This window comes from Ruditapes philippinarum, unplaced genomic scaffold (assembly GCF_026571515.1).
Source record: "Ruditapes philippinarum isolate M1 unplaced genomic scaffold, ASM2657151v2 ctg811_1_1_1_1, whole genome shotgun sequence".
Classification (NCBI taxonomy): Eukaryota; Metazoa; Mollusca; class Bivalvia; order Venerida; family Veneridae; genus Ruditapes; species Ruditapes philippinarum.
This window is the reverse complement of record NW_026865286.1, coordinates 4720-148898: the sequence shown is the minus strand read 5'-3', so window position 1 is coordinate 148898 and position 144179 is coordinate 4720. Positions and strand designations below refer to the sequence as shown.

Sequence of the window (144179 nt, the reverse complement as noted above, 5' to 3'; positions counted from 1 at the left end):
CTAGAAAAATAAAATTACGAAATTTTGCAAAATCAAAGTTGAAAAAATTTAAATTGACTGAGAAAAATATTAGGGGGAAATTTGGGGGTCATTTATTTTTTCCATTTTTAAAAATTGCAAATTTTTTAAAAAATTAGTAATTTTTTTTAATGGCAAAAATAAGGGTTTTTATTTTTTGAATGATGAAAAGGTTTTAAAAATGAATGGACGTATTTTTAAATTTGGGTTTTCTGTCAAATATACTATACAATAAAGCGGGTCCTTGTGTCTCCCTTTTATTATCTTGGGCCGCAAAAGTTTAGAAATTTGGGCAAAAATTTTTATGCGGGAAACCCCTTGTCGTTGTGTCATTTCCCCCTTGAAAATAACTTAACAAGTATTCGGGGGAATTTTTTTTAAAAATTTGCAAAAAAGGTAATTTTTGTTTTCCGAATTTTAAAAATATATTTGTCCCAAGAAAAGATCCCTCGCAAAAATCATACAGTTGTAGACCCCAGTAAGAGCAGAGCAGTGTAAAAGACTGAAACTCTTAAATTTTTTTTTTGAATTATCCCCTTGAAATCCCAAACCCATAACCTTTTTTTTAAATGTTTTAAATAGTCTTTACTTATTCCCCAAAATTTCTTTCATTTTTTTGTAGCCCTTACTAATTTAAAAATTTGGAAAGGGTCACGGGATGTTTAATAGATTTTTTACCGCTTTTTAAATTCAGCTTTTAAAATTTTTTTTCTAATTATCAGGAAAAATACTTTTATTGGTTTTTCCTTTTTTTAAAAACAACCCTTTTTGGGGACAAAGTTCACCAGTGTTAAATTTTACTTGAAAGGGATTATTCATTGCCATTTTAAATTTTTGGCTGTTGTATAATTTGGGGGCAAAGTGGTTTTTTTGGGTGTCAAGTTTACAAACTAAAAAAAACCAACATTTTCGTTTGGGCACCCTTTAAATTTAAATTGACAGAGGTCTTAAAATAATGGTAGGTAGATCCCTGACTGATCCATGGAGTTAGGGGGATTGCTGGGTTTTTAGTCATTGTTAATAATTTGCACTGAAATACAATACAATTGTTCAGGTAGGGGAGATCTTCGAAAATTTTAAAATTTACTATTATGGGTGACGACTATAAAAAGATAATAGAAAGTGTTTATTATACAATACTTGACCTTTATCGATATGCTTGTCTTGAAATGGGAACAAAACTCACATTTTCTTCATCATATTGCTGAACTACATACCTTGTATATAAGATTCATGAAGTCAGTTATCTCATATTAAACTGGTAACAGAAAACTCTTGGCATTTTTTAGTAGTTTTTGCCATCAGATTACTATTTATGAGTTTAATGCATTAAGTAGCTAGTTGGCCACTTAACATTTTTTAATGAAATATTGAAATGTTGCAAGTGGTTGCAGTTTTCAATACAGCAATGGCAAGGACAGTGGTTTTAACTGGTAATTAGGCCAGTGGAAATTTTTTAAAAACTTTAATTTCTAAAAATTTTTAAATTTCCGACCCAAAAACATCAGAAGGGTTTAAAACAGGGTTTAAAATAATTGGCCAGTAAGTAGCTTTTGGGAAAATTTTAAAAAAAACAATTAAAAAAATTTTGAGATACAAAGAAATATTTTTTTTGCATAATGGGCCTTTTAAAGGGTATTAGAGGTCATAATTCTTCAATGCAAATGACATTATAAAAATATTTGGGGTGAAATTTAAAATAATTTACATAAAGTTTAAAAAACTAAAATTCATGTCCAAAAATTTAAGTCTGGGCCCTTTGTAAATTCCCACAAAAGGAAAATAGACTTTTCCCCCAAAAGGGCCCAAAAGATCCTCATTTTGAATAATAGAAAATCGGATTGCAGTTTTAAAAAGAGAATTACGCGCAAGTATAAAATTTCCAGTAAACCAAGAGTTAGAAAAATTTTAAGGCAAGGACCTGTTCATTTAAATGTTTCAATCAACCCAAAGCAAAATACAAAATTTCTTACTATCTAAGCTCGGTGCAATGTGGATATGGAGAGAAATTTCCAGATTTCCAGTTTTAAAGTTATTTTTTTCCCTTAGTTTCTTCTTTTGCTTATTTAGGAACCTTAAATATAAAATACACTTTTTTTAAAAAATCACCCAGAAAAAAACTTGTGAATTTTGGTTAAAAAAAAACAATTATGCAGTTTTTTAAAATTCTAAAGAAATTGAAAGACAATTTTGCCATCACAAATGCTCACCTTTGTCCAGCTTGGGGTTCCTACGGTGAGTTAAAGCATATGTTAAAATGTGACATCACCACTTCAACAATTTAACACAAATGAAATATACTGATTCAAAATTAAACACTTTAAAATATTATCTTAACAAATTTGGAATAAAAACACAATTTATTGATTATAGCTTAAAGTCGCAATGTTTACAAATACAATTAACTTGATTTTAAAGGAGAAATGAAAAGACAAAATATTTTCGGTAAATAGAGAGTTTACCTTCCATATGTCTGTTACATAAAGAAAAAACAAAGGCCAGTAATACACAAGTGCCAATTGCTTCTGGCAGTGGCTGTGTGCAGGAGACACAAAAATAAAAATAGGGCAAAACATGTTTTTCCATTTAAGGGGCCATAATCAGTATAGTTACAATTTCTGTGTAGCTGGCACAAAAATAAATAAAATTCTTTGAAAATTTTTTTTCAAGGGGCCAAAAACCCCGCCCAAAAATTTTTTAACCCCCAAAAAATGTGATAATTGCAATACTTTAGCTTTCCAAAAGTCCCGTAAAATTTTACTTTAAATAGCATTAGGTTTTTAAAAAGGGAAATTTTTGGGAAAATTTTAAAAATTATCAAAAGGGGTTGGATGCTCTGTGGTTTTTTTCTGATCTTTTCAACTAAATGTTTTGTAAAATTTTGTAATTTTTTTTGTGCAAGTTTTTTTATTATATAATTATCTTTAGGGCACCGATGGTTTCAGGGCTTTCGTTTTTTAGCTTTTACTTTAAAAAGTTTTTTATTTGATACAAAAGGACTTTTTGCAAAACAGAGTTTTTGCAAAAGAAATATTTATGTTAATTTTAAAACCTTTCAATTGTGGCTATTCCTTTAAAATTTTTGCCCCCGATGGAATTTTAACCCCCGACCCCTCAACCCTAAAAGAGCGGTTATCCCGACCCCGGGAATTTAACTAAGAAAACCAAAAAAAAATTTAAAAAATTCTAAATGTAGAAATTTTTTTAAAGGGGATGTAATTTTATTGATTTCGAGGGAAATTTTTTTTTACGATAAAACCCGTTTTTAAAATTGAGGGAAATAATTTGCCAAAAAACTTTTGCCCCAAAAAGTTTACATGTATATTTTTTCCCCTTTTCGAAATTCAATTTATTTTTTGTAATTTGTTTTTGGGAAATATTCGGTTATGACGTCGTAAAAGTTGCAATTTATCGATAAAATCAAATTTATCCCCGTAATTTTTGAAATTTTGCATTTATTGTAAATTTTTATAAACCCAACGCTACTTTTAAACTTTGAATGCGTTGTAACTTGTTAAGATACTTTAACAAAAATAGAATAATTTTTTTCGTTTAAAAGCTGTTTTGAGAATATTGTTGTTAGGTTATGTCGTGAAACGCTGTGCCCAGAGATTGAATATCAGCATTGTGATTTCCTGATCTTCAATCAGAATTATAACAACAATCAGTAAGAGGGTCATAACTTTTGACAAAATCATTGAAATGGAAAATGCTTAAAATATGATTGGTTGCAACTAGACGTAGCACTGATTTTTTACTTATAGGGGCAGAGGGGGGGGGGGGGGGGTGAAGTGTCATGGTTCAACTCCGAAAAGTTGCGATTCGCGAAGCATTGTGCATGCATAAGTATAAAATGAATTATGATCTACTTTGAAACAAGGGGTTAAACCCCATACATTTTTTTTCTATAATTTAATATAACAAAACGAACATAATACAGAATCAAAGTCCTAATTAGGCTTTTCATCTCCTATGTAGGAGTTATAAAGTCCTACGTAAGAGTTACAAAGTCCTACATAGAACTTATAAAGTCCTACGTAGGAGTTTAAAAGTCCTATGTAGGAGTTACAAAGTACTACATAGAACTTACAAAGTCATACGTAGGAGTTATAAACTCCTTCTTATTCTTTTTTTATCCCTTACGTAGGACTTATAACGACCTACGTATGACTTATAAACTCCTAATTAGGCTTTCTATCTCCTACGTAGGAATTATCTTTTTTCAAAGAACATGTTGAATAGGCACCAGGGCGCTTCCGTACTATCCTGCACTTCCACACCTGTTAAGATGATTTCTGTAACATACATGTTCTGTACAGTTTATTTTGTATAAATGCCATTTGCATGAGTTTTTTCTTGACCGTTTTTTTGTCATCACTGATATGACATTTGTCCATAATGTAACAACAGTATAGTGTTAGACATGGACACCTGCTTCTGCATATGTTTGAGGTATATTTTCATGATTTATAGACATTAAAAAAGCGAATAGACAGTCTATTAGTTACGGAATGCCGTTAGGGCCATCGCCTATGAATGGTTTGATCTGAAACGCTATACTCGACAGTACGATGATGAAAACGCGGAATCACGAAACTACGATGGTGAAAACGCGACAGTACGATGATGAAAACACGACAGTACGATAACGAAAACACGATTATACGACAGTACGATGATGATAATACGATAAACTATCGTGTTTTCATCATCGTACTTTTCGCGTTTTCACCAATCGTAATATTCACGATTTTCGCGTTTTTCATAATCGTACTGTCGTGTTTTCATCATCGTACTATCGCGTTTTCACCATCGATAACATATCGCGTTTTCATCATCGATACTGTCGTAGTTTTATCATCTTACTATCGCGTTTTCACTATCGTACTGTTTCGTTTTTTCATCATCGTCTATCGCGTTTTCATATCCGTAGGTTTTTCGTGATTTCATCATTCGTAGCTATCGCGTTTTCGACCAATCGGTAGTTCCAGTGATTTCGCGTTTTTCACCATCGTTACTTTCGACTATCGGCGTTTCAGATCAAACCATTAATAGGGCGAGTGGCCCCTAACGCATTCCGTAGTAATCAGACTTACAATGTAAAAATCGCGTTGTTAACTAACGCGAAATTTTGTGGACGAAATGGGAAATTCCGTACAAACCTTTTCCGATTTTGCGAAAAAACCCTGTTTAATTTCAAATATTAAAAACCAGTTCTTTAAATTTAAATAAAGAATGAAAAAAAAGGGCAAGGCAATAAATTTTTTAAGCTACTTGCGGACAGTTTTTACTTTTTGAAAATTTCTAATTTTTTAAATTTAAACCTTAAATTTAAAAAACCAAACTATTGAAAAAATATACATTTTTCAGAAAAATTGAAATTTTAAAATATTTAAATATATCCCCTTTGGTTTATTTAAATTATAAGGGCGAAACCCTTTAAACCCAGTCCAAACCCAGCTCCCCCCCAAAAATTGGGCTGGATTTTCCAATTCAAGCTTTTTCCCTTTTCAAATTCTATCGTGTTTTTTTTTAAATCTTTTGTTTGTTTCAGCTTAAAATTTTTTTTCCCCTTTGTTTTTTTACGGCTCTAATTCAGACCCTTGTCTTCAATAATTTGTGCACCCTTTTCCTTTTTTTTTTCCCAAAAGCGTCCCACTGTTATTTATACATGTAACAAAGGGTTTTTCAGTCATCAAAAATTTTAAAACTTAAAAGTACGGGAACATTTATTTTTTAGAAAAAAAATTTACAAATCTAAAAATTTTAATAAAAAAATTTCTACGGAAAAAATTTAAAATATTGAATCCAGATTTTTAAAAAAGGGAAAATTTCAGCGGGAAAAAAATGCCGAAATATGCTCAAAGGGTTTTAAAATTTTCGAATAAAAAAGAATTTAAATGCTTTTTAATGTTCATCAGCTTTTCTAAGATTTATTTTTTGAAAATATTTTCCTTTGTTGATCCCGTATGCAAAAAATTTTAAGGTTTCTCAAAAAATTAAACTAAATAGAATATAATTCAGTTAATTCTAATACAATTGCAAATTGCACTTGTGAAACACCTTTTCTTTTTGAAACAAATCAGTAGGGCACTTACTTGTTTAATTGATCGTTTATTTTGTTTAAAATCAATGGTGCATTTGTTTATTTATTCTGCAAAAACTTGTCAATTTACAATATTATCCCGTTTTGTCAACGTGTACCTACCCGGTGCAATTAAGACAATTCTTCTTACTCAAGTGTTCGTGTTGGAAACCTCCTTTGTGACAAACACATGCCTGTTAAACAATAAAATTACAGTTTAGAAGAAAACAAGAAAAATCCTGCTAAAGTAAGCTGAACCCACAAATGGAAATAAACTTGCTTTTAATTTTCATCGATTTGTCAGGTCTTATGTTGGTAAGAATTTCCTTTTGAAAGATATCCCTTTTTTCATTGAGTTGTAACAAAAATGACTATATTCAAATTTGAAATTATAGAAACAATCAAGACCTACAATCTACAATCATTTAGATATGATATTAACTTTATTCAAGCAAGTTTTGTACGGAAGCGTATCAGTGCCTACAGTTGTTGAGATATTTTGCGCTAAGTCGACTTATTTTTATTCGCATTGATAAGATGTTTTTGCATTTCTCAATAAAATAAACTGACAAAGATGAGAAGCTTTTAGGCATTGCAACAGAATTTTTCTAGATATGTTTGAAGCTTTTGTCTCTTCGACAAAAATCCAGTCGAAACTTCTTGATTTCACGACTTTGCTAAAATATTTAGTAAGACGCAAAGAAGAAACTTTTAGATAAGTGGAGGCACTGATAAGCTTCCGTAAGTTTTGCCATTATCTTGAATTACACTGAATCGTGTTGAGAAATATTAATCAGAAGTGAGAACATGTAGTGACTTCTCGGTTTTGTTTTGTCGACTTTATCTTTCATATCTTAACAAAACTGGTCTGGTACAATAACAAAATCCTGAATAAAAAACAGCAAATGGATGCATTTTCTGCTATATATTTTAAGTTTGTATCTAATTGTGTTTTATAATTATAACCATCTGAGAAAAACAATTTGTAACAGCGTATTATTATAGATGACCCAAACACAAAATGTTGTTGCTTTTATTTCAACAAAATGTAAGCATGCCATAAGAAATTTAAGTACATTAGAATTTACAATAAGAACAACGAACGTTACACAGGCATTAATTCCTAAGCCTATCTTTCTAGTTGTATGACTCAAAATTTATTTCGTACGCCACTGCTATACTCAACTTGTGTATCATGTAAATTTGTAAAATGTCACTCATTTAATTATAGCAAATCCATATGTCATTGAAATTACTTCTTTTGTTTTTCGAGCAAGCCGTGCCTTTATATGAAATAAGACTTCATATCCATATCATGATCGTGTGACTTTTATATGCCCGTTTGAAAAACGAGTCGTATTAAAGTTTTCCCCTATATCAGGAGCATATCCCCTACATGCATGCAGAAATTTTAATGAAGCTTCATAGAAATGTTCACCACTAAAAGAAGCGTTGTCGCGCTGATAAACCGAGTCGTTATGTCGAAGGTCAAAGTCAATCATAAAGGTCATTGAAAAACGTTTGTCTGGAGCAAAACGTATACATGCATATAGGGATTTCAATATAACTTGGCAAAATGTCCAACATTGTGGGGCGGAGTGTCGCGTGCAAAATTAAGATCCCTGCGGCCAAAGTCAACGTCACTTAAAGGGCTCGAATTTCAGATAAAAATTCGGAAATGGGTATTCAGATCATTAAGTTATCATTTATTGATGGATTGAATTACAAATGGTCATTATCATGACTACTGGTGTGAAACATGTAATTTAGTTTAATATATGCAAAATAAAAGTCACTAAATACGATAGTAAAGGTCTCGTTAGAGATTATTACCTGAGGATATCTCCTATGATATGATATGTAGGGATGCTAATAAAACTACATGCCAATGACTATGAGAAGCAGTGTCATGCGTATGAACTATGTCTCTCGGTCAAATGTCAAGGTCACACTTAGAGGTATTTAAAGAACGCTTGGAGGGATTTCAATATACCTTTGCATTAATGTTCACAGTTGTGAAGGGGAGTGTCAGATGCATAATTCAGGGCTCTGAGGCCAAGGTCAAGGTCACTCATGGGGGTCAAATATCAGATGAAAATATGAAAATGTGAAATCGGACCATTTAGTCATAACTAATTGAGTGATTGAAACAAAAATGGTCATTATAATGACTACTGGTGTGAAACTTGTAATTAAGGTTCATACATGCAAGGTCAAGGTCAATAAAGATGACAGTCAATGTCAGTAAATATGACAAAATATAGATATTCTGTTTGGAGCACATATCCTACATATATGGAGGTATTCTAATGAAATACATCACACAAATGTTCCCCACTATAAGAAGCAGTGTCATGCACGTCATCTAAGTTTCCAGGTCAAAGGTCAAGGTAACACATAGAGGTTACATGTATTATATACATGTATAAACGTTAAGGAAAATCCTTTTTCCTTTTAAAAATTTATCTATACGATCCCTTTAGGAGAAAAAAAATGTCATTGATTTTACTCATATGATAATCGTATGTTTTAATATGTTAAGTTGTGCCAAATTCAAAGCAAATATGGCACCTGATATTTTCAATTAAATGAAAACTACACAATAAAAGTATTTCATATTTTGCAAGGTCTACCAATATACTTTTTTGAAAATTTAGGCATACTTTGAAAACATCGCCATATTGTGGTAAATTCTTGAATGAGGCTTTTTAAAAATGGGTCAGGTCAAATAAGTGTTTAACGTTGATAGGGTAGGTTAACAATTTTATAATTATTTCTAAAATTTTGTGTAGAAACAATCATTTTGCTCGTGTGATTATTATTTGTTTCTTAACAATGATCAATAGGAAAACTTTCTTCATAATGATAATATTCTACTAGATTTTTTAGAGTTTCCTCATTTCTAAAAAGAGCCCTTCTAATAGCAAATGTTTAGTTTAGAAAAATGTCCATAACTCATAAGCCATACTGTAAACATTGGTCAAATTTTACATACATGTTTCCTTTAAAGCGTTCAACTGTCCAACGGTGTCAAATCACAGTTTCATTAGGGTGCCTTATCTTATACAAGAACCGGTTGAACCGGGTGATGCTCCCAGAGTAGGTTTTGGACAAAGAAACGTATACCATGTATACAAGAGGGTCATTATGGTCCTGAAATCGCTCACCTGTACATAGACCCCTGGGCCAAAGTCAATTTTAAACCAGGGGCTTTTATTTTAAACAAACTTGGTAGTCACCCATTAGAAGATGTTTCATGATAAATGTCTAAGCTCTAGCTCTTTGTGGATTTTAATTTTTAATATTTTTACTATATACATTTAGCGAAAAACAGTGACATCCACACCCCGCAGGGGCCAATTTCGAACTCAGGGCTTTTACTTGAACAAACTTGGTAGACACCAATTAGAAAATGTTTCATGCTAAATATCTAAGCTCTAGCTCTTTTGGGCTTTTATAAGAAGTTTTAAAATTACTGTATTATTGTTCTTATACATAAAGGGAAAAACAATGACCCCCTGGCACAGGGTCAATTTTTACCCCAGGACTATTATTTGAACAAACTTGATAGATACCCACTATGCCCACTATGACATCCCCACCCCGGAGGCTTGGTAGACACCCATTAGAAGATGTTTCATGCTAAATATCTAAGCTCTAGCTCTTTGGGGCTTTTATTTGAAATTACTATATTATTGTACTTTATACATAAAGGGAAAAACAATGACACCCTGGGACAGGGCAAATTTTTACCCCAGGACTATTATTTGCACAAACTTGATAGATACCCACTATAAGATGTTTCATGCTTAATATCTAAGTTCTAGCTATTTTTATTTTTTATAAGAGGATTTAAAAAGCTTTAACTATATACAAATAAGGAAAATCAATGACCCCCTGGTCATTTAGTTTACAGACGGACGAACTGATGACGGACCGACGACGGACGGACGCCGGTCGGACGGACGCTGAACCGATAGCAATCACAAAAGCTCACCATGTCACTTTGTGACAGGTGAGCTAAAAATGAGCAGAGGGCAACAACTTCAAAATTAGGCAGACAGAGTTATAATTCTTTGCACTGCACTTTCTATTCAATTGAGATCTATCTACCTATAAAGTTTCGTGTTGATATTTCTTATAGTTTTACCGCTAGTCCAGGACAGAAGTCAAAAAGTAAAAATAAACAAAGGACAATAACTTTAAAATAAGGCAAGGAAGACTTTCGGTTCTCAATGCACATCTACACAATGAGATCTATCTACCTAGAAAGTTTCATGTTGATACTCTTATAATTTGAGAGTAATGTTGTGGACAAAGTTCAAAGTGTAAAAATGAACAAATGGCAATATCTCCAACATTAGGCATGACATATTTATGGTTCTTTAACATTGCAAATCAAACAAATTGAGATCTATCTACCTACACAGTTTCATGTTGATATCTCTTTTAATTTTAGAGTTATGTCGCGGACAAGGTTCGAAGTGTAAAAATGAACACATGGGCAATATCTCCAAAATTAGGCAAGACATATCTATAGTTCTTTAGCAATGGACTTCTACACAATGAGATCTATCTACCTGCAAAGTTTCCCGTCGATATCTCTTATAGTTTAAGAGTAATGTCCCGGACAAAGTTCAAAGTGTAAAAATAAACAAAGGGCAATAACTCAAAAATTTAGCAAGACAGAGTTATTGTTCTTTTGAACGGCACTTCTACACTACGAGATCTATTTACCAACAAAGTTCCATGTTAATATCTCTTATAGTTTTAGAGTAATATCCCGGACAAAGTTCAAAGTGTAAAATAAACAAAGGGCAATAATTGAAAAAAATGACAATTCAGAGTAGCAGTTCTTGTGCACTGCACACCTATTTAATGAGATCTATCTACCTACAAAGTTTTATGTTCATACCTCTCATAGTTTAAGAGTTATGTCCCGGACAAAGTACTAAGCGTAAAAATAAACAAAGGGCAATAATTAAAAGATAAGGCAAGGCAGAGTTGCACTTCATATGCACCGCACACCTACTCAATGAGATTTATATACCTACAAAGTTTCATGTTGATACCTCTTATAGCTTTAGAGTAATGTCCCGGACAAAGTTTAAAGTGTAAATAAGTAACGAAGTTATGGGCCGGACACTATTTTGCTGCAAGGTCAAACTGTGACCTTGACCTTCAATGAAGCGACTAAAAATGTTGCGCAAGACACGTCGTCTCAATAAGGTGATCATTTCTGTGAACTAGTTGTAAAATTATGGGCGGACACGAATTTGGGACGTACGTACGGACGGACAACCCAGCGACTATATGCTCCCCCGATTTTTTTCGGGGAGCATTTTAAGCAAATGAACAACAATAAAACATTAAATGTGAAACACATAGTATTTAAGGCATAAAAGAAATAAATGCGTTTTGTCTTAATGTAAAACAGTCCCCGTTAGGTGGAGACAAAGTGTTGATTAAATTTTAGCCTGGTTCCACGACATTAAGATGAAAATGGAGTGTTTAACGAGTGTTTCTTGTTATATACAGAAGTTTCAGACGAACCCCGTGACAGTTGCCAGAGGAATTCTTGACAAGTTATCAGAAGAACTCCAACCGCTGTGTAACAGTTCCTTCCCCGTGTTTATATTGCATATGCCCGATTTCTTGAAATGCATATAGATAATAAAAATGATAATCATACCCGTCCGATGTGCCATTTTCGTTCTATTTTTTCACGTTTACGTTGCAGATCGTCTCCACTCTTTTTTAATGTTGAGTTTGACATGACCGTCAGTTAGGGTTGTTAAGGGCAAATTTTGACTGAAGGGCGAGTAACGCTACAATAATAATAATAATAATAACAACAATCATTTTAAATAACAATAACAAATCTTAAACTTGAGGGGTTAAAAAAAACAAAATTAAAAACTATCCTGCTTAAAAAGGGGAAATTGATGCGAAGATATGTTATGTGGTAACATCACCTAAACAAGCGCCAGAATTCCTAAAATCACTGACCGGTGTATTTTACCGACATCAAATATGTCATTTTATTTCACTTCTAATGAAATAAAACCATTTCACTTCTATATTCGTGAAGTTGGCAGCCTAACAGCCTAGCAGCCAAGCAGCCTAGGAGCCTAGCAGCCTGAGGTTGGCAGCATAGGAGCCTAGCAGCCTTAAGAGAACTAAGAATAGTACACACATGAAAACAATCGGAAATACATTAGTAGCACTTCTTTAGATCATTGTGATCTTAATCTTTGAAGATGTTGAACTTCATCTTTACATAATTTTTTCATTCTGACGCTTTGAAATTTGTGAAGTTAGCAGCCTAGCAGGAGGATAGTACAAACATAAAAACCGTCGGATATGAATTGGTAACACATACTTTGACAATTTCACGTCTTATTTCAGTATAGCGATCTTTATTTTTTTAAATATTGATCTTTGTTTTTTTATTAAGACGCTTCGAAATTTGTGAAGTAAGCAGCCTAGTAGCCTAACAACCTAGGGAAAACTAAGGATAAAACAAAGAAAACTAAGGACAATACAAACAAGAAAACCCTTCGGAAATGAATCGGTAGCACATACTTGGACCATTCCACGTCTTATTTCAGTATCGCGATCTTTTTTTTTTAAATATTGAACTTTGTTTTTTGTTTTGACGCTCTGAATGATGATAATCATGGTAACACAGGCGATAAGCTTATAAATCTTTACACATATGCTGTAGGTGTTGATCATGAATGTTTATTTTAAATTTGAAGTAAATCCATGAAGAAATAAAAAAGTTAAGGAATGAATAAGGAAAAGCAAGTTTAAGGAGGAGATAATTCTCGAAATATGGACGCTAGATTTATAAACCTTGTCATATTATTATGATATGGGAATTTGAAGTAAATCCTATAAGAAAGGAAGAAGTTTAAGGAAAAACTAATAATTTCTAGAAAAAAAGTAACCCCTTTATGTCGCATTTTCAATAAACCTTAGTTCAAGGGTGACATAATTCTAGAAATAGTCCAGCAAGAGTATTGAATTTCTCAAATATGATAAGAGTGATAATAAGAAACATATATATGAAGGTTGAAGTATATACATAGAGCAATAAAGAAGTAACATTGTATTTAAAAAACGAAACAAAATATTTCTTTTCATGAAAAATCTAAGTTCAAAAAGGGGGGGGGGGGAGTAATTCAGATAATTTTTGGGCTAGAGTTTTAAACTTTGTCACATACGATGTGGTTGATGATCGGAAGATTATGAAGTTTGAAGTAAATACATAAGAAAATAAAAAAAAACTTAAAGTGAAACGGCGAAGTAACTTGAATCAGGAATCTTGACGAGGTCGCCGACGCTAGCTCTCAATATATTCCCTATAGTCTAGTCAAGATTAAAATGATATGTATTATCTCCATACTGCAAACTATCAATATTTCAAGTACATATTTCTAGTATTTTTTGAGGTATCAAAAAAATATTTATTTGCCATATTTTTAGCCTATATGTTGCAAAAGTGGCAAAAAAATTTAACATAGGGAAAAAAAGATGTGGATTATCTTTAGACTGCCATCAATGCATATTTCAAGTTTCATAAAAATATTTTCTTGTCTTCTTTTGTTATCAAGGGATCTAGATTTTGTGTTTATATTATGAAAAAACAATATCAACAAGGTAGGGCGGCGTTCAATGACATATGTGCCATATTTTACAAACTATTTTTTGCCAATAGCAACCAGTTTTCAAAATAGGAAGTAAAGAAATAGACGTACATAATTTCTAGACTGTATTCCACCCATATATCAAATTTCATAAAACTGTTTTAACTACTTTTTGTGTTACCGCGGGATCAAGTTTTGTGAACGGACGGACTGATGGATGGACGTACGAACCCAGAGGTACTTGTGTGACTTGGAAAACAATGGGTAACAGTAAAATCTCTTTGATCCTATTCATTCCGTTTTTACTTGTGTGTCTTTTTTAAGTCTTGTGCAACTACTTTTTGAGTTATCACGGGATCCAGTTTTGTGAACAGCGGACTGACATATGGACGTACTTACGAAATGGTACTTATGTGAGTTTTCCTTTGATCCTTTTAGCCATTCTTAGTCACAAAAGGCTTTAAAAAAGACACACAAGTAAAAACGGAATGAATAGGATCAAAGAGATTTTACTGTTACCCATTGTTTTCCAAGTCACACAAGTACCTCTGGGTTCGTACGTCCAGACGGACAGACGGGCGGAGGGTTAACCTAAAGTCCCATAGGTTAAACCGGTAGGGAACTAGTTTCTCCTTTCCTAACGATTGAAACAATTATTTATTTCTGAGACATAATGTGCCTTTAAGATTTAAGTTTTTCTTCAAAGCTTGTGAAAGATATGTTTTCTATGTACATTTCTATTCATTGTTAAATTAAAGTATAACCGATTGGTTTAACAAACAATCTTTTCAACCCACTCACGCAACTTCCGTAACATAAACCGTGTTATCGACAAACAAGATAACAGAAAACAAAACTATGGAAATTAAAGTTCGCACAGTGGTGTGGACATAATATTATAAGTACAGAAGAATATCTGGGCCTCCACTTACACGCCCGTTTAACTCACAACGAGTGAAAAATGTCCATCGGTAAAAATGTTGTGAGCAATTTCCGTTCCTCGTTGTGAGCACCCATCTATGACGAGTGACACGATAAACAAGGTGAGTTTTTCATAATTTTTGAAGATTAAAGACATTTATGTAAATATATCGGAATGCAGTTAGCTAGCGATGTGTTTTCCGAGTATGCACATGTAAAGATATTGCCTGTTGGTGGACAATGTGATGGAAATACCGTGCGCGCAGTCACTCGGGGTAGCTGGAAAACTGGAGACAACTTCTCTTTGGACCTAATTTAACATTGAAAACGTCGATTCTGGTGACGTTTTGTGCATTCTAACCTCAAACAGATGCCCACAAGTCTTCAGCATAAATTATTATCTGAAAGTCTTCGTAGAAACGAAGATATACTCTTTTTTGCTTTAATCCTCGTTTTGAGCACCATAACCTCGTTGTGAGCAAGACAAGCGCAGTGCTTGTCTGGTTTTAATATGTAATTCAAATGGCAAGAATACAATTTTCAATCTACCAAAAGCAATCAAAACGTTTTGTACAATAGTTTTTCTTTGCAATAGTTCTTCTTTTTCTTTTTCTTTTTTTTTTTGAAAATTATTCTTCATATTCACTAGTCATCAGATTAACAGAAGAACTAATCAGTGGAGGTAAATCAGGTATTTTATTTCGTATACTCTAGTGTGGCACGAGTGAACATCACGGGGTGTTTATGAATATTTCAACAATCTCACAATCTGTGTGATACACACATACATGTGTTTATCCTGAGCTGAAGACTGACCAAGTTATGTAAACAAGAACTATCACGGTAAGTTGACAATGCCCTAAAGTGGTGCTTTGTCCTTTGATTTATAGACCAGATAGATTATTTTTTTTGAACAATTTAGATCTTCAATGTGAAGGTAATTCAAGGTCAAGGTGAAATAAATAATAGTCAGTTGGAAGGTCTTGTCCAAAGGGGCATTGTGTTCAAATATGAATTAATTCCATTTTTACTTATAAAGAAGTTATGACCAATGTTAAAGTTTTTGGATGTTCTAGAAAGTCATTCACGTACAAGTAAAAAAAATAGATCAGTTTGAAGGTCTTGCCTAAAGGGGTTGTTTTTCAAAATATGAGTAGAATCCGTATACTAATAAGGAAGTTATGACCAATTTTTAAGTTTTTGGACAATTTGACCTTCAAGGTGAAGGTCATTCAGGGGTCAAGGTCAAAAGAATATAGGATAGTTGAAAGGCCTTGTCCCAAAGATGTGTTGTACCTAAACATTATGCCAGGACATTATGGCCAATCTTAAATGTTTTTGGACAATATGACCTTCAAGGTAAAGGCCATTTCAGGGTCAAGGTAAAAAAATACAGGTTCGTAGAAGGTGCTAAGGAGGTTGTGTTCAAATATGAATCAAATCCGTTTACTAATAAGGAAGTTATGGCCAATGTTAAAGTTTTCGGACAGATTGACGGACTGACAGACGGACAGTTCAAAACTAATATGCCTCCCTTTGGAGTATGCACAAAGTCTTGCAAAGAAATGCTGCCTGTGCAAAAACGTTTTAATTTGCTGTGGTAGATTGAAAATTATATTTTTCACCATCTGAATTACATATTAAAACCATACACGCCACTGCGCTTGTCTTGCTCACAACGAGTTATGGTGCTCACAACGAGGATTAAAGCAAAAAAGGGTATATCTTCGTTTATATGAAGACTTTCAGATAATAATTTACGCTGAAGACTTGTGGGCATCTGTTTTAGGTTAGAATGCACAAAACGTCACCAGAATCGACGTTTTCAATGTTAAATTAGGTCCAAAGAGAAGTTGTCTCCAGTTTTCCAGCTTAGTTGAGATATACAAGACATATTTAAAGATTTCTTTGTTAGACTGCTGTCCTTAAATGAGATATTTCATCAAAGATATCAAGGTCAAGATCAGAATTAAATGTCCCCTCTTAGATCCTTAATTAATCAACATTGTCAGTTTATTTTATCTTTTTTTACGCCGATTCTTACACATTTTTGGTCAAATTTCAGTGCTCGGTCCATCACACTGACTTTCCTGTATTACTGACCAATTAAGTACTAGTATACGATTAAATATGAAATAATCCGTTCTACACATTTGGTTCAGAGGAAAAGTCGGCTATTTTCCGCCATGATATTACTGAAATACTATTATAACTCGGTGTTAAACCCAGTAGTGCTTAAAACATGATTTGATATTTCATAGATCTACTATTTTATTACACTAGTCTTATAATATTATTATACGTGCTGCAAAGGAAAAAAAACAACAAAAAACAACAACTTGTTACTGAACTAACAACTGCTTGCACACATGACTAGCATTCTACTTCTATACGCTAGACAATCTTAAAGGGAGACACAGGCAAAATTTTCATTTCTTAGTTTTGAATTTTTCATTCATTATTCTGTAAATGCCCTCAAAATTAACACTAAACAGTCAAAGGAACAACACTTTTCTCCATATAAAGAATAAAATGGTGTTTTCCTAACTTGACCCGCGTGGGTCAGGTTACAGCGCTAAGATTGCACAATAGTTGTCACTGTGTACTCTGAAAAGGTTAAAGAACATGTCAAATCAATTACTTAGATTTGTTTCAATCATACAATATCCACAATACCTGTTATTGTAACTTACAGGGTTTGTTCAAATCGCATGACTTGTTTTTAAACTATTCGCTGAATCTGTCGTCGTCTAAATTTCGTTCAACATATATAGATATATTTAAGCTTCAAAACCAAATTACATAGAATTTAAACAGAAATTCATGCAGGGACTTTAAGAAATGTCATTTTAGTGTGATTTTAGTAAACAAGATCATTTTAATATTTTTGTCATTATTTTGCCTGAGTATCCCTTTAATGCTATAACTGCAAAGTCTTCGTATATTATAAATGTAATATACATGTATCAATAATTGTTCATCCCCTTCGATTTTTCGGTTGATAAACGAGCTTGTTTCACTACCACACAAAGCTGACATGGTGATTGTCTCCAGTGCCCTTGCCAATTAAAGACTTGTTACCCATCAAGACAACAATTTTTGCAATTGCACTTAAAGATCCACCTTTTAATGGTGTCATTTAAGAGATATATCTTAAGCAGAAAATAATTGTAAAATTGTTTTTGATTTTATTAATTTTTTGTGTAGTAAGCGCCTGTCCGCCAAAAGCTTTGTACTTATAGAAATGTGTCTACTATATTTCTAGCTGATATGTTGTCATTCATTGGAAATGGGGGATATATCGAGAGCAATGTAATATAGACTCTCTTTTATTGAGTCTTTTCATGCAAGATAATCTTATTTTCAGGATTTTAAAATATCTTTTAAATATTAACGATAATATGTTAAAATAAAAATAAAATAATATATATATATATATATATATATATATATATATATATATATATATATATATATATATATATATATATATATATATATATATATATATATATTATTTTTTCCGTATTTTTTATGGTCTGTTAGTGCCGTTTGCAAATTTAAAAGATATTTACTTCCTTCACTTCGCAATATCTTACTATTTAATACATTTTCAAACTTTTCACGAAAAATAGTATGAATCTGGAGGCGTGCAGCCTTACATTGAAAGAAATTTCTTCAAATGTTCATTACGAGCCGCTAAAATGGTTTATAGAAAATGCCACTAACTTCACAAAAATGACGAAATAAAAACTTTTTGATAATGATTTTAACTGTTTATATATCTTAAAATGTCATAAAAACTTTTTTAAGAGCCGTTTCAATTGTTTTAAAAAATATCATAAATCTAATAAATAAAACGTCGCCCCGCTGAGTCGCGGAGCGAGATTTAAGAAATAAAACTTCGCCACGCGACCCAGCTAATAAGCTTGCTCTCGCTCCTCCCCCCCCCCCGCTATTTTAACTTGTTTATTCTCGACTTTTTGGCACAAATCAGCCACCATACTTATCAGCATGGTATTAATCACTAGCGAATGATAAGATTTGTAACTATTGTAACTAAGTTTTTCCTTCTTATATACCCGAAAGAATATGGTTGTCCTATATCGGCGACCGTTCTTCCGTTGGTGATTTTGTTCCGTCTTATTCAAACCAATGGAAAAACGACGTGTATATCATGTAACAATGTAATTTTGATAACTGTGTGAAAATAAATTGGTTCTCGTTACGTTTGTTGTTAATTCTTTGTTTTATACGTTCACAAACAACGCTAGGATCTTAACACGTCATCGTTTCCTTTGTTAAAATTTTAAGCAAGCTCCAAATCTTCCGCCGATGTCATTTGCCTCCTTTACGATGCACACGTATCGAGGGGATGATATACTGTACGGTTATATTATTAGTTATAAAGATCGTTGACAGGTTATATGGCCCTATATAAACGGCTATTTGTAAATATAACCCGAGCCGTTGTAAATATAACCCAAGCATCATTTTTAGAGAAAAAGTAAGATTTCTTCATGAATCGACAGCAGCCGTGTATATAAAACTATATAAACGTCACGATTATCCAATGAAAAATGACGTTACCAACGTGCAGTTTTATAAAACAAACTTGACGTTATTATACGTTAAGGGCAAATTTCAGGGGTTGGTATCTTTCGTTAAAACAATGAGTAAACTAGATGACTAAGATCAATTTGCATTCAAAATCAGATGTCAAGCTAGTGTTATAATCTAAATTTATCTTGTATTTTTTTGTCTGTTTTGTAAGTCTTAAACAGTTAATGCACATATACTTTAATGTATAATTTATCTATAAATATTAACCTCTCTTTCTTACTGAAGTTTTATTCTTATTCATTTAATTGTGTACTTGATTATTTTTATTTCAACTATTGTCACATTTCATATTAAATGTGTCAAACTTAAATTATAACTAAGATTAAATCTACAGATTAAAATGCAAAATTAATATATCCTGCTTAAAGGTAAATATAAAGGGATGTTAATGGCTCTAGGTGACAATACTTTTTATATGATCAGGGATTTTATGCCCTTAGGTAATAATTATGAGATCTGCCATCACATATCTTTTGAATAGGTGATTGTTTTATTTCCTTTCCCTTTTTAAATGTGTCAATATCTTCCTTTATGATTAAATCTGCTTCACTGTCTTGTTTGTATATATATATATACTGGTCAGAAATTCTGTGAAGTCATATTCCATCTTGACTGTCACAGAATAAAGAATTAATGTTTTTCAAAATTTAAATCTTGGATTTTTGTTTATCAGGTATGTTGAGTTATTTATTTTTCTATATATCTGCTGTTCTTCATTCAATGTTTCACTGTAAGAAATATGTTTTATTTTATCTTAAGCTGTTTCTCTCAAATATGTTTTAATATATATATATATTGTAGATTTTTCAATACTATGCATATTAAATAATCATTGTATTTTATAACCTAAATAACTGAGATCTTGGAATATTTCTTATTGTAGAAGTAAAGTAAAATGTCATAAGATAATGTATAAAGTTTAGTTTTGCTTTATAAGAAATGTTAAATCTAAGTTCTTTACTTAATATAAAGTAATTTGTAAATAAAATACTATTATTTTAGTTATTAATAAATTGTTCCATAAGTAATATTTTTCATATAATTTATATTGATATAGTTGATTTTATTCAATCATCAGTTTCATTTCAAAGCTATTTTAAAGTTCATTTTTATAAGTATCGGTTGATTAAGGATTTTTATCATCGACCAAGATCTCGGTATCTTCTCACATGCAAAGCGAGTTATTGTTAAATTCCCCATATCATGTATTTGTTAATTTAGATATTGCAATTACTAAATAATTATTATAATTATTTATAATGTATTGTAATATAAAATATATTCAATCTTGACTGTCACAGAATAAAGAATTAATGTTTTTCAAAATTTAAATCTTGGATTTTTATTTATCAGTCCTCTAGCATATCTCCAAAAAGGGGCGTGCATTCAAGCGGGTATAACACTAGTTTAGCGCACTTGTTCCTCACTTTTATTTATCGAATATGATAATAGAAGGAAACAAGACTTTTTGTTTAATTAAAAAGAAATTAGGTTCAACCTAACATTGATTAATCTCTACTATCGAAAATAATAATTGTACAAGGAAAGAATCCACTTGTATATGTGTAGTGTTATGTCTCTGGCGTTACAATTTAAAAAAATCTTGTTATAATAACACCAAAAATGTATATTACGAAATGAACCTAAATGTTAAAAAAGGAAAGGTAATGTTCAATTTAATGTATTCATCAAACTAATAACAGTATTATTATTATGACCAAAAAACAAAATTAAAAAACAACAACAACAAAAAACAACATTAACAAATATTTTAAGAATAAAATCAACTGACCTTGTCTCCAAGGTAGAAATTTATGTAATGCGTAAATACTAACGACACGGGGTTTTTATTCTGTATTCTATTGTATAACATACCTAATCTATTATGTGGCATGTCTTTATTTTTAAGACAGACAGTTTAAACAAAAGAAAATTATATAAGGTATATCTTTTACTGCTATTGTTAGACAGGATCAGTCATTTAAACATTTGAAAAAAAAATCATGTTTTAAAAATCTTGATAAAAAATTTCAAAACAAGATTATGTAAATTGAATGCACTTACTTTTATCAATTATTCCAACATCCTTATATTTAACCTTTCAATAAAGATAATAGACAGCAAATCAAAGTTTAGACATATTTTAGATATATTTAATGGCGTCAATTTTCACAGTAGTATTCTAAGTGGTTCTTAAGGGATAAATTAAGTTCAAAACATGACAAAAGTGGACGCTTGAAATCTTCTATAAAACTATGATTATTATAACATACATTTCAAATCACAAAATTCAGAACATGATATCGCGGTAGAAAATGTCAGTACATATAAGTTTTATCAAAAAATCATATAGTAATTCTTAAAGTATGTCCGATGAAAACACATTTGTGCTTCAAGTGAAGTCAATAGCTTTTTATAGTTTATGAGAAATGACCCGGACAAAAAGAAAATAGAAAATTAACATAGGACAATAACTCAACAAAAAAAAAGATGTTCAGCGTACCGGTTCTAGTACACTGCACGTTTTCTTAACAAGATCTATCGTCCTATAAAGTTTCGAGTCCCTAGCTTTTATAATTTATGAGAAGTGGCCCGGATAAAAAAATATGAAAATTAACAAAGGGCAAAAACACAAAAAAATAAGAAGTTAAGAGTACCGATTTTTATGCACTGCACTTTTTATTTTATGAGATCTATCATCCTATGAAGTTTCTAATCCACAGCTATTATAGTTTAGGATAATGGCCCGGACAAAATAAAATTATGAAAATTAACAAAGGGCAATAACTCAAAAATTAAAGAGTTCAGAGTAACGATTCTAGGTTATTAAAACAAGCATGTATACCAAGTTTGGAGTCAATCCGAGGTAAAATGACTGAGTTATGCTGCAGACAAGCCTTAGGGAACACCGACGACGACAAAAGTAACCCCTATATGTCGCCTTTTCAAGGCGACACAAAAAAGGAATCAATCTACACATTACAAACACATGCTCTTTTAACATAATAAGACGTTTTTTTAACAATATCACACGGAACATTGGCATATTCAAATGGTTTTTAGACAAGTCAACATTATGTCTTGACATGAAAACACGCTGAAAACAGAAGTTCACATTTCCCACTGACAAGTTACCACGAAATGCGTGAACAAAAGACAGCTGTGACGTTCCATACAAATTAGTATTTAATCTTGAATCTTTTTTCTTTTTTAAAAATCGTATTACATTTTTTTCAGGTTTGCCTGCACTGAAATACATTTTAGTTTATCTAAAGGAATGCCCCTTTAAAGGAAAGCAGAGTTGAATGCAAACTATTTGTTATTCTTAAGCAGAACGTTTATACACGTTTTAATTGTTTATGTGTTGTGTGCTAAAGATAATCTTCCGCCCTTATGACGCGATGCGCTGTCGGTTTCACATGACATCTGTAAACAGAACGACATCGCATCTTAGGTATATCTATAAAACAAATTCTTCCTGTTTTTGTTTTTAAGTTGAACGAACAGTTTCGTGACATATGTCACCTACAATATATGACACAGATAATGCGACGATGCATTTCAGTCGTTAAATCACGCCATAGAAGGTCAGATACTTCATTATTTTTAAACAAAGATATTGTTGACAAATAAACAAAGAAATTATTTAAAATATATACGCGTGTATACATTAAAAAACGTAAATATATTTCCTCTGTCATGAAGATTTCGTAACAAAACCAAAACAGATTGCGCTTGAAATAGATCGATCTTTATTGATAATTTACAAAGATTGAGTAAAAGTCATCTTTTATTTAAAAAACGTTTTCGGTAGTCTTTTGTGCGCATTGTTATGCGCTTTCAAAAAAAATAATCACGGATAATTATTCTTCAAAAAGAAGGTATTTGAATAGAACTCGGATAACTGTTTAAATTTCGCTAAAAACAAAAAATGAGTTATTAATACAGAATAAATATTTCTAAATGTTCAGGAGGAGATCGGTTCAAAAGAACAAGAGGGTCGTTTAGAAAACATCAGATGAAGTATTTCTCCTAGCATTACTAGTACGACAGCATTGATGATGATTCTGCGCGCCTTACCATATCCCCTTGTGGTAGTGACGAAGCATTAGTGGCAGAAAAGTGGGCAAAGAAGTTTTAAATGAAATTAAAAAAAAGTATTGAATAAGCAACAACAAAATATTTAATAAAATGTTCCAATTTTCATTTTTTCTGAATACTTGTTACTGTTCTCCGAATCTCGTATGTTATTAATAATATGGCCTGATATAACTTGTTTTAAAAGCATCTTCAGTATCATTTACTTCATATAACATCAAAAGAAATATAAATTAATATTTCAAAATGTTTATGTTGTATATATAACAATGTGCATCTAGTAAAACGCTGATTTTCTTACGAAAGCGTGGTTATTTTGACAGTTGGCATATGCGGTAATCATGGAAACTGCCCGTGTACAAAGAAAAACAAAAAATAACTAACAAGTCAACATATATTTTTATTTATAGTTTTGAATTCACTTTAAAAAATTCATCTAAGAAATTTTTCGATATTTCTAATCATTCTCATTATGCTGGTTGTATGTGTATTAAGCTGTCTTAAACATTTTTATGACACAGTTTGGCTATGACACAGTTTGGCTATTTTGACAGTTTTGTGATATACGGTTACCATGGAAGCTGCCATTGTACAAAAAATCCAACACGTAAACATATACTTTTCTTTTTGGATTTGCTAATTAATTTTACTCATCATATAAAAAATTAGAAAATTCTATTAATTTTTTTTTGATATCTTTTATAAATTAATTATTAACAGAATTCATGTTCATTTTTCTCATTTTTTTTGTTCAGTTAGGAAGCATGAAAAACTTATTTTTTCAAGAAATATGTTCAGATTATCGTTTGTTTCATACATTACCCTTTATGCTTTTTGTGTGTGTATTATGCAGGTCATAACAATTCAAATAAAGGATGTGGAAATGTTGAAGAAGAATATTTTCCTCTGCAGACACATGGTACATGTTATCCATCACATCAGATTTAGAGCATCGTGATATCTGTCAATGCAATTTGATGCGCAATAACCGTTAAAATGACATTTTACTCATTCATTCGCTATCAAAGTTTAATTTATGTAACAGAAAGAGCATCGAAACACGACACTATTTGACTTTATCGAGGGGGAGGTCGTAGCCCCCGAGTATTAATCAGTTTGCCGAGTGTTTTAATGTTCTTTCTCTCTTGTATCATAGACAAAAATATGGTGTAACAATATGAAACCCCAGACAAATGGAACTAATAAACAAGCATCTGAATATGACATTTTTATTGTTATCCCTTTCTATGTCGTCACTTAAGCCCGTCTCACACAAAATACGGTTGGACACACGGTTCCCATGCGGTATACTCTGTTATACAAGGATTGACTGGTACGAATATTTAGCTCCAACCGTGCCAAGGTATTAGTTTGCACGAATTAGACTCGAATTTAGCGCGAGCATGTACGAATATAGGACGGATATACTCGGTCAAGCAAGGTTTGAACACGATTTGCATACGAATACATACGATTGTTGCACGGTTCCAAGTACGGGTTAGATAGTTGGAGTGGTCGGCGGACCTGGTTGGCCCTTCTTGCATTCCTTCTGTGCGATGGAACCTTCTTCTTTGGATACATTCTAGTATGATGCAGCAAGTACTCTGGGTAGATCTAGCAACTGAGGGTGGCAGCAGGTAGTTGTAGCTTTCGTTGTGCAGTTAATGCTGATTTAGAGGCCGTGTAAGACCGTACGAGGCCGTGTAAGACCGTGTATACTCGTACTTTACCGTGTCTGCCATGTATGATTCGTACTTGAATCATATTGGTCGAATGGCGATCGTATGAAACCGTTTGTGCACTCGAGTGAATCGTACCGTGATCGTTTGACATTCGGATGTTAATCGGGTGTTGGATGTAAGATTTAGGGACGGTCTCGAAACGATTCCAAACGATTTATATACGATCTTGGCACGGTTAGGCTCACTCGTGGTGTGGACTTCAAATACGGTTGCATATACGGTCTAATACGGTCTCTTGCGGTCTTGTACGGTCGTTTATACGTCATACACGGACATTACATCCGTACCAGTTTTTTTTAAAGTTTTAAAAATCATACACGACTTGCACGGATACGCTCGAATAGCCTGAGTGTAACTTGGTTAAACTCACGGTTAGTTCGGTTGTATGTACGGTTTACACGGGTGGCCAACCGTATAAGCCTCGTGTGCTGTGTGAGATGGGCTTTAAGTAAATCCTAGAAAAAGTTTCAAATCAGTGAGCATGCTCTGGTGTGCGGGTAACTCATACCTGCACTCCGCATGTATGTGTCTACAATTTAATCTAACATATTTTAAACAGAAATGTCCGCAAACTTTTACATGTATACAAATGTGTTATGTATTTCAAGAGACTAACTTTTATATTGGGAATTGACTAATAAATGATAATTTGTTTTTTTATATAACTAAAAACTTTCTATAATAACTGCCTTTGGGTCACAAAGATGATTGATTATTTTTGCATAGTTAAATTACAATATGTATACAATTATGGAAAATGTAAAGTTAATTTGACGTATAAGGTACTCTATGACGACAGCTGTAACAGCTGTAACAGACAACGATCCATGCCAAATACTAACATTATACTAATTGTAGGAATAATTCGTAATGATTTTAATAAAACAAGTGACAAGTGCGATTTTTGCTTCAGACAATATAGAAGCTACCATACGTGTACGTGTGAAAAAGTGACGGACTTCCAAGATAGCTATCAATGTCTTTAATATGCTTAATACAAACTTATTCAAAAGCTCTTAAAAGTTTTAAAGACATAAAAAATAAAAAAAAATAAGAGAGCGACCGACCGAGGAACTGACCTTTTAAATATGCGAATAATCCATGTATGATCGTCTCGATGAAGTTAACTAAATTTCGTGGACAGATTATCTCATAAAAAGACTGTGTTTAAGAAAATGCAGCCATTAATTGGCATACTTAATTCAGGCTCTCAAGCGAAAATATTTGGTAGCTGTTTTTAAAAGTATACTGATTGAATATATAATATTATGTACGATGATTCATGTCACTGCAAAAAGAAATAAAATGAGATACGAATTTTGCACATGTTAATTTTCACGGATAGCGCATGTGTTGGAAGCAAAATTAATTGTTCGATGTCACAATTTTACGGTCTGGCGTTGTGCAAAATGACAAATTAAATAGGAAAAAACCGGCCTTAATCCTTCTTGTTTTCTAGCTTTGTTGCCGATAGCATAATATATTTCATAATATTTGAAATTATCAACTGTCAAACAGAAATATTAAATAACACTGTAATTATGCAGCAGTTGTTCATAAACATATAGTCTAACGCCGTAAAGATGTATAATACTATTTAACCTTTATAATGCATCAAATTAAATATCTAACATCATCTTTTCTTTAGATTTTTTTCTTAAAGACTATTAAAGGTATCCACAATGATTCTTATTCGCTTTCAAACTTACAATGCTTGTCAAGGAAGGTCAACATAAGATGTCCTCATGTTTCTCAACGACAAAGTCAAAATGAAAATGTGTAAGTTAAAAAAAGAAGATAAAGCTTAATTATAGGCTTTTGTAATGACGATATACATGTTATATTATTTAAAAAATGTTTGATGCCCCGATTAAATTTGACAAAATCTGACCGTTTTTTTTACCTCACCTTCCAGGGCGTATATCGGCTTATTTTGAGTGTACACCGAGTGCAGGTCTTTGACCGAAGGGTCGCCAGAGACTTATATATAAAATATAGCTAGATATGTGCTAAAACAAGGGATTTAGGGGATATCTAAGCTAATTGTACTTCTATTGTCTGTATTTATAGTTATGAAAATAACATCAAGAACATGTATTGAATGAAAGAAAAATTGCACGAAGTCTAACACTGACAACGTTTTAAAAAGTTATTAACTATTAGAAATACAAAACATAGCCAGGTGTCACTATTGTAATAAAAATGTTTAACAAGTTTTTTCTTTGTTATTTTTTTTGTTTCATGAGACATGAGATAGAATCAAGGAAAATAATAGTTTTGAAATGATCAGTATAACGACAATACAAACACAACAGCTTAAATGTTTTATTGTAACAAAAAGTTATCATATTTATCAGCTAAGATGTAGTATAGCACGATCATTTAGGTCCTTTAAAATATTTTGTTAAAATGCGTATTATGTCAATGTTGAAGACAATTAATTAATATTGACTTTAAAAGTTTTTATTCTCAACTCTACTCTTTCAGTTTCCATTTGTAATATTTAAGCAATTTCATTGCGAAGTTACACGCCTTATGGACATAAGGATGCTCTGTAGGAGCACATTTGTCTCGGAGCACATTAATTTTGTCTCACGAAGTGTGACCGATGTGTTCGTAAACATTCATATTTGCGACAAATTTGAAATGAGACAGATGTGTTCGACACACAATAGAAAGGACACTCGAAGCACATTTGTCTCACACTTTTTCCATAAAATTCTTAAAAGGTAATAATTATGTCCATCTGTATACTGGCTGCCAGCCATTGTTCTGTGTTTCCTGTAGTTATAATACCGTTTTTAGATCATTTCCGGACAGTCAAAAACTTCCTGCCTCTGCATAGGAGTCATATATTAAATTAAAGAATATCCCTGTTCTGCATGTCATAATGAAAATTTCTACAAGTGTAGCATCCAGAAAACACATATGCAGCATGTCTATTCTTATCGTTATTAATTGTGACACGTTTATTTTCAATGCTTAAAGTTTTATACATGATTTATGGCACTAGAAATATCTAAGCCAAAACAACGGTGGCATAAAGGGGACATAAAATTTTCTTATTTATTACGTGCGCACACGATAGCTTTTACGTGGCCTCGCGATACTATTACGTGCGCACGCGATAGCTATTACGTGCGCACGCGGATATGTATTCCGCATTTGGACCCTGACCTGGATCCTCGCATGAATAGCTCGATGCCCCGTGTATGTGTCGAACCTACAGCGGTTAGGGGCAAGTGCTTTTTTTAAATCACTCGGCCACGGAGGCCCTTAAATGATCTATGGAAGAAAATAAGAAGACCATTACACACGTATTTTGTTTCATCAGAAATATATGTATAACAAATCGTCATTTTCCAAGAATTGCGGCACTTACAGCATGCATGAGTTACTAAAATAATCCGGGTAATGCCATAATTATGGAATATCGAGCTACTCAGAATCGGGCGAGACGCGACATTCCGATGAGACACGAAGCGAGACACGATATTGTAACACGAGATCTCACAATGTCGAAGTATCCCGTACCACGAGATTTCAGACTGAAATGAATAAATTTTTACTTCTTAAGATAGGTCAAGTACGAATTTATTAATATTCAAATAATGATTTCTGAGGAAGTTGCTTGTAACCCAAAACAAATTCGCGATAAATGTGAAAAAATGCGTCTTAAAAGTAGCAAAATGTAAACAAAGTAGTATTTTGACTTCAATATAAAATTCTAAATCACTTTAACTGTACAAACTGCAAAACAAGTAGCAGATGAAAAAAATGTTACAGGTAATAAACCAATGAGTAATTTTTTGGAGCTATAAAAGTATACCAAAATAAAAAGCTTTTGAGGAATACAAATTAAAACATTTCTCAGGCATAATGGGCCTTTTAGTGATTTTATGTAGACTATAAAGGGAATACTACTTAGCGAATCAATTTCTTGTCTCGCGTCAACGAACGAGATGCGAAGCGAGACGCGAGATTTCGGCGAGATGCGAAACGAGTCACGATATTGTATCATTCAATATCAACCGATTACGGTGTTCCGTTTGGACATAAGTAACATTTTGTCTCCCTGAACAGCTATATCCAATGGTACAACGGTGAAATTGAGATGGTACGATGATTAAAACACGATGGCACGATGGTGAAATCACGATGATGCGATAACACGATAGGGGTAAATAATATCGTTTTCAACATCATGCCATCGCAGTTTCATCATATCGTACCATCGTATTTTCACCATCGTAACATCGTCTTTAACCATACGACCATCAGGTTTGCTTCATTGAGCCTTCGTTGTTTCACCATCGTACAATCATTGTTTCACGTTCGTACCATTGCGTTTTCATCAACGTACCATCGTGACTTCGCGTTGATTTCTCGGATTCGAGACTGTCACAGCAAAAAAAAACAATTCTCTCTAACACGGCTTCTCTTTGATATACCCGAGCAATAAATTTTATTTTAATTTGCTCATATGCTTACTCCCTTTTCTCATAATTGAATTCTTGATTATGTATAAATTGGTAACGCATATTCAAATTAGGTAACATCATAAGCATACCTATAGAACCAATTAGCAGCCACGAATATGTTGATCGATCTACGCCCAAATTATTGATTTCATTTTTGATATTTTATTTGTTTCGAAACACGCCCGGGCGTATTTGCGTATCGGTAGGTACGCCACTGCCTTCTCCTTATTGGATGTAAAATGACAGGTACCTGTCTCAATGAACAAACCAAAGAAATGTTCGTGTATGTTTTACATTGATTCATTTGAAGTTATTGAAAAACTATAGTTCATTATAATTACTTTTCAAAAAGGGGAAATATTAAATAAGTGAAACTTAATGGAAACATAATTGGTGTTGTTTGAAACCGATACAAAAGTTGAAATTTTATTGATAATATTTTTCAAACAAGATGGTAAACTTTTGTAACTGTTTTGTATTTATGTAAAGAATATAGTATAGTCTAATAATAAAAAGTTTCAAACATTATGAAATATTATGTCTCTCAACTGTGTTTATGGAAAGTTAAGATTTCAGCAAGATCGTATCAAAATTGACACACATTTGAGACTATACATACATGCACACTTATTAGATTTGTTAAGTTTACATATTATTTTTAGATAAAGATAACGCACACATTATTTTAAAAATCTTTATTGCCAAGTTACGTCCCATGTACCATTCTTGAAATACGAAATTTTCGTTCTAAATAAGTACTAAACTACTAATAATGTATGAAGATGCAAAACAAGTTTCCAAAGGGACACTTAAAACATTTATATAAATGTGTTTCTAGTGTTCTTAAAACCTTGAAAAACGGAGATGTAACAGAAGAAAATATTAACATATTTCTGCCACAGTGGTAGTTTATTAGTTAAAAATCCTGACTGAAAACATTAATTAATGGTTTAATATGATATTTTGTTGGGTTCGTATCAACTATAACATTGAAATTTATCTGGATTATGTAAAGTTATAAGTGTGCCAAACATATAGTCACTGGAGAAATGAAAACTTTCATTAAAAATTGATTTCTTGAAAATGGAGTTTAATAACATATACTAAACCGAGACGCATACATAACACAGGTAAGTATAGTCTAGTCGTTGTTACAAAAGAGCCTCATGTTAGGTCGAGCTTGGTTTGGCCATGTAATGATATATTTGTCAGGTGTCTATATTTATTTTGCAGATATAAAAAAGGCATTAATATTATGTAAATTATGTTGAGATCTTATACACGGGGGTTGAACCCCATATTAATCGCAAAATTGAGCATCGGTTAAAAATATATGTGAATTTCCGCTGCTAAATAGGTATGTGCAGTATAACTCGATATTTGAAGAAGAAAATAGGTCAATCAAAGGGTAAGTTTTCAAAATTTTAATCATTTTTTTTAAATTCAAAGCGATTTTTAAGAAACTCGAAATGTGATACTACATTTGATATAATTATATTCTACATTTGATATATACATATATTTTTACCGATGCTCAATTTTGAGATTCATATGGGGTTCCAACCCCTTTTTATAATGGAGACCAATTTTGACCAAACCTCTTACACATGTAATGAACTGTCTCTTATACAGGGTGCGGTTACAGATGAGCTCAAGTCTACTAGAATTATTCCTCTTTTTAAGAAAATTGATACAACTGCAGTTGGCAAATATATCCCGGTTTCTATCTCGAGCATTGTTCTAAAATTATTTTGAGAGGGTTGTATATGACCAGGTAAAGTCCAATTTTAAATCAAATAAGTTGTAATATAAATTTCAATCAGGTTTCCAGCATGGGTTATCTACAGCCACATGTATTATTCATTTGACAGACTATAGAGGAATAGAATAATTGACAAAGGTAATTGTACTGAAATAATTTTGGTAGATCTCCAAAAGGCATTTGATACTGTAGACCACCATCTCTTCTTGCGAAATTGAGTACGGCTGGTATTTGTGATGACATTTTGAGATGGTTTCGATCATATATCTTTCTGAAAGAAGGCAGCGTGTTGATTATTTTGGCTCTACACGTTTTTCTGACGCTCGGATTACATGTAGTGTTCTACAATAGTCAAATCTTTGTCTTTTGTTTTTAATATCTTAATAAACGAGTATGTTAAAAAAATAAGTTTTTGTTAACATATGAAGAATTCTGGTTTCAGGTTTTGAATATGCCCTGGAAGAAGATTTGCGTCTTGCTAGCCAGTGGCTGGTGGATAATAATTTATCTCAACGTTTAAACAAGAGTGAGTCAATCTTATTCATATTTGGTCTAAACATAGCCTTAGGTCAAATTAATCCCTAAATATTAAATGCCATGACACAGTTTTTAAATCAACGTCTTTGGTGAAATATCTCGGAGTAACCATGGATCAATCATTATCTGTAGATGCAATGGCTAGGTCAAGCTTGTAGACGGCTAATGCACGTTTGAAATATTCATATCGCAAAAAAGATTACCTTACTCAACATGCTAAATAACCTCTAGTTATGTCCTTAATTCAATGTCGTCATTATGATGTCTGCTGTTCAATATGATATAACGGTCTGCCCAAGTTCCTTAAAATAAACTTCAAGTTACTCAGAAAAAGCTGATTAGGTTTGTCCTTGAGCTGATGTCAAATCAGATATTGGTCCAAATAACTTTCGCTCACTAAACTCGTTTCAAGTCAATAAACGTGTAGATCAGATCATCTCTTGTCATATTTTAAACTAAGAATGGTCTGGCGGCTATGGATAACAAGGAATAATATTTCATCCCCCAGGACACTTTTCATTCTTACAATATCAGGTGAAGTAACAAGGGTGTATTTGCAATCCCAAAGTTCAAATGTTTTGGTTCCAAGTTCTTCTGCATTATGGGTTGTTCATTGTGGAACAGTTTACCAGCTGAATCATCTAGCATTGGAAGGTTACCACCTTTAAAAGGTATTTCTGAAGAAGTACTTGATGGATAGTTTGTCGTTTTTCAATATTTTTTATATGGTTTTTTTTTAAATTGATATCATGTTGTTTCGGTACAGGAATTGCTTTAACTCATTTTGATTATTTAACACATTGAATGTGCAATGGCGCATTTCTTTTAGTCTAAGTAATTAAATTATTTTATAATTCTCATTTCTACTTTTTTTTAGTTTCGTCTTGGTATCGTGCCAAATGTGTCAGCAAAAGGTTTAAGTTTGTGATTGTGATAAAATAATATTTTGTTTTTATTGTAGTTTGTCTAAAGGTATAATATCTAATACTAATATCTTATTCATTTTATCATTTTGCTTTATAATATATTTATTCTGTTAAAACTTGGCTAATGTGCTGCAATACTGTAAATTCTAGTCTAACTGCGCTAAAATAATTTAAATATCACTACCATTAGACTTAATTAAAACTATTTATTTACCTTTGACAAAGGCTCTCTATGTCATGCCACCAACATAGGTATCACAGTGGAAATAAGAATTCCGTCTTTTTGTGCAATCATTGGCTTATTTATTCTAATGTATGTTAACTATTTGTACCGTACATGTTTTAAATATCCATGTTCATTACCGAAAAAAAATATATGTGAAATTTATTCAACGTTTCGTTTTATTGATAAATTGGAGGTAAGATGTTATACATAATTATATGATTATAAATGCAAAACCTTTAACCATTTAACCTTCAAGGTCAATGTTATTAAAGAGCCAAGGTCAATTTGCGTTTGATAAACATTAAGGTCTTGTCCTTAAGAATGTTCTGTTATAATATGAAGTCAATATAAATTCAATAATAGCAAAGTTACACCTGGTTACAGCCAAAAATAAATTAAAATTTTAATAATTTGACCTTCAAAGTCAATGTAATTTATAAATGAAGGTCAATGTCTCTCTAGTTATTTTGAAGGGCTATCCTTAAAGATTTTTATATTTAAGTTTGAAGACAATCCATTCAAATATAACAAAGTTACAGCCAATAGTAGCAAAAGAAAATGATTTGATAATTTGACCTTCGAAGTTAAGGTCATTTATGAGTGAAAGTTGAAGTATGCCTAGTTAAGACAATCAATTCAAAAATAAAAAAGTTATAGCAAATAATTCCCAAATATAAAATTTTTCAATAATTTGACATTCAAAGTCAAGGTCATTTATGAAAAAAGGTCATGGTATGTCTAATTATTCTAAAGGGCTATCCATGAAAAGTATTATGTTCAAGTTTGAAGACAATAAATTCAAAAATAACAAAGTTACTGCAAAATTTGAACTTTTGACCTGAAAGGTCAAGGTCATTTATAGATGAAGATCAAGGTTATTGTGGTCTAGTGAAATGTCTTGTTCCAATGGTTGTAGTGGCCTAGTTTGAAGACAATACACCAAGAACTAAAAAGTTATGATCCAGGTACAAGTTTGCGGACGGCAATGGCATCGCAACGGCAACGCCGCCAGAACTATAACAATACCTTTACTTTTTTTTCAAAAAAAGTCAAGCTTAAAATAATTTTGACTTTCTCCTGTTCACTTACTGCATTATCGTGGTTGGACATACTTTAAATGTTGTGTAAAGTGCAAAACGGGCACACTCATTACAAGGACAGTCTGATAACTTTACCACCTATATATATCCGATAGAAAAGCTAATATTTATCGCCAAAGTGACATAAAGTATACGTCGAAGACTGATTAATTTTTTTATTGTATTCTTTGAAGAGGAATTACACTGTATTACACTTTTGTCTGTTAGATATACATGAAAAACAATCATTATCCCGTATACATAAACACACAGTAAAGATTTGATAATCCTTGATTATATATATAAAGTCTACTAAAGTCTCATCCATAAATAAAATTTCAATTACAAATTGTAAAACATAAATCATAAAATTGCCTGTATGATCATTCTGATATAATGATAAAGACTAAAACATAATGAAAGGGGAGACAACTCCTCAGCCCATCCTGAAAATACTGCTAATATGTACTGAAGAGTTACCTCTCTTTTTATTTACATTATAACAACCTAACCTCGTCCAAAAGGAATTCCAATGTCCATGGCGATTTTGGTAGCAAAATACTTTAGATTGAACTAATTGTCAATCAAACAATATCTTGATATGATAAGCAGATGTTTCTCATATATTTATTTCTTTATGAAATCTTATCAATTAAAAGTATACCCAACATTAACAAATATTGATATACATTTAAAACAGTGTATTGTCCATCTGAATCAATTCAATAATAACTATAAGAGATTTTCTTTGAATATACCATTTTGTTATATACATCGTCTAAATATACATGGCTAAAAGCTAAAATACTCTTGTTAATTCGTTTATAAAATTTACAAATAGTGCAACATGTTTACCTTTACAATATTATTGTTGTTCTAAGTTTTTGCTGGTTATTGAGATTAACAAAGTCTATTTCCATGGATTTAGAAATTAACATCTGTCTTACATCATGGTAGTCAAAACATTCGAACAGAACATGATTAAGAGTTTTCAATAGTAAGTAACTACGTCACCGCGCACGTGCTGAATGTTCCCACCATTTCCCGGACCATTTTTTTGAAGAACATCCGTCGACACAGTTTTTTTGTAAGAAATAGTAAGATTATCAAAAAATAATGTCGAGCACCCAATAATGGCTATAGTCCTTGAAATAACTGTAAAAAAGTTTAAAGAGATATTGACTGGTTTAGGCTTGAAAACGGGATGTTTAATTATGTATTTTTATTCAAAAGTTAGTTTTTCCCTATTTTTTTACAAAAATAGAAAATGATCCCATCCGGACTTGATTTCAGAAATGCTTCCAATCGGACCCATAAACATAACAGTTTTTAAAGCACATTTCTAATAACAAAATTGTATTTTACCTTCGAGCCATCATATTGTTTGCAGAAAATGGTCCGAATGAGAGTATTCAGCAGGTCCTTGATGGCGTAGCATCCTACCATTGGTTTACATATCGGACATAATCTTAAGGTCTATGGATTGTTTTCATATCTCCCCGGTCTCAAGTCTAATTGGAGCTACACCATATCTAAATTCAGCTAATGCTGATCTTTGACTTTTAGACACAAGTGATTTAACATATTCTTCAGTCTCATAACTTGTTTTTTATAATCTATAGGTTCTTATCTTATTTCTTCTTTGCCGTGCAGAGCCAACCTCACTATTAATATGTTTGTTGTGCCAATAACTTATAAAGACGTCCATAGAAGCATTCAATATATTATCACAGAAATTCCTTTTATGCATTACACATTTATCAATGGAGAATAACAATATCATAATAAGTCCATTGCTCTGTACAAAAAAGAGTGTTAATGATATAAAAAGAGATTATTTTTCGGCAAAAAATATTTGTTTGAATTAAGCAAAATATACTTCCAACGGAATGACTGTATGAGAAATCATTATGATAGTAAATACGTGTATCTTTACAAGCAAATGGCGCTAATCATTGCTAAACAGATAAAACCCTTACAACTCTTCAACCACACGATTATAAAACAATTGAATTTTGATGTTGAATAACTTAAAGAAAATATTTTGTCAAGATACGATAAGTAAAAAGAAAATTACACGTCAACACCAGAGATGTTTGTATCACTAAAACACAAAGTGATTTGTTTGTTTCATAGGCAGCACAATTACTTCGATAGTTTCACATAATATTGCAAAACACGTGTCGCAAAAACCAACAACAAAAATATTATGAATGTAATGATCACTTAATTAAAACTGCGTGCCTCCAAATGAGTCAAAATATTGTAAGTAAATCAAAAATGCGCTAAGCTCTTACGAAAAGTGAAAATGATTCAAATTTCAAGTAATTACTTAGTAAAGACTGATTTTGCATTAATTATTACGATTTTACTATAGCGTGACTAACGCAGTAAGGAATATTTGTGCATTCTTTTACCCCTTTTAGTAATTCACGTGTATTTTCAGGGCAATTAGCACGAATCCGGAGGCATGCTGCTTTAATGAACTTTCACATATAACACAGCATAATTTACGCTCTGTTTAAATATGTGTAGTTAGGCATATAAAAACCATTAAATACCAAACAAAATGAAGAAATACAATAAAACTAGGTTAAACATTATTATTGTATCAACATAAAATGCATAGTGTAATACTTGTATTTCCAATGATTTCAAGACAAAATGGTTGTGATCGATCTGTCTTTATATAATTCTAATTAAGAAAATCTACAAGGTTTTCAATGCCAGCATAATTATATGTTTAATTTATTAAACCACAAAAATATTTTGCAAAATCTGATATTCAGCCAAGTTATTTTACAGCTAACGGATTTAACCTTTCTTCTGTATTCTAATTTGCTATTTCTAAACTTAGCATCTTTGCAATCACAATGTTTTTTACAGTACTACCATAACATATTGCAGAAAAATAGTTTTCATAATTTCATATGCAGAAAAGCAATTGAAAATTAAAGCCAAAGTCAGCTGCACAGACACAGCCAGTGCAAACTTCTATGACATGTTTGAAATGTTTTTGTGTTCATTTGATGTAATAAGTCCGATTAAATGAAATATTTTAAAGGATATTAAATCAAGAACACAATTATGTTACATAAAATGTAATTAATAGGAAAACAATAAAAGGAAAATAACGCTATAAACAGTTATTAAGATAATCAAAAAAATTAGGTCCAAATATGTCTATAACCGTTATCAAAAATATTATCGGTTTGGCTAGCATCTATGCAATAGACACATGTGAATAACAAAAACTTAAGAGGAAATACAAACTAATATAATTATAAGAAAGCATGTATATTTTCCCACCTTATTATCGTGCGTTCACACGAATGCAAAATGGGCAAGTTGATAATTTCTGACAAAAAAAAACAAGTATATGAAATGAGATAAATTCGGAAATAATGGAAAACAGAGTCAAAGTTAAATGTTACATGCATAACATGCAAAACTTATTTTGAGTTTACCACGTTGTTGTAACCGGGGAAAACCCCCGGAAAAATGTCATACTTTGCGACGTTAAGTACGGCAGCGTTAGTGGAATTAATATTTTTATTGTTCATTTTTCATTTACATCTGTAACATTTTATACTTTATTGGTCATATTATTATTATACATGAATGGTTATCCTTTATGTAATTTAACATTCAACAATTAAAATAAGAATAGCCCACTCCCTTAGGAGTACAACTCTATCGATAACGACCACTTCAACAATGCACATATACAAAACATTGCTTACGAGATATTCGTACCATATCTCTAGTTCATATGGAAAAAAAAGACAGGTGAGTTGAGGAACACACTTCTATATAACTGAAATACTATTACTAAACGGTCTAAAATCCAACAGTTAGACATAAGTGAAGCTAACAAAATGAGTTTAGTACTTATTACTTGATACATATCAATTGAACAATTGGCACATCCACCATTTGATATACATGTATTATGGTATTAAATCCGGTGTTAAACCATCCGAGTAACATTTATAAGTATATGTTTATAAAACAGACCAAAATTTATAAACTTCACCTTTGCGTTTATTTAAACCTTTATTATCACATTATTGACGCTTTCAAAACACCATTCACTTTTAGATACTAAGAAGTGAAAACACCAACTATTATACTAACATTAGCTCTCGTGACAATTACAAAGATGGATTATTTATGCCAACGCGTTATTGGATCATTGTTTATATAGATGACTTGCATTTTATTCAATGATCGGTACATACATTAGAGCTCACAGGTGTGGTATGAGTATAAAAAAATTTTGTTCATCTAAAAGCATAAGAAGTAATAATGAGATGAGAAAATAGCTCATTTATAAATGCGACCGTTACCTACACATAAATGTTGAATTGTCGATCGAAGTTTTATTGTTTAAATTGAGCTGAAAGAGGACAACATGTTGGCTTGAAGTTCGTCGTGAGCATGCATTATCCCCGGTACCTCAGCGGAACCTGAATAGATAGAAAATATGAAACTGATAAAACTCAGATCAGCAAGAACAATTGAATACTCTTTCTGAGAGATATATGTTCTGTACTTCCAGAGATTCAAAACTATATTTCAGACATAAGTACTTGGGAGATGAAATGAACAATTTTCATATTGTCAATATAAAAAACTCTGTTCCAAGTCGTTTGGTTTATCCTTTAAAAATGAAATGTTTCTGGTAAAAAAGTAAAATGACAGTACATGCATTAACACAATTTGATTACGACGACGACGATGATGAAGATGATATAATTTTTTTTGTATCTTCTTCGTGGCTGATTATTAGCACTATAAATAGTTCCCCGACAGGGGTTTAACATCAATGTATATAGATAGAATTAAAAATTAATTGTAACATTATATTTAAAATCGGTATTCAATACAATACAATATGGATGTACATAATTACTTGACCACGTTGTGTAAAGTATTATATTAACAAAAAAAATATATATTTTAAACCTAATAATATGTATGTATAGATTTTTTATGCGTTTATTTAAGGTCGCCGCCGGAAAGCCCATATGGGCGACAGTACACTCAAGTCGGGTCATCCTAGAGCGTCCCACCGAGATTTTTCGTCGATGTTTCCAGCTTTATTGGTGGAGGAATACCCCAGGTGCCCCTTCGGGCATTATTTCAGACACGAGCGGGCACCTGGGTAGAACCACCGACCTTCCGTTAGCCAGCTGGATGGCTTTCTCACATGAAAGATTTCTACCCGAGTAAGGATCGAACCCACAGTGGTGAGGGATCTGTGATCTCAAGTCAGCGACTTTAACCACTCGGCCACGGAGGCCCCATAGATTTTAGTCATGCAGTTTAAATGTCATAAATTACAGTAATTTGAAAATAACACATGTTCGAATAAGTTAATGTGTGCGTGCGCGCGCGGCGCGTGTGCGTGTGCGTGTGTGTGTGTGTGTGTGTGTTATAGATTATATTGTGAACATGCAAAATCTTCTTGTTAAAAATAAATCAATATAAAATAAAAAATAAAATAAAACAATGACAACTGTGACTTATGACTGAGGATGGAATTAATATAAGGTGGCAATATCAAAATTATCTAAAATTTTATAATAAAACACCTGCATTGTCGACAATAATTGTGTATGTATTGCGTGATTGTGCCTTTGTCCTGATTATTATTGTTCATGCAGTTCTTCTTTGGGTCGATATATTCTATGAGATGTCCCATAAATAGCCCTGACCTCCAAAGATATTTTATTTCGTAATAATATCATCATAGAAGGCCATTCATGTATCTTTCTAGTTTAACAAAAACATGGAATTAAAGTCCTGACCCTATCTTTCATTGTCGATGAAATAAAGTTGATGCTATCATAATAAAAGTAGGATACGATCGTAGCCCCCCCCCCCCGCGCCTAAAAATTAAAAATGAAATAAATAAATAAAATAGTAATAATAATAAAAAAGTTCTGCACGATAATGTTCTGGGAATTTGCGATGTTACATGTATATGTAAAAATCAAGAAAAGTTAAAATTAAACCGACGATCGAAATTCAAAATTGGCAATACGCATTTTGAGCTATGATTGAATTTTGAGCCACTTCGAACATCAAAATTCAGTTTTATCTTCAGCTGAATTTCGAGATGCAGATGAATTCCGAGGCATGTCGCAGGTCAAAATTCATTTTATTTGCAAATCCGAATTTCGAGCCAGGGTGGAATTTTGCTTACATGAAGATCATTATAATAATCAAACGCCGAATTTCGAGCTATAGTTGAATTTTGAGCTACCTCGAAGATCGAAGTTTTAAGTCAGCTAAGTTGAATTTTGAGATGGATTGAATTTCGATACAGCGTGGAAACAGCAATTCTTAAGGAACCAAAGCTGAACATCGAGCTGGAGTTTATATTCAAGCTAGCTCGAAAACGAAATTTTAAATAAGCAAGTGCCGAATTTCGAGTTGATGTTGAATTTCGAACTAATTTAAAGAACTAAATTAGTTAGAGTCCCTGAATTTTAAACTGGAGTTGATTTTTTGTGTCAGCTAAATGATCAAAACTTAAACGTAGCAAAGGCTGTAATTCGATCTTGAGATGAACTTCGTTCTAGCTCATAATATCGAAATTCAAAGGAAGCTGAAGCCATAATACTCGAGTTGGTAATGATTTTCGAGCCAGCTCGAAGATCGAAATTTAACAGTAGCAACTAGAAATGTGTCCATAGGACACGGGTGCCCCCACCGCGCCACTGTTCTGTCAATCTTATGACTCTAGGTCAAATATTTTTCGAAAACTAAAAATCTTTTACTAAGTAAAGGGCAAGAACTTTACAAATTCTGAATAAATCCACAAGCAAACCCCAAGGTGCATTAAGTACACATAACATTCTTGTAAACTTTCAGGCCTACAATACTTTTTGAGCTATGCATGAACAAGTTGAAAATTGCAAATTTATACTACTGTAAGTCAAGGGCAATAACTCTTACAAAACTGAAAAAAAATCCACATGCAAAGTCCCAGGTCCATAGCTTCACACTGATGTGAATCATTATTCCTGTAATTTAGTGATGTTGATTATTATTCCTGTAAAGTTGGTTGATTTTAACTCAAGCATTCAAGGAACAAATAACAACATAATGAAACGGTTTTTTCAAAGTCAAGGGAAATAACTACCATTACTGGATAAATCCACAATGGAAACCCCAGGTGCAAAACTTAATATGCTGAGCAACCTTCCCGTAAGGTTTAATGACTCTATGTCAAATCCTTTTAAAGTTACATGCGACACAAGTTGAAAATTGCAAAAAAAAATCTAAGTCAAGGGCAATTAGAAATAAAAATACTAAATAAATCCACACGAAAATACCTAGGTGCACAACTACACATGCTGATCAACATTCCTGTAAAGTTTCATGACTCTAGGTCAAATACTTTTTGAGTTACATGCGACACAAGTTGAAAATTGCAAAATTTTACTAAATCAAGGGCAATAACTCTTAAAATACTAAAAATATCCAGACGAAAATACCTAGATACACAACTACACATCCTGATCAATATTCCTGTAAAGTTTCAAACTCTTGGTCAAATACTTTTGAGTTACATGCGACACAAGTTAAAAATTGCAAATTTTATTTAGTCAAGGGCAATAACCCTAAAAATACTAAAAATATCTAGACGAAAATACCCAGGTACACAACTACACATGCTGATCAACATTCCTGTAAAGTTTCATGACTCTCGGTCAAATACTTTTTGAGTTACGTGCGACACAAAAGTGAACGGACGGACGGACGGACAAGGGTAAATCTAAATGCCCGCCACTAAAGTGTCATAAAAAGCCGATTTTGGCTGTAGTTGAACTTCGAGCAACACAGAAAATCAAATTAAAATTAAGCTAGCTCAATCATCGAATTTTAAAAGTAGCGAATGCTGATTTTCAGACTGGACTTGCAATCAAGCTGGCTCGCAGATTGAGATTCTAGGTAAGGTTAAACCAAATTTCGAGCTTGGCTTGAATTTCGAGCCAGCTCAAAGATCGAAATTAAAAAAGGAGGAAAGGCCAAATTTTCAGCTGAAGTTAAATCTCAAGCTAGCTCGAAGATGAAGGTTCATAATTTTGCAGGCTTAGGCTAAATTTCAAGCCTGAGTTGAATTTCGAGCTAGCTCGAAGATCGTAATTCAAAATTTTGCAGAGGCTGCAATTTGTAACGGAGTTGATTGCAAACCAGCTCAAAGATCAAAATTCAAAGTTACCTTTAGTCGTATTTGAGTTTGTGTTTAATTTCGATAAAGCTCAAGATCGAAATTCAAATAAAGTAAAGGCATTAATTCGAGCTGGAGAACAATTTCGAGCTTGATCGTTGATTTTAAATGTAAACTTTTAAGTTAGGTTAATATAATGAATTTCGAGATTGAGTTGAATTTTGAGGCAGCTCCAGGATCAAAATTTAAAATTTCGTAAAGTCGAATATCGAGTAGTTTAAACGAAGAAGGAAACACAAAACACAATTAAGTAGGAAAAACAGGATAACGGGAATATATGGTTAGTTTAAACAATATTTATTTTAATTTATACAACAGAAAACATATACAATCATACTGATAGATTTCGTGGATCGGAAAGCAAGTAAAATATGACTTATGTAAATTCCTTTCCAAACAAAAGGTAATTGCAATAAAGAATGCTAATATTTGGTAAGAAAACGAGGGTTGTTCTAATATGAATGAAAGTAGACCAATATCTCGCTTTCAACCAAGTTTTGCAAGAACTTTGCACATGCATCGCATTGATGGTTGTGTAAGCTCTCAATTGATACAATGCATGTGTAAATCAGTCCAGTATATCTACTCGTGTAACTATGCTAAAGCTAAACTGGTAAGGGAAAGGTCTCCTTTCACTGACCAAATACGGATATATATCAGGAACCGCTGTATTCTTGGTATATAGGCGAAATATTTATTAATTGAAATATGTCGTGTTAATGGGAACAATGATATTTCTTTATCATCTGTCACACGGTGGTGTAAGAAATTTAAAAGTTGTGCGGATTCAGTAAAAGATGCACGCTGCCCAAAAACTGCAACTTCGCCAAAATGCTTGAAAAAGTAAAGGATTTGATTGCTGCTGATACAAGATTTACAGCTAGGGATATACCTAAGTGCGTTGGTATCATTGTAGGAGCAGCTGATACAATTATCGAGATTCGGCTTAAGGTAATTTTAAATTTAAATCCTAGTTGCCCCAACATTCAACTCCTTCTCAAAATCGGCTCAACTTTTCTTTAAATTTTGATTTTCGACCTAGCTAGAAATGTATATCTAGTTCAATTTTTAGCTTTGGCTTACAGTAATTTTCGATCTCGAAGTTCAGGGATAGTTCGAGCTTCGCTATAAACTGAATTTTGATCTTCAATGTCAGTCCTAACTTCTCGATTGTCTCGAAAAACTTGTTTCTATGTGTAGAAAGCATTTATGCTACTGGAGTAAGTTTTGGCGGAATCAAAGTAAAATGCTTCCGAAATGAAAAAAAAAACCTTGTGTTAAATGCATTTAGATACCATAATGTCCATCTTACTGACGCATCATGCTGTGGCATGCTTTTTTTTGATGTCTTTCTATTTTTCCATATAAATTATATTCGCAAATATCAGTTCATATTCGGTATTCAGACAAACCGAATTGTATCTTTTCGATAACGCTTTAAGTAGAGCTCTTCATCGAGTTCGGAAGGTAACTTGTTTTACTAGGTCTTACCAAAGACATGCAAAATTGTTGAAACTAGCTTTTACCTCCAATTCAGTCACTCACTCCATTTCAATTTCACTATTCTATATTTTTGAATTTAGTGTAGAGAAGCGATTCAGGCCTTACATGGTCTTGTGAAATGTCTTTTGAGGGACGACGATGGTGCTAAATCACAGTTCGGTGCGGCTCTTAGGGGCAGGGCCAGGCGACATACCAATGGAATTCTGTAAGGGGATCACATGCATCAATCATTTCCCGGTCAAAATCCGAGAAACATGAACAGAGGTATAAATTTAGGCAAATATTGACGAACTGAGAAGCAGCCTCGCTCCCCCAAAGTTCAATGTATTATATAAATGTTGTTGAGAAATTATTTCATTTGAATAACAAACATTGATGCATATATTTTGATAAAACATTTTAAATATAGAGTTATGAAAAGTTTGGTTTTTAATTTGAAATTGTTTTTTTTAAATGTTAATGGAATCGGTAGAGGCAAAAGACAGGGGTATGAGTTATGTAATGATTATAAGTAGATACTTCCCTGTGATAAATTATCGTCATGGATACCGCAAAATAATTCGTTTACATAGATTAGCAGACAGAAAGGTATAACTATTCTTAAAGATTTAGTTTAATTTTATATAAGAGTTTTAAAAATGAAAACATTATTATTCATAAGTAAAAGCATTTAGTATCCATTTTATTGAAGCGTTCATTAAACGCTTACTACTAAAATGATAACGTCAGGAAACGAATTTTATTTGATTTAGTGTCTGTAAATGCTCATTTTTGTAAAACTGTTGGGTAGACCTCATTATTTCTTTGATAACGTAAGAAAAATGTTTTCATTGCCTTTAAAAAGTTTTTTTAAGGACAAACATAAAAGAAAATGGGAAAACATGTTGTCTCAAATTGAATGTAATGGATTTGTCCATGCAGATAAATAAACCGAGTGACAGAAAAGGGAAACTCGGATAGAGCATTTCGATTAAGTCAATTAATACTATTGTGTGGAATAATAAACTAACCATGTCTGACCAATCATAGTGGTAACCCTGACACAAATTATAATATATATCTATATATTTCAAATTTTGGTAAACACTTGTATTTAATAATAATTGTGAAATATCTGTTAGGCATTCGCTCGTTGTGCTTCACACTATTACCTGCAGTCAAATAAAGCATTGTGCAATTATAGGTGTAAAATTTAACTCCTTTGGCATTTTTTCAATAGGAAGGTCTCCAAACTATGATACAAAAGTTATAAAAACAACCCTCCGGACGTGATTTATATATGTGTTGCGCTTCTGTGCGTCACTGTATTTCTGTAATGTATAGGCGAAAAAGCATTGTTCTGATTTTTTTATATAGGGCGTACAACGGCACCAGACTTGATCTCCATTATACATTTTAATATGATTACATGTACTTTGTTGATAGATATATTTATTTTTTTCTTTTACAGTAAGATGTCACTGTTTGGAAATACTATTTGAAGCATAAAATCTTATAGAAACCTTTAAATACACTTTTGTTATTGGTTAACGATATAATAAGTGTAAACATCTGTTACGGTCAATACAAATGTTTCCGTTTATCTGTATGATATTACCATCAAAACTTGATTCATGCCCGTTTTGAATGCCTGTTTATGGAACGCTGTGACTGTCTTATGTGATCAATGTGTTTGCTATCTTGTGAAATGATAATACTATTATGTCTTTTAAGCAGGTTAACATGTGCAATTTGCATCATATTTTGTCACAATACCATGCTGACTTGTTCAAACAGCATGTTAACTTGTCAAATAATCATGATAACTTATGCAGACAACATGTTAACTTGTCAAAGTACCATGATGACTTATGCAAACAACATATTAACTTGTCGAAATATCATGATGACTTGTGCAAAACGACATTTTAACTTGTCAACATTTCATGATGACATGTGCAAAGAGCATGTTAACGTGTCGAATTAACGTGATAACATGCATATGATACTTTGAGAAGTTAACATGTGTTATGCACAAGACATCACGATACTTTGACAAGTTAACATGTTGTCTGCACAAGTCATCATGACATTTTGAAAAGTTAACATGTCGTTTTCAAATGTCATCATTATACTTTGACAAGTTAACATGTTGTCTGCACAAGTCATCATGATACTTTGACAAGTTAATATACTCTTTGCACATGTTATCACGATCATTCGACAAGTTAACATGCTGTTTGTACATGTCATCATGATAATTCGACAAGTAAACATGCTGTTTGCACATGTCATCATGAAATTTGAACAAGTAAACATGTCTTTTGCACATGTCATCACAATTCTTTGACAAGTTAACAAGTCGTTTGCACAAGTCATCATTATGTTTTGACAAGTTAACATGTCATTTCCACAAGTCATTATATATTTTGACAAGTTAATATCTTATTTGCACAAGTCATCACGATACTTTGACAAGTTAACATGTTGTCTGCACATGTCATCATGATAACTGGACAAGTTAACATGCTATTTGAACAAGTCAGCATGATCATTTGACAAGACATGGTGTGAATTGCACACGTTAACATACTCAAACGACAAAATATTATCATCGTGTCACAAGATAGCAAAAACATTGATCACATAAGACAGTCACGGCGTTCCATACCTGTTCATCTGCAAAAAGCCCTCTTGGTGCATTTATAGCCAAAGTCCGCATGTGCGTACATTACCCATTTTTATATCAAGGTGTGCGTTAAATTATTGCAATTTCACTTTGCGTTACCTGTTTTCATATACAAAACCCGGTTCAATTATTGGACAGTCATGTTGGTGAGTTTGTATTTGTACAAAGGTGGTACAAAGGCTAAAAGGTTATAAGTTACATTTTATAAGTGCTTAAAGAAGTATAAGTTTTAAAATTTACATTTGATATGAACATTGTTTCTTTTACACATTAAATTTATAGGCGTTCTCTGTTCTGACGAAGAGAGAATGATCTTAAGTTTAAACCCTGCAAAACACCTGATGCTGACACAACGTATGACAACATTGAACATTGGTCGCAACGTCGGCCTAAGGCCAGCGTTCCTAAAACCATTTATATGCTTAATAAATAAGTAAATGTACACACACATTCACGTTGAATTGATAAATCCTGCCGTATATTACAAAATATGATAAACAAGGTCAACAAGGACAGGCGGCGTTCAATGAACGCAGACACTTGATGCGTTGTTTGTATTATGTATCTCTGAGCATTGTTTTCATACCAACCACACCACACTATGGCAGACCACACGGACGAACAGAAGATCAAGCAGCTAAACGTTGAGGGATGATAATAGTCTGTGTTGTAAATTTTCTTAATCATTACTTTATGTTGAATGTCAAACATAATTATTATATATATTTCCCAATCAATAATATACATACCTCTGTTCATTGTCATCAAAAGTTTTATTTGTTCGAATTTCGCCTCATCAGCCCTTGCCCTTGCAGTTTCAGCGGCTGTCCTTTCAACTTCAGCATTTCTTCTTGCATTTTCAGCATAAGCCTGAGCATTCACGTAATTAATCTTGCTCTTCTCTATGTTTTGGTTTATGCAATGTTCTTTTTCAATTTCAAGCTTTAAGCTATCATGTCTTATTTTTTCAGTATTGAGTTTCATTTCTTCCATATTTTTGTCAAGTTTTTTCATTTCAAGTTGTTTTGCTAGCATTTCCAATTGAAATGTTCTATTATCAGCTTTTTCTTCTTCATTTCTGTTTAAATATATTGAAATTTCCTTTTAATCAATATATGGTCATCTTTGTAACATCTGTAACCATTCGTACTATTCATACACAGGTCTTTCAGAAATCAAGTAAATAACAACAAAATTTACCGAAACAATAAGAAACAATCTAATGTGCTAGATTTATCTTCCTTTCAGTATTTGAATTATAAAATTGCATTATTATGAAAGGTTTTTACGAGATAATTAATCTCGGACAATCAGTCTTGTATTGTGTTTTCTCTCTTATCATCAGAAATCATGTGAGAGAAGTTGATGGGTACTTGTATGAAAAATATGTTATTTGGTTATTCATGAATGCCAACAACTCAAATATTACAAAATAAATTGTTGCAAATTGTGTCAAAATAAACAAACAAACATATTCATTCCGCCAATCCTTGTGTAAGATATGGAGACTGGTCGTATATGAAAACACAGAAACACAGTCAGGCAAAACGAAAAAAAAAGATATAAAATGTCAGTATATGCCGCGACATATTCATGTATAAGTGCTTTTAGAATACCAGAGTACCGCAAAGGCGGGGCAATATTCACCCAAATGTAAATTTGATTTAGAAATCAAAAATAGTCTTTCAATCTAGAAACATGTCGGAAAAAATGTTTTGCCTTAATTATAATCTTTATACTATATGACCTCCATTGTGGAGGCATTTGTATGCCCTTAGTGCATAATTCATAACACTTTTCAATATTTCTATGATTGCAATGATATATGCCAAAATTAAAGGCGTAGTATTAAATCACAAAATCCGTAGGGTGTGTTTTCCCATAAAGCAAGTGACTTCTAAATCTACAATTGTTGCTACATGCTAAATACCTAAGCTATGGGATTAGTAGTTTTACATAAAGATCCTGTTTTGGTTTTCCTACACGAGTTTATATAATTTAATTGAATCCGGGGCGGGCCATTGTTGACTCAAGGGAAATGATAAATATCAGTTTTGTAGAGATTCATAAATCAGTGCTAAATAATAAATATATTACCTCTTAGTATTGCAGATTCACAAAATAAGAATGAACTTAATTTCTCATACAAAACTTTATCAACGAACTGACTTCAGGGGCTATGATAGTAAGTTGAAACCAAAATTAACCACCAGGCATGATTAATACCAGTTTTGTTTGTGTTCCGAAAAAAGATGTTACATATCAAATATCTCAATTCCTGGATTTCCGCCAGTATATGAGCCGTTTTACAAAATACATCAGATTGGCGCTTATCCCAAAAAATCGGTACAAAAATACTTCCGGTTAGGTTTTTTTTCCAATCAAAATGGGGAGATTATTTGCTGCCATATCGTGAAACTGAACCTGTACGTCATATTTGAATTGGGTAAATGTGATAAACATTAAAAAGGTGCAGGAGTGAAAACAAAAACTGATGTAAAATGTATTTTTAGAAAGTGCGTCTTTCATGATGATTAATTTGTTTTGTTTGTTTGTTTCATTTTACGCCTTTTCCCAACAGTAGTTCAGGCATAAAGGCGGGTAATTTCCTAACCATCGTTCCTGGAGAATTATACCAGTACTAGACTGTATACTATGGTTAAAGTTAACAGCTTTCAAAGTTTCTGACAAAATGTACCTGACAGAAAAAATTAATCATTGCCGAAGCCAACGCCGACAAGAGGTACAAAAGAATAGCTCCATTTTAGCAAATACAAATTTAGTGGAACTGAAAACAAGATCACACAGTTTATAGTTGATCAGGATGTGACTAAATCTTAACAGAGACCCGCATCTATGGTTTTGGATGTATAAAAGGACTTACCTTCTACAACTCATTAATTCACTACGAGTTGAGTGCCTATGTAGTTGTCCCCCGACATCACAGTCAAACATCTGCAAGGATGAAGTATGTAAAAGTAAAAGTGCGGAAATGTCGAAAATGCATAATTTAAGAAAATCGCGAACGCCACACTAACCCTCAGAAATAAATACGATTTCTCGATCAGACAAGTGCTCGATCTATTTCTGTACGATAAATGCATTAATTTAAAAGATCCTGTAACACAATTTTTTTCATGGTTTTATTTCATAAATATGATGCTCAAATTAAGATTTGTCAATATTGTAAGTTCCAATAGGCATTTTTTATAATGATATTTCCCAATTTAACATTTCATGTAAATAAAGGGAGGTAATAAGAAATTTATTTTCTACAAATTCAAGCTCAAGTTTTCCAATAAGAAATGAATGCATGTAATTTATTGATTAAATAAAATGTGCACAGATATTTGCAGTACACATTTTACATATTCTTCGATGTTTGAAAATTGTTTTATTTGCATAATTATATACATATATAATAAGTGTGGTATACACAAAGTAACAATTTCAATCACAAAACATACAGGATCTTTAAAATGACCAACTTTTGTGTAATTAGTAAGACGGTTGGATTTTCAGAAAGTCTATTGTCTGAAATGTCCCATTACCAACTCAGCCATAATAAACTTTAGTGTGCAAGGAAACACCTACTCTATTAAAAGTATGTAGTGATATTAATTCTGTTCTAGAACTGAATATTTACACCAGTGTCCCTCCATTATATAAATAAGACATAAATAAATTCATTAAGTAAATCTGTCCCAAAGTTAGACATGTAATCACAACATACAGGCTTAGCCAACGTTAACAATATTCACATTACCCTGCAATAGAAAGAAATATAAGCCAGCTCAGACTTATAATCTGGCTGCCAAATCAAGCCATTAAAGCTCCATTTACACTGTCCCAGTAATGGCCACAGTATTGCTACGGTGTCTTAAACCGTTGAACCGGAGTGTTCCGTGGTGTTTTTCTGAAAAATCAAATTGCGTTTACACATTTATGACAAAGCCCAGGCCAGGTGCATTCCTGTTTTTTTGGAACCAAATATAACACCGGCTATATACGGGTAAGTACTGATGCAAAGCCAGAGTATTCCCGGTTGATCCCTTGAAGATCCGTCTACACACTGTTTCATCACCGTCCAACCCGACCATCACTGATTTCACCATGGTTGTTCACCATGGTTGAGCTGCGGGTGATGCCGGTATTGTCCCGAGGACGCCCGGTAATGAGCCGAAGCTTCCATGTTCAAGTTTATTAAAACTAGAACTCCGCGAGTCGGATGTGTCGCCTTGTGAACAATTTAGTTTAGGAGAAATGGCTAGGACAAAAATGAAATATGAAAATTAACAAAGGCCAATAACTAAAAAAACGAAATGCAGAACAGCAGTTTCTGTGCAATGCACTAGTTATCAATAAGATCTATCATCCTATGAAGTTTCAAGTCCATAGCTTTTATAATTTATGAGAAATGGTCTGGACAAAAATAAAGTATGAAAATTAATAAAGGGTAATAACTCAAAAGAAAGAAGTGCAGAGTACCGGTTTTACTCTGCACTTTTTCTTAATGAGATATATCATCCTATAAAGTTTCAAGTCCATGTTCAAGTATGAAAATTAACAAAGGGCAATAACTCAAAAATTAAGAAGTGCAGAGTACCGGTTCTTGTGCACCGCACTTCGGGTCATTATAAGAAGCATGTATACCAAGTTTGAAGTCAATCCAACTTATAATGACTGGCTTGTGCTCCGGACAAGCTTAAGGGGACGCCGATGCCGAAACGGACGCCAACAACGACGCCGACGCCGACAAAAGTAACCCCTAAATGTTGCCTTTTTCAAGGCGACACAATAAAACTGCTTGACAACATTTACATCAGTCATTTGGTAAAAAGAGGGAGGGCTGCAATAGAAAGGAAAAGGGAAGAAGTTGGGAAACTGTGCATACAATGCCTTCAGAGGTTGAGGGCAGTCAGGAAAGCTCGCCTCAGAAGAAATAGCAATGAATGGCCATTCTTGGTTTTCACTTAACAACGTTATCTAAAGTAGCACTTCAAGTTATTTAAATTGCCTGTTATCAGCATTAGGTCGTGACACCACAGTTTATCACCAAGGCTTATTTTATTAACAAAAAAAAAAAAAAATATTATTGGATGAATTCTGTTGCAGGATACCTTTAGGTATGGACTAATTGAAATCAACTCTAAAGTATAATAATATATAACCAGTCACACAAAATACCCTTTATTCCTTTCTATTTATAATAAAAAATAATAAGAACGTTTCTGTATAGCCTGATAAGCACACTGTCAATAACCTAATTGTTTATAAACAGCTAGAATAGTCTGTCTGAGATAGACAGATAAGGACAAACAAGTTGCTTCCCATTAAACTAGAGACAAAATGGAATTAATTGTTAAAAACATGCATGTAACATGCTTGAGCTCATTGAGCTGTCTAGTATTTACTGTGTTAATTTGAATAACTTAATATAGGGAGATTGACATATTTCTAGGGATATTTTTATTTTCATTTTTGGGGAATGCCCTTGGTTCACTGGAGCTAGATAGGTTAACAAAATTATGATGCACTCTCATCTTTAATCCAGGAGTTCTGAACTTACCATTTTGGGTTTTAAAGGTATATTTGAGCTAATAAGTCTTTTTTTCTGTACTTATTGTGGAGGGGGTAGGAATGTGAGATGGCCTGAGATAGCTTAGTCAGTACAGCCCCCATATGGTATTCTGATTGTCCGGGGTTTGATATCGGGGCAAAATGTAGAGCCATGGTGGTATATAGCTAAAACGTATTCTCTATACTCATGAAAAAAATGTGGAGTTCAATATGGCAGGGATGTCACAGTATTAACAGTCCAATGATTAGGGAATGGGATATTGAAGAAACCTTATAGCTCAGTTGGTAGAGCTATGGAATGGTATTCAAAGTGTCCATGCAAGCCTCCCAGGTTTGAGCCCCAGTCAGGCTGCCCAGTTACTTTCGGGAACCAACATAGGGCCAAGACTGTATAAACAGACATCTCACTATGTCAGTTCATCAATTATTTAAGGAGTTATTTCAATAAAGTGGGGGACTATGTTCATGTATTATAAGCGCGGATCGCATATTAAGAGAAAAATGTTTATGCGGTAGAGCTGCAGTATGGTATTCAAAGGGTTCTGGGTTCATACGGTAGTGCTGGTGAGGCATGATATTCTGAGGGTCTTTGTTTCGAGTCTCAGGCAGGCTGCATATTTTTCTTACTCTGTGATTAATAAGTATTTCCAGCTAATTATTTTCTTGTCTGCATTTATTAACGATTATGTCTTACGCCATTATTCAGGGCAGGGAATCAAAACTGCGTCGTATCATACAAAATGTAAACAAACGCCGCCATCTTGGAACGAAAAACGTATGTTTTTGATTATAACTCTTTTTGTTGGAAATGACTGAAAACCAGATATATGTATTAACACGCTACACTATTTTCCGCTTCGTTCGGTATATGTTGCTTGCATAACTATTTTGTAAAACAAAAGTTATAGCGAACTTGCAACTCGAAGCGGAGCAAATTTTTTGTGAAAATGTATGGATACGACGCAGTTCATTTGCTTTATCTATCGTTTTTGTCCTTCAAATCAATTGTATACTCGTATCAGAGTTCCCCACAAACTTCAAAATATGATTTTGCATCATTAACTAAAATTACATTGAAAAAGGATGTTTGTTTTCCAAGAAAATAATGGTTTTTACGAAATGATACGACGCAGTTGAAAATAAAATATGATACGACGCAGTTGTATTTTCATTGCGCGCTGCATATTGGTTCAGCTTCCGTGAGTTTGAAATTGGGGTGGTTACTTTTTTCATTTACAGAATTTTGATACAAAGTTCAATATTCCAGGGTCACCTCTCCTGGACTCTGTATCAATCAGGAATGACCTTTTTTTTTTTTTTTTTTTTTTTTTTTTTTTTTTGAAAAAAAAAAATAAAGAATTACAAATTTTGTACAGGTCTCTAGCTATCTGAAGAGAACATGCCTACCTTTGTTACTTATAATTAACAACAATTTCCGCCGATTCCGTTATTATGTCTTTTACGTGCCGATTTTATTGTATTCATTTTGTTAATAATCGATGAGAACAGATGAGCTTTATTATTTGAAACTGAACATTAAGTTTTTAAAATTATATTATAAATGGTTATGCTACGATATATTTTTACAAGTAGGGTACATGTATGCGTTCCGTTCGTTCAGCGCGCCGCGGAACTTTACCGCCGATTTTGTCGTATTGCATTTCTTTATCGCCGATGAGAACAGGTCAACGGCATGTATTTTCTATTTTTTGCACTAAAGTATCATTCTTCTCCATTAAAAAAACTTTAAATTTTCTAAATCGAGTTAGAATTGATAAAACTATAAATTATTTTGTAAAGAAGGTGTCCGTTTTGCAAAGGTATTTTACGCTTTGCACCGATATATTTGATACAGATGTATGCACGACAGGATGTTTCAATAAAATTGAAGAAGTTCTCATTATATGTCAGATTATATGTCGAATTTTCCACAGACTAGAGACATGGAATCCAAACATACTTTCAAACTTAAATGGGTTTTTTTATTTGATAATGAATTGCCTGAAAAATTAAACAAAGTTTTTCAGAAAATGACTACTTTAACATTGACAATTTCTCTGCTATTCGCGCCAAAATATAAAAGTAAAAATAATCTTATAGATTAATGAAATATTTCATTTTAGTAAGAAAGTTAAATGTTATTGTCTTTATAATTAATTCAAATATTAATATTCTTAAAACTTCACGCCAGAAGATAATAAAAAAACAACTAAAACTGCTTCTTTTACAGCTGACGTTAACAAATTGTTGAAAAAAACAACAGACAGGTGTTCGACCGAAGCCGAGCTGTTTATGTTTATTGAATTCAAATCACTTGAACTGAACTGCTATGAATTCGAAAACCACCAGGGACTTTTGATTCTTTCGTGTGGAAACCTATCAAGCTAGTTTCAAAATGCCGATGGTTCTCTGCAGGTGCAACATTTTGCCTGAAAAAAATGCACAAAGGCGCACCTGAGGTCTTCGCCCCCAGTACAGCTAATGTGTAGAGTGAAAAGTTGAAAACATACCTAAAAAAACAGTCATTACCCAGAACACGCAGAACCACAGTTTACTTTGAGCGTAGCTAGCCGAAATAAACTCAGGTTCATATACTTTTATATTTTTTGCCAAAAAATAGGGATAATATTGAACATACAGGAAAATTTAAGAAATCATTTAAAACAAATATGATAAATTAAGTAACATGTTCATGTATTATTGTAAAGTAGTTTCCGCAAAGTAAACTTTCAAATTAAATGTTAAATTTGGACATGACACAATGTATTCTAAATAATCAAAAGCAAGAGAATATCGCCATACACAAGTGATTATTCCATAAAATAGACATATATTGCCAAAATTATCCCTGTTGAAAAGACTGCCAAAAATACAACTGCGTCGTATCTTATTTTATTTTCAACTGCGTCGTATCATTTTGTAAAAATCATTATTTTCTTAGAAAATAAAATTCTCTTTTTAATTAGTAAATGATGCAAAATTATATTTCGAAGTTAATGGTAAACTCTGAAATGAGTATATAATTTTTTTGAAGGAAAAAACGATTAATAAAGCAATATGAACTCGTCGTATCCACACATTTTCATAAAAATTTTGCTCCGCTTCGAATTGCAAGTTCGCTATAACTTTTGTTTTACAAAATAGTTGTGCAAGCAACATATACCGAACGAAGCGGAAAATAGTGCAGCGTGTTAATACATATATCCCTTTTTCATTCATATCCAACAAAAAGAGTTATAAACAAAAACATACGTTTTTCGTTCCAAGATCGCGGCGTTTGTTTACATTTGTAGGATACGACGCAGTTTTGATTCCCAGCCCTGAATATTGTGAATATTTAATTCGTGCATCTCAGACAGGATTATCTACCGTTTACACCGGTGCTAGAAAACTCTGTCTTACACCCCCCATGTAAGACAAGTCGCGTGCTTTAAATGACGTCATTGACGCGCGCCTTTTATGAATGAATCGCGTTAGTATGACGTCATTTTTCCGTTATGAATGAAGTTTGTATGTTCATACGCTACTATAAGAAAAAAGTGCGTAATGAGAATATCAGTTTTCGTAATTTCTGTTCCGAAAATAATTGATATTTAATATGCAAGAAAAAGAATCAAACACCGGCTGTCGGTACAGACGGGAATATCTAGCTCTCGGGTAACTGTTTAGCGGAAACTCGGCAGAGCCTCGTTACCGCCGTAAACAGTTACCCTCGAGCTAGATATTCCGGTCTGTACCGGCAACCGGTGTAAGATTCTTATATTCTTGCATCTCAGACAGGATTATACCGGTGCTAGAAAACTCTGTCTTACACCCCCCATGTAAGACAAGTCGCGTGCTTTAAATGACGTCATTGACGCGCGCCTTTAATGAATGAATCGCGTTCTTAAGATGACGTCACTTAACCGTCATGAATGAAGTTGTACGTTCATACGCTACTATAAGAAAAAAGTGCGTAATGAGAAAATCAGTTTTCGTAATTTCTGTTCTGAAAATAATTGATATGCAATATGCAAGAAAAAGAATCAAACACCGGTGTCGGTACAGACGGGAATATCTAGCGCTCGGGTAACTGTTTAGCGGAAACCCGACAGAGCCTCGTTACCGCCGTAAACAGTCACCCTCGAGCTAGATATTCAGGTCTGTACCGGCAGCCAGTGTAAGATTCTAATACTATTGTCTAGTAATGTAATTTTATATTTTATAAGACATTGTAGCAGTACTAAATTTGACAGCTTTTGAATAAGGGGGAGGGGTGTTGAGTTTGCATAGTCTTGTGTGGACCTAGGCAGGTGCCCTCAATTAATTGCCTTCTCACCAGTGAGTTTTTTAGGATATCCTTAATCATTTAGATTATTATAATACCACAGGGGTATTTTCCTCTACTAAGTGTAATCAGAAACTATATAGAGTTCTCCTCTGTAACATTTAAAACAACAATGTGAAATTTACTTGGAGTTTCATACTATCACCTATTCCACAGGGGACTGTGATAGTATAAAACGATGGTATAAAAGTCCTATTCACATTGTACCTAGTCAAGGACGCATTTCAATAAAGCAGAGATATAGGTTATGGTTCCAAAATGTCCACTATTTAGGGAGGTGATGTGTAAGCAGCCTGATAGTTCAGTTGGTTGAGCTGCAGAATAGTTTCCGAGGGTCCGGGGTGCAAGTCTCGGTAAGGCAGCATATTTTTCAAAGTTGTGACATTAACATAAAAAGGAAGGTACTAGGCATTTTATGTTGCTAAGTAATAATATAGCATATTAATACATATTAAGCGCATGTCAATAAATTTCAATTTTAAGTGAAATGAAAAAATATTTTCTGTCGCGCTGTCTTTGTAAATCCAATAACTTTACATTTTACACGTGATTTACAAATTCTTGGAGTCCCACACTTGACTCTTCCCCATCTTGCACTTATGTAGGTGCATGAGGTTGACTGGTTTCACTTATTTACTACATTTTTTCCTCTTGATTACAGCTTCAGACCCAGCTTCAAGTAAAAGTGCATTCTTAATATTTATATATACTGGTCGGACACCATCAACCGGACACTTTTGGAACCTTTTTCCGTACAGATTTCATAATTTTTAACCTAGAGACCAACAGATTTGACAAAGTCCAGTTAGGTTTTTTTTCTAACTAACAAACTAGTTTGTTCATTTCTGATTGCATTGTCACTTATATCTGAGGCTCGACAAAGAGGGTATCAAAATTACCTAAATTGTCTGCACTACAGTACAATGTGTCCGGACAGATATGTACATGACGTGATTTAATTCAGATAAAAGCTTGGGTGTTTTGATTTTTGATTTCTAACATGATGTACAATATTTCAGCAACAAATGCTGAAGTTTTGGATATTCTATTATTTACTCTGCAAATGTTTATAGCCGGTACATGAGGTCAGGCATTGCTTTCTTGACCCCAAGATTTCAACGTCAACATTCTTGAAATAGACATTAAAATATTTCCATTTACGGAGTTTGAAATAAATTTATTTACTTAATTTTAGAAGAAACATGCAATTGTTAAACATTAAACAAAACATTTATTGTTGATAAAAAAGTGAGTGGCAACAACTGAACAAAGAAAAAACTAAATTACGCATTTTCGGGGAAGTCAGGGTTTGGTGGTTGTCCGGTTTTGGTGGTCCCTTACCTGACTTCTGTCAAAATAGTTAATTCCTTTATTTTACACTCAAGATTTTAATGTTCGATTGTTTATAATGCAGCCTCACTTAATATTTAGATTTGCCTCATAAATCCATCTGAATTTAATTGTTAGCACTGTATATTTATGATAATTTGCAATGCACACTTCCATGTCGGCCATGTTGGACTATTACGCAGAGGTTACGTAGTGAATGCAAGGGACAGTTCTTTATTCGATTGCGCATAAAATCATTTTACTTTCGATATTAGCGCATGATAGCCTATATTTTTAAAAATCATTTGTTGAGGCTGTGACAAAAATTAATTTTGGTGCTAGGTTGAGTGCATTTCAGCTCTAACATAAACTCGTTTAAAATACGTTTCTAGCTATCATTTAATCAAAATTAATCGCGAAACGATCTACACGCAGCTAAAGTTGTAAAAAAACTTAATATGATTACGATATTTAAATAAAGGTTTAAAAACGTTTTCATTTTGCGTGCGTTTTAGCGTTCGTATATCGTTTAGCGTATTTGTTTAGCGTAGATCGTTTTGCGTGTGTCTGCGTATTTCGTTTCGTATAGCGTGCGTATAACGTTCGTTCGTATAGCGTGTAACGTGCACGCGTGTTTTTTCCAGAGCGTGCATTTTGCGTGTAAAATGAAACGTTCACCCTACTGTAGATACCTTTAAAACTAAAAATGTTATAGTAAAAAATAACATTTTTTCTTGTAAAAAATAAGTTTATTGGGAGACAATTCTTGCAATATATAATAATATTATGTGGATGATGATAAGGTACATATGTTTGAAGTATGAAAAAAATAAAGAAGAAACAGTAAAGATAATAGATTTTAAAGAAAATTCTAAGTTCAAGGGGAGATTAATCTGAAAATATTGATGCTACCGTTATGAACCTTGTCACATAAGATGTGGATGATGACAAGGTACATATATTTAAAGTATGAAGTTGATCCCTTTATAAATAAATAAAATAGTTTTTTTTCAGGAAAATTTTAAGTTCAAGGGGAGATAAATCTAAAAATATTGGTGTTAGAGTTATGAACCTGATCACATAAGATAAAGTTAATGATAAGAAACATATATTTGAAGTATGAAGTTTATCTCTTAAGATAAAAAGAAGTAACAGTAAAAAATATTATTTTTAAGCGGAGATTGGCACTTGAGTTATGAACCTTGTGACATCAGATGTGGTTGATGATAAGGAACATATATTTGATTTTTGAAGTTGATACCTTAAGAAATGACAAAGTTATAATGTAAAATATTTTACGGGACCAAAACTTAAATCGGAAATCTGGACGCGGACGCCGACGCGAGTAGGACAGCTCTCCATATACTTCGTATAGTCGAGCTAAGAATAATAAATGCAGAGTACCGGTTCTTGTGCACATCACTTCTTCTTAATAAGATTTATCATCAACCTATTAAGTTTCAAGTCCATAGCTTCTATACTTTAGGAGAAATGGCCTTGACAAAAATAAAGTATGAAAATTAACATAGGGCAATAACTCAAAAATAAGAAATGCAAGTACCAGGCCAGTTCTTGTGCACTGCACTTCTTCTTAATGTAATATATCATCCTATGAAGTTTCAAGTCCATAGCTTTATTACATTAGGAGAAATGGCCCCGACAAAAATAAAGTATGAAAATTAACAAAGGGCAATAACTCAAAAAATTAGAAGTGCAGAGCAGCAGTGTCTGTCTTATCAATAAGATCTATCATCCTATAAAGTTTCAAGTCCATGTTCAAGTATGAAAATTAACAAAGGGCAATAACTAAAAAAAAAGAAGTGCAGAGTACCGGTTCTTGTGCACTGCACTTTTGGTCATTATATGAAGCATGCATACCAAGTTTGAAGTCAATCAGATTTATAATGACTGATATGCTCCGGACAAGCTTATGGGGACGCCGACACCGCCGCCGCTTTTCAAGGCGACACAAAAATTGCCTTTCATCTTCACAGGTCAGCGACAATATTTCTGGTCCCGCATGCCATTGCAGCAGTATCTATTGTACGACCGAGTTTAAAATAGAAAAAAAAAACAGAATCCCTGAAAACGACCAAAACGGCGAAACTGAAAACGTTGTAGGCTCGGTTTGATTGTGCTTGTACATGGACGGTACTAGAAATTGCAAGCTACCGTCAAAGCACACTAGCACCGGCCTTAGCAGAATTCATTAAATGGGGGAAATGTGAAATTTGGAATAAAGAAACATCCGCAAATGTGTTTATCCAATATTTTTATTGTTGTATTGGTGTAGCTACTTTATAAAGTGCCGTATTTATTAATCAGCTTGATTTCATTTAATTTAGATTTATATACATGATTTAAACATATTACTTATTTATTAATTGAAATTAACTATAATAAATGGCAAATACGTTTTAATGTTTATTATCTTTTACTTAAAAATAGTTTGTAAACATGAACCATAAACAGTATACGAGCTTGCATTGTCTTACGGTTAATGAATAATACAGAGGTCTACCTAGAAAATAAACCAATTCTGTAGCTAATATATTTACGATTCACTGCTGTTAACACTTTTTTTATTACTTGATAATGATTTGATACAGCATTTTGGTTGTTTGCTACTAAAATCATTTATTATAATAATAAATTATATGCCGTCGAAACTTATACACTTGACTGAAAATACGAGATTTTTTTGCGTTTTGTCTTAATTCAATGGTATTTGTTCATTGTCTTAGTTAATATCAACATGTACATTATATGTCACTTTGCCAAGGACCCTGCGCCTTATTCTACAATCATTCAAGTGACTAAGATATATACAATTCTTCATACTTATTTTGTTCTTTGCTATCTTTCAAGAAATCTTATAGTTTCTTATTCCATAATTATGATATAACATATTTCTTAATGCTATTTGCCACAATATAATTATTTTATCCCCTATTTTTTTAACTATCACTCGATTAAATTACTTTGGTATTTCTTAGTGTAATTTTAGTGACTAAAATGTGTACCAAATATTTTTGCACTATCCTGGCAATTTTGTAAAACAAAGATAAACAAGGGCGTGCCATTTGAAATGCCCCTGAAGCTCGGCTCGGACCCATGACCTTTTATTAACATTGAAGGCATGGTTACTGTAATAGTGTTATAAGTCTTACAAAAATTAGAAACATTAAGAAGCATTAATATATATTTTTTATTTCAAGCACCTATAAATAAATGTCAAAGATATAGACACAACCATCAATCTTCTATCTTGACCTATCTAGCTGTCATCCTAGTGTTTAAGCATTACAAGTAGTCCCAATGTGCCACAAATGTATGCCTAGTTACGCCAATATCCATCCAATGAATGCCAGGACATGACCTTCAAAATATTTATATATGAAATGAAATATAACCTTTAATGTCTTAAATCTTACTTTATGCGACAATTCTTTTCTGACTTAAGACACATTGTTTCAAAGTACCACGTATTTATTTTTAGCTCTCGCTGATGAACACATATATAAACTCGACATGACCACCAATGCACTCTCATATCATGTCTTTTGACATTGAAGTATGACCTTGGAACTTTTGTCCGCTACATGTCGTCTTACAAAGAGGCATATTTATCCCATTCATCCATTAATGAAAGAATCGTTAATCAGACTTTTTAGGCACTTTAAGGAAATAGTTTGTTCGGAGTGAAAGTATGATTTTGGTCTTTGATCTACATAATCAACTGGGTTTAACGTTCCTTGAAGATCGTTCAGCACGACATTATTGTTGTATATACTTTAAAGATGGTATTTTTAGTTTCTTGTATTTGGACTTTTTCAACTTGGGTGGTTGCGGTATTCCTACTTGAATACTGTATAATCACCCTTAGGATATCTTGCCTGCTTTTTAAATTTGTCTTTTGATGTCTTGTCTGTGGTATGCAGGCTTCATAACCTCTGATCCCCTTTCTAAATTCCGTTTTATTCAGTTCCGCTCATTGTTTTTTCGTTTAGGGCACACGCATTATTTTACTTGGAGGCCTTACGTCGCTTTCATGGAATAACACTACTGTGTCACATTGAAGGTTCCACACATCTGTGGATGTTTCTAAATTCAAAATTGCACCATTTTGTTTGTGTTTAAATGTTGTATTCTGCTTAAGCCGGTGCTTGGGGGCGTGGATGGTAACTTGCACTTTCCAGTACCGTCCATGAACAGGCTCAATCAAACCGAGCCTGCAACATTTTACAATTTTGCCGTGTTGGGCGGCTTTCTTTAGGGATTCTGTTTTTCTCTATTTACATGTGAGTCATTGTCCCAGTGTGCCATATGTAATAGTTATAAAATATAAACGAGGACTTTACCGGCTGGTATCAGCGCATGGGGCGACAACAAGGGTCAATCATATGAAATTAATCGAGACGGAACGTCGAGATTAATTTCCATGATTGACCCTTTTGTCGCCCCATGCGCAGATACCAGCCGGAGAAGTCCGAGTATTTATTCTGTAACTGTTTTATCGCATGATCATCACGACTTTTTTCTTGGAGATTTACGCTCTCTCGTTATATTTGCTTTATTTAAATATATAAATATTTTTTGAAATACCCACAGAAATACACCCATTAGATGACTGGACATAAATAACCATTTGACGAGTTGATGCATTTTTTCTAAATGCGAAATATTAATAATCTTTCCAGCTCATTTTCAAAATATAATCAAGGAAATGTTGTCGATAAGAATCCCGGTGTATATTAATCAGAGGTATATCTTGTACGCGTATTTTTTAAACCTACGACAATAGAGTGATTTTTTCGCAACACTACTTCCATCTTTAAATAATTACGCTAGAATATTATCTTCATACGTGTAGTGATTTACCGAGTGGCTTACTGGTCAGAATCTCCTGTAAAACGAAGGCATTGTTTAAAGCAAAAATATGAGTAATTTGATCATTATTTCTGATTTGTCCTCGAGGTCAGAATGCAGAAAATGGCGATTACTTTGCACTGGAGTCAACATCTTTATAATAACTGCATTTTCAAGTTTTGAAAAAAAGATCGAGATGATTTGTAAATATTTTAAAAAAAATTCTGTCAACTGTGTAATGTTTTGTTTTGCTCTTTTTCAGGTATACTCACTTTATTATTTGAAATAAAATAATAAACTGGCCATGCGCGAAAAAGTGTACTGATACCTCATTAAGAGCACCCAAAAACATACTGATACCTCATTTAGAGCACCCTCAAAGTTTCCCAATACTGAAATTTAGAGAACGCCGATCTTCGAAGGAAGGTTGTGGCGGTCATGCGATAAGTTTAATATGCAAAATTATTTCAAAAGGCATCAATTAAGGAGAAAGTTATGGACATCTTTTCACGTTTTATATCATGATTTATGATATAGAAGTTTAACTGTAAACATAACCATGCTTGCCTTGCTCTTGTGCATGACGCGACCTTTTCAAATAACACATTTACGCAAAGTTATAGTCGTTACAGGATGGCGAAATATACAATTAACAAGACATTACCATTTTTACATGGACACAGCCTGCTCTAGGTCAATCAAAATGGATAATTTGATACCACATGATTACAAAATAGAAGACAAAAGTCCTTACACAGGGCGTCTACTCGGCACGCCAACCGCCATGTTCTTGTCGGGTTACCTATATAAGAAATTGAAATACTATCCTTATGCACGAAGCTCGACACTAATATGTTTATATCTCGTCTTTGGCAGAATTAATGTAACATTAAAAAAATCAATGGCGGCCATTTTGACATTGATTTTTAAAAGTGAAGGACTAAAAATACAGCCGTGGTAGAGTAAAACAAGTATAAGCATTTATCAGTTATATTCTGAGTTTTTTTTATTATCTAGGGATACTGCTCATAAGAAAAATTTCACAATAACTTAACGCGTAGTACAATTTGTTAGACTACATACGCTACTTAATCAGATCTTTAATCGGCAAAATAATAAGCTTCTTACGTAATTAACAACAGTTACTTGCTACACATTAAAAGTGATGTCTGTGAACATTCTATGAATGGAATTATGTTCTATACTCCGTCGACTGCTTTGCGATATTTTTCTAAAACGTATGGTGGCTGATTTGTACCTCACGCTTATTAGCTGCGAAAGTTTTATTAATTAAACTTCGCCCGACGCTCTCGCTAATTATCATGTTTTTGCCCTGCGACCCCGCCAAGCGAAAAGTCGAAAAATTAACAAGTTAAAATGGCGGGGCGCGAAGCCAAAACACGATAATTAGCGAGAGTGCGAGGCGAAGTTTAATTAATAAAACTTTCGCGGCGAATATGCTAAAAGCGTGTTTTCTCTCCGCGCCCCCACTTTTTTAACTTTTTAATTTTCAACTTTCCAATTGGAGTGGTCGCAGGGTGAAAACACGAATAACACAAATCAGCCACCATAGAAACGGATTATAACTGACCTGCAATATTATATGTGTCATGATAGTTTAAACTCGCCCGGGCAAAAGCATTTTTGAAGTTTTCTTCTTCAAGTGCCAGTTTAGGAAAGAAAACAAAATGTACTGTTATTAAAGAAAACAAAATGTACTGTTATTAAGACTACATTATCCTATCAGAAATGGCATGTAGCAAAAAATATTGCAATTTGCTGTGTTTATCTTTCAAGAGACTAAAGACTGGTACTGCCTTCGTAAATTGATAATTGAATTTTTCAGTTGTACAAATAAGTAACCCGACAAACATGGCGGGCGGTTGGGCGAGTCCATTTAAGCATCCCTCATTGAAGTTTTTTGACGTCCATTTTCTTATCATGTGATATTGAATTATTCGCTTTGATTGGCTAAAGGCAGGCGATGTACAGGTAGAACTGTTCAAATCTGGTCAATTGTATATATCGCTGTCCAGGAACGGCGATAAAAATGATTTAAGCGTACTCGAAATAGGTGAGATAGTCCAACTACCTGCTTGTTCTAAAACATGCCGTTAGGATGAAACTTTTCCGAAAATCAAGCCAGTCTATAACGTCATACACAAGTGATCATTATTTGACAGAATATTGTTTCGTTTGCAGACGATAGCTGTCATAACAAAAAATACCTTACTAAAACGAAAGAAAAGGAAACAATATTGACAGGTCTGAAGTATCAATAAATCAGCTTGTGTTTATGATAAGTTTGAAAGGTCAGTATATGTATACGAACCTATTTTTTCCTTCGATTTTTTTTTTGTTTTAAAACCGTTTTATATATTATTAAAATCTGGTAGAGAACAGGTCCGACGACTCTTTCTCAACAAGCCAGAAAAAAGAAAACATCGCATACAGAGGACAATATTTTTGTTTCACGTAATTATAAAGTCTACAAATTAGAGAAAACCCCATTCATTACTCTAAATACTTTATTGATTACAAATAATTTGCATCGAGATCACCAGGGCATGGAATTAAAAAAAGCGTTAGTTCTATTTCATGTAATTATTGATGTATACTGTTACATGCTTAGTTAATAACAAACTATTGACACAAGTTAACTTGACAAGAGAGTACCATATTACCATGGAAACAGATTATTAATATCAGGTTATAAAATAGTATATTAAACATAATTTGATATATAGGAGTAAAACCTGATCATACCAATGAAATTTAATTAAATAATCAATGACGGGCACAATTGCGATCTTTCAGAAACCCAACAATTGTATTACAATTGTTCTATTTTAAGTTCAACCATTATAAATATGTACCATTAAGTTCTGAAGCCATCATCGAGAACGATACATTTTAATGAATAATAGCTTAAACAAGTAGTAAATGGCGTAATAGAATATTTGTGAAAGATTTTCGGAACTCGTTACTTTGAAAAAGAAAACTTTATTTTAAACTACATGTATTAAAAAGTTCATATTTAAATGGTTACTCTATTTAAAAAACTATTTGTAAGCATAAGCTCATGATACCTAATAAATAAGTTAGAAAGACATTAATAACCTGTTTGGTTTGTCAAATAGGCCCATGAAGTCCATTAACGTCGAATTTTGTCAAGAAATCCACATTTACATGAAAAGATTGGATAACAATTCTACAGGTATAGACGTGACATTTGAAACAGTAATATTTTTTGTTCATTTTAGTAAAATGGGACGTACTTTGACCAACCATTTACAATTATGAAATAAAGTATTTTCATACCAATCCAATGCGGAGTTTCTTCTTTTGTCTGTCAATATTTTCCATTTCTCTTCAATGTTTTGTCTAAAATGTAGATGATTTCACTGTAATATATACATGTCATTGTTACCATTTTATGAACATTAAGATATTTAAAGTCACTAAGGATGTCACTCCTCCACTTAGAATATCATGACAAATAAAAATAGCATACAAAGACAATAAAATTGCTCTAAACATATAATGGGTGATGAAGTTTTGCTTAAAGTAGATACATAAGGTACACTAAAATATTGTTTGATACCTTATCTCGTATGCTGAGCGCAAGAAGAATGTATCCGATGAAGTTCAAAATACTATATTAATATTAAATATAGTCATATTTTAATGACCTGTCAATTGTGAATACATTTTAGTACTCATTTAAGTATTCAATCCCTCCTCAGCTCTGTATGGGGGCTGATTGTAGCCTTTTCGATTTTCGGCCAACGACACCGCCAAGCAAAAAGTCAAGAATTAACAAGTTAAAATGGCGGGGGTGTAGCTTATGTGATTGCATAAAAAATTCTTTCTTCAGACTCGACATTGTTAATGCATTTCTAAGAGAGACTAGAAGTTCATTAAAGGCTCTAGTGTTCCATCTCAAATTGTTTGTAAGAATAAGACCTAAATGTTTGTAGCTAGATACCTCACCTCCTGAATTTAAATATTGTTCATCAAACTCAAATAATCGAGAATGAAGTTGGAGGTTTGGTTCACGAGAAATGATAAGGAATTCTGTTTTCTTAGGGTTGAATTTCACAAGCCACTTTGAGGCATTTCTGACGGGCCTCTGTATCAAATTGTTTATATTCTAACAGTTTGAGTCGCAGTCAGACTTTACATAAAAAAAACAATCATTCAACGGAGTACGACAGCCTGAAGGGTTGTTTACAACCAATTTCAACTAAAGTGTTGTTACACAAGAGTGCCCGTAGCTTAAACAATTATTTAATTGAGCTTAAGTGTTTGTTTTAAGGCAAATATATAATAAGTCAAATAAAAACAAACGCTTTTTTAAGCTTTTGACGTTTAGTCTTCTTCAGAAAATAACAAATGACAAATGACGCAACGTCCGTTTAACTATATGCTAAACAGAACGCGGAATTAAAAAAACTTTGTCAAATAAATACAGAATCTTTCATGAACATAAATACAGCAATATACAATAAATTACACATATAATATAGATCTGCACATGTGATGCAAAAAAAAATCTCATAATCAATAATAATACAAAAAACCTTGTTAATATGAGAAAAACATACTACATGTATATGTATACCGGCTCAATAATATGCTTGAAAGATGACAAAGTTATATTTTATACAAAACTTTTGCATTCGTACCATAAGAGATAATGTGTTAAGTTTATGAATCCAGTATTATTCTTGTAATAAGTGTTCAATATCATCGGAGACAATCTCTATAGGCATAAACTTAAATTCCTTAATACAATGATTGGTTTTAGTGTGTAGCGACATTGGAAGAAAATAAGGGAATTGAAAAATTGTTGATATCATACCTATGGCTATTCATGCGTTTAACAATCAGTGTTATAATTTACATGATAAATCTTACCAGGAACATTAGTACTACTAAATTTATTGACTTTCAATAATGGAGCTGCAATGTGTACATCTGCTTCTATCACATCTAGATGAACATTTCGCATTTTTGTTATTAGATTTTACATTAGAATTAACAAGATTGTCTTTTAGATTCGTTAATTCTTTAAATGCAACCAAAGGTTTACCTTTATGTAGCTTTTGGACTGAACATTTACTTGAAAGTTAGAGTAAATCTCAATATCTTTTAATGATATTACCAATATTATGTAAAGTTGGGTTCTCCTCAACAACAAAGGGAATAACACCGTCTTCACTTGTTTTGTTATTGCTGCACATGGCCTAATCCTGTGCATTAAAAATAACATTGATAGGACAATTTCGTTCTTTGAAGTATGTCCGTAAATTCTGTAAAGAATCGTTGACAACATTATCGTCAGAAAAGATACGGCGATAACGTTTCCCTTGACTGTACGGAATACCATTTTTATCTATAGGGCTTTTGGATTTTCTAAAGAAGATATTTAAAATATTAACTATATAAATATAAGGAAAATCAATGACCCCTGGGCCCTGGGGCCCGGCCAAATTTAACCCTAGGGCTTTTATTTGAACAAACTTGGTAGACATCGACTAAATCATGTTTATGCCAAACTACGGAATTTGTTTGGCCAAACGTGATAGACATCAACTAGAACATGTTTCATGCTAAATATCTAAGCTCTTCCTCTTTTGGATTAATACAAGAAGCTTTTTTTTTTAATTTTCACTATATTCATATAAAGAAACTAAATTTTCTGACGAGCGGGGCCAATTTTCACTCTAGGCATTTTATTTTAACAAACTTGGTAGACATCCACTAGAAAATGTTTAATACTAAATATCAAAGCTCTACCTTTTTTGGATTTTCAGAAGAAGTTTTTTTTTAGTTTTTACTATATACATAAAAGGAATGCCAATGACCATTGGGGCCCGTCCAATTTTGACCCTAGGGCATTTCAGTGAACAAACTTGTTAGGCATACAATAAAAGATATTTCATGACAAATGTGTAAGCTCTACCTCTTTTGGATTTTCTCAAGAAGATTTTTAAATTTTTAATATATACATGTAAAGAAAATCAAGGACCCCTGGAGCGGGGCCAATTTTGACCCTTAGACTTTTTATTTGAACAAACTTGGACGACATTATTTTAACAAACATTGTAAACATGAACTAGAAAATGTTTCTTGCCAAATTTCTAAGCTCTAGCTCTTCCGGTTATTTACAAGAAGATTTTTAAGATTTTGTAAAAAAATCTTTTGGTTGCCATAACAACCAGAGTTCTTTATGGAATTTAATTATTTGAACAACTTTGGTAGAACCTTATGCCTTGAACATCCCTGTACAGTTTCAACAAATTTGGCCAAGTGGTTTAGGAGAAAAAGTTGATAAAGAAAGTTTTGATACACGGACGGACGGACGGACGATGGAAAACGGACAATGGGCCATCACAAAAACTCACCTTGAGGACATTGTCCTTAGGTGAGCTATAAAAACTATCACATATGTTCATGACTATTCACGTACTATTCATATATTCAGAAACTATAATTAAAATACACCTTAGTTTGTTCTTCATTATAACTTTGACAAGTCAAAGATCATGATAAGTATGTCCTATCTGAGTAAAGTTAGACATTCCATACTAATCCGCCTATCACAAAACGGCTGAAAACTTATATCGAAGGTCCGGTTTAGGTGACTTATAATGTGTTGTCATAAAATGTTTTCCTGACGTTTCAAAGTTATCTTATCAGCATACTGGTTTAAAGTTATTTAATCAGTTTTGAACCGCTAGCAAAAACAATTTATTCATTGATAAGATTCGTCACTAAGTTATTACGTCTTATATGTCCGAAAGAATATGATTGTCCTTTGTCGGCTGACGTTCTTCTGCTTGTGATTTTTCGCCGTCTTTAGTAAGTGTCCATGCGAGGGTAAAATACAAGAATTTTTCAGTTAAATCTACAAGTAAAACACTTTGATTGTAAAAAGTCAGATATCTTATCCATCATATTTAATTAAGTTCCCAAGCTCAAAATCAATATGATTCCCAAAATTCATGATGACCGCCAAGATGGCGGTTGGATTTTATTAAATATTCACATACTCGTATCTATGTTGACAAAAAAATTCAATAAGAAATTGAAAGCCATTCTTTAGTTAAAAAATGTATAAAAACTCGAATTTATAACCATAAATAAAGTTTTACCTGCACTGGTGCTACAAATGAGCATTCAATTATATCAAACAACATAAATAGTAAACTTGTTTATGGTATATTTTGCCATTTTACAAAAGTTTGCTATATCTTGGCTTTTTAATTAGAATAAAACACACACAAAAACATATATCATATCCCTTTTCATTTGTACATGTGACATCATTATCTAAAGTTGATCGAATGCAATTTGATATTTTGTTGATTTCTTACTGTAGTCTGATTTAAAACAAGAAGTATCTTTAAAAATAACAAAAAAACTAGTTCTTAGTTTTCCAAACAAAGTCATATTAAATGTTAGCATAGCTTAAATAACAACGACATAATAATTTCTTGTAGGGTTATTAATCTTGAAAAAGGGAACACTTTAAGATTTAGTGTTTCTAAACAAACCTGCCGTGCATTGGTTAGTTAACTCGATTTCTAACACTAAAATGCAAAAGTATGAAAAATTATAAACATTATATCAATTGAACACAAGAATAATCAAATACTATATCAGGCACTTATTGAATATTATGAACTAAGGGTACCTGATAAGTTCTGATATTATTCTCGTTATCTTGTGTAAAATAAACTCTGTAAGTTCTTATGTAAAATAAACTGTTCGCAAGAAAATGTAATTAGATGTTTTGTTAAACAGGACTTAAATATATGGCCAATTAATCAAGAAAGTTAAAGAACTATCATGTCTTGTTTATTTTAAAACTGTATTTACATTTTATTTCATAATGTCAAGAACTATCCTTTACACTTTAGTCTTCTAAGAAAGACAAGAAATGCCCTTTACATTTTCTTTTAGAATGGCAAATGAGATTCACAGATTTCATTTGTAATTTTAAAAATCACAAATGAATGCTCGTCTTATATTCAGTTTTCCTTGTAAATTTTACAGGAGGTCAAACTGAAATCAGACCGGACTGGCCGGAAAAAATCAGACCGATTTTGATTTAAGATCTGATCAAATAGCTGATATCTTTTCTTCAACATTATACAATGTACGAAAATAAGTACGTATTGCAAATCAAAGAAACCATGGTTCAATGATGAATATAAGAAAGACGTAAGTAAATAGAAAGCTTCTCTTTCAAAATCCGAGCATTATCCACAAAACAAAAAAACATTAAAAATTGTGGAATATTCAGAGCCAATGCTAGTAGATCAAATTATAGTCTAAGCGCAAGTCATGTAAGTCATATGTTTCAGATAAAGCTGCAAATATCCCTATATGGAAAGTATGGCATGCAGTTGACAGATAAGAGGTAAATTAAAGAAATCCCACTGTTCAATGTAAAATTAATCTAATAATCTAATAATGGTCAATATGCAAAAAAACAACCAAAAAGCAATTAAAGAAGCATTGGCAAAAATATTTGCAAAACAACAACAAAACACATCTTCTTCAAAAACAAATGCTCAAATGAGTTTCTTAAGTTCCAGATGAACAAATAATTTTGACTTGAGCAAATGACAAAGTTCACAATTATCTCTTTTCTATCAAAGATTTAATTGATTTGATCAAGAAAGCGAAAGATAAAGCAACAGGTCCAGATGACAATTACTGTCGATTTCTTAAACAGCTTCCACATCAGTCTCTTGAATTTCTTCTTAAAATATTTAACAACATTTGGGTATATGACGAATTTCCTAATAGTTCAAAGGGAGCTGTGGTTATCCCAATTCCAAAACCTAAAAGGGATATAACACTGACCCTGCAAAATACAGTCCAATTTCACTTACAAGCTGCTTATGCAAAACATTTGATAGAATGGTAAATAAACCCCTGGTTTTTAAGGAATAATTACTAGCTTTCCATGAACAACATAGTACAAACAATCATTATGTCACCACGAATATTTCATTAGAGAAGTTTTTATAAATAAACAGCACTAGGTTCAGTTTTTTTATCTTGTCAAACATTATGGTACATCATGGAAATATTGTATTCTTAAAGAAAAAAGGATGCAGGTTTAAATAGTAGACTTCAAATCTTTTTTTCTAGCTTTCTTGCCGATGGAATCTTTAAAGTAAGACGTGATTCAATTTCTGAGAAAAAAACTTTCTATTCAATTTGCAACAAGAGTGCCATCGAATTGTAAAAGCACAACTAGAAAAGTTAGATTTAAACCAAATTACAACGACACTATTTTAAACAAACTAAAGGAAGGTAGTCTCTTGCTGTAAAATATAGTTTAGAAAAACTTAAAATGGACCCAAAATATATTCTTCAAAATGTTGAAGAAAATGTTTCGCCATGGACTTAAATTCAGAACATTTGTCAAAATCCAAAGAAGATCATGTAAATTTTATTCATATTCACACAGACGATCTCAAAGATGATTGCAAAGTTGGTGCAGCCGTCTTTGAAAATCATTTTACATCGCGAATGAGACTCCCTAATAATGTATCTATATTAACTGCTGAAACAAAAGCTATTAATTTAGCATTGTCAAACAATTAACAGCATAATAATTTATATTTTTTTCGGATTAACACTCCGTTCTATTTAATATCAATAAAAAAATGGAAAATTCGATGATAATATGATAAAGTGTTGTGTTTCATGTCAGTTAATGATCCCAGGACACGAAGGAGTGCAACGAAATAAAAAGTAGTTGCTCTGGCTAAATAATCCTTAAATACTCAACCTTTATTGGTACCAAATAGTGACTTTTAACCTTCAATACGCAAATTTATATGATCTGAATGGAAAGCAAATTGTAACAAAACCATATTAAACAGACTTCATTATATAATACCCTTCCCTAATTTGTCGCCATCCCTATCTCTTGTAAACGGTCATGATCAGGTCGTTCTTCTGAGATGTTGAATGGGACACGCTAGAGTTACACATTCTCATCTTTTAACAGGCTATTGTGCTCATTTATGTATATGTTGCAATGAGTTTTTCATTGTTTTAACATTTCTTCCTTGAACGCCATGATCTTGCACAAGTTCAGGATATATATTACCGAGAAAATTAACGTTCACAACTTTTTGACCTAATTCCTTCCAAAACATCAATCGACTACCCTGTATTCTAAAATTTAACCCTTTTTTAGGTTCCACGGTCTTAAGTGAACGCATATATTATTATTTATGTACTGTATGTCTAGTTCTGTGTCAATGTGCCGTTTAAGCCACAAAAACAATTATAAAGTAATACAATATCATTATCCAGCTTAATATAAGTAAGCTTTGAAGCAGCATGCCTCCAGATTAATGCTGACTATTTGAAAAATGTATGAACAAGTTAAATATTGTTAATTGAACAAAAAAGAAATTTATTCATGCAAACAATACTTAAAATCTATTATTACCACAAAAGGTCAAAATGTGCAAATACAGCATTATTATGATAAAACTGTAAAATCATGTACGTATTGTATATAACATTCAATTTATTTCTAAAATTGTAAATAGGTTAACCATTCTAACATCTTAAACATATGGTTTTGATTTTCTTGAAAATAGTTAAGCTCATTTGGAGGCATGTTACTTGAATTTCTATTTATTTTTAAAATCTCTGTGAAGTTGATCAGTTGTGTGTTGAATTTGGCGATACAAGCAATTACATACACTGGTTACAAAACCTGGTCAAAACAGAAAAAGCTCATCCAATGATTCCATGACAGCCTCTGTGTCAAGAGCAAAATCATGTACGGGACTGTTCAAGTGTACATGTAGCTGTGGTTAGGAAAAGGGCTTCCACGTAAGATGTAAATGTGCTACAGCTGAGCGTATCGATGGCCAAATGCAACAGCTGCTGTTACAAGCTACGGCATTTCAAACATTATTATTCAATGAACATAAAATGTTACAATTATTCTGTTGAGTATACGTATCAACTGAGAACCTGACGTTAACACTGAAAATATGTCATTAAATTGATATTTATAATAGAAATTTGTTATTTTGATATTGTTGTGAAATTTGAAATTATTGAAAGAAGTCTTCAGTGGTCACTGTAACAATAATATTGTTGTCCTTATTTGATCAGTTATTTAAGTTACTATTATAACAGACTTTTAACTCGTTGTTATTCAGAGTTATAAGGTGAAGTCCAAAAAGTCTTAAAAGAAAGGGTGAATTATGAGTCATTAAATGCAAAACAATAAAAGTCAGTATACTGGCGGCCATATTTACCACAATATCTTATGCCAAATATTATGTGCAACTCTTCAAAGATTTGTTTGAAACACATAATAATAATACAAATGTATATAACTCTAGATATTGTATTATTTTGTAAAATATTGTAAATTTATTGAAGGGTATTTGGCGGCCATTTTTGGATTTTTGCCATCATTTTGATTTTTATGCTGGGGTCTCGATACAAAACATCTAGACAGGCATCACACAAGGATTATCCAAAATGGTTTGCTTGTAGAATTGATAGAACGGTTATATGTACTATGGCTATTATAAAAACTATGTGTATATCACGTAAACATGTTATTTTGATAAATATGTAAAAATAAATTGGTTCCGGTTCCGATTGATAATTCTTCGTTTTATATGTTCAAAAACAACGCTCCGATCTTAACACGTCATCTTGTCCTTCGTAAAAAATTTAGGCAAGCTCAAAATTTTCCGCCGATGCCCTGTGCCTTCTTTACGTAAACGTACCGAGGGGATGGGATACTGTATTCTATTAGGTTATATAACAAACGTGACGTTATTATAAGTTGAGGGCAAATTTCAGGGATTGGTATCTTTCGTTATGAAATTAGTATATTCGATGACTCAAATAAATTTTCATTAAATAGTAGATGCCAAGCTATTACAACGAAACACCGGTAGGGCCATTTCAACTTAATGAATTCCCAATATTCACAATTTTAACTTCCTGAATTCCCGTTTTGAACATACGGAATTAACAAATTCACGGTTTCCTTTCATGAATTGTGAGTTTATGAAGTTGAAATCGGGAATTCATGAAGCTGAAATCGTGAATTTGTGGAGTTGAAATCGTAAATTCATGAAGTTGAAATTGTAAATTCGTGAAGATGAAATCGGGAATTCGTGAATTCGTTAAGTTGAAATGTCCCCTCCGGTCTTTTGTATATTACAGCGTGCTTGTTTCTCACTTTTGTTAATCGAAAATGATAATAGTCAATACTTTTTGTTTAGTTTAAACAATATTTTGTTTATAGACATTACATTTACATGATAATTGACAATAAAAAAATAGTACGGATTGAGTAGGAAGCTTGAAAAGCTTTTTTACTTCTTGTTTAAGTAATTAGTAAAAACTCTCTCTCCAACTTTAACTTATTTATCTCTATTATAGATAATTATTCTTGCGCAAAGAAAGTATCCGCATGTTTATGTGTAGTAGCATGTCTCTGACCTTACAATTAAAACAATAACCGTGTTGTATCACAACATTCTTTTTCGACTAATATGCCGTAAGTTCCGTCCAAAGGTTTTTTTTATAAGGAAATAAATGCAAATATTAAAAAGGAATAACACTGTTAAGTTCAATGTATAAATAAACTGACAATATTTATAATATCATTAACTGTATGATTATTCGAACTAAAAACAATAATACAAATGAATACAAATAATTATTCAAAGATGAAATTTGCGAATAAAAATAAACTCACCTTGTCTCCAAGGTAGAAAATTCCGCAATGTAATGCTGTTATCTCTAGACTATTGTTTGAGACAGGTGTTTATCTTTAGGACAGGCCCTTTTTAAAACAAAGGAAATATGTCATTAGGTCTTACACATTCACAGATCTGTTTTTGTTAAAAGACAGACCCGATCACGTAAAGCATTATTATTTATTATGACAGTGTTATCAATATGAATACATACAATTTACCATCAATATAAGAACAGTCATAATAGAAAGTATATTGCCACTCCATAATGGAGTTATTAATTATGGAAGGGGATATCCGCCATAACAAATACAATAAATAAATGTGTTTTGTTTGTTTGTTTGTTTCATTTTACGCCTTTTCGCAACAGTATTTCAGTCATATAGGCGGGTAAGTTCCTAACCATCGTTCCTGGAGAGTTACACCAGTACTAGACTACCTTCCTCCGCGCTAAACTACCAAAGCATCTCCCGGGGATCGAACACAATACTGGTAAATTGGCGTATAGAAAGGTATTAATGTAAACAATGCAGTCATGTAAATTAATCGTTCTTGCATATAAAATACAGTGATATAATTTTGAATTAATCTTTGAATATTATTGTCCCTATATTTCTAATTGCTGTGTCCATTTTTCTAATTTGTTTGTATGTAAATTCACATGTAAATTATGTTGTGCATTTTCGAAATTCATTATTCTATGCGCTAAGGTGGCTGATTTTTGCCATTCGTGTTTTCGCCCCGCGACCCCGCCAAGAGAAAAGTCGAAAATTAAGAAGTTAAAAGGGTGGGGGGGGGGGGGGTCGCAGCGAAAACACGCTTATAAACGAGGGCGCGGGGCGAAGTTTAAGAAATAAAACGGCGGGGTAACGGGACGAAAACACGATAATTAGCGGGGGCGCAGGGCGGAGTTAAATATATGAAACTTCGCCGCGCGCCCTCGCTAATTAGCGTGTTTTCGTTTCGCGACCAACAAAACGAAAAGTCGATAATTTACAAGTTACAATGTCGGGGGCGCGCAGCGAAAACACAGTAATTAGCGGGGGCGCTAATTAGCGTGTTTTCGCTCCAAGCCCCCGCCGTTTTATTTCTTACATCTCGCCCCCCCCCCCCCGCGGTGCGAACTTTTATTTCTTAACTAAATGGTCACGTTTGTAAATGGTCTTACAAAATCACTCTTGTTGTGTTAAATGTAATAATTGTCAAAACGTATTTTACAACTCGAAAATGTAATTTTTTAACTTCCAATAGTCCGTGTACTATCTTCTTATTCCTTTTATGGAAAACGTTAGACTTTGTAATATAAGTTCTTTTACCTTTTCATTTATTTTTCTGTCCGTTTGTATGTAAGTTTATGCTAAAATAATCGACCGAGGCAAGACCTGGTCCTGAATGTCATGTGAAATCGACAAAGAATAGCGTCATAATATTGACATAAGGGCTAACAAAAAGCGGCACACATGACTTATCTCACAACACTTCAAATTAGGGCTGATAGGAACACTTCCTGTTTTGATGAGATCGCTTGTTTGCTTTAGCTATTCAGTTTATACATTACACAGATAGTGCGATGATGCATTCAGTAGTTGAATCGCGGACATAAAAGGCAAAGTACTCTGCCAAGTAGAAGCACAACATGAAACATCATTTTTAAGCACAGATGTTTTTTAACAAATAAATAAAAGAAAAAAAGAAAATATTAAAACAAATGAACGCAAGTGAAGTTGCGATTGATTGAAATAAATCATCGACTTAAATTGATTACGAACTACAAACAAAGTTCTTGGGTGATAAGACACATTTTACAGTGGCACAAAGGTCACATGTGTGTATTTTTATTTATCTCGTGCGCACGATATATAATGTCGTGGCTACGAATAACTTAATCGTGACCACAGGAAAGTGAAGCCGTAGGAACGAGATACTATATCGTGGCCATGAGTTACCTAGTATTGGGCACGAGATAATTAAGTCGTGGACACGATATACTATGTCAGATTACATTAGACATTGGTTAATTATTTTGTGCGCACGACTTAGGAATCTCGTTTCCACGACTTAGTAACTCGTGGTCACGACTAAATATCTCGTGCGCACAACTAAATTATGATGTGGCCACGACTAGTTAGCTTGTGGCCGCGACACAATATCTTGTGCCCACGACATAGTATCCCGTTCCTACGACTTAATTAAAAGAATTAAGTTTCAAGTCCATTGCTTTTATAAAGTGTAGGAGAATTGGCCCGGAAAAAATAAAGTATTAAAATTAACAAGGGGCAAAAACTCTAAAATTATGAAGTATAGAGTACCGGCTCTTGTGCACTGCAATTCTGCTCAATGAGATCTATCATCCTATCAAGTTTCAAGTCAATTGCTTTTATAGTTAGGACAAAAAAAGTATGAAAATGAACTAAGGGCAATAACTTAAAATCATGGAGTATATAGTGCCGGTTTCTGTGCATTGCATTTTATCTCAGTCAATGATATCAATCATCCCATGAAGTTTTAGGTCAATAGCTTTTATAGTTTACGAGAAATGGCCCACACAAAAATAAGGATATGAACATTAGCAATGATGAAAATTACTCAAAAAATAAAGAAGTGCAGAGTAACGATTCTTGTGCACTGAACTTCGCGTCATTGAAAGAAGTATGTATACCAAGTTTGTAAAAATGCAGATTATACCGGTATGAAGTGGTTCAGAGGATAATTTCCCACTGCCTTAATCCATTTCCTTGTAATCTGATTCGTGATAAACCGTAAATTTTACATAATATTCAATTTTCGCTGTCAAACTAAGTTAAATGTGTAATATAATTCAAGAACAAAAATTTCATGCTAAAGATAAAATATAAGAACTTCCTAAATTAAACAAGACTTCGGCATAAAAAGAAAATAACGTCAATAACTTTACTCATAGAATTGTCTTTAGATTACAAAGATCGGGCATAATGCAACTTTAACCAAAGTTTCCATAACATGAGGAGATGAAACAGTTAGAAATTCCATTCCGGTTCATTTACATTGCAAAAAATGTAAGTTCTCACACATTTGTTCATAAAGTCAAGGTCTCACAAAAAACACATTCTCAGGTGGTCTTGATCACAGTCAAATTCTCACTTAAATTCAAGTGCCTAATGGAATGATAAAATCGCAACGCGTTTTCATCATTCGTACCATCGCGGTTGCACCATCGTACCATTGCGTTTTCACCATCGTACCATCGCGTTTTCACCATCGTACCATCGCGTTTTCTCCAACGTACAATCAAGCCATTAATAATTATTAACAGTCATTGTACCTCTTCTGTTAACCATTTACTCTTACTTTGTATGCTAAAAAAAATAATAATGTCTAATTCTCAATAAATTATTTTGTATTGTATTGTGCATAAGATTATGATAATATAATTTTACGTAACTAACTACACGACGATGAGGCGTATACCACAATTTTTTCGCGCAACGTCAAATTATCATACTTCTGACCGCGAGCCACGCATTTTGCGTACAAAATGGATGTCAAGCCTGCATATTACTAGAAAACAGATAATAATTTGCCCAAAACGAGGTAAAAATCGTCGATATTTTCATACCATCGAATGTGTCTATTTATACATCATCTAAACACCATTGGCTAAAAGTACATTTTCAATTGAGAGTTTACATATCAGACATAATCTTAAATTCTCTAAAATGTTTTCATATCTCCCGGTCTGAAGTCTAATCGGGGCTACACACCATCTAAATTAAGCAAATGCTGATCTTTAACTTTAAGACATAGTGATTAAGCATATTCTTCAGTCTCATAATTTTATATAATCTATAGTTTCTTAACATATTTCTACTTTTCCGTGTAGGACCAACCTCACAATTAATATGGGTGTGCCGAGAACTAATAAACACTTCCATGATAGAAACATTCAATATCTTATCACAGAAATTCCTTTTATGTTTTACACAAATATCAATGAAGGATATCAATATCATAATTAATCATTTGTTCTAAACAAAAAGGAGTTAAAGTATAGAAAGCTATTATTCCTCCGCACAAATATTTGTTTGAATTAAAACAAAATATATACTTCCGGAGTGACTGTATGAAATAATTATGATAGTAAATAGCATTTTAAGCGAATAGCGATAATCATTGCTTAACAGATAAAGCCCTTACAACCCTTCAACCACACCATTATAAAACAATTTAAACTTTGATGTTGATAACCTTAACGAAAATATTATGTCAAGATATGATAAGGAAAAAAAATACACGTCAACAACAGAGATGTTTATATTACTCTATTATCTACCGGTATTGACCTACCGGGAGGTCTTCATCAAGACGAAAATATCTTGTATATATTCAACTAGATACATTTATAAATGCTCAAAAGTAAAAAGTTTCAGGTCGAGTGGCAAAGTATTTGATTATGAATTTCACATTTTATAAAAACAGCATATTACCAATCAAACCATCATACTAATTTCTGAATTTTCATTTTTAAATTAGATAATAGACAAAATTCTTAATTTGGGCCATAAACAATATTCTATGAAGAAAAGGAAAACAAAAACATTCATATCTTGAATAAAAGATTTACATACTTAACATGCACATAAACACATGTGATTTATCGATTTCAAAGGTTCGATAGTTTCACATTTCAAAACACGTGTTGTAAATAACATTAGCAAAATTTTACTATGAATGTAGTGATCACTTATAACTGCGTGCCTTTAAATGAGTCAAAATATTGTCAGTAAATCAATCTTCAAAAATTTTTACTAAGTTCTAACGAAAGTGATAATGATTATAATTTCAATTTATTACTTACATATTATATGCAATTAATTACTGATATTGCAGTACTTATTACGGTATTTCTACTGCATGACATACGCAACAAGGAAATTTGTGCATACTTTTACCTCTCGTTAGTAATTCACGTGTATGTTCATGGCAATTAGCACGGATCCGGAGGTATTCTGCTTAAATGTACTTTTCAATATAACAAAGCATAATTTACGTTCTAATTTAAAGTGTAATAAGGCACACAAATATCATACATTAACAATAAATGATTTAGTATATCAAAACTAGATTAAGCATTATAGTATCAACATAAAAAATGCATAATATATCTGCACCGACCAAGCCAGTGAAGACTTTTATGCCATGTTGGAAATGATTTTGTGTCTGAGAATGTATGGTTTTTAAAGGATATTAAATAGCGAACAAAATGTAACAAAAGAGCAAAGGATATCAACATCTATAGAAAAAAACAATGTGTATCAACAATGAATAAAATGGTCAGCAAAATCGATTTATTGCGGGTTGGTACAAAGAAATGGTTTGGAATTGCGTTTACACACGTAGAAAATTGAGTGAGGACTGAGTTGCACGGTTGTGTCTGACCTAGAAAAATACGATATGCCATAAATGATAAATAATGTTATTGTCAACGTCTAGTGATTTTATTTATCTGCAATTTGATATATAGCTTTATATGATTGACGTAAAAATGACTCTGCAATTTTGACTTATACTGGACTAGGGACATTCAGCCGATTTGGCCTGTCCAACACCTTGTCTATATATTATACATATACAGTATATATTTTTCTAGATTTAGGTTTTACACTATCTGAACACTGTACCGGGTCTCTGTTTCTCTAACATATAACTTATAGTACATTTTCTTTCATCGATCTTAGTTCTTGATGCCATAATTAATATACCTGCTTTCTTTTTGCAATGTTATCAATAAAAAACAAAACGTATTAATTGCGATGCGATCTTTTTATTAAACTGCTGTATTTCTATAAGATAATGCTCGTGGAGAAATCTGTTTCCGTTAATGTCAGTTGTGAACAAAATTATTTTTCAATCTTTGCATTGCTAATTCGGGAAATATGATTGTATATTCTTCATTCTAATGGATTACTCTTAAATCATTCTTAGGCAATTTATATATCTGACACCTGTACCTATCTTTTTTTAAGTTATCTAAGCTTTCATTCAGTATTTGATAATAGCAAGTGCCTACACTGAAACAACATTCTTCGAACTTCGAAGTTGTTTAAGCCGTTATTTCCTTCAACAAAAAACGTAACAAATTGCTGAGAACTTGTTCGTTCCAGGAACGGATTGGAGATTATCTAAATAAACTTGTAGCTTTCAACAGAATCGAACTAAAATAAATTCGTACAAACTAATAAAGTCGTTTTGGGTTGTTTTCCCTACACCAAAAACCGTTTTTTAAAATCACAAATATTGTCTGGCTTAAACTAAAACAAATAACTTCACTACCACAGTTGAATATTATGCACATTCAAGTAACTAATTTATGTCTAGATTTTGTGAAGGTAACATAAAAATACGTATTTAATTTGAAGATGGCTTTCTGAGCTTCTCATAATTCAGTTTGTACAATAGCAAACGGCCCGTCAGACTTAAAAAACAATACTTGTATGTAAACTTATTTGCAACCTCAATCAAAATATCATAATAAACCATGAGGTTATCACGAAGTCTTCATCTTTTCTTGAAAATCATTATTTTTGTTTTCGATACATTGACTTTTAACTTCAAAATGTCACAGTAATAAATGAAAAACAATCCTGCACTTCAACTGCTGAGTTACCAAAAAATAGCATAAACAAAAATAAAATCGCATAATCATATAAGAGCGAAATAAAGTTAAACATGCCTATATAATGGTATGCAACATCTCTCTTCAAGGTCATTTAATAGCATACAAGCAAATGATATACAAATAGCATATATGTTCGAAAGTTACATACACATAGCTATGGAACGCTTTCTTCTTAAGTTGAACAGCAAGAAAAGTTGTCAACCGGTACTAATCCGTTATTGGCTGTCTCTGTGATGGTCCAATGGCATCTGAATAGATAAAAAATGTGAAACATACGAACATAATTTGAAAGACATAAATCTGTAAGAACTGGTTTAATATTTCCCTGAAATACTCTGTATACAAAGTTTATTTTCTTGAGAGCAAAAATCTTTTAAAAATGAGAGATATAGATCTACATGGAAAATCACTCATACCTTCAGTCTGGAAGCTCTGATCCCAATTTGCAGCTCAAGGGTTAGTCCTTTGAAATAAAATGTTTTTGGTAAATAAATGAAAGGGCAGTATGATCATTAAAACAATTGAACTATTTAATTACGACAGTGAAGACTATGAAAATGATATATTGTTGCATCATCTTTGCGGTAAAAAATGGTATCCTCAAGAAAACAATATACATGTATATATAGTGTATTTAGAAGTAAAAACATGATTTTTCGTTTGCCATTATGCGATAATTGCGGATGTCCATTATGTAATGTGGGCCGTAGAAATCCTTCAGTTGTGTATATGCACATTTGATAACTGATTGCACTTATGTTAAGTTGTATATAAAAGTTTTATACCCGCCAAAGTTCTTATCTAACAAACATCTTAAAGCGACATTAGTATCCAAACTAGTTGTTGGTATGTATTTAAATCCAATATAATTTACCACCACAAACTTGTTATAAACTTAGACAAGAGAGCCATGATGGCCCTAGATCGCTCAACAGACTTATCAAACTCATCCAAACAATTACCTAGACAAGCATTCTGACCAAGTCTCATGACAGGTGAGTCAAAAATGTGACCACTACAGTGTTAACAAGGATTATCCATATTTGAGCTGTGCGACCTTGTTTTTTACCCAGGTGACACATATTCAAACTTGACCTAGAAATCATCAAAACAAACTTTCAGACCAATTTCCAGGATACTTGGATCAAAACAGTAGCAACTAGAGTGTTAACAAGATTTTTCTATTTTTAGCTCCGGTGACCTAGCTACATGTGATTTCAAACTCATCCAAGCAATTACCTAGACAAGCGTCCTGACCAAGTTTGATGATAATTGAGTCGAAAATGTGACCACTAGAATGATAACAAGGTTTTTCCATATTTGGGCGGTGTGACCTAGTTATTCATCCAAGATGACCCATGTTCAAACTTGACTTAGAAATCATCAAAACAAACTTTCAGACCAATTAACAGAATATTTGGATCACAACAGTAGCCACTAGAGTGTTAACAAGATTGTTCTATTTTTAGCTCCGGTGACCTACTTTTTCTTCCGAGATGACCCATGTTCAATTTATTCCCAGCAGTGACCTAGACAAGAGTGTTCACAAGCAATTGTGGACGTACGATGGACGACGGACGGACGGACGACGGACATTCACCGATCCTAATAGCTCACCCTGAGCAAGCTCAGGTGAGCTTAAAACTGTATAAGAATTTTATTTATGTTTCCCATTTTGATGTACAGTTACAACCTGATACAGTTTAACCAAAATTTTAAATGAACTACCTTTGTAAGAATCAGTCTTTGTAACCCCATAAGCTAAGATAGTGCCAAAAATGTAACTTGGGGGATATATGCGATGAGATGTATTATCGTTTTATATACCCTTTTTAGAACTAAAAGAAGACAATGTATACCATAGAAAATCTATAATAGACTAAATATACTACAATTTTAGGGCCAGCTTCACACAAATGATAGCCATATTTTTAGCTCATATGTTAAATTGTTATGAAATAAAATTGTAACAATCACGTAGTTAGTCACGAGTTATAACTCCGATGAAAGAAAGAAGCAAAAACAAAAAACAAAACAAAAATAAAAAAAAAAAAACAACAAAAACAAAAATTCTCTACCTTATTCTCACAAGTTAACCGGCCACTCAGCTTTATATTCTATCTCGTTGCCATACAATCATTCTATAGGCCGCCATCTTGGCAAGTATGTCTGCTCGCACCGAAATCAACGAGCGTATCTTCGATTGTATTGGTCAGCTAACTCGTTACCACGACTTGTATGTGTTCATCTGATTGGTTGGCTAACTCGTGGCAACGAGATAGCATTTTTTTTCCAAGTTGTATCTCTTGGCCACGAGATAGGAAAATGAAATAAAATCGGAATGTGCCCTCTGTGCTTCCGTAGACTAATATTAGATATATGGTGATTGTAAATTCTAGTAATTTCAAGCTTAACTTTTTTCTTTTTTTTCTCTCTCTTTTTGTTTGTCTTTGTTCTTTCATTAACAATCTGCATTTATTGTCATTACAATTACACACTAATTAGCACTTTGCATTTATTGTCATTACAATCACAGGTAAACGTTGCGTGGCCATGACTTACACTATACCACCGTCCCCCCTCTACAACCCTAAACCCTAAAAAAAATTATGAAAAAAAAATTGTATGACTAAAATATTATAAAGGTAATTTACTCTACTTTCATTTGCATAGAAATATCACTAGCATCTCAATTATCAGCGCATATATTCATCAATTTTTCACCAATCTTAACAATCTTGGTCTCAAATCTTAGATAAATAAATACTCTTTAAGAAAACAACACTGGCACCTTCGCTGATTATACGTAGCAAGAAATATCCAAGCCCAAACTGTCAACAAATGAAACTCGGAAAGAGATCTGATTGCACCGCGTTTCGGTAAAAACTCTCACGAGTAAAACACACTAAATTCACCGTGAAAGAATATTTCTTTGTATTGCGTATTTAAATATGATAAAATTAAGTTATTATTTGTAATAATTGTTCAATCAAAGCATCATATGAAACTATAACGCACCTTTTTTCCTATATGTCAAATTCTCAATCCAGAATGAAAGTAAATTGGCACAGCAGAGTTGTTTCCCTTTAAGTATTTTCATTGGTCCGAGGTTTTCCTGTGACCAATGAAAATACTCCATTTGAAAACAATCTGCAGGCCCATTTTACTTTCATATTGGAATGAGAATTTGAAGTGCTAGAGATTAGATATTAAGCACGAATAATCCTCACTGGGTGTCTATAAAGTTGCGTTCATTGTCTCTTTGTTTATCTTGTTTATCATATCTTATTTGAAAAAAAATCCATTTGCAGAATCAAAAGATATGACAGTATTTGTAATGTAAGTATTTGCGTAAAATTCTATTGGCCGAGCCTGATTTTTCGCATCAAGTATGAGTATAAATTGTGACCGCTCAGGCCAAGCTTGGGAGCGTGAAGAATGTTATGCTTATTCATTATCCCTCATGTGCATTCTCAATCAAACCGAGTCCGCTTATAATCTTAAAAAGTGTTCATCACAAAGTCGTCATATTTCACATAGCGATTGGTCTTAACTAGAAGATGTCCCCTATTGATTTGAAGTCACTAGGTCAAAGGTAAAGGTCAAAGGGGATTGAATGGATGTATCATTTCCGCTTATTAGGTTGACAAAGTCTTCATATTTCACATATTAATGTTTCATAACTAGTAAATGTCCCCTAATTATTTTGGGGTCACCAGGTCAAAGATCAAGGTGATTGGGGCCATACATGTTAGAATGGTGACCGCTCATTATCTTGGTTACTTTTGATCACAAAGTCTTCATATTTCACATATTAATTGGTCAGAACTAGAAGATGACCCCCTATTGATATTTTGGTCTCTGTGTCAATGGTCAAGGCCACATGGCGCTTGAATGGTAATATGATTTCAGCTCATTATCTTTGATTATCACAAAGTTTTCATATTGCTTTTGGGATCACTATTTTATAGGTCAAGATCACAGGGCCTTAAATGTCAGAATGGTTTACGCTTATTATCTTTAAAACTATTTGTCTCAAAGTCTACATATTTCACATACTGATTGCTCATAACTAGTAAGTGACCCCTATTGATTTTAGAGTCACTATGTCAAAGGTCAGTGTCCTTAAATGTTAGTATGGTTTCCGATCATTATCTTAAAGCTTTTTATCACAGTCTTCATATTTTAAATATTGATTTGATATAAGTATTAGATTACCCCTATTGATTTTGGGTCACAAGTTTAATGGTCAAGTACATAGGGGCCTTAAATGTCAGAATGGTTTCCGCTCATTATCTTGAAAACTATTTATCAGAAAGTCTTCATTATATTTCTTTATTCCATAACTGAACACTTTCATGTACCCATTTATGGCAAGTTTCTATAGCAAAATTACGAATAATGTGAGTCAAAAGCTAGAAAGGGGGCATAAGTGTCGTCCAACATTTCTTGTTGGTTTATGATATCATAAAATAAAATATCATAGTATAAACTAATGTTTCGGTCGATATATTTTCAGTTTATCAGTACATCATCAATACGGGTAATTTTTTTATTGCCTTAGCATCTGAAGAGACCTCGAGCACATTTAAAGCCCTGTAACACTTACTGCGTATTTTAAAATAATTTGGTATTCACTTTTCGTTATATGTTTTCGTAAATAGAATCCAGTTTCGTCATACTAGTACTTTGTCTTTTGACAATCACGTGAACCAGGCAGTAGGCTATTTAAATGGCACCGTTGTCCAGTAAATGAAAACGAGGATTAATTTATTCAATATGACCCAATATTCATCGCTCACTAAGTGTACATCAGGTATTGCAAACGCTTGAAGATTATAAGTTACATTTCAAAAGGTGTTAAATAAGTCAAAAACATTTTATCTAAATACTTGCTCTTGCAGTCATTGAAAGTTAAACATTCGCAGATGTCCACTGCTTTAATGAAGATTTGTGTGTTTTTTTTTAGAACTTTCATAACTGTTACATATGTTACACGACCAAGGATCCTATTAAAAGAATAAACAATATTAGCAACCATTTAATTTAAATTGATATCCTCCGCCTCATAGTACAAAGAATTGTTTTTGCTGTTCTTACTATGTACCTTTGAATAGTGTTATCATACCAATCACACAAAATTGTTGCCGAACAGACGAAAAGACAGAAAGTCAAACAGCTGCACGGATAAAGCCAAATCAATATCCTTTTCGTCCTTTTCGTCTTCGACAAGAGATAAAAATTGACTTAGGTGCATTTTTTTTATCATAAATTCATGTTAAAAGTAAAATAAAACTTGTCATTTATTGCTTATTTTTGTTTGAAACAGGTATATTTACCATGATAATGATTGCAAATGTATCATATCTCGATTGAATTTCAACTCATTAGCCCGAGCAGTTTCTCTCTCAGCCTTGGCCCTAGCGGTTTCAGCGGCTTCCCTTTTTGTTTCGGCATTTGCTCTTGCTTTCTCGTAATCAATCTTGCTCTTTACTGTGTCTCTGCCTTGTTCATTTTCAGTCTGTGCTCTGTTGAGCTTCGCTTCTGCAATATATTTTTCATGCTCTTTGATTTTCAGTTGCAATTCAAGCTTTTTTAATTCAAAATCTCTTACTGAAGCTTGTTCGTTACATATCCTGTTGAAATTTATTGAAAATTTTCAAATAAAAAACAACAAAAAACAGTGACAGAACAGATGGGATTTATACTGTTAATTCTGCAATATGTGTCGCAAGCTTCAATTGAATACCATATTATTATCATTTTTTAAATGGCATATATTATTATCTAAACACCTGAAGTAAAAGGTTGCTTGCCCTTAAAGTTTTGCATTCTAAATTTAGAATTGGTCTAATATTTCAAGATTCAAGTGATTTATTGATAACATGTACGAAATGGAGAAAAGCCGTAAAAATATAATTGTAAAAGGGGGAATTAAATAAAAATCAAGGGTAACCTTCCTCTTTATGGAATTTTGTCATATCATGTAACATAACAGGTACACGTAACTGAACAGGTACACTTTCAAAGATCTTGAAAATGATAACGTTTGAAAATTATCTTTAGAATTATTTATGTAATTAACTAGTACACTATGTGTAAGGTAAAACGCTTTTTCTGAAAAATGGGATCAAAAATATGCATATAACAAGAGGGCCATTATGGTCCTAGATCGCTCACCTGACTTATCAAACTCATCAAAACAATTACCTAGACAAGCATTCTGACCAAGTCTCATGACAGGTGAGTCAAAAATGTGACCACTACAGTGTTAAAAAGGATTATCCATGTTTGAGCAGCGCGACCTAGTTTTTTACCCAGGTGACACATATTCAAACTTGACCTAGAAATCATCAAAACAAACTTTTAGACCAATTTCCAGGATACTTGGATCAAAACAGTAGCAACTAGAGTGTTAACAAGATTTTTCTATTTTTAGCTCCGGTGACCTTGTTTCACATGCGATTTCGAACTCATCCAAGCAATTACCTAGACAAGCATCCTGACCAAGTTTGATGATAATTGAGTCGAAAATGTGACCACTAGAATGTTAACAAGGTTTTTCCATATTTGGGCGGTGTGACCTAGTTTTTCATCCAAGATGACCCATGTTCGATCTTGACTTAGAAATCATCAAAACAAATTTTCAGACCAATTAACAGAATATTTGGATCACAACAGTAGCCACAAGAGTGTTAACAAGATTTTTCTATTTTTAGCTCCTGTGACCTAGTTTTTCATCCGAGATGTCCCATGTTCGATTTATTTCCAGCAATGACCAGTTAGATAAGATAGACAAGTTTCTTGACCAAGTTTGATGACAATTGAGTCAAAATTGTGACCACTAGAGTGTTTTTCATCCGAGATGTCCCATGTTCGATTTATTCCCAGCATTGACCAGTAAGACAAGATAGACAAGTTTCCTGACCAAGTTTGATGACAATTGAGTCAAAATTGTGACCACTTGATTGTTAACAAGGATGACTGTGACCTAGTTTTTCATCCGAGATGACCCATGTTCGAACTCATCCGAGCTATCACCTTGACAAGCATCTTGATCAAGTTTGATGATGATTGATGCAAAAATGTGACCGCTAGAGTGTTAACAAGGTTTTTCTATTTTTAGCTCCGGTGACCTACTTTTTCATCCGAGATGACCCATGTTCGAACTCATCCGAGCTATCACCTAGACAAGCATCTTGACCAAGTTTGATGATGATTGATGCAAAAATGTGACCGCTAGTTTTTCTATTTTTAGCTCCGGTGACCTAGTTTTTCATCCGAGATAACCCATGTTCGAACTCATCCGAGCTATCAACTAGATAAGCATCCTGACCAAGTTTGATGATGATTGATGCAAAAATGTGACCGCTAGAGTGTTAACAAGGTTTTTCTATTTATAGCTCCGTTGACCTAGTTTTTCATTCGAGATGACCCATATTCGAACTCATCCGAGCTATTATCTAAACAAGCATCCTGATAAAGTTTGATGATGATTGGGTCAAAAATGTGACCACCAGAGTGTTCACAAGGTTTCGTAATTTTTAGCTCCTGTGACCTAGTTTTTCATCAGAGATGACCCATGTTCCAACTCATCCAAGCAATTGACTAGACAAGCATTCTGACCAAGTTTGATGATGATTGGTTCAAAAATGTGACCACTAGAGTGTTCACAAGGTTTTTCTATTTATAGCTCCTGTGACCTACTTTTTCATCCGAGATGACCCATGTTCGAACACATCAGAGCTATCACCTAGACAAACATCCTGACCAAGTTTGATGATGATTGGGTCAAAAATGTGACCTCTGGAGTGTTCACAAGGTTTTTTCTATTTTTAGCTCTTGTGAATTAGTTTTTCATCCGAGATGAGTCATGTTCGAACTCATCCGAGCTTACAACTAGATAAGCATCCTAGCCAAGTTTGATGATGATTTAGGCAAAAATGCGAGTGATTGAGGCAAAAATGCGAGTGTTCACAAGCAATCGTGGACGGACGACGGACGACGGACATTCACCGATCCTAAAAGCTAACCCTGAGCAAGCTCAGGTGAGCTAAAAAGACTAATTTTGCACAATTAATAAAGTCCGGACGAGTTGCGTGCACATGTCGTGTTCCAAAATTGTCACAGTCGTACATCTGCAAGTAGAAATATATAGTAATATAAGTAAAGAAATTTTGAAAATGCATAATTAAATGTAAATGCAGCCAAAGAAACATTTAATCTAAGAAATTAATACAATTTTCCTCTGAATCTCTGTGTTACCATGTGTTTTTTAATAAACTGTTGACAATGGTTTCAAAGAGTTTTCGCAAAAAGAACAGCGCTACATTTAACATAATTTGTCACAAACGTAACAAAAAATAAATTGAAAAGTAAATATATACATAGAATAAATAAAACAATTAAAATTAGGCAGGACTTAAAGAGAGAACAAGTAATTGGCAGAACTATGTACGTCCGAATGGTAATTTGTTTCAAGTAAACAAATCTTTTATTAATTCTTTATGCTGTATTTTATTGAACAATCATTATGATAGTTGAGATCAAAAGGACAGGGGCGTGTTATTTCCTGTAACTATTGTTGATATCTACATTGTTACATGCCAAGTAACTAAGCTCTAACAACAATACAATTAAACAAGAGAGTATTATATAAGAAGTATTTAAACGTGCTTATTTAGCATAATTAACGTGTTTCATTTGTTTTTAGCAACTGTTTAATTCACAAGTTTGATTATATTTTCATTTATCTATTGAAATAATAATACCGGAGATATTTGAACTTGTTGCCACGGTAACAGATTATCAAATTCAATTTTCAAGCAAAAGGCGTATTTTAAACCTAATAAATTAAATAGTAAAATCATACTATTAAAACGAAATTTAATAATCAACCGGATAAAATTTAAAACTCAATTACAAATAGGTAAAATGTATTTTTGTACAACTTATAAAAATAAAACGTGCTTCAATAATGAAAAAAAAGAATACCCTTCCGCAACGGAGCTTTTTCGTTATGTTGTTACTATTTTCTATGACTCTCTTCAATATATGGCTTAAAATGAAGACGACTTTTCTGAAATATAATCAATTTTATGACTTCATAGGTATTTAAGGTCACAATTTCCGCTTTGAATTCATAACAAACTCTCATTAAACAATTATTTTAAAAAGTGTAAATCACCCCTGAATTGATTTTGCACTAGATATATTGTAGCACTCATTTAAATGTTCGATCTAACTTTAACTCTGTCCGTATAGTAACCGATAAGTAATATGGAGTAAATAACTATAAATAACTAATGTTTTGAAAAGTCACACCAACTTAACGTGTAGGTCAGAGTCACATCTGCTAAAGCATAGTCGGTTAGGTGATTACCTAATATGTTATAGGTATGTGGTTCGAACACTTAAGTTGACATCGCTCGACCAATAATTATGTTTGCAGTATAATTTTAAAAAACGGCAAAGTGTTTGCAAAGTTGTCTAAACAGATATGAAACAGCTTATACAGTTTTATACTTTATTTTACAGAAACACTGTTTTATATTGTACGGCAATGAAATGACATTTATGATTTTAATCCTGATGAATTTTCAATATTAAATTTTAATCAATATTATTTAAAAAGAGTATAGACTTCACACAAAATTAATGAAAAAAAAATCATAGAAACGGAACGAAAAAAAACATTAAAAAGAAGCGCTAATGATAAAATTATAAATAAGCAAAACATGGACCTACTCGGCCTCGATCTAACAAGATGTGGTTCATTTAGAATTTTAAAATCGTATTGCGCAATTACACTAATAATACAAATTAAATTCAATGATATATTTCTACATATATCTAACGAAACATCAACGGGAGGGGGAAGCGTATAGATTTTTCCGTTTCTAAAAGTTAGCATATAAAAGGTTTAAGCATCTTTTTAAACAGAAAATTATAGAAGGAACTATTTATTTCCTTTTTAATTAATATTTCAACTTGGAAGTCTAGTCGACCTCGTTGTTTTGTCAAAGTATGAATCTTTACCATAGGATCCGTTTTTATCTAAAGTTGTGTACATGGTTCCAATTTAATAGGTGTACATCAAAGGACAAAAAGTAGGCAAATTCATCAAAATCCAGGTCAGCTGATATCACAGTTCAATTTTTAATCATGAACTGTGCAATGCTTAAATTACAAACCTGTATATCAAAGGACATGAAAGTAGGTCACCTCGTCAAAAATCTAGGTCAACTGAAACTGTGTACATAACTGTACATCAAAGGAAAAAATAAAGTAGGTCTTTTCATCAAACATTTAAGGTCAGCTTATACCATATTTCAATTTTACATCTACAACTGTCCACATGCACATGATTTAAATGTCATAAGTGTATATCAAAGGACAGAAATGTAGGTCAATATATAAGTCAGCTGATATCAAACTACAATTTTACATGGTCCGAATCTCATAACTGTATATCAAGGAAAAGTAAGTAGGTCACTTCATAAAATTATCTAGGTCAGCTTATTTTAAAACTCATTTTTGCAACTAAAACTTTGCCCAAAGTCAAACAATTTATGCCTGTACTTCTAAGAACAATACATTTCGTCATTTAATCTAGATCAGCTGATATAAAAGTTCAAATTTAGACACTTTGTCAAAATCTAGGTGAGTTGCTATAAAACTTTATTGTAACATTTGGAACTGTGCACATGCTCCAAATTTCATATCTGTTCATCAAAAGACAAGAAAGTAAGTCACTTCATCAAATATTCTTTGTCGAATTATATCAAAGTTAAATCAAAGGTGGAAAAACTACAATCTATATTATTTAACATTTCTGTTTGGCCAGAAGTCTTGTTTTGTCAAAGTAAGAATCCAACTCGTACATAAACAACAAAATTATAATGATTTAATCCAAATTCAATAATTTTATTAAATTCATTTAAAGTTATTTAAAGCTCAAGGTCAAGTTCAAGTTCAAGTTTTTATATGGTCTTGTTGATTAGGATGTTTTTCCTAGTTTCTATTTTGAACAAAATATATCGACTTTGTGTGAAGTCAAAACATGTTTTTTTATATATTTATAAATAGAGTCTGTAGTAATTGTCAATATTTTCTAATATCAAATTTTAGCAATTTATATATTTTAATATTCGCTATTGAATCTTTAATACAGTTAACCGTGAATCAAAGATGTCTGCTGAAAGACAACCCGTTAGAAAACCATAGCTATAGTATGATCATAGGAAAATGTTCCGGACGAATCTCCATTTAGAGATATGAGTAAAGAAAACGCCAAATCATGTTTTGCAATTTGTTTTTCTCAAGATTTCTGTCAACATTCACCACAATATCATATTGACAAAACAATATTGCATGTTACACCAAGAAGATGGCATGATAAGCAAGACATATAATAATGTGCACAAAACAAGTTTTAAGATAAATAATTTGTGCAGTTACTTATTGACTAACAATAATTGTTTTTTGTTGTTTTTTTTAAGACCATACTGATCTTTTAGAAATAAAATGTCCTTATAAGTACAAGTACCACAAATTATTCGTGATGCATTAAATAATGATTTTGTTGTGACAAAAGAACAGTCAGCTTTATTATATTGTAACTTCCAGAGTACTGTTCTGAAGCCTATTTCTGGAGAACTTATAAATATAAGTTTAAGTCTTTCTGACAAGACAAGGGAAGCCAGCAACATTTTAATGTAAGCCCCATTAAAATTTTAAACTGGGTGCGGTATTTCTTTCACCAAAACCGTCTAAGTTAAAAGTAATAATTTCTAGACAAAAAAGTAACCACTATATGTCGCATTTTCAAGGCGACACGAAAAGCTAAGTTCTGAGGTGACATAATTCTAGAAACAGTCAAGCTAGAGTATTGAATTTTCTCAAAAACGATAAGAGTGATAATACGAAACATATAAATAAAGGTTGAAGTATATACATTGACAATTAAAGAAGTTACATTGTATTTAAAAAACGAAACAAAATATTTCTTTCCATGAACAATCTCAGTTCAAGTGGGTGGGGGGGAATTATTAGATAAGTTTTGGGCTAAAGTTTTAAACCTTGTCACATACGATGGGTTGATGATCGGAAGATTATGAAGTTTGAAGAAAATACATTAGAAAATAAAAAAAAACTTATGGACTTAAATGAAAATAAATGCAAAGTAACTTAAATCAGGAATCTTGACAAGGTCGCGACGCTAGCTCTCCCTATAGTCTAGTCAAGATTAAAACGATGTGTATAATCTCCATACTGCCATCTATCAATATCTCAAGTACATATTTCTAGTACCTTTTAAAGTATCACAAAAAATATTTTATTTTCCATATTTTAAGCAATTTTTAACAAAGGCAGAAAAAGATGTGCATTATCTCCAGACTGCCATCAATGCATATTTCAAGTTTCATAAAATATTTTCTGGTCCTTTTTCGTTATCACTGGATCTAGTTTTTGTGTTCAAATATTAAAAAAAATATCAACAAGGTAGGCGTTCAATGACAATTTGCCATGTTTTACAAACTATTTGTTGCCAAAGCAACCAAAGTTAAAACCACTTATTTACGATTTATTTTACGACTTAGTTGTGTCTATTTATGGTTGACAGCCACGCTATATTATAATCTAAAGGGTTGATACGTGGAACGTTATATTTAGTGAACGTATTAGAACGGTAAGATTTAACAATGGTTATTTATCCTGAAAATGGAACACTGTATGATGTGTTCTTAAATGAACCGGTCGTGTTTCGGTACAAGAACTCAATTTCGAACCCGACATCTACGCAGTTGGTAAGCTAAGGCAATTATAAATATAGATGCTTGATAATTAAGGAAACATATATGAAAATTATAAACATTGATATGCATGATCATATAATATTTTGGACACTTATTGAATATAAACTGAGGATGCCCGATAGGATGTGTTTATCGATATTTTCTTGCGCATGAGTGAACTTACAGGATTGTGAACGTTATAGGTCGTTTTGATATGTTAGACGAAATTTATAACTCAGTTAGTTATTTTGTAAAAAGACTCAGTAAGTTCTTAGGTAAAATAAAATGATCACGAGAACAAAACATAGTGCAAAATGTTTTGTGGGAGGAAGTATGGTTACGCAGAACTTTAATATCTTAGCAATTTAACTATAGAAAGTTAAAGAACTATCCTGCATATTTCATTTTCGGACTGTCCTTTACATTTTATTTTAAAACGGCCAATGAGATTCCCCGAGTTAAGTTTGCAATTCTTAAATGACTAAAATGACCTATGAAAAAGTTTTCTTATATTAAGTCCTTTCCTGTAAATTTTGCGAGAAGTGAAACTGATTTTAGACTTTTAATCTTAACACATGCTTAAGTTGTACACATTCAATAGTATCAAGATTTCTTAAACCCCATATTTCAGACCTGAATAAAAAAGTGGGTGGAAAGTTTTGTTGAACGTATCTCAGGGAAGTCATAAAAGGAAACTTAAAATGTTTGAATTTCAATGAAAATATTCTAAGCACGGGTAGCTTGTGTGGAGCTTGAGTTACTACATGCCGATGTATCTTTTTTCAAACTTTTATCATTTTTTTTTATCCATATTCCATTGTATTATTGTAAAGCCTGTGCAAGGTGGCGGGGACGGCAGCTTAGTCCCATGATCGGGTTTAATCAAAACAAGCCTGCGAAACTTTTAATTTGCCTGTTTTGGGCGTTCTTAGCGAGTTCTGTGTTTTTCTTTTATATATACTGTTGGGGAATTAGTGATACAAACCAATTTGCCTTCGTATTAAATGTTCATCAGTAAATGTGAAATTATCCTGTACCCTGCTATTGCGGCGTAAAATCCCAAAATAAATAACAGTTTGAGTTGCGAAACCTTTACGAAAACTAGCTATGTTCCATAAAATAAAGAAGGCTCGAAAGTCTTTTGAACTAGGTAGGATTTCGGGATGACATACAATTCTGATAATGGTAAGAACACTGAACGTGTTTCGATCTTCAGTTATCATTATACTCGACTATTGTTTTCCACTAAAATGTTGGTATTTGAATACAAATACTTTCTGACATGAAAATGAGACATGCCCTACCTTTATGAAAACAAGTGTTCAAATAAGTTAAACGCATATCAAAAGTCTGAGTCGTTTCTAGTCCAAATATTGTGTGACGAATCATTACAGGTGTGCGTTCTAACAATTATTACTAATAAGGTTTTCTAAAAGATGTTGCTTTTAGCAAATGTCCGTTTTTCACGTTGATTTTCTCCTGATATTTAATGAATGCAACTATTTTATTTCTGGATGAAAGTTGTTAATGCTTTGCTTGTGTATTGTGTCAAACTAGATCAAACCTACTGGATTTTTAAACACAATAACTTTCTCTTTATTTTCAATATATCTATGATATCCGAAATTACTGTCACCTGTCGATATGCAATGGTTTGTATAGCATTAAGATACAGTTTTACTGTAATTGTGTCGCTAGGTAAAATTTCTAAATTAGAGAAAATGAATTCATTAATACGTAAAAATGGACAATAATATACTAAGATAAGATAATTATCTATATCTAACACATATGATAAGTCACATAATAGGAAAAACTAAATAGGAATTTACAAAATGATTTTTTTTCTTCATTTAAATTAAAACTTAAATATCGTCTGTATTTACTTAAAGTATTATTCAAATGATAAAATGAAAGGTTAAAAAATATTTGATGAAGACAAATTCATAAAATGTAACATACCTTTTTCCCGAAGAAAAACAATTATCTGATATATGTGGTATCCGCAGTTTATAGACACTATTTGGCTCAAGTAACAGAAATAGAAATGTTGATGCGCCCAATTCATGAAACTTGAATCCAGCGATATACAAAGCTACCAAAAATGAATATCCAAATTGAATATAGTCAAGAATGTACTAAATCAAGTAGTTAAACATGGGTGTCGCGTGCCTTATATTGCAATGTACAGCTGCATTAGATTTACACACTTCCTTTTTGCATAGCTAATTTTGTTATCTTGTAATATGATAGATTAGATAAATGATATTATTTTCCACTGAAATACATTTGGTCTTATATCAAGAATGATTTAGAATGACAATTTTGACTATATTGATCAACGTCAAAACAATATCAATACATACATTTGACATAATGTGCAAAGAACTTTAAGATTGGAAGGGTAAGTAAGGTTCAATCTGAACAGGCTCAATCAAACCGAGCCTGCAACATTTTCAATTTGCAATTTGTTTTGAACGTTCTGTAGGGGTTCTATTTCTATCTTTTTGTAACTTCTAATAAGGTCTTAAATGTACGATGTACTTTTAAAAACAATTTCTTTGTATTAGGTTTTTAAACTCCTTATTATGAGAAATAGAGTTTGCGTCTAGAATATGGAATGAGAATAGCTTAGTTGTGGTTTAGAATTACAAAAATGTCTAACTCCAATATGTATATATCAATGATGCAAATCTGGGAATAAAAAATAACTTAAATATACAAAGTCAATTAGTCGGGTAAACGAACAGCCGCTGTGGTGTAGTGGGTGGTTAGCATACTGGACCAAAGTCCAGAGACCCGGCTGCGGCAAGCCGATTGTTTGTGATTTATGTGTGTGTATGTATTATATATATTATCCACCAAGTTTTAAAACAAGAAAATGTCACTTAAATTATTTATTGTCACTAATTTTCACTTCTGTTCATCTTACCTTAAAATGTTTTGTGGCGAAAATCATGTATAAATTTTGATTTAATTTAGTTTTCATAAAACATAATTGCATAAACCAAATTATTAACGCTTTATTAAAAAGACGATCTATTTTACATGTCTTATGATGTTTACTGCTTTTGGTAAATAATATACAATATATAGATATGACTTCAAAATTGATAGACTCATAATAACTAAAGACCTGGTGTAATTATAATGGTTTGCGATATTACGCATTCAGATTTGAAATGGGTGCCACGCAAATAATGATTGGGAAAAGAGTCTAACTTAAAACACAATGTGATTGCATTATCATTATCTCTTAATTAATAATAAGAAAAACAACTATGTATTCGATTATCAGTTGTATTGTCCGTCCAGGTAAATAAGCTTTTAATTATCTATATTTTGATAAGGCTTGTCGATTTTACGAGTTGAGCCTATGTTGCGCTACATTAATGTAATACAAGTTAGATGTTGATGTTGCACATCAAAGAAGCCGCCAGATGATGTTAACAGTCAATCAGCATTGAAAATCGTTCTCTATAACAGATGAATATCCGAAGCACAAATCAATTATTTCTCCATGTTCTTGGTATGTGCTCGTTGTTTAATAATTAAGTTGCATATTTGTGTGAATAATGCATCAATTCACAAAGGAATGCCATATCTGAAATTCTTAAATGTTTGTCTGTTTCGACAAAGATTGAAACGTCTGGTCGAAGTATAATAATTTGGATAACCAGTAAAATTGAAATGATCGGTACAATTAAAATAAATTCAAGACAATATGTGCCGAGAATATGTCCATTTAAATATTGGTACTAATTGCATGATGTTCGAATGATTTTGAGGACGAACTGTAGTGATCTCCCCTTACTGGCAGTGACCTGCCCTTACTGGCCCGTAACCGGTGCGTAGAGTTTGGCGAACTGTCTTAACCGTTGAGGGAGAACCGTCTCTCTAATAAAGGGCATGATAAAGGCTTTGTAACTTGTAATTTAATGATTCGACAGGTGATATTGATCAAAGTTGTCCTGCTTCTCTTCAGCCCCGTCAACGAAGACTAAATGCTAGCATATGGAGCATCATATTACATTTGGCGACAATTTAAGGTGGAGCCAAACTTTAACAGAGGCGGAGCAAATGAAGTAAGTGACACTGCCTCAGTCGTTACCTCTCTCAACGGTTAAGTTTTAGAACGATCCACTATAGACTGGCTCATTGGCACGTTATTTATTATGTAGATAAAATTAGATAATGATAAAAAGAATATGATATTAAAACATGGCATTATCACTTCAGTTAAACCCTTAAAGCCCTGTGACATGTTGTACACCAGAAAAGCTTGTTTTATTCGAAAATTTGTGACGTGTGATTTTGTTAAAAAAGAAAGAAAACAAATACACAAATTCAAGTCTAAAATGCTCCCCATTGCTGAATGGACAAATGCATATCTACTAGACGCAACTTGCAAGCGAGTTACTTAGACATGGCCACAAGTAACTACGTCGTGGGAACGAGATACTATGTCGTGGCCACGAGTTACTAAATCCTGGCCACGAGATAGCCAAGTCGTGGGAGCGAGATACTATGTCGTGGCCACGAGATACTATATCGTGGCCACGAGATACTATGTTGTAGCTACGAGTTACTTAGTCTCGTCGCTATACTATTACTATAACATTATATTGACCATAGCAGGATAAAATCAAAGAAGTGCCAAAATAAGAAACATTATTTATTGTTAAACCAATTTTTATCATGACTTAATTGATCTCAATGCGACATAACAAAATACTTCATCAGTAAAAAACAAGTTAAATGTTGATGCTGCATATCAAAGACGCCGCCAAATGATGTGAACAAACACAGGTAATGTACATAATCTGAATTGAAAATCGTTCTCTAATACAGGTGAATATCCGTAGCACTAATCAATTTTTTCTCCATGTTCTTGTTATGTGTCTGAAAGTCTGAAATATTTGTCTATTGCGACAATGATTGAAACGTCTGGTCGGAGCAAAATCAATTGGATAACAAGAAAAATTGAAATGATTGGTAAACTTAAAATGAATTCAAGACAATATGTGCCGAGAATATGTCCATTTAAATACTGGTGCGAATAGCATAATGTTCGTTCGAATGAATTTGAGGACGAACTGTCTCTTATTTTACAAATAGCAAAACTATGTCTGTAATATCAAATAATAGATATGAATAAATTGATATATATATATATATAATCAATTCTTAGTCACGTTTTGTTTTCTAATTTATAAAAGATTAAACTACTTGATTAAACTAAAGATTGCATATTCGCCTAGAATCTTGGTAAAGGACCACTAAATGTAGTAAAAAATCAAGATGAAAAGTCACAGAATCCTTCAAAATAACCTATTAAAAATATTTGTGATACTTTTTAAAATAAACGTACTTTTTTCAATCAGTTAATCTGTTTTAAAACTTAAATGTTATTTATTTTCATGAATAACATGTCGAACACGTTTTGCCTGTTTTGCAAAAAAATATTTCCGCTGTGTCCGTATCGCCAATAAAATTTCTGTTGCGTATTTTAATGATACCTCTTGTTCCCTGCCTGAATTTGGTTCCCGTCATTAGACTAGAACGATCGACTTTAGACTGGCTCATTGGCACGTTATTTATTATGTAGATAAAATTAGATAATTATAAAAAGAATATGATATTCAAACATGGCACTATTACTTCAGTTAAACGTTTATTTCAATCCCTTAAAGCTCTGTGACATGTTGTTCATCAGAAAAGCTATTTTTATTAGAAAATTTGAAAACAATGTGATTTTGTTAAACCAAGAAAAAAATGCACAAATTCAAGTCTAAATTTTTTCCCCATTGCTATATGAACAAATGCATATCTATTAGACGGCACGTGCACACCGACTAAAAATGACGATCTGTCTGACCTGAGGGTTGATAGATGAAACGTTATATTTAGTGAACGCACTAGGGTTGTGAGATTTTAAAATGGCTTGTAAATAGAACACTGTAAACTTTATGTGTTCCTAAATGATCCTGTCGTGTTTCGGTAAGGGTACTCAATTTCTAACACCGACATCTACGCACACGGTAGGTTAAGACAATTATATTTATAAATACTGGATTAATAATAAATATATATGAAAATTGTCACATTGATGACATTTATTGAAAAATTGAGGAATCATATTTTTTGGTAGTTTTTCGATATTTTCATGCGCAGAGACATTTCCTAACCTTATAAAAATGTTTATTTAAGTAGAACGCATATCAAAAGTCTGAGTTGTTTCCAGCCCAAATATTATGTGACGAATCATTACACGTGTCAGTTCTAACAATAAATGCAGGGATAGCTACAAATAAAGATTTCTAAATGCAAGGATGCTGTTTTACGCAAATGTCTGATTTGTACGTTGATCTTCTATTTATTTTTCATGAATGCAATTATTTATCTATTGATTATAGTTGTAAATGCTTTTGTGTTATGTCCTATATATCAAACTGGAATAAACCTTTAAACGGTTCTTAAAAAAATTAAAATTTCTTTATCTAATCGGAAATCACTTTTGCAAATTAAGAACGTCTGCATGTCATTATACAATGTCTTGTGTAGCATCAACATTCTGTTTTACGATATTTGTATCGCTTGTTCAAATTTCCTAATTAGACAAAGTGATTTCATTATTTACATGATAATGGAAAATAATATAATTGCGATAAGATAATTATTTAAATCAAATATGTAAGAGAAGTCACATATTCAGAATTTACAAAATGATTGTTCACTTTATTCAATTTGAAAACAAAACTTAAACATTGTCTGCATTTAATTAAATTATAACTGTTTAAATGATAAAATTAAAAGCGGAAAATATGTTTTCATGTAGACGAATTCAAAAAATGTACCTTGCCCTTTTATCCCGATGACGAACAACCTGATCTGCGTGGTATTCGTAGATTAAAGGCACCTACTTCACATGACTCAAGTAACTGCAATAAAAATGTTGAAACATCCAATTCATCAAACTTGAATCCAGCAATAAATAAAGCTTCCAAAAATAAATATCCAATATAGTCAAGAATGTAAGAAAACAAGTTGTTAAAACATGAGTGGTTTATTTATTGCAATGCACATCTGCATTATATTTACACACTTCCTTTTGGGATATTTGGTTATTTTGTAATCTGTTTTAGATTAATAGTTCTATTATCAATTTAAATACATTTGTCTTATATATCAAGATCGATTTAGAATGGCAATTATAACTTTCCAGTACCGCCCATGAACAGGCTCAATCAAACCGAGCCTGCAAAATTTTCAATTCCAGTACTGAGATTTATAGTGAATTTAGTGAATTTCCTTTGCATATAGAATATGGAATGAGAATAGTTTAGTTGTGGTATAGAATTAAAATAATGTCTAACTCCAATATGTTTATATCAATTTAACAAATATCTCAATATTCTTTTCCATTTAATATATTGTTAACATGTGATAACAGCTAGTAAGCCGGCGAGCGCTGTGTTAGATTACTTCCGGTCCATAAAATTCCCTTGTTCACCATCAAAACTCATATGTTTACCATAGCAACCATATATATACTCGGTTCCAAAAGAAAGTGTGCACTTTTTAATGTTGAATATTTAGAAAAATTTTCAAATTTGGCATTGTTTGTGCTAAGTACACAATACATCGATCCAATATAAAAACCATCCCGTGCTGGCACGGAATTTTCGCTTTATATGGCAATACATAATATAGCATGATTTGCACGTGCAGTCCGAGGCGAAGGTACATGTCACAGGAAATGTGTATAGACATTATCCTTATACCCGCTACATAGGGGAAAACACATTTAATTTCACAGCGCGTGTCACTGAACATGCCTAGACTGAACCAAAATCAGCGAATTCAAGCATTAACGATGCTTTCTCGTGGTGACAACGTCTCCAACGTCAGTAGAGCGTTCGGTTGTCACAGAAACACAATATTTCGGTTGCCCCAGCATTTCCAGCAACAGGTGGGGTAGCAAATCGTCGTAGACCCGGTAGACCAAGGGTTACAAACCCTCGAACGGACAGGTTCATTACGTTGACGCACCTTCGACGTCGTTTTCAAACGGCGACAAGTTCTGCAAGGCAGTATGGTATCAGCAAACAGACAGTGTTGCGCCGCCTCAGGCAAGCACGACAACCCATTCGGCCAAGGAGGCCCTATGTGGGACAAGTGCTTAGAGCTCGTCATCGGGCTGCCCGTTTGCAGTGGGCACAACGGCATTTTCGTTTGGGGCGACAGCAGTGGGCTCGGGTTCTATCAGATGAGTCTAGGTTTAACCTTAGTGATCATGACGGTCGAATTCGAGTTTTTAGAAGAAGAGGATATATATGATATATGGGGGTTCTACGATATAAATAATTTTTTATGCGCCGAAAGGAGCACAGACAACAAAAAATCGTTGAAACAGCAGAAACAGAAATATCCCCCAGACAATACTGCAATACATATATATAGTAGTATCCGACAGATTGTGTAAACACATATATTGCAGAAATCCGACGCAAAAATAACTATTAATAATACATTTAGTTTTATTTTAACTAGGATATCTTTACACATTCATAAACTTGGTTTACACAGATAAAGCAACTCGTCAAATACCTTAGACTCACGTAAGACTGCACAAGAGTAGACGCGGATAAGAGGAAATAACGCTTGCCAGAGTCATGTACCGCAGCACCGTCATATAGGAACAACTCATATCCTGTTCCACAAATTTCTTCCACTGAAGATTCTCCTTTCTTATCTTTCTATTCAGGGTTAGATATAATTGTCCTCGAAAATATTGCAAAAGAAGTGTTTTATCTTTGAAATTTTCCTCTTGATCAACTATTTTTGAGTGTATTTTCTTCAAATCCGAGATACTAAAGGTATCGAATCTTGTGTCGATGTCAAAGTTGGTTGATAGTTCAAGTTGTTGATCCATTTCCGCGGCTTCGATCATTGCTACCTTCTTTTGTATTTGAGGCAGAAGTTTTTGGGTGAAAATCTCATCATCAGTAACTTTCTTTTTTTCACGTTTTTGTTTTGGTTGTTTGATCCCCAAAGTCTCGTGCATTGTGTTTAATCCAGTAACAAATGCTTCTTTTTGCTCACTTGGCAAGCTATTTACTGCAATCAAAAAAGCATCTTCTGAAAACTTTGATACTTTCTTCAATTAAGCAGCCATGATGTTGATCCAAAAGCTCATCCACTTATGAAATCATATCAGTTGAATGGACGTGTTTTATCTAATGATACACCATATCAGTAGATTAAAAATATCTTTACCTATAATGTCCAACGTACATGGCGCGAGATTTGAATCTTATAGATAGTACTGATTACATATACAGGTAGATAACAAGTGCATCAACAATTAATAAATGTCTTATGAGTTATCTTTATTAATATTCTTTATATTTCGGCGGTGGATCGTTTACAAATATAATCTTTTTGAACAAAATTATGTGTCTTGTATCTTTTTTTTAAGACACTCAACGCTTGTGTCTTTCCTTCTTGTATTAACTTTATTCTTTCTGTTTCATCAATCCCAGATTGATTTGAGTGAGTCTTGTCTTTAAGCTCATTATACCTTTGGAGTTCGTTCAGTATAAACTTGAATTCTGAGTCTGATATTTTCCCATCATTTAGAGCCTTTGATATCATTTCTTTTACACTATTTAACTTAGATTCTGCAATCATTCTGATGTCGTCATGCTTCTTTGCTTTTGAATGCAGTCGTCTTCTAATAAACTTGACACATACCCCCGCTACACCACAAACTATTGCTGCAATTTCAAATGGCAACATAAACGGTACTGCAATTCCAATGCCACCCATAATCACACTCCCAGAAATGAGAGTTGTATCAACTCCATCTGTGGCATTTATAATCCTTTTATATTTCTTATACAACGACTGCCTATTGTCCCTTTCCTTAATTAACGTTTGCTCCATCTCTGATATTTTCTGTAATCTATAATTTTGCCCATCTTCAACAGGCAACTCAGGATACAAACTCGGCGCTGTCGGTTGTTTCATTTTTTTATTAGTACAAACAAAATTAAAACAATTCAATTAACAATGAAGCAACTGTATTCTCCGTTGTTGCATTACCCGTCTTGCAAACAAAATTAATCACACTTCCAGCATTAACAATAAAAGGTTTATCAAAATTGTCATGTTTTCTCGGAGTGGTGTTAAGTGTTATTTCACAACCTGGCAATATTTTTTCATCTACAGTAATACCCACCGACACTTCACCACTCTTTCTTTTACTTGAAAGACCCATTCCTAAAATCTGCCCACGGCGCATCACAACATAACCAGCACCGTCTTCTCTACCACCATTCCCAAAAGAAAACACTTCATCTTCCTCAAGAGCCCCTTTACTTTCTGCAAATATTGAAATTACCAACTTGTTTTTCATATTGTTAATGCTATTTTGTAATAAACGGTTGTTTATTGTCAGTTCCTTAACACGGTCTTGAAGTTGGTTATGCCTGTCTACCTGTGTATTAATTTGTTGAAACAAAACGTTTCTACTATCATGAACACGCTGCTGAAACTCTGAAATTATCTGCTGTACATCTGTAATTGGTCTCACTTGCTTATGTAAATCACGAACATGCTGTGTTAGGACTTCAAGGTCGTCGTTTCTTTTATGTGTTTTGATTCCAAAGATACTCATTTTCATATATACGCATAAAAAACTAAATTATTTCAAAAACAGCACTCATAGGTAGGTTATGATTATCAATTTTACTACCGTTTTCATCTTTAACTGCTATTTCAAATTCTGTTATTGCCCCATTGGACAATAGTTTAATTTCTGGATGCTCAAATTTAACAGACACAATATCACCATACTCTTTATTTTCAATTGGTACAACTGCTAATAAGGATATTTCATGCTGGGGGTTATTAACTTATGTTTCCGCTTTTTTAAGACCAAAACGTATAGATGCTTTGGAAAACATCCTTCCAGAAACGCTTTGGATAGAAATTAAAGACAAAAAACATTCATATCTATTATGCACTTTATATAGGCCCCCTCATAGTACGGTGGATTTTTTGGGATAAATTAAATAGGTGTTTCGAACTTGCTCTAGAGATGCAAAACCACATAGTCTAAATGAAGACCAGCTAAATTATTCGAATCATAAACTTTGCGACGTGTTATTACTGAACAATATGACCAACGTTATTCAGGTACCAACTCGTGTTACACCAACTACCAGTACATTAATTGATCCTATAGCAACAACAAATAACATTCATGATTTAGATTCGGGAATTTTCGAAACCCCATACGAAATAAGTGATCATTTCGGCACCTTCTTTTTTAAATTGAATTTGATTCAAATAAACCATTTAAAAGAAGAGTATGGAACTACAATAACGCTGATTTTACTAAACTTATTCGTGATTTCGATTGGTCGTTCATTATCAGTGAAAATATTGATCTTGCATGATATTGCTAAGCGATGCATTCCTACATATATAGCGTTAGTAAGGCCTAAAGATAAACCTTGGATTAATTCCGAAATTCGAAAAACTTCGCGACTTAGGGATAGACAATTTCATAAAGCATTGAATTCAAATAACGTACATGACTGGAATAAATACAAAAAAAAACAAGAAATAAGGTAAATAATATGAAAAACATGCCAAACACGTTTTCTACAACAATTTAGAATTTTCACTCAACGATCTTAATAGCAACGATTCGCGCAAATATTGGAAAACGGTAAAAATGCTCGTCAAAGAAAACTCTTCTGATTCGGGAAATACTCCACCTCTTAGTAAAGGTAATAACACAGATATATCATATTCTTACACAGAAAAAGCAAATACGCTGAACGATTTCTTTGTTTCAATTTCAAATATTGACGATTCAAACACTGAACTTCCGGATTTTTCATTTAAAACACATTCAAAACTTAATGATTTTTTAATTACAGAACAAGAAGTTACCGATATATTAGATAATATTATCAATAAAGCTTCGGGTCCCGACAAAATTAGTCATAGAATGTTGAAAGTAACATCTAAATCAATATGCAAACCTCTTTGTTTACTCTTTAATCAATCTTTATATGACAATATGTACCCATCTAATTGGAAACTGGCTTATGTTATGCCTTTATATAAGAAAGGAAATAAAGATGAAGCATCTAATTACCGACCAATATCAGTAATAAGTTGTGTCGGAAAAGTAATGGAAAGAATTATTTTTAAACATATATATATTAACTATTTTAATGAACATTCACTTATTTTTCAAAACCAATCAGGCTTCCTTCCAGGCCACTCCACTATTATCAATTAATAGACATTTATAACCAAATTTGTAAATCTTTTGATACTAGAGAATCAACATGTACATGATGTATATTTTTTTGTGATATTTCAAAAGCTTTTGATAGAGTTTGGCATAAAGGTTTAATTTTTAAGATAAGACAATATGGAATTGAAGGAAACTTGATAAACTGGTTGGAAAATTATCTAAAAAACAGAAGTCAAGGTTTTTGTTAATACTTCGTTTTCTTTACCTAGGTATTTATACCATGGAGTCCCCCAAGGCTCGGTCCTTGGGCCTCTTTTATTTTTGATTTACATAAACGATATAGCGGATTCCCTTTTAAGTGTAACAAGACTCTTTGCAGACGACAGTTCTCTTGCAGTTACACCAAACAATGTAAACACAATCGAAGAAACTACTAATCAAGACCTTGATAATATTCTTACTTGGTCAAAGCAATGGTTTGTTAACTTTAATGAGTTCAAAATGATACAGATTGAATAAAACTTGTATATATGTCCCATACATCAACTGCAATACAGCTGACTTTAAATATTCTCTGATTTTGTTAAGTCGTATTCTAGCAAAGAATATTCAAGTAATACAAAAGTGGTTAAGATAACAAATTTAACAGGTTTATTTATCTTTTTCTAGAAGGTCACAGACCCATGTGGTACAATATGCAAAATATATAATCTGGCAAACGTGCATCAATATTAAATTGACGTGATCACGTACATGCATTATAGTAAGACATTTTACATAGGAAATGGAAGCATATATTCACTTTTTTATTACATGATGTACATGCTTTTAATAATTCATATTTTCGTCGTATGTGTCAATAGTATATATGCAACATAAGATTTAAAAGAATAATTAGGTGGTGTGATAAAAACACAATTGTAATAACTTTACATATTAGACCATATCTATCACTAGTGAAGTAGATAATTATACAGTTAAAAAATCTTTCTCAATTGAATATTGAATTTAAATCATGTTGATAAGGAAAGTGTGAATTTTACATACATTTTACATACTAAATACACCATTTTGACAATAGTAATAATTTAACAAATTTTATTGTGCACGGGAGATAATTGCTCTGGACTTATCGCTCGAGTAATGTAACATCCGCCGCAGTATAGCTATACCAATATATTGGCATGCAATATAGTTTCTTAACATAATGCACTACAGTTATCTAATAAAATGGAACAAAAAATTAATTTGTATATAAATGTGTTTTGTCCAAATACATTTGGTTACTGATAGCGAACTTTACGTATTGTGTGATTTTACATGGGAGATAATCAATATTGTCATTTCGACTGACCATATCGAGTTGTGGAACGTTTCATATACATCGCTATACCAGCATGATTGTATATAATATATTTCTCCACTTGATTAACGGTGATATCCTAAACTGTATATGGTGTTACTGCACTTCTTTTTATGAAGAATAAATTGAAAGCATAATCTTGTCAAAAGCGAATTACAATATTAACCACCCGGTAAATTGCACCATAGTCTAAAGATAAACGATTTCTTTGTTTCAATTTCAAATATTGACGATTCAAACACTGAACTTCCGGATTTTTCATTTAAAACACATTCAAAACTTAATGATTTTTTAATTACAGAACAAGAAGTTACCGATATATTAGATAATATTATCAATAAAGCTTCGGGTCCCGACAAAATTAGTCATAGAATGTTGAAAGTAACATCTAAATCAATATGCAAACCTCTTTGTTTACTCTTTAATCAATCTTTATATGACAATATGTACCCATCTAATTGGAAACTGGCTTATGTTATGCCTTTATATAAGAAAGGAAATAAAGATGAAGCATCTAATTACCGACCAATATCAGTAATAAGTTGTGTCGGAAAAGTAATGGAAAGAATTATTTTTTAACATATATATATTAACTATTTTAATGAACATTCACTTATTTTTCAAAACCAATCAGGCTTCCTTCCAGGCCACTCCACTATTATCAATTAATAGACATTTATAACCAAATTTGTAAATCTTTTGATACTAGAGAATCAACATGTACATGATGTATATTTTTTTGTGATATTTCAAAAGCTTTTGATAGAGTTTGGCATAAAGGTTTAATTTTTAAGATAAGACAATATGGAATTGAAGGAAACTTGATAAACTGGTTGGAAAATTATCTAAAAAACAGAAGTCAAGGTTTTTGTTAATACTTCGTTTTCTTTACCTAGGTATTTATACCATGGAGTCCCCCAAGGCTCGGTCCTTGGGCCTCTTTATTTTTGATTTACATAAACGATATAGCGGATTCCCTTTTAAGTGTAACAAGACTCTTTGCAGACGACAGTTCTCTTGCAGTTACACCAAACAATGTAAACACAATCGAAGAAACTACTAATCAAGACCTTGATAATATTCTTACTTGGTCAAAGCAATGGTTTGTTAACTTTAATGAGTTCAAAATGATACAGATTGAATAAAACTTTTATTTTTGTCACATACACCAACTGCAATACAGCTGACTTTAAATATTCTCTGATTTTGTTAAGTCGTATTCTAGCACAGAATATTCAAATTATACAAAAGTGGTTAAGATTAACAAATTTAACAGGTTTATTTATCTTTTTCTAGAAGGTCACAGACCCATGTGGTACAATATGCAAAATATATATAATCTGGCAAACGTGCATCAATATTAAATTGACTGACGTGATCACGTACATGCATTATAGTAAGACATTTTACATAGGAAAATGGAAGCATATATTCACTTTTTTATTACATGATGTACATGCTTTTAATAATTCATATTTTCGTCGTATGTGTCAATAGTATATATGCAACATAAGATTTAAAAGAATAATTAGGTGGTGTGATAAAAACACAATTGTAATAACTTTACATATTAGACCATATCTATCACTAGTGAAGTAGATAATTATACAGTTAAAAAATCTTTCTCATTTGAATATTGAATTTAAATCATGTTGATAAGGAAAGTGTGAATTTTACATACATTTTACATACTAAATACACCATTTTGACAAATAGTAATAATTTAACAAATTTTATTGTGCACGGGAGATAATTGCTCTGGACTTATCGGCTCGAGTAATGTAACATCCGCCGCAGTATAGCTATACCAATATATTGGCATGCAATATAGTTTCTTAACATAATGCACTACAGTTATCTAATAAAATGGAACAAAAAATTAATTTGTATATAAATGTGTTTTGTCAAATACATTTGGTTACTGATAGCGAACTTTACGTATTGTGTGATTTTACATGGGAGATAATCAATATTGTCATTTCGACTGACCATATCGAGTTGTGGAACGTTTCATATACATCGCTATACCAGCATGATTGTATATAATATATTTCTCCACTTGATTAACGGTGATATCCTAAACTGTATATGGTGTTACTGCACTTCTTTTTTATGAAGAATAAATTGAAAGCATAATCTTGTCAAAAGCGAATTACAATATTAACCACCCGGTAAATTGCACCATAGTCTAAAGATAAACGATTTCTTTGTTTCAATTTCAAATATTGATGATTCAAACACTGAACTTCCGGATTTTTCATTTAAAACACATTCAAAACTTAATGATTTTTTTAATTACAGAACAAGAAGTTACCGATATATTAGATAATATTATCAATAAAGCTTCGGGTCCCGACAAAATTAGTCATAGAATGTTGAAAGTAACATCTAAATCAATATGCAAACCTCTTTGTTTACTCTTTAATCAATCTTTATATGACAATATGTACCCATCTAATTGGAAACTGGCTTATGTTATGCCTTTATATAAGAAAGGAAATAAAGATGAAGCATCTAATTACCGACCAATATCAGTAATAAGTTGTGTCGGAAAAGTAATGGAAAGAATTATTTTTTAACATATATATATTAACTATTTTAATGAACATTCACTTATTTTTCAAAACCAATCAGGCTTCCTTCCAGGCCACTCCACTATTATCAATTAATAGACATTTATAACCAAATTTGTAAATCTTTTGATACTAGAGAATCAACATGTACATGATGTATATTTTTTTGATATTTCAAAAGCTTTTGATAGAGTTTGGCATAAAGGTTTAATTTTTAAGATAAGACAATATGGAATTGAAGGAAACTTGATAAACTGGTTGGAAAATTATCTAAAAAACAGAAGTCAAGTTTTTTGTTAATACTTCGTTTTCTTTACCTAGGTATTTATACCATGGAGTCCCCCAAGGCTCGGTCCTTGGGCCTCTTTTATTTTTGATTTACATAAACGATATAGCGGATTCCCTTTTAAGTGTAACAAGACTCTTTGCAGACGACAGTTCTCTTGCAGTTACACCAAACAATGTAAACACAATCGAAGAAACTACTAATCAAGACCTTGATAATATTCTTACTTGGTCAAAGCAATGGTTTGTTAACTTTAATGAGTTCAAAATGATACAGATTGAATAAAACTTTTATATATGTCCCATACATCAACTGCAATACAGCTGACTTTAAATATTCTCTGATTTTGTTAAGTCGTATTCTAGCAAAGAATATTCAAGTAATACAAAAGTGGTTAAGATAACAAATTTAACAGGTTTATTTATCTTTTTCTAGAAGGTCACAGACCCATGTGGTACAATATGCAAAATATATAATCTGGCAAACGTGCATCAATATTAAATTGACTGACGTGATCACGTACATGCATTATAGTAAGACATTTTACATAGGAAATGGAAGCATATATTCACTTTTTTATTACATGATGTACATGCTTTTAATAATTCATATTTTCGTCGTATGTGTCAATAGTATATATGCAACATAAGATTTAAAAGAATAATTAGGTGGTGTGATAAAAACACAATTGTAATAACTTTACATATTAGACCATATCTATCACTAGTGAAGTAGATAATTATACAGTTAAAAAATCTTTCTCAATTGAATATTGAATTTAAATCATGTTGATAAGGAAAGTGTGAATTTTACATACATTTTACATACTAAATACACCATTTTGACAATAGTAATAATTTAACAAATTTTATTGTGCACGGGAGATAATTGCTCTGGACTTATCGCTCGAGTAATGTAACATCCGCCGCAGTATAGCTATACCAATATATTGGCATGCAATATAGTTTCTTAACATAATGCACTACAGTTATCTAATAAAATGGAACAAAAAATTAATTTTGTATATAAATGTGTTTTGTCCAAATACATTTGGTTACTGATAGCGAACTTTACGTATTGTGTGATTTTACATGGGAGATAATCAATATTGTCATTTCGACTGACCATATCGAGTTGTGGAACGTTTCATGTATATCGCTATACCAGCATGATTGTATATAATATATTTCTCCACTTGATTAACGGTGATATCCTAGACTGTATATGGTGTTACTGCACTTCTTTTTATGAAGAATAAATTGAAAGCATAATCTTGTCAAAAGCGAATTACAATATTAACCACCCGGTAAATTGCACCATAGTCTAAAGATGTATGATTTCTTACGTATTTCCTCTTTCCTAGATCTTGCCACCAATGACAAGAATTAGATAACAGCAGTTTCGCTTGTTAAATAAACATTTAGATATACATATATTTGAGTTGTAAAAATTATCTCACTGAATATGTATCACACATTTACACGACCGACATAGAAGTAATATCACATATTCATATGACTAACATATATTGACCAACATGTCTATTCGAACAATGATAAAATAAGAGAAACATACTACGTACTATAAGTCTAGCTTTAACAAAAGTATAAACAGATATGAAAAGCAATAACATACAGACCAGCTTTATATTAAATATCTGAGCGCATGACGAATGGCTTTGAAATATATATACTCAGTTTTCTAATTAAAGATATATTTTCAGTATTCATTAATTCTATATATTTAAACATATTTTGGAGATCTCCAGTAACAAATTGAAATATATTGTGTTCTACATTGTAATACAAAATGGAGATATAATGTAACGGTACGAATTATTGGATTCGTTCACAGAAGTATAAATTGTTCGTACTCATTTGATGGGATGCATATATTTCGTTTTTGGCAGCAGAAATAAAGAGAACTGAACATTGTGTGTCTTCTTCCTTTGAATGACTATATCGGGTTGTAGAAAAAACCCAAATTGTTGACCTTGTGTATAGCCACTGAACCACAGAGCTGTAATGAAAGTGTCTGACGGAAATATGCAAAGTTTGACGGAAATATGCAAAGTTTACTATTGATAATTCCGCGGTATAACCAACAACTTGTGAATTTGCCCCATTTTAATGTTGAAATGAATACATTCAGTGTATCCAATCATCTCTGTTTACAGACAGAATTTTATGTCTATTTCAACAAAAATAGCATTGATTTACAAATAAGACTGATTTAACATTATGTAATGTTTGACTACAACATAAAGTAATGATCAGGTAGCCACCCCGTTTTTCATTTCTTTGTTTCGATCAAGAACGTTTTTCAAAAAATTTGTTTAAAGCAGCTCGAGTTGATGGCCATGGATGACCACTTAAATACACATAGAGGGTGGTCTATAGTTGTATAAAATACAAAATATAAATATAGAATATTAATACTGTAACAGAAAATGCGTTCTCGACTTGATATAGTGGTAAATTTTTACATTGTTCACAAAAATCAACAAATACGCTACAGTTAATCGCCAATGCAACAAAACTATTCAGTTTGCTGAGAAAAGCAAATACTGCTAATAAACAGACATATTCAGCCTCACAAAATTGTTAAGTTGAATAAGTTGAAACATTGCCTCGGGTGAACTCGACGTAAACCTTTTTAAGTTCGTTTTCGGTGTTTCGATGGGGTATTTCCTGTTAACGCTAAACAACACTTCCAATGTTCTTATGTCTTGCACAGAACAGTTTTGAAGTTCTTAAAAGGCTGTAAATTGTAACAGATAAGTACTGTTTCCTCCAAATTTAATTTACACGTTAAAATTATATACAGGGACAGTTGATAAAAATATAACGTTCCGATAGACAACTGTTTTATATATTTACATCATTCACACGTGTATGCATTTGCGGGCAACTATCGTTTGCTTAAGGTGCGGTCATACAATGTCCCTTGTTGACAAGGCATCGGGGTTCAGAATGTTGTAAAAGTTAATTATCATATTCATGTGACAGGTATGTATTTCTTATAAAATATATAATTTTGTATATTTGTTATGCAAAAGACGCAATCAGATTGGCCTGCTTTGATTAATACAATGTATGTAGTATGAATTCAAAATACTAAATACACGTTCTTAAACGAATGCAAACTCAACAAGCTCAGATGCCCAGTATTTCTAAAACAACAAAAGCAATGTCAACACATTATAGGCTTATATACGTTTACAATATATCGCTACTTTATTCACATAAAAAATGAAAAATAGGTACATTAAAAAAGATCAATTATGGTAATGGTTACGGCTAAATATTACTTTAATGTCTGGTGCTTATTTACATGCTTGTCATTACTTGTTATTGCAGTCGATTAACAATTTAAGTGACGCAAGCTGTCATAATTTATGTCATTACAACACCAAACTCATAAATACACAAAGGAAAACTAATCAATCAAATCTGCGGGAAATACTTGTTTTCTTGAAGGTTATTCAAACAAAATATTCAAGATTCATAACTACTATGATGCAAATTTCATCGGTCATTTTAAAGATAATACTATTCTTTTGAAAACTCTTTGACGCTCGTCACATTGGCACACTAACATTGTTATCTTAACAATAATTTTCCTAAAGGGCATATTTATACTCTACCAATCTTCTAAGTACATGTACTCCGATTTGAAATGAAAGAAAACTAGAAGTCGCATGTTGTGCACACAAGTCAAATCACCGCTGTTACATTTGATAAAGGCGCGGAGTCCTGCGTCTTTGTTACTTAGTTAAGTCGCCTGCTGGTAGAACTATTTAACAAAAAGACCGTATTCGACGCCTTAAATGAAAATATACGCGCATGATGTATTCTGAGATGCGGACGTATTGTCTTATATATGAAACCAGGGATAAATGATCAAAGACTTTCTTCTAGTTCATTATTTTATTATTAGACATATAAAAACGAGCCTTCAAACTAAATACAAAGAAAATTACAAATAAGAGATTTACAGAACAATAAAATTACACATTTTATCCAATTCATCAATGGAAAAGAATTTGACATCACAAATATATAAATTCTTACCAGGATCACCATGCAAGAACTTTTAATAAAGGATGTTCAAGTTTACTATTAAGTAACGACTAATATACATGTAACACAACTTTACTGTAAATAATGTTATCGGTTACTCTTACTATATGGAACTGGCAAGGCGAAATATTTTACTTCAGCAAGAAGACATTTTAGGGTCATGCACTTGAAATGTAAGTGAACACATTCATATAACCTTTCAACTTGCAGTGACCTCTTTTACGAAACAGACTATATTTACAATAACACTACCACACTATGGAAAAAAAGAAAACAGTTCGGCAAATACTAAATAACTAAATACAACAAAACACAGAGGATACAATATACCAATAATAAACAGAAAACGATACACAAGCTACTCATTGATTAAAAAAGAAAGTAACATTTGTGAGCGAGTAAGCGTGATACCCACTCGAAGTTTCCTAATCTTAATTTTGTGGTGGGAGATTGTTGCTAAATAAGCGCAAAAATTTGTTACTGTTAAGAGGAGCAAAATGACACAAAGTGTAGCAGGTGTTCTTCAGAAAAAGCAGATGGAATATCGGGTGGTGAGTCGTGCATACGCATAAATCACCAAATCTCGAAGTAACTTCGAATTTAATTTCTCAACCATACCTCATTATTTCAGTTTATCTCTTTTAAATAGAGTGAACATTGCCGTCTTGATAGAGCAAAACAAACTAAAAATGGTGTAAATATCAAAAGAAAAAATAATAAAAATAAAATCAAAAATAAAAAAAAAATCATTTTTTAAAGAAATGAGTACTTATCTCGTTTGTTGTATGATTAAATGTCTATCTATAAGCATGAAAATAATAGTACCATTGAATTTTGCTTCACACATCCTATTACGGGTTCATATACCGTGCATATTTGCAAAAAGAAAAACATTGAAAAAAAAAAAAAAAACGAAAATCATACTAGTAATTAAATGAGGTAAAACATTTACCTAGTAAGTAATTTTGTTTTAGTATTTTATGATTAAATATCATATAAAAACATATTAGATTTTCAATACACCAGCTTCAAGACATTTTTAATCCTGGCGATCTCACACCGATGACTCAAAAATCTTCCTCAATACGTAGTCATTAAATTACCGAGAAAATTACATTTACCGAAAAGTTATGCTGAAAAGCCAGTTAGGTGGGTAAACTGCCGAGTATGGCCGAACATGAGTTTCAATGACTTTCCTGGAAAACTAATTATTATAATATTCAATTTCTCCGCAAGTGACCGACCATTCCACATGTTTTTAATCAGCAAAAATATTTATATATACACATACACACTAAAATAACAGACATTGACTGATTTCCCGAATTTTGATATACTGTCGACGGGTTCTATATCATTGGAGCAAATTTACTTTATTATATATAATCAATGACTTTATACTTTCATTGAAAGGTATACAATGTATTTCTTGTGTGTCAAATTCGTCATTAAAATAAAACATTGAATCACCACACTTTATATGAGCGAGATATATTATCTCTATCTCATCTAAGCATGATTAGAACTATTTAAACAAGTTCATCGCTACTGGTGACCGCTGGAACTCTATCTGCCAATGTGTTCATGCGTAAATGTGGATCAGACGCTGTAGCCATTGACGCTATGACATATGAATAGAAAAACAAGAAACGTCATACTGAACAATTGAAAGAAATAAAACAACAGTAAGATCAAAACATTTACATTGGAATAGTCAGTTTCAAAACCAATGAGATTACTGTTTAGCAAATGGTTAATGTATGAATTAAAATCACATAAACTAAAGAAAGAAGCACAAAGATTATTACCTATTTCGTGGTCAAGTATCATTCGTATGTTATTCCTGAAAAATTAATAATATACTGTATATGAATGGAAATAGGTGTGTTCTGACATGCAGATATTTCTTATAGTAAGGTATTTTTACAATACCATCGAGATCAATATTAAAATCTTTATCGAAAAAATCAGCTATTGTATACATGGCAATTTTCAAACATCATCTTCTGTACCATTTAAATGATTTCTGATTTCTTGTATTATATGTTGCCTGGACCATGTTCCTTTATATGTACTTAATCATTAATATTAAACCTGAAAAAGATATATCTCTTCTTGAATAATTAGCATATCTTGTTATGTATATTTACATGCCGACACTGCCGCTGTATTTCAATAGTTCAAAAATTCTTTTGTTTTTATCTTCTTCAACCTTTGCCTTAGCATCCTCAGCCTTTGCCTTAGCCTCCTCAGCCTTTGCCTTAGCCTCCTCAGCCTTTGCCTTAGCCTCCTCAACCTTTATCTTAACCTCCTCAACCTTTGCCTCAGCCTCCACAACCTTTACCGTAGCCTCCATAACCTTTGCCTTAGCCTCCTCATTCTTTGCCTCAGCCTCAACAACCTTTACCTTAGCCTCCTCAACCTTTGCCTTAGCCTCCTCATTCTTTGTCTTAGCCTCCTCATTATTTGTCTTTGCATACTCGGCTTTTGTTATTTCCTTTGCAGCAGCCGCCCTAGCTTTCTCAGCGTAACCCCTTGCTAATTCAGCGGATGCCCTCGCCTCGTCAGCAGCACAACCCTTTTCTTTCTTCCCTTCAGTGATTAACATTTGCAAAGTAAGCTTTGTAATTTTGTGTTCCTCATGTCTTCTGTAAAATATTTACAAGATATATGTTTGTTTGCAAGAAAAATGAACAATTTAACAGAATGGGGTTTTCAACTGTTTACGCCACTCGTGCATTATTTTAAGTTTCAAAACTTTTCTTAAAATAACCTTGAATATAAAATCTCTTTCCCTCACTGGAAACCTTACATTGCAGACGACTTATGAATAACTTAAAATGCAAAGACATAAGAGGCAAGAGATATGAAAGAAATTAAATAATTCATATTAGATTGCGCTCATAATATCAACTTACAATATATAGAGTCTATATAATAGATATAATATAACCAAAGCTGGTGCACGATTGTTTGGTTAAGCAAACAAAATAAAACATTTCCTAACACAATACCGTTAGAGAAAATTTTTATATGTATACCCAGCGGAGGAAAAGTACATATTTAAAAGTATATATAAAAAGTGACATATAAAAAGTGACATATTTTCCACAATCTATAAAATTGCTTATAAATGCGATGGAAGATATTTTTATTACGAATAAATCGACAGCTTGGTGCGAAAGGGTTGTAACTCTTTCTTTATCTAATATGAGTTACAACCCTTTCGCACCAAGCCCTCGAGTTATAAGCTTTGATAGTTTATTACTCATTTGAGGAGTGTAACAAACAAAAGAACATTGTTGGCATTTGTTAAACCTTAAAAAAAAATAATGAGAACTTTTGAAACAATTCTTCAAAAGGCTGACTTCCGGGCGCTGGCTAATTTACTGTCTTTTGGATGATGACTTTCATTGATTTCACACAATGAAAAATATACAATCTTTACTCATATGATAATTAGATTAACGATTCATTCTATGCTATCGCAACGTTTTCTGTCCCTGTATATGTGGGAGATTTTACTAAATAATGACATGATAATTTCAGATGAAATCTCACATGTTTTAGAAATTTCCTGAGATTAAACGATATATAAACATTAAAATAAACCCTCAGAATTATAGCAGAATGTAGATAAGAGCAACATATTGATATCACATTTGAGAAAATTATAGCATTATCTGAAATTTCTTGACAATTCTACTATGTAAAAACCCATACATTTTTGCAGTGTTTATTTAATCCAATCAACAATGATGTAAAGCACAAATGTTCTACAAATTTTTGTAACATATATGAGCCGTGTCATGACAAAACCAACATAATGGGTTTGCGACCAGCATGGATCCAGACCAGCCTGCGCATCCGCGCAGTCTGATCAGGATCCATGCTGTTCGCTATCAGTTTCTCTACTTGTAATAGGGTTTGTAAGCGAATAGCATGGATCCTGATCAGACTGCGCGGATGCGCAGGCTGGTCTGGATCCATGCTGGTCGCAAACCCATTATTTTGGTTTTGTCATGACACGGCTTATATGTAAATTTGAAATGTGTCCCTTAAACAAACCTGCAATTTAATAAAAGTCTTTAAACCATAACATATGAGGTGCCGCAGGTGATTGTATGTTTTGGAAAACGCTTTCTACAGTTTGCAAGTACTTAAGTTAGTTTTATTACCGTTACCAATGACATCGGGAAGTCTGTTTCATTTGCAAGGACTATGCATGTACAGTCCTAATGAAAACATATAAGATATATATGTGGTAAACGTCAATAGTAAATGTTCACATCTATAAGGGATTCATTGTAATTACTTTTAATTATGATTCACATTCAATATGCCACTCATGTGTAAAGGGCTGATTGTGTTACAGTAGCTACCAAATAGGTTTAAAACAAATATCTATTTGTTTAAATTGTGTTTGTAGAAAGGCATTTAAGACTACTTTATTAGCATTATAAAGTTTCCAGGTAAACTATTAGGAACAAGCAATTATCATAGTATTGCAAGCAATCCATAAGTCCCCCACCGGTAAGAACCCAAGCAACATTCTGATGGGCCATTGGCCATTCAATTTTACCAGTGAATGAATGACATGAATGAACATAAATCTTTTGAGTTCTAAGTTTGTCTATATCACAGTAATGTGTTAAGTTTCCCTGCCTAGTAAGGAAATAATGTTTATACAACCTTGTCATATTATTACAATGTTGGATTTTAAAGTAAATCCTATAAGGAATAAAGAAGTTGGAGTGAAAAATACCAATTTCTCGAAAAAAATCTAAGTTCAAGGGGGACATAATCCTGGAAATAGTCTTGCTAGAGTATTTAACCTCCTCAAAAATGTTGAGTGATAATAAGAAACATATATATGAAGTTTGAAGTAGATACATTAGGAAATAAAGAAGTTATTTAAAAAAGACAACATTTTTTTTCATAAAAATTCTAAGTTCAAGAGAGTGATACTGATAATTTTTGTGCTAGAGTTGTAAACCTTGTCACATATGATGTGGTTGATGACCAGAAACTTATATTTAAAGTTTGAAGTAAACACCTTAAGAAATAAAGAACTTATAGTGAAAAAGCTGAAAAATTTAAATCAGAAATCTTGAAATTTAGGCTATTTGTTGCCATAGCAACCAGAATGTTTAACATAGGAAGAAAAGAAAAAGATGTGCATAATCTCCAGACTGCCATCTACCCATATTTCAAGTTTCATAAAAATATTTTTAGTACTTTTTGAGTTATCACTGGATCCAGTTTATGTGTTAAATTTGCCATATTTTCAGACTATTTGTTGCCATAGCAACCAGAATTTTCAACATAGGAAGAAAAGAAAAAGACGTGCATAATCTCCATACTGCCATCTATCCATATATCAAGTTTCATAAAAATATTTTCAGTACTTTTTGCGTTATTGCGGGATCCAGTTTTGTGGACGGACGGACTGACGGACTGACAGACAGACGGACAGACGGACAGACAGACAGACGGACAGACGGACGGAGGGTAAACCTAAAGTCCCCTCCGGTTAAACCGGTAGGGGACTAATAATGATTTACCAAACAAAGCAGTACTTTTTTATGCTTAGTTTATGCTTCAGTTGTAAAATTAAAAATGTGTTACACTTAATACTTCTGTAAAATATGGGTTTTGTTTGCTCTCCCTAGAAATAAAAACATTGTTGCACGAGTGGCAAATATGTCAGAGTAATTTTCAGTACTAAAGAAATTGTAAGTATGTGATTTCCAAAGTAAATTAACATGTACTTATCTAACCATAAAGAATGGTACCTAACTGTTTAAATTTAAAATTTCATGATTGTTGAGTTTCTTTTCTAAAAAAATTAATTAATGTTTTGTAATGATACATATTCCCTACCTGGTTTATTAATTACACACATATTATGTTTCGGAATACATTGAGGAATAATTGTAGTGCAAATTAAGAGCGGAACATTTTTTAGATTTTTATACGTGTCACGAAGTTTCGTTCATCAGGATCAGTTTTCTTATAACATGTATAACAAGTTTTTCAGCAGTAAGAAAATAAACCTAGAAATCGTTTGTCAATGACCAGAACCTTTAAACACGAATGTAAGTACATGTACATCTTCAAGCAATATAATGTTGTCTACTTAAATCATTTGATGGCTTATTGAGGTCATTAGAATGAAAAGGGAAAAAAGAACCCCTTCCACGATAAAAAACAATTTGCTTAAATAAAGGAAAACAAAATCCCTAAAGAAAGCCCAACACGGTATACTTAAAATGTTGCAGGCTCGGTTTGATTGTGTCTTGCTAAGTCAGCATAAATTCCTTTCAATATGTCTGGAGCGGCTGTTTTAATAATAGAACTCAAATACTGTATATATTTACGTTTTAAAATTGCAGGTGTATCAACACATTGGTAATATGAATTTACTGTATTCTTTGTTTTGGCAAAGAATAGTACTAGACCTGTTTAATGATACATGTTTATCAAGAGCAGCCGTAATATCCAATATCCAGTTGTTAAATAAAAAAGTGTTACACAAAATATACAGGAGTGACATGACAGAAGTAGAAAGGTCAAAGTCAATGCTGTCCTCGCAAAATAAAGATAAATTAAGCTGGCAAAAATATTTTTCATCACTTGGAAACATGTCTTATCACAATAGACAAAATTCATTACATTTAGATCATCTGGAAATTAAATATATTAAAATAAGAAATGTTGCGAAAATATATATGGACTCATTACACCAAAATATGTTCGAGAACAGACGGAAAAATTGTCTAAAAATATACTAAAACATAGAACGTGCAGCCGTAAGTCATTGATCTCAAAGATGATTGTAACATTCATTACACATCAAATAAAATTATTACCAGAACAAGCCAAGTAAAAACTCAGCTGAGCAGAGATATTTAGAAACTAATGGTAAATAACATCGTTGAGTAGATTTGTTCAGGTCTTTACAATTGAATTATCAGATTTACTTAATCAACGAGAGAACACATGAAATAATAATAATATGATATTAAGTGGTCTATGGTTACAGTGATAACTCATTAAGCTAGAAAGCTTATCCAATTGGCTTTTATAAACGAAAAGTGAAGTATGTTAGTAAGTTTTATCTATTTGATTATCACTGAAATTTTAGTTATAAACAGTTGAACTCTTGGAATATCAAATTTCATAAAAGTCTGATATGTACTATCATTATTGTATAGTATTAGAGATCTATAACAGAATAGCGAATACGTACTCTATACAGGCCAACACTTCATTGCGATCCCTGTGTTCATGTACTGAACCTCCGACATGACAAGGAATCACCTGCAAAATATATGAAAGTAACAATGGGGAGAAATAACGGAAAAGCATTTTCAGACGTGATAAGTACTAAATTATAAAGAAATGTGTTTAGAAAAAATTGAAGTTTCTTACTTAATTTGAATTACATCGCAATTACCATGTACAATAAAAGGATCTCAAAAATTAATATATTGATATTATGTAAAAAGTATTCAATTGGATTGCAAAGGCTGTCAAAATCACTTAAGCACATCCAAAATGCTGACATTAAATGTTCATGAAATGTATCTAATGAACATTTTAGAAAACAAATATGCATTCTTTATCCTGTCATTTCATTGGTAAATATGCATAATAATACCCTTCCAAAACGTAATCTCTTTTCGTGGTCAGTCTGCATTGTTAATCAATTTATGACAATTTTCATTCACCAAATGTTATCGACGAGGAATTTACTGAAATATAAATTTCACAATGTAAAATTAATGTAGTGTATCATTCAGAATGTTAATTTCACTTAGAGAAATCAAAGAAAAAGCTCACCAAAACCAATACAATAACATTAACTTAAAAGTAAAATTATAAATGTTAAAGAAAACATCATTAAAATGCCCCAATGGTAGACAATCACTAGAAAATGTTTCATGCTTAAAATCTAACCTATAGCTATTTTAGGTTTTTAAAACAATATCTTTTTAAGCTTTTACTATATACATATATAGAAAATCAATGCCCAAGGTCGGGCCAAAATTTGAATCTAGGGCTTTCATTTAAACTAACATAATAGACACCCAAAGAAGATTATTCATACTTAATATCTGAGCTTTAGCTCTTTGGTTTGTTTTATTAAATTTTAAAGAAGACTTTTTAAGTTTTTACTATTTACATATAAGGAAAATCAATGACATCCCGGGGCGGGGCGAATTTTGACCCAAGTGATTTTATTTGAAAAAACTTGTAGACACCCACTAGAAGATGTTTCATCCTTAATATCTAAGCTCTAGCTATTTGGATTTTTTAAAAGAAGATTTTTTTCTTCTTTCGGTTGCCATGTCAACCAGAGTTCTGCATGTAATTAAATTATTTGAAGTTTTTGAAAGGTGATCACAAAAAAACATTCATGTGAAGTTTGGATGAAATTGCCTCAGTGGTTTATGAGAAGATGTCTTTTAAAGTAAAGGTTTACGGACGACGAACAGACGGGTAGACAGACGGACGGAGGGTAAACCTACAGTCCCATACAGTTAAACTGGTAGGGGACTATTAAACTGTCTCATTTTCCAACGAATGAAACATTTATTTATTTCTGAGTCATAATATGCCTTCATGGCATATTTAAAGATCAGTATAAAAGCGTATCAGGGCCTACAGTTGGTGAGATGTTTTGCGCTATGTCGACTTTTTTTATTCGCATTGATAAGATGTTTTTTTCTTTTCTCAATAAAATGTACTGACAAAGATGAGAAGCTTTTAGGCATTGCAACTGAATTTTTCTCGATTTGCTTGAAGCTTTTGTCTCTTCGACAAAAATCCTGTCGAAACTTCTTGATTTCACGACTGTGCTGAAATATTTAGTAAGACGCAAAGACGTTACTCGCATTGACAAATAGCTCACGTAATTCAAAAAAGTTGTTTTGCAATGATTAAAAACTTCTACGTATTACGTATTAATCATAACGTCTTCGTGGAATGTTTTATGTATTACGCATTAATCATAACGTCTTCATGGAATGTTTTTGGTCAAAACGAGAAGAAACAAGTTGACATGACGTGAAACTTTTAGATAAGTGAAGGCCCTGATACGCTTCCGTAGCCATATTCATCTCTATGTCTTGTCAAATAAATAGGTTAAAATCACATATTTTAGTATATAATTTGAAATGAAAACCGAAAACTAGAAAAATATTGTTTTGATGTTTAAAACAGAGGACCACTATCAAATTGTGTCACATTAGAGCCCTTGAGTAGATGATAGTCATGGCTCTGGGGTTTCTTTTTATATTTTTGACATTACAGAGAAAATAGGCCTTAGTTGAGATATGCAAGACACATTTAAATATTTCTGTGTTAGACTGCTGTCCTTAAATGAGATATTTAATCAAAGATATCAATGTCAAGATCAGAATTAAATGTTTTTAATGTAGCTCGTAGTTTAAACTTATCTTACGGAGCCCCTAAGGTGACTTTTTCGACACTTTTCCCCCGGCATTTAATTCGTTTTTACGAAAAATTAATTCGTAATTACAAAATATTAATTCTTTTTTTCGAAATAATAATTCGTTTTTACGAATATTATTTCGTTTTCACGAAATATTAATTCGTAATTACAAAATAGTAATTCGTTTTTACGAAATATTAATTCGTTTTTACGAAATATTAATTCGTAATTACGAAACATTAATCCGTTTTTACGAATCTTATTTTAGGTCATTGTGAGCTTGACAAAAAAAACCTACTAATATCTCAAAGGGTCATTTACAAGCCTGGATGAACCTTGCGATTATAAGCCGAATAGTTATTATATTTAAATAAACAGGGTTTTTGAGATAAAAGTCATTCTCAATACAAAATATCCTCTTTTTCCCATTTGCAAATACATGTTCTCATCAGCAATGTTTTAATATTTGAGGCAATAAATATTTTCTGACATGTTTCTTTAAAAAGGAAACATGCTATATTATTACATGTACTTTCTTTTATCATATACATTAGTAAAACTAATTCAGATTTTCACTAATCTTAATAATTTAAAAAAGTATATTTCCTTACAATTTATTTATGGGCACCGTGTGATCATAAAAAAACATAACGTTTAACTTTTATTTCAAAACTCAATAATATCGACAAAACGAAACAGAAAAAATGTCCGTGTTTGGATTTGAAGCACCACCACTTTAACACTTTTTATAGCGCATGAACTATCACGGCTGTGGCGGCAACGCTATTGACAGGTGAATATTTTAATTTATATACAATAGCGTTAAAAAAAGATAACTATTCACATTGCATTTACTTGCCGAATTAATATTTCTCAAATACAAATTATTATTTCGTAAAAAGGAATTAAGGTCCGGAAAAAAGTGTGGAAAATGTCACCTTAGGCGCTCCATATTATTGGATAGATATATCAACAGGAAAAAAAAAACATCTTTTTTTACATCTTTTTTTTTCCTTTTATGAGAAGTTGGCGACCTAACAGCCTGGAGGCCTTAACTTTAAGAGTTGAAATTAAATGAAAACTATCCAAACGGCTTCTGGCGCATTGACAGCTTTTATAAACCAATGATAATATGTGATTTCAATAGAATGTGTTTTTTATAATCTAAACAACAACAAAAACAAAACTTTATATCACAAACTACATATGTTAGTACTTTATAACCTCCAAATTGAAGAGATAGCAAAAATGTTTCCCCATAATTCCCCACCCCAGTATTCCCATCACTCGCCCAGTTAATGTGTTTGGTTTAATTGTTTTATGACCAAATCATTGAATTTATTTGCATTACAGTAATGTTCTCTTTTGGAACATGCCCTTTACGCATAATATAAGTTCAATTTTTGAGTTGTCTACTATATTTCTATCTACTTTGTACAAAATCTTCAATTTTTGGATATGTTCGTTCTCATTTGGAAATGGGGATCTATCGAGAGTAATGGTATAGACTCTCTTTAATTGAGTCCTTAACATGCAACACAATCTAATTTTTCAGTATCTCATAATATATTTTAATCATTGTCGATTAAAGGTTGAAATATATATATAAGCATAAAAACTGTATACACAGATGTACATTTACAGAGAAAAAACTTGCATTTATGGATAAAACCATGCGAGCACATTATTTACAAAAATGTAGCTTGATATTTCAAAGAATAGGGAGCGAGTGATATTGTACACCAAAGGCGTCAGCTTTACAATTTGACTAAGTTTTTTCATGCAAGTTGGTTTTGTAAAAATTACATGATGGAATACGTTAAACCCTAATACATTTTTTAGCATAATTGAAGGTCACCGTTAAAGGTCAATAACTCTATCATGGATTTTGACAGAATTATGTCCCTTTTAAATATAAAGAATTCTTCATAATCTAGGTTCTTGTTTAGCTTTAAAGCACCGATAACAGTCGAGCACTCTATGATGTCCTACCGATAACTCTTGTCAATGTGCATGATTCTGATACCATGCAAAGCCGCTGATTTTAATAACGATCCCCAGTTACCTTATTATCAAAACATAACACACAAAAATTAAAGTTAAAATCAATACAAAACCAGTTTCTTTATGCGGAAAACAACATATCGTAGAATCACCAAAACAGAATGACTAATACATTATTTTGTGGATCAACATCTACAGAAATTGAATCTTGAGCCCATAGAATGTGGGCTCAGAATGCGTCCAGGCGCTTCTGTAGATGTTAATGCATGAGAAGTGTGAATTAATCCTCTATTGTATTATATATTTTAGTGCACATAATTCCTTAGCTTATTTGAACCAAATGTTCACTATGATTTATACTAGTAAGTGTTGGAGACGTAAGGGTTTCTTCTCCTGTCAATTCTTTTAAATAAATGTAGTTTGCATCATTCTTGTGATCGTCTTACTGCAGCTGTGAGTTCTATTTTGTGTCATAGATAACGGAATCAGACTCTTATTATGTCATTATTTTGGCAAGGTCTTGTGAATAAATAAGAAAAACAGAATAATATTGAACACAAATATCTTGGGTTTTTCTGTAAACAAACTTAAGTGTTTGGCATTATTAAGATTATTAATTCGTGACTTTATATGAGATGAAGTTTAGACTTTTGAAGCTCTTTATATTTGATAATTTTGAGATTCCAATTGTAAGATTGAGATGCTAACTTACTGACTTACTGCGAATTTCGGGGCTGCATTCCAGGGGCAACGCTCTTAAATTTCTTGTAAATTTCCCCCCACTTTTATATTCTAAAGCAGTTAAAATGCCTGATTAAGCCTTACATAAGCATATGTCTTTTCTGATATTACAGTATAATAGTTGATTTATAATCTCAGTTGTTTGTTGTCTTTTTTTTTGAATTTCAAAAACAATGGAAACTCTTTAACAAATTAAAATTGTTTACTTAGATTAAATTTTTTCTGTTTGGTTTCCACAACTGTCATAAAAGGACTGTACACAAGAACTAGTGAAATCATGCCGCATTTAGCTTAATTCATGAGGTTGTCATTTGTTCAGCTTTTTTTCTTTCATTTTTTCTTGTTTACTCCTTCTAGAATCACAATAACAATGAACAATTGACCTTAACTTGACAGACATTCAGTACTAGATCAATAGGTGTTAATTATAAATAATTGACTTAAGTTTTCTTGTTTATACTTATTAGTATTAGTTGATAACACTTTAAACATTACCTTGCTTAAGTTATAAAAGCAACCTGATGTACAACTGTTGAAATATCATTATTTCTAACATCTTCAGCAATTTACTTCCCTTGTATCCATAATTTTTTTTAAGAACTGGTCACTTTTGACTCTGAACATAAACTACTTCAAGTAGTCTTGGGTTACGTAAGTTTTTATTCTTATCAAAATACAAATTACATAGTCTAGAATTCTCTGAAATTATTATTATGAAGTGTTTTCTTTTTAGGGAAAACATAACTGTTGGTAAAAATATACAAAAGTTTCTATATCATTCCTTTAACTTTGCACAATGACCCAAAAGGAGGTCAGCTACATATTATATCATTGGAATAAGACTCAGCTTAGTTTGATTGCAAGTTACATGCCCTTGAAATTACCTAAAATTAGCAAAGAGATTTTTATTCAAGGGCAGATAATGAAATTATGAGATGGTTTAGCTTCCAATTTTTTGTTTCTTTTGAGTTTTCGTAAATCAAATAAAAATGCTTTTAAAAAATAAATCTGAGCAATTTAATTATGAGCATGTTTCAATATGAATCGGATGCTTTAAAACAGTTTCATAACTAAATGGGTTTTTGTCACAAAAACATATGTCTTCCAAAACTATGCATGGTCACTCATGTGAAGTTTCATTGAAATCCCACCAGTAACTTGACCTTTGAAAGCCGGACAATATGTTTTTATTTATAGCTCTGACGACCATTTTTTGCAGCAAAGCGAAACTTGCTGGTGATGTGTATGCACAACTAGGGATGGTACTGCTCTCTCCTGTAAAGTTTGGTTGATATTCAACCAGTAGTTTGACCAGTGAAGACCGGGCAAGATATTTCTGTTTTTAGCTCTGGCGGTCATTTTGTGCAGCAAAGCGGAACGTGACGGTGATGTCAACAACTTGGGATGGTACTGATTACTCCTGTAAAGTTAAGTTGAAATCCCACCTGTAGTTTGACCTGTGAAGAATGGACAAGCTTAATGCGGAAGAACGGACAGACAGACGGCGAAGGCAAATACAATACGTCTCCCAAAACTTTTCTTATGCTGATATGTTTAAAAAAAACATGTAATATAATGTATTTGTGCTATTTTATACTAATTTGAAAATGATTACAGCTGGTAAGCTAACATAATCTGAAAATTTCAACATGGTGGTCATCTTGAATTTTGGCAAGCATGTTGGATATGCAAAACCTAGATCCGAGGCTTGAATATAAATAAATATGCACTACCATAATTTTAAATTGGTGTTATTTTATACTGTTCTGTAATGACGACAACAGCTGAAAACTATAACGTTCTGAAATTTTTAATATGGCGGTAAGCTTGGGTTTTGGCAGCCATTTGGATTTGCACAACCTGGATTCGAGGCTTGAATATACATGTATATATAAATGTGTAATAAAATAAAGTGGTGCTATTTCAGAATACAGCTGAAAAACTTTAATATTTTGAAAATAATGGCGGCCATCTTCGATTTTGCGGCCATTTTGGATTTGCACAACCTGGATCAGAGGCTTGAATATAAATTAATCTGTAATATAATGAACTGATGCTTTTTTATACTATTCTAGGTATGACTACAGCTGAAATACCCAAATATTCTGAAAATTTTAATATATGGCGGCGATCTTGGATTTTGGCGGCCATATTGGATTTTTAAAAAGTGGATCCCAGGCTAAAATGAATTGAAATACTATTTCCTGCCACCATGCCAAGTTTCATGCTTTTCACAAGAGGTGCACAATTCACCCTATTTTATGCACGGATTTCTTGGACTATAAGACGTTATTTTAACAATATCACATGACACACCAAAAGACGTTATGGCACATTGGCCTATTCAAATGGTAGTTAGACAAGTCAAGATTGTTGTTTAACATATTAATACGGGGTCTTGAGAGGTTCACATGTTCTTTTAACATAATAAGACGTTATTATTAACAATATCACATGGCACATGGACATATTCAAATGGTATTTAGACAAGTCAGCATTATGTCTTGACATGTAAACACGCTGAAAAGAGAAGTTCACATGTCCCACTGAACATGAAATGCGTGAACAAAAGACAGCTGTGGCGTTCCATAAATTTGCATGTAATGTTTGATTAATGATTGATTTTTCAGTATTTACAACCATGTTTTATTTCTACTGCTTAAATAACGGAGTAAATGTAACTTTCGGATATTTTGACCTTACTTTAGTCATTTCAGACTTTTTGCCGGTTGAATTTTGTTTGGCAGGATAAATTCTAACCCAAAGAGAGGGGTATATTTGAGGCACTTAACGATCTGTTCTATCCCACAGGTGGTCATTTTACGAGGTGCTTCACTATTGAATGAGGGTAGTGGCTGCTGTTTCAAATGCATAGCGTAAGTAAAATGGACTTCACTATAAGCACAAATGTGTTTTCATCGGACATACTTTAAGAATTACGATATGATTTTTTGATACAACTTATATGTACTGAAATATTCTACCGCGTTATCATGTTCTGAATTTTGTGATTTGAAATGTTTGTTATAATAACTATCATAGTTTTATAGAAGATTTCAAGCGCCCACTTTTGTCATGTTTTGAACTAAATTTATCCCGTAAGAACCACTTAGAATACTACTATGAAAATTGATGCCATTAAATAAATCTAAAATGTGTCTTAACTTTGATGTGCTGTCCATTATCTTTATTGAAATGTTTGATATAAGGATGTTGGAATAATTGATAAAAGTAAGTGCATTCAATTTACATTATCTTGTTTTGAAATTTGTCTCAAGATTTTTAAAACAGGAAAATTATTATTATTTTTTCAAATGTTTACATGACTGGGCCTGTCTAACAATAGCAGACCTGTGCTCGTGTAAAAGATATACCTCATATCATTTTCCTTTGTTTAAACTGTCTGTCCTAAAAATAAAGACATGCCACATTATACATTAGGTATGTTATACAATAGAATACAGAATAAAAACCCGTGTCGTTAGTATTTACGCATTACATAATTTTCTACCTTGGAGACAAGGTCAGTTGATATTTATTCTTAAAATATTTGTTATTGTTGTTTTTTGTTGTTGTTGTTGTTGTTGTTTTTTAATTTTGTTTTTGTTAGAATAATAAAACATTTCATAATAATAATACTGTTATTAGTTTGAGGAATACATTAAATTGAACAGTACCTTTCCTTTTTTAACATTTAGATTCATTTCGTAATATAAATTTTTGGTGTTATTATAACAAGATTCTTTTGTTTAATTGTAACGCCAGAGATAAAACACTACCCATATACATGTGGATTCTTTCTTTGTACAATTATTATTTTCGATAGTAGAGATTAATCAAACTTAGGTAGAAACTAATTTCTTTGTAATTAAACAAAATGTCATGTATTTCCTATTATCATATTCGATAACAAGTGCGCTTAACTAGCCTGACATCTGATATTGAATACAAATTTATTTTAGTCATCTAGTATACTCATTGTTGAAACGAAAGAGACCAACCCCTGAAATTTGCCCTTAACGTATAATAACGTCAAGTTTGTTGTATAACCGTACAGTATCTCATCCCCTCGATGCGTGTGCATCGTAAAGAAGGCACTATTACGGCATCGGCGGAAGATTTGGAGCTTGCCTAAAATTTCAACAAAAGACACGATGGCGTGTTAAGCTTCTAGCGTTGTTTTTGAACGTATAAAATGAAGAATTAACGACAATCGTAACCAGAACCAGTTTATTTTTACACATTTATCAAAATTACATTGTAACGTGATATACACGACATTTTTAATTGGTTCGAATAAGACGGCACAAAATCACCAACGATCGCCGACATAGGACAACCATTTTCTTGAAAAACTTAGTTTCAAATCATATCATTCGCTAGTGATTAGTACCTTAAATCAGCATGCTGATAAGTATGGTGGCTGATTTGTGTCATTTGTGTTTTCGGCTTCGATCCCGCAAAGCTAAAAGTCGAAAATAAACAAGTTAAAATAGCGGGGGCGCGGAGCGAAAACACGCTAATTAGCTGGTGCGCGGGGCGAAGTTTTATTTTTTTTGAATCTCGCTCCGCGACTCCTAGTTGCAACGTTTCATTTATTAAATTTATGATATTTTGTTAAAGCAATTAAAACGGCTCTTAAAAACGTTTTTATCACATTTTGAAGATATATAAACAGTTAAAATCATTATCAAAAAAATATTTATCGTCATTTTTGTTAAGTTAGCGGCCTAGCTGCCCAGCAGCTTAAACTTTTAAAGATGTAGAAATTTTGTAAAGACAATTAAAACGCCTTTCTTTGACATTTTTTAATTATGTTTTGTCATTATCAGATTTTTTTTATTTTATCATTGTTGTGAAGTTGGTGGCCTGGCGGCCTAAACGTTTAATGTAAAAATGTTTATAGACGGCAATAAATGTAGTTCTTAAGACTTCAAAAGATATATAAACAAAAGAATTGTCTGTGAAGCCAGCGGTCTAGGGACCAGCGGCATTAACATTTAATGTTCCTGAAATTTTCTATAAACCATTTTAGCGGCTCGTAATGAACATTTGAAGAAATTTCTTTCAATTTAAGGCAGCACGCCTCCAAATTCATACTTATTTTTCGTGAATATTTTGAAAATGTATTATAAATTAAAATATTGCGAAGTGAAGAAAGTAAATAATTTTTAAATTGCAAACGTCACTTACAGACCATAGAAAATACAGTAAAGAATATGCATACATGTGAGGAACGCAGTAGAAAGATAGTGGAGGATACTACAAAATTGGTCATAAATGGCACATAACACAAAAATTATTACATTTATTTTGATTTTCTTTAACTGTTGTAATTGTAATAACTTTTTGCACACACGTTTTTGAATGGTACCAACAAAGGAAAGAAAACAAAAGAAGCAAACTACCGGAAAGTTACGGTTTCTTTTTCTGTCCTTCAATTTAAAATTATTCTTTAGCTTTTTTCTCAATAATAAAAAATAATTTTGATAGATAAGTGTTTGTACCAAGTGTGAAGCAATAGCATCTACCATTTTAGCTTTTAAACTGATAGTAATAATCATTTTTAATGAAATAGTCATTACGAAGTATAAATATTTTTTTCTGTCTTTTGATGTCTGCCAATTAAAAAAATATCCACATTTGCCAAAATACAGTAATGGTTTAAACATGCACATCATGGTCATAACTACATAATACACAAGATATGTTAAGATATATTCACATTTCTAAGGTCATCTTATTAGGTTAAAAGGAAATGTGAACTTCTCAAGACTTTATATTAATATGTTAAATGACGTTTTATTAATATGTTAAATGACAATGTTGATATATTTAACTTTAATTTGAAAAGGTCTATGTGTCATGATATTGTAAACATAATGTATTATTATGTTAAAAGAACAAGTTAAATTCTCAATGCTTCATATTAATATGTTAAACGACAATGCTGACTTTTCTTACTACAGTTTGAACATGTCTATTTGCCATGTTCACTAAGTCTTGTACTTTTAACATAATAAGACGTCATTTTAACAATATTTCATAGCTTAAAACATATTCAAATTATTGTAAAGCAAGTCAATATTGTCATTTAACATATTATTACGAAACCTTGAGAAGTCCACTTGTTCTTTTAACATAATAAGACTTAGTTAGACAAGTCAACATTGTCATTAAACATATGACCTCCTGAGATGTTCACTTGTTCTTTTAACATAATAAGATGTTATGTCATTAATATCACATGACACATTGACATATTCAAATGGAAGTAAGACAAACCAGCATTGTCGTTTAACATATTAATACAAAGTCTTGAGAATTCACTTGTTCTTTTACATAACAAGACGTTATTTCAACAATATCACATGGCGCATTTACATATTCAGATGGTAGTTAGACAAGTCAACATTGTTATTTAACATATTAATATAAAGTCTTAAGAAGTTCACATGTTCTTTTAACATAAAAGACGTTATTTTAACAATATAACATGGAACATTGACATATTCAAATGACATCTAGACAAGTCAACATTGTCATTTAACATATTAATATAAAGTCTTAAGAAGTTCACATGTTCATTTAACATAATAAGACGTTATTTTAACAATATCACATGGAACATTGACATATTCAAATGATATTTAGACAAGTCAACATTATGTCTTGACAAGAAAACACGCTGAAAAGAGAAGTTCACATGTCCCACTGACAAGTTACCACGAAATGCGTGAACAAAAGACAGCTGTGGCGTTCCATACAAATTAGTATTTAAATCTTGAATCTTTTTTCTTTTCAAAAATCGTAGTACATTTTTCTCAGGTTTGTCTGCACTGAAATACATTTTAGCTTATCTAAGTGAATGCCTCTTTAAAGGAAAGCAGAGTTAAATGCACACTATTTGTTATTCTTAAGCAAAACGTTTATATACGTTTTAATTGTTAATGTGCTGTGTGCTAAAGATAATCCTTCGCCCTTATGACGCGATGCGCTGTCAGTTTCACATCACATGAAATTCATAAACAGAAAGACATCACATCGGTCGATATTCTTTTAGAGAAATACTTCCTGTTTTGTTTTGTAGTTGAACGAACAGTTTCGTTATGTAACATACATGTATATTATATGACACAGATAGTGCGACGGTGCATTTCAATCGTTGAATCACGCCATAGAAGGTCAGGTATTTCGTCATTCTTAAACATAGATATTGTTGACAAATGAACAAAGAAATAATTTAAAATATATACGTGTGTATAAATTGAAAAACATAAATATATTTCCTATGTCATGAAGATTTCGTAAAAAACCAAATTGCATTGCGCTTGAAATAGATCGAATTTTATTGATTACGAACAAAGATTGAGTGATGGCCATATTTTACTTAAAAGATCTTTTCGTTAGTTTGTTTTTGTGCGTATCGTTATGCGCTTCCAAAAAAAGATAATCACGGATAATTATTCTTCAAAAAGAAGGCAGTTAAATAGTTCTCGGATAACTGTTTAAATTTCGGCTACAAACATATAATGAGTAATTAATACAGAATAAATATTTCTAAATGTTCAGGAGAAGATCGGGTCAAAAGAACAGAAAACATCACATGAAGTATTTCTCCTAGCATTACTATGATAACATTGATGATGATTCTGCGCGCCTAACCACATCCACTTGTGGTAGTGACGAAGGTTCGTCGCCACTTGATTACTGGCAGAAAAGTGTTCATGTTTATTTCTTTTATAAATCGAACAAAGTTACTCACTGGGTAGTTACCCGAATCATTTCTCGCTTCTGTGCCTTTTAGTCATTAGGACAGTTATAGTGATTTAGTATTTTGTATGGAAGTCAAAATACTACTTTGGTTACATTTTTCTACTTGTATGTCATATAATTCCACGTTAAGTGGTTCATTCTTCATGTGATGAGCATCTATCATGCCCTAAAACCACCATTTAAACATGATAAAACAGGTCATTCTCACAGTATTGCAATCATGACATAAGTCCACTTTCGCTTATAGCCCCAGAATATTCTGAAGGGTCATTGGTCATTCAACTATGAATGAATGAATCAATGAATCAATGAATGAATATGTATTTCTGCCTTTCTCTATTTCAAGTAAATTTCTTGGAAAAGTTCTAACAGATTTTAGATAAGGTTAGACAGACGGAGTGACAGACACTCTATGAATAAATATTCAAACATCCCTGGTTGTCACCATGATATAACATTTTTAAAAGCAAAATTCTTAAACTAAAGAGAAGATAACTCTTGAAATAAAGATGCTAGACTTATGAACATTGAAAACATGATGTGAGTGGAACAAATTTTAATTATCTTAAGTTTAAAGAAGATACCATTAAATGTAACAAAGAAGAGAAAAAAAAATAAAGTTCTGAAAGACGATAATCATTTTAACACAGGCGGTAGACTTATAAATCTTCACACATATGCTGTAGGTGTTGATCATGAATGTTTATTTTAAATTTGAAGTAGATCCATGAAGAAATTAGAAAGTTAAAAAATGAATAGAGTATAGATTAAAGTCCATAATCATTTACAACATAAAATGTTGATAACTATCACCCACAGATAACACAAGAATGCAGCTATTGAAATGGTATTGTCTGTGATCTCCCTTAGCCTGTCAGTCAGCCTGTCAATCGGAGTGATTTATATGGAATTGTTATATAATTGTAAACAGAAGAAATGAGATGAAATACACTTATAATACTTTAATAAGGAGGGGATAAATCTCGAAATATGGACGCTAGATTTATAAATATTGTCATATTGTTATGATGTGGGAATTTGAAGTAAATCCTATAAGAAAGGGAAGTAGTTTAAGTAAAAAGTAATGATTTCTAGAAAAAAGTAACCCCTATCTGTCGCATTTTCAAAGTTCCAAGGTGACATTATTCTAGAAATAGTCAAGCTAGAGTATTGAATTTTCTCAAATATGATAAGAGTGATAATAAGAAACATATATATGAAGAGGTTAAAGTATATACATAGAGAAATAAAGAAGTTACATTGTATTTAAGAAATGAAACAAAATATTTCTTTCCATGAAAAATCCCAGTTCAAAGGGGGAGGGGGGAAGTTATTAGGTAATTTTTGGGCTAGAATTTTAAACCTTGTCACATACGATGTGGTTGATGATCGGAAGATTATGAAGTTTGAAGAAAACTTATTGTGAAAAGGCGATGTAACTTGAATCAGAAATCTTGACAAGGTCGCCGACGCTAGCTCTCAATGTACTCGCTATCTAGTCAAGATTAAAACAAGTTAAATATGTATACCGACTGAAGTTTTCTTTCATCGCCATTAAACATCATACACGTGAGATAAACGCGTGATTACTGCCAATTAAAGTGGGTGCGAAAATGTTATGGCAACACGTGTTTGCACGTAAATGATCAAGCAGGATAATCTACATGGCTATACACTTTTAATGTTGTTGAATTGTGATAATATATTTTGAAATACTAGTATATGTTTTCTCTGAAAATCGGGACATAACGATATCTTTATGATACATTAATATTTATACAAAATATATACATGTAACGTATTTATACTGTACTTTCTTCAAACTTCAATATTAATATTAAAGTCTATTTAAACGCTATATTTGATATTCAATAAGTCACTTTCGTCAGGTTGACAATGAGCGAATGGAAGAAAAATGTCTCAACTAATGTATAAACATTATGCAAATGAATGAAGATTAAATCATCTTAATGATTTAAAAAAATCAACAAAAACAAATCTAGTTTTCATAATATACATCTACAAACTGCAAATTCAATTTATACGCTACATTTAATATTTTGCTTTCAATTCCTCTCGCTCACAGTCGTCCGAATACATTTGTAAATCACTTTCGTATTGATCTCTTTTTGAGCGAAAGAAAGATCTCTGAACTTGTAAACAGTATAGAAATTATGCAAATAATTTGATATTAAATCATCATAATCATTATTTTGGAAAAAAGTATCAATCATTTATGAAAAAATACGTCTACAAACTGCAAAATTATTATAAATTTCAATCAAAATACTATAATTAATATTATATAAGTCACTTTCGTTTTTTTTCAGTGTGATCGAAAGGAAGATCGCTGAACTTGAATTTAAAAATCATGCAAATAAATGGGGTATACATCATCATAATATGTAATTATTTTTGACAATAAATATTATGATAATATACTCGTACGTCTACAAACTGCAATATTAGCATAAATTCCATTTTAAAGCGTTTTTATGTCTTACAAGTCACTTTCGTATTTTTCAATGTGAGCGAAAGGAAGATCTCAGAACTTGTGTATAGAAATTATGCAAATAAAAAAATTCTATAAAAACGCTATAATTCATATTTCTAAAGTCACTTTCGCTCACTTTAGTAAAAAAAGTCACTTTCGTATTTTAGGCAAACCCCGATGCGTGTGTAAACCACGCGGTGTAAGTAACGACATTGGATGTGAGAACTTTAGTCACGTGTCTAAATAAAATCATTTCATTTTCATTTTAGATTATTTCATCACGTTTTCTTTTCAAATAATTATTATAACTTAATTATGTACTGATATTTGTTCATGTTTTTACGCGAGATAAGCCAAAACAAAATGATCTTGTGGTTCCAGTAACCTCACCCACCCTGTATTTCCGCACCTAGAACATTTTATTGCAAAGTATCCTATAGTGTATATATCTGACATGCAGTTAAATTTAAATAAAATACTAATTAAAAAGAAAAAGAAAACCTACCTACCCTATTATTTTTAGCATGTTACCAGAACCTCAAGATCATTTTGTTTTGTCCTTACGATGTCAAACACACAGCCCAATTTTTCCCATGGAATTTTTTATCTTATGTATACCATATCACACGCCGGCCCCAAGGCCGTCGTGTAATGATGTGTATAATCTCCATACTGCCATCTATCAATATTTTATATACATATTTCAAGCACTTTTTGAGGTATAACAAAAAATATTTATTTGCCATATTTTAAGCCTATATGTTGCTTAAGTGGCAAAATCTTTAAACATAGGAAGAAAAAGATGTGCATTACCTCCAGACTGCCATCAATGCATATTTCAAGTTTCATAAAAATATTTTCTGGTCTTTTTTCGTTATTACTGGACCTAGTTTTGTGTTAAAAATGAAGAAAAAAACTCTATCAACAAGGTACGGGTGACGTTCAATGACAATTTGCCATATTTTACAAACTATTTGTTGCCATAGCAACCAAAGTTTTCAAAATAGGAAGTAAAGAAATAGTCGTACATAATTTTATCCATATGTCAAGTTTCATAAAACTATTTTAAGTATTTTTTTGTGTTATCATGGGATCAAGTTTTGTGAACGTACATACTGACGGATAGTAGTGCAGCCAGACGGACGGACGGAGGGTAAACCTAAAACCGGTAGGGGACTAGTAAAGTTTCTCCTTTTCTAACGATTGAAACATTTATTTATTTCTGAAACATAATGTGCCTTTAAGTAAATTTTTCTTCAAAGCGTGTGAAAGATATGTTTTCTATGTACGTTTCTATTCATTATTAGTTTAAAGTATTACCGGTTGGTTTAACAAACAATCTTTTCAACCCACTCACGCAACTTAAGATATTTTAAGATCATATATTTTATATAAAGATCTTTTGGTGTAGCTTCCGTAATATGAACCGTGAATCGTTGGGAAAATTTAAGCAATTTTGGAAACGAAAATATAAAAAAGCAAAATTATATAATTTCTAAAAGAACACGAAAATTACTAATGCGTTTTTTTTCAACAAGAATAGCTTGTACAGTCAAAATTAGATACCTTATTACGTACTTAAAAGAAATATAAAAATACCACTTATTTACGATTTATTTTACGACTTAGTTGTGTCTATTTATGATTGAAAGCCACTCAATATTATACTAAGGTTGATACGTGGAACGTTATTGAGAATGGTAAGATTTAACAATGGTTATTAATCTTGATAATTGGAACACTGTATGATGTATATGTTCCTAAATAAACCTGTCGTGTTTTGGTAAGGAAACTCAATTTCGAACCCGACATCTACGCAGTTGGTATTCTAAGGCAATTATAACTAGAACTGCCACTGTCATGGCTTGAATACCCCCGCATACCACTTTGTCAGAATCAACAGTGGCCATTAAGAGATCAAGGACAACCTCCCTGCCAAATCTGAGGCTACTAAGCCAGTGCATTGCTAAGTTATGTATTCTACATGCTTCAAATGTGAAAATGTCAAAATCAATACACTGTGGACAGGCATTCTTAAGCATCTGAGCAGACAAGCTTATCATAGTAAAAATCCCTGTGACATTGACCTTTGGCACAGTCGCCTAAAAATCAATAGGGGTCATCAACTAGTCATAAACAACCTTAATACCAAATATGAAGACTGTTGACCAAAGCATTCTTAAGAAATTGAGCGGACAAGCTTTTTTAGTCAACACCCCTGTGACCTTGACCATTGACCCAGTAACCTCTGGTCATCTACTAATCATTGCAAATCTAACTACCAAATATGAAGACTGTGGGTTAAAAAATCTTAAGTTATTGGGCGGACAAGCTTTTTTAAGTCAAGGCCCCTGTGACCTTGACATTTGACCTGGAAACCTCAAAATCAAAAGGGATCATCTACTTATCATGACTAACCTCCATGCCAAAAATAAAGACTGTGGGTCAAAGGAATCTAAAGTAATTTGGTGGACAAGCTTTTTTTTGTCAAGACCCCTGTGACCTTTGACCCAGTGACCTCAAAATCAATGGAGATCATCTTCTAATCATGACCAATTTAAATACCAAATATGAAGACCTTCGGTCAAAGGAATCTTCAGAAGCTTTTTGTGTCAAGGCCCCGATGACCTTGACCTTTGATCCAGTGACCTCAAAATCAAAAGGGATCATGTCCTAATCATGACCAATCTAAATACCAAATATGAATACTTTGGGTCAAAGGAATCTTACGTTAATGGGCGGACAAGCTTTTTTTGTGTCAAGGCCCCTGTGACCTTGCCCTTAGACCCAGTGACCACAAAATCAAGAGGGATCATCTTCTTATCATGACCAATTTAAATACCAAATATGAGGACTGTTGGTCAACAGAATCTTAAGTAATTGGGCAGACAAGTTTTTTTCAGTCAATGCCCATATTACCTTGGCCTTTGACACAGTGACCTCAAAATCAATAGGGATCATCTACTAATCATGATCAATCTAAATACCAAATGTCAAAGGAATATTAAGTTATTGGGCGGACAAGCTTTTTTTTAAGTCAATGCCCCTGTGACCTTGACCTTTGACCTGGTGACCTCTAAATCAATAGGAATCATTTACTTATCATGACCAATCTAATTACTAAATATGAGGACTTTGGGTCAAAGGAATCTCAAGTTATTGGGCGGACAAGCTTTTTAGTCAATACCCCTATGACCTTGACCTTTGACCCAGTGACATCAAAATCAATAGGGATCCTCTATTCATTATGAACAATTTAAATGCCACATATGAAGACTGTGGGTCAAAGGAATCTTAAGATATTGGGCGGATAAGGAAAACCAGACGGACGGCCGGAAGGGAGACGGCCGGACGGACAAGCTAATTCCAGTATACCCCCCTTACAACTTCGTTGTGCGGGGGTATAAATATTGATGCTTGATTATTATGCAAGATATATGAAAATGATAAACATTGATATACATGATCATATAATATTTTGGACATTATTGAATATATACTGAGGATGTCCGATAGGATCAGATTTTTTATATGTTTTTCGATATTTTCATGCGCATGACTAAACTTACAGGATTGTGAACATTATAGGTCGTTTTGATATGTTGGACGAAATTTATAACTCAGTAAGTTATTGTGTAAAAAACTCAATAAGTTCTTATGTAAAATACCGGTAAAATGATCACTAGAAAATATAATGAGGTATAAACGCAGTGCAAAATGTTTTGTGGGAGGAAGTATAAGCAGAACTTTAATATCTTAGCAATTTAACTAGAAACTTAAAGAACTATTCTGCATATTTCATTTTCGGACTGTCCTTTACATTTTATTTTAAAACGGGCAATGAGATTCCCAGAGTTAAGTTTGCAATTCTAAAATGACCTATGAAAATTTTTCTTCCTGTAAATTTTGCGAGAAGTCAAACTGATTTTAGAAGGCATTCGGCCATAAAAAGTCTTAGATATAGTAAATCCTTTTTTCTCTTTATATCTGTATACGATTGCAGTTAGATTAATTGGTAATATATATATATATATATATAAGTTTAATGTGTACAACTTAAACATGTGTTAAGATTAAAAGTCAATACATTAATTATTTTAATCTTAACACATGCTTAAGTTGTACACATTCCATAGTGTCAAGATATCGTAAACCCCATATTTCAATCCTGAATAAAAAAGTGGGTGGAAAGTTTTGTTGAACTTATCCCAGGGAAGTCAATAAGTAAACTTAAAATGTTTGAATTTCAATTAAAATATTCTAAGCACGGGTAGCGTGTGTGGAGCTCGAGTTACTACAAGCCGTGTAATTCAAACTTATCAGATCAATCCGATTTACCATGTGCCGTTTATCATACATGCCGATGTATCTTAAATCAATTTTTTAATCATTTTTTTATCCATATTCCATTGTATTATTGTAACGCCTGTGCAAGGTGGCGGGGACGGCAGCTTAGTCCCATGAGCGGGCTGAATCAAAACAAGCCTGCGAAATCTTTAATTTTCCGGTTTTGGGCGTACTTAGCGAGTTCTTTGCTTTTCTTTTATATATACCGTTAGGGAATTAACCATACAAACCAATTTGCCTACGTATTAAATGTTCATCAGTAAATGTTTGATTATCCTTTACTCGGCTATTGCGGCGTAAAATCCCAAAAAGTATAACATTTTGGGCTGCGTAACCTTTACGAAAACCAGCTATGTTCTATACAATAAAGAAGGCTCGAAAGTCTTTTGAACTAGGTAGGATTTAGGGATAACAGAAAATTCTGATAGTGGTAAGAACACTGAACGTGTTTCAATCTTCAGTTATCATTATACTCGAATATTGTTTACTTATAAAATTTTGGTATTTGAATACAAATACTTTCTGACAAGAAAACAGAGACATGCCCTACATTTATGAAAACAAGTGTTCAAATAAGTTAAACGAATATCAAAAGTCTGAGTCGTTTCTAGTTTAAATATTGTGTGACGAATCATTACAGGTATGCGTTCTAACAATTATTATTTATAAGGCTTTCTAAAGGATGTTGCTTTTAGCAAATGTCCGTTTTTTACGTTTATTTTCTCGTTATATGTAATGAATGCAACTATTTTATTTATGGATGAAAGTTGTTTATGCTTTTCTTGTGTATTATGTCAAACTAGATCAAACCTTCTACTGGATCTTTAAACACAATAATTTTCTCTTTATCTTCAATACATTTATGATATCGGAAATCACTCTTGCAAATTAAAAACGTCCTTCTGTCGATATGCAATGTCTTGTATAGCATTAACATACAGTTTTACTGTAATTGTGCTGCTAGGTCAAATGTCTAAATTTCAGAAAATGAATTCATTATTACATGGAAATGGAAAATAATATACTAAAATAAGATATTTATCTATATCTAACATATATGATAAGTCACATAATAGGAAAGGCTAATTAAGAATTTAAAAAATGATTGTTTTTTTTTCCATTTAAATAAACCGTAAATATCGTCTGCATTTAATTAATTAAAGTATTATTTAAATGATAAAATGAAAAGTGAAAAAATATTTGATGTAGACAAATTCATAAAATGTAACATACCTTTTCCCCCGAAGAAAAACAATCTTATATATGTGGTACCGCAGTTAATAGACAAAATATAAATATATAGACAGCTCAAGTAACCGAAACAGAAATGTTGACGCGCAAAATTCATGAAACTGAAACTTGAATCCAATCCAGCGATATACAAAGCTACCAAAAATAAATATTCAAATTGAATATAGTCAAGAATGTACAAAATCGATAGTTAAACATGAGTGTTGCGTGCAATTTATTGCAAGTTACATCTCCATTAGATTTAAACACTTCCTTTTTGAATAGCTAATTTTGTTATTCTGTAATATGATAGATTAGATAAATAATATTATCATCAACTTAAATACATTTGTCTTACATATCCAGAATGGCAATTATGACTATATTGAAACAATTACAATACATTCATTTGAAATAATGTGCAAAGAACTTTAAGATTGAAATGTGTAAGTAAGGTTCAATCTGAACAGGCTCAATCAAACCGAGCCTGCAACATTTTCAATTTGCCGATTTGGACGTCTTTTAGGGATTCTTTTCCTTTCTATCAGTAACTTCTAAAAAAAGGTCTTAAATTTACGATGTACTTATACAGAATTCATTTCTTTTCATTATTTTTAAAACTCTTAATTATGAGAAAT

The 144179-nt window shown here is 32.3% G+C and overlaps 2 protein-coding genes and 1 long non-coding RNA gene across 4 annotated transcripts; all 3 read right to left on the bottom strand.

The window, feature by feature from the left end:
- Positions 1–37236: 37236 nt before the first annotated feature.
- Positions 37237–75625, bottom strand: LOC132728537 (uncharacterized). 2 transcript variants are annotated; one of them, XM_060714178.1, is made up of 5 exons: positions 75453–75625; positions 65993–66055; positions 49451–49521; positions 47316–47644; positions 37237–38619 (listed from the first exon to the last, which is right to left on the bottom strand). In XM_060714178.1, the coding sequence occupies exons 2-5, from the start codon at positions 66035–66037 to the stop codon at positions 38540–38542; spliced, it is 525 nt and encodes a 174-aa protein (XP_060570161.1). In that variant the 5' UTR covers positions 66038–66055; positions 75453–75625; the 3' UTR covers positions 37237–38539. The 2 variants fall into 2 exon arrangements, with proteins under 2 accessions (XP_060570161.1, XP_060570160.1); XM_060714177.1 differs by having other exon boundaries at positions 65993–66075; positions 75453–75624.
- Positions 75626–90113: 14488 nt separating this feature from the next.
- Positions 90114–97083, bottom strand: LOC132728535 (uncharacterized). Its single transcript, XR_009625498.1, has 3 exons — positions 96868–97083; positions 91103–91187; positions 90114–90246 (listed from the first exon to the last, which is right to left on the bottom strand). It is a non-coding gene; the product is annotated as an uncharacterized LOC132728535 (long non-coding RNA).
- Positions 97084–115337: 18254 nt separating this feature from the next.
- Positions 115338–143657, bottom strand: LOC132728536 (uncharacterized). Its single transcript, XM_060714176.1, has 7 exons — positions 143545–143657; positions 123153–123246; positions 122742–122812; positions 117897–118137; positions 117640–117707; positions 117298–117332; positions 115338–117110 (listed from the first exon to the last, which is right to left on the bottom strand). The coding sequence occupies exons 2-7, from the start codon at positions 123189–123191 to the stop codon at positions 117019–117021; spliced, it is 546 nt and encodes a 181-aa protein (XP_060570159.1). The 5' UTR covers positions 123192–123246; positions 143545–143657; the 3' UTR covers positions 115338–117018.
- Positions 143658–144179: the final 522 nt, after the last annotated feature.

What these genes read in the sequence shown, in the direction of transcription:
- LOC132728537 (XM_060714178.1), bottom strand. Translation starts at nt 66,037, where the DNA reads ATGGAAAATATTGACAGACAAAAGAAGAAACTCCGCATTGGATTG. An exon ending in AGAAACTCCGCATTGGATTG is followed by an intron (nt 49,522 to 65,992) that starts GTATGAAAATAC and finishes TCATCCTTGCAG; the next exon opens with ATGTTTGACTGTGATGTCGG. An exon ending in GAATTAATGAGTTGTAGAAG is followed by an intron (nt 47,645 to 49,450) that starts GTAAGTCCTTTT and finishes ATATTTAAACAG; the next exon opens with AAATGAAGAAGAAAAAGCTG.
- LOC132728536 (XM_060714176.1), bottom strand. Translation starts at nt 123,191, where the DNA reads ATGCAGACTGACCACGAAAAGAGATTACGTTTTGGAAGG. An exon ending in AGAGATTACGTTTTGGAAGG is followed by an intron (nt 122,813 to 123,152) that starts GTATTATTATGC and finishes TATATTTTGCAG; the next exon opens with GTGATTCCTTGTCATGTCGG. An exon ending in GAAGTGTTGGCCTGTATAGA is followed by an intron (nt 118,138 to 122,741) that starts GTACGTATTCGC and finishes AATATTTTACAG; the next exon opens with AAGACATGAGGAACACAAAA.